Source organism: Microtus pennsylvanicus, chromosome 10 (genome assembly GCF_037038515.1).
Source record: "Microtus pennsylvanicus isolate mMicPen1 chromosome 10, mMicPen1.hap1, whole genome shotgun sequence".
Classification (NCBI taxonomy): domain Eukaryota; kingdom Metazoa; phylum Chordata; class Mammalia; order Rodentia; family Cricetidae; genus Microtus; species Microtus pennsylvanicus.
The window spans coordinates 103,648,609-103,792,426 of NC_134588.1; the positions used below are offsets into that span (position 1 = coordinate 103,648,609).

The following is a 143,818-nucleotide window of genomic DNA, read 5'->3' on the forward strand; positions in this document are numbered from 1 at the left end:
TCCCCGGCTTCCCTCGCTTGACGAAGTGTCGTAAAGTCAGCCTCCTTTTCATCAGCTGCGTGGCACCTCACGTGGGTCCCGACCCGCTGCCAAAGGGCGACGGGAAGACCCCTGGAGCCTGCGGTTCAAGGTGGAGCCGGCGCACAGTGATGACGAACAGAAGCGCCTGCCATGACGGTCGCGCTCGCGGGCCGGCGACTAAACGTAGGTTAAAGCGGAGTAGGGTGCGCTGTGATGACGCACAAAGTAGCGCGCCCAGCCCCCTGCAGTCGTGGCGGGGGAGTGGGGCGGAGCGAAAGCTGCTTCGATGGACGCTTGTTTATGACGTGAGCGCCGTACGCGGTGACACTAGTGGTCGCGGCCTGGGGGCGGGGCGAAGGCTGCGGTGGCTTCGGGCGCCTGCCCACGTTGCAGCTCTTTTGCTTCCAGTCCAACCCGGTGTTTCGTGTGCCGGCAAGGCGGCCTGACGAGTAAAACCGCAGCCCCTGGAGATGGCGGCGCTGTGCCTCACGGTGAACGCAGGAGACCCTCCGCTGGGTAAGGGCCGCGCCGCCGACGTGCGCGGGTTGCATCAGCCGTCGGGTGCGGGCAGGTGCGGCGGCGGCGGCGGTCACGCTGAGGGAGACTCACGCCCCGGGACCGGCCTCTGTCCACGCAGGACGTCGTCTCCCGAGTCCCACCGCCGTCCCGGGCGAGAGCGCTGGCGGGGAGACGCGAGGCTCCGTCGGCTTTCGAAGTGGAACTAAAATCCCGACCGCTTGTCACGTCCTTTTAAACAGAGCCTCCCATCCCTTCCCCGCCTCTCAGGGGAGCTCTGGATTCACTTGCCCCACTTTTCCGCACATTGTCGAGCTGAAGGGAGCATGGTAGACTTTGCTGTCAGCACTTGCTGCTGGTTGCAGGGAGTAACTGCGGAAAGTCGCAGGAACGCGCGGACTGATGCTGTCGGCCTGCTTACTACCCGCCCCCCCCCGCCCCCCCAGTAAATGTCATCTTAACGTTCCATTCGGAATTGATTTTTCAAAGTGGCTAACGCTATTGCTCTGTAGTTTAGAATTTCTGTCTTTTTGTTTCTTTGGGAAATTACACAAAATAATCTTACCATGATGTGTGCGATATAGACTCGGAAATGCTTCCTAATGTTAGAAGCCCAGCCCTTTAAATACCATTGGCCATATGGAGGCTGATAAAATTTCTTAAATGCTCAACTTTGACAGCGGTGTGAGCCTCTCGGGATGAAAAGACATTCATGTACTAATGTGCAGGGAGCTTTGTATTTAGACAGGCACTCTGCTTGTAACTCTTCTGAGTTACATTCCCCAGCCTAAAAATAGAATGTAGCAATCACTTGAGATGTTTTTAAATGGTAGTATTTTAGCGTATTAGCTCCGTCGCCTTTACACTAACCTGACAGAAATCCATGAGCTCTGGAAGTGGATTTGATTTTTTGTTTGTCGTACTCGCCGGTGTTGGCCTCCTCGTTCGTTAATCCAGGAGACCTACGTTCAATCCTGACTGCTGGTTATAGAGAAACTTCACAGGTTCCTTGTTTTGTTTTATCCTAAGGAAGGAGGAACCTATCCAGTGCTGGTTGCCAGAATCAAATGAGACTACAGGAGAGTTCTTTCACATTTTATATGTTTAGGTCATAGCTAAGCTATAGTGTTTGTTTTGGTTTGTGGGTTTTTGTTTTTTGTTTTTTTTAACTGCCTTGAAAATCGCTGGGAACCCCTAGGTCTGTGTCTTTAGAACTCGGAACCACATTCTGGTGGTATTCTGAAAGAGAGTTTTAAATTTTGTTTTCATTTTGACCTCTAGGCCAATTAGAGAACATAGATTATTTTCTGCTTACATCTTTTTCTCTTTGCTTAAAAATTTTATGACTTATTCAATCAGATTTATCTCTGAATTTAATTAGGTTTAATTAGATTAACTATGTAGGAAAAACATTGCATTATAAAGATTTTTAGAACGGATTTATTTACTTTTATTTGTATGTGCATTGGTGTTTGCCTGCATGTGTGTCTGTGTGAGGGTAGTGGGTCCCCTGGAACTGGAGTTACAGACAGCTGTGAGCTGCCATATGGGTGCTGGAACTGAACCTCTTCTGGAAGAGCAGCCAGTCTTTTAACTACTAAGCCATCTCTCCAGGCCTCAAGTCTTAGGATTTTATGTCTTTCACATGTAATTTTTGTGTGTGTTAAAGTACATTCAAGCTTAAAGATGCATGCATAGGACAGAACTTTCCTCCCTCCTACTTAAGAGCAGACAGCATATTTGATGCTTCTACGCCCAGAATACTTCATCTTCATCTACATGTACTTGATCTCTCTACCTAACTATACAGGAACGGATAGAATTCTGCTGCCTAATGCCCCAGCTCCATTATTGTGAAGCTAATTGTTCCAACAGAACCCAACAACTAAAGATGACCATACTTTGTTACTCTCTTTATGTCCTGTTTGCCCGGTTCTTTCAACGTGGAATGATTTGCTAGCCTTTCCTTGGTTTTAATAGCTTTGACTTCTGAAGATGACAAACCTCTTACTTAAGTTTCCCTTAATTGGGTTGTCAGATGCTTCCATCCCGGGCAAGGGTGGCGTAAGTATTCCTGTTCTGCATTGCAGCTCATCAGTTGGTATGTGAATTTAATTTTCCCATTCCAGTCTTGAACACCTAAAATGCTGCCTGCCAGTTTTTCCCAAGCAGAGCTTTCCCTTTCAACCAAACGCATTTTAATGGAGGGAGCTGGGAGCCGTGCACACACCTCTCTTTGCCTACACTTCCATTGGTGCTTCCTGCCTGACTTGGTTATTAAGATGTGCCTCTGGGGGTGACCTTCTGGCTCGATGCTTTCTTTTATGTGTGTCAGCACTTTTCTCATGTTAAATTCATAACATGTGAAGTATTTAATTTTGTATTTATAATTAGTCGATTTAGCACTTGCGTATATCTAAGTTCACCAATATTAGTTGTATGTTTTAGTATACGATGGTATATGTGTACATACATGTGGTATATAAACCTCCATAATGTCAAATATTTCCATTATAGAAAATTCTCTCTCTCCCTGGCAGCTAGTGCCACTGACCTGATTTTTGTTATTTTGTTTTTGCTTTTAGGATTTCGTATCCACTGACTCATACCATATATATCTTTTTATAGACAGGATAGTGCTTTTGTGACTAATTGTGTTGCCTGTAACAGTAGTTCATTCTTTTTATATGCTAGGCAGGGTTCCATTATGGATGTCCTAAAAATGTATCGTATTTACTTGGATTCCCCTGGAAGTTTGTTACCTTTTGAGAAATCCCTTGCTGTCTTAGTCTGCTTTGTGCAACTATAAGAGAGTACCACAGAGAGGGGAATTGTAATGAGCAGAAACTTACTGGCTCACAACTCTGGATGATGGACGATCCAAGAGCAATGGGTCACTTCGTAGTCTTGCTGTCATAGATCCTCGAGGAAAGGGGAGAGTGCTTGAGATGGCACAAACCTGCATCAATGTCTTAGTCTTTTCCTAGAAGGCTCTACTCCCTTTTAATCCTTTTCTGGTTATTGAACCTAGGGCCTCAGGCATGCCCAGCAAGCCTTGTGCTACTGAGCTGTGTCTCCAGTCTTATTCTTTAGGTTTCAGAAATGATCTTCTTGTATTATCCCAGGCTAGTCTTGAACTCTTGATGTTCCTGCATCAGCCTCCAGAGTGCTGGGAATACAGGCATCATGCTTGACTCTACAGATCCCATTTCTTAATACTGTGACCAGGGCAACCTAATTTCAACCTAAGTTTTAACAGGGCACTGACGTGGAAACCACAGTCAACATAACTACAGAGCGAGACAGACAAACCAGCACACTTGCTTTCTATTATAAGAAGACTTGCACGGTTGTTGTGCTTCCCTTGTTAGGGCCCTGCTTCCATGGAACATAGTATTTACATAGAAACGAGTACCTGCCAGCTGTCCATCTGAATAACCAAATAAAGGGGTAGAGGACTGATGGGTTCACTCAGTGTATTAGGTGCTGAAAGACAGTGTTACAAGGTGTTAGAGAATTTGAGAGCTGAGTCACCTGAAGGATGTTCAAATGCTGACTCCTTTGTGTTTAGCCAAGCGCTCTGGGCTGGCCAATTAGCCTCCGCCAGCCTCAGCTTCCTTCCTGTAAATGGGTATCACCTCTTGAGATTCGTAAAGAGATTAAAGTTGTGCGACTGTTAAGCATTCAGCGTAATGCATAGCACATAGTATTCAAATACAGAAGCCACTATTCTTTCCTCCCCTCTTCCAGGGGAGGAAAGGATATGATTTTAGTGTCACTAGCTGGAAGGCCGGGTACAGTTACAAGCGATTGAGCTGTAGTAACAACAGATTCTGATTTGATACTTTTCTAAGACCCCAAGGTTAGATTTTACTGTGTGTGGGGTAGCGGTGTCACACCCTGTAGGACTAAATGTTGTATTGTTGACTTATCCTCATTGCTCTGTGACTCAGGTTATAAATACTACCTTGTTTTTGAAGAGAAATAAATCTTTCATGCTGTCATTTTTAGAAGCTCTGCTGGCAGTGGAACATGTGAAAGGTGATGTCAGCATTTCTGTGGAAGAAGGGAAAGAGAATCTTCTTCGTGTTTCTGAGTAAGTGCTTATTTGTGTGTCCTTTCGGTTCTGAACAGCATTTAAATATGTGCAGCTTGGCTGAATTATTTTACTTGCTGGTTAAGTGGATTGTTCCTAGAAAGATGTTTCATCGTGTGTGTGTGTGTGTGTGTGTGTGTGTGTGTGTGTGTGTGTGTGCACATGCATTCATGTGCTCCTGTAAGTGCATGCCTGTTAAGGCTAAAGGTCCTCCTTGCTCAGCATTCTGAGAGCTGAAATTACAGGTCTGTATTACCATGCCAGGCTGATCACTGTCCTTGAAGATAAAGGGGGAAACTGGGGCTGGGGTATAGCTAAGTGGTAAACGTGTTCATATTTGTGTGAGGGCCTTAGTTCCTTCCTCAGCATCACAAAATAAATAAAGACTTTTTTTTCAAATATCAGGTTAGACCCTGAGGCCCTTTTGATCAGAGAGGGAGACTGATGGTCTCAGGGTCGGTCCCATCACCGTGAGCTGCATCAGCGATGCTCTCAGCTGATCATTTGGTGAACATGACGTCAGAACCCCACTGCTTTCTTCCTTGGGTTGATGAGATTATCCAAAGACTTTATATTTTATTGGTTAGAGAAGGAATCCCCATTTACTTGGGGATGAGATGGAGTGGGCAGGGCGAGATGTCTCTCGGTAACCCCGACTGACCTTGAACTCTCAGTGGTCCTGGTGCTGAGGAGATGAGCAGGAGCCTCCACGTAGTGCTCTTCTAGAAGTAGGGCAGTAGGGATGGCCTAGCGGGAAGAGCTTCGTGGGTGGCTGTGTTCCTAAATTATTCTTAAGCTTGTTTTCAGCAGTCCCTCTCCAGCCAAGTTTTCTCTCATGTTCAAAAATTTAAATCTGCTTACTGTTCAATTTTATCACTAAAGATTCTGTTTTTCTGGGTCTTAGAAGGTTTTTTTCCCTACCTTCTGAAATTTTCTTGCTATTATTTTCTTCATGACTCCTAAGCAGCTGTGATATTTAATGTTTAAATTCTAGGAGTGTGGTGTTCACTGACATAAATTCAATACTGCGCTACTTGGCTAGAGTTGCAGCTACATCTGGGCTCTATGGTACTAACCTGATGGAACACACTGAGGTAAGCCCGGAATATGTTTTTCCTTGTACATGTTTTGTCTTGTGCTTTCTGGTGTTTGGGAATAGTTTTGTCCTGCTGTGCATTGACAAGTGACATTAGTCCTCACGAGGGTTTGAGCAGAACTTAGCCATAGGTTAAAGATATGGAATGTTCCTGGTTGGCTTGCTTTTAAAAAGAGAGACCCGGTCTTTCTATGTAGTCCAGGCTAGCCTGTCACCTTGCTGTGTCTTTTGCTGGCCTAGAACTTGTGAATCTTCTGCCTCAGACTCCGGAATGTATCCTGTGTCCACCATTGCAAGAGACAAAAGAGTTTAAAGAGCTATAGCTTCCCCAGTCAGCATCCAGAGCAGGGCAGTGGAGATGCTAGAGGCTAATTGGTCCACAAGCCAAGGAGCCTTAATGGAGAAATCTATGGCTTTTAACAGAGGAGAGGAAGGATTCAGCAATTAATTCTCCTAATTTTGTGAATACAAGATTTGAAAGAAAAAGAAAAAGCAAGGATAGTAAAAATTGGCGTATCTGTACCAGCCTGAGCTTGTGGTTTCACGTGGCAGTCTCAGAGCCACTATAATGGCGGAGTGGCCCAGCTTCAGCTGCAGGCCTAGCCTGACTTGACAGCCAAGTTGCAAAAAGGAAACTGCAGCTTCAGGCCAGTCAAGTGTCTGTGAAAATGTAAATGAACATGTTAAGCCTGTCAGCTAGGCAGACTTGTAATTTGGATTAAAAGAAAGATAGTTTATAAACTATCTTTCAATAAGACAAACAATGGTGAAAACCTTATTTAAAATATCCTACAGGAGACCTTGAGCCACTAAGTAAAATTCTTAAAGGGAGCAGTGATCCAAATTCCAGCAGACAGCTTAGCAGAAGTTGCCAGACAGGCACTCACGCAGGTAGAGTATGCTATACAGAAACAGCAAGTACATTATATTGATTATGACCAGCCTTGGCAAGTGTGATATTACCTACAAAACTTACTACTTACTCCTACAGCAGTCTGATGGCAAAGCTTCTGTGGCTGCACCTTCTCGTTTTGCCAGCTAAGGCATTAAACCCTTATTTTAAAGTAGGAGCTTGCTTAGCACAGAAGAGCAGGATGGAATCTAGGAGATATTTTCGCAGAGAACCAGCTATGACCAGTGTTCCTTATACTAAGCAACAAATTGATTGGGTTATTTCACAATAGCGTTTGCTCAATTCGAAGGCCAGATTAATAATCTTTTTCCAGCTGATCGTTGCTGCAATTTGCACAACTATATTCCTTTATTTTTCCATAATGTAGCAAAAGATCCCTTACAGGATGCTATGCTAACTTTAACAGATGGTTCTTTCAGTGGAAGAGCTGCACATGTTGTTAATGGTGAAAGGATATACTACGAGCACCCCCAGTTACACACACAGAGTTTCACCGCACGGTTATTTTCAGAAAAATAAGCTGGAAGTGTAGTTTGGGTAGACTGCTTATGCTGGCATGCATGGGGCTTTGGGGATCCCCAACACCACAAAGGAGCAAACTTCAACTCTTAAAGTTCACTGTCTCCCTCTAAACTTAAGTGTATTTTGGGGTTATTTAATGCTATCTTCACCTTCCTGGTTTCCTAGGATTTCATAGTTGGGTTTTACTGTCTAGCTCATGCCATTCACCTTTCATATTACAGATAAGACAGCAGGTCAGAAAAATTAAGAGATTGCACTGGGTCACACACATATTTGGGAACTCATTTTCTTTCTTAAGTTAATGGTTAATTACAGCAACGTTGGATTAGCTTTCAGTGCCACTCTGTAGGTGTGGCTTTCTCTTGTGTGTGTTCAAATGCTTGTGAATCTCACAGTTCAGAAATAAATAATGCTTTTTCTTTTTGGGATTTTTGAATAAGGTCTCACTTATAGCCCAGGCTGGTGTCTAGGCTTGATCCTCTTGCCCTTCTGGGTTACAGCCATGAGTCTACATGCGGGGCATAAGATGAATTTAATGATTAACTTTTAGATTTCTTCAGTTGCATTAATTTGTCTAGGTAGCTTCAGATTAGTTAGTCCCTCCAGCTGTTAGTTATCAAGTATTTTTCTTGTTCTTTCCTGATGTGACCCTCCATGTACCTGGTAAGAAAAGAAGAACAAAAAAGAAATCATAGGGAAATAACTGCAAAGCTGGGATTTATGTAAGTGGCATTGTTAGAGTCCAGATAACCAGAACTGAACCATGTAATGATAAATTGTACAGTTTCAGCTAAGAAAAGTTTTGTCTGTTTCCATTAACTAGCATTCTTTGTGTGGTCATCTTGTTTTGAAGCCTGTACTCTGGGCTGCATTCTTTTCTGTGTTCTCAGATTGATCACTGGTTGGAGTTCAGTGCTACCAAGCTGTCTTCATGTGCTGCGCTGACTTCTGCACTTAATGAGCTTAATCATTGTCTGTCTTTGAGAACCTACCTCGTTGGAAACTCCTTGACCTTGGCGGATCTATGTGTTTGGGCCGCCCTAAAAGGTATTATCAATAAGTCCTCTTAAAATACTGGGGCTTTTAGGGTTTTTGTTTTTCAGTTTTTCAAGACAGGGTTTCACTGTATAACCCTGGCTGTCTGTAGACCTAGTTGACCTAGAACTCACTGCCTCTACTGTGCTGGAATTAAAGGTGTGCACCAGTACTTGGTGTTTTTTTTTTTTTTAAATAGTTCTTTTGTTGTTCAGTGGTCAGGGGTGGGGTGGGGATTGATTTTGAGATGGAGCTAGTCTCAAACTCTTAGGCTCAAGCAACTTTCCTGCCTCCGTCTGCCAAGTGGCTGGGACTACAGGGATGCATCACTTACTGTGCCTAAGTAACCTTTTTTTTTTTTTTTTTTTGGTCATTTAATTCTTTGCTAGGTGAAAAGTGGACATATTACTGCCTTTATGTATGTGTCTGTAGGCAGTAACTGAGGATGGTTAATCTGGCTTTCTTGTCCTGGTCACTGAGATACAGGGTCTTCTATTGAACCTGGAAGTCATCTCTCTTCCTTTGGGGTTGTTGTCATTCCTACTAAGGAGACCCTCATCTTATTAGCACTTTTATCTTAGCAACTGCTTCATTCCCAGTACTTGTTTCCATCCCGGGAAATCTTTTTGCTCAGTAGGAATGAGAAGGGCAGATTAGTGAGGTATTTGGAGTGTTACTCTTTGTTGGGTCCCTTTTTCCTCTTGTATAATTAACTTGCAACAGATGTGATAATGTTCAATCAACCTGGGAAACAACTTGTAAAACCAAACAAGAAAAACTTAATGAGATTGATCAATCGATCGATCGATCGATCGATCTATCTATCTATCTATCTATCTATCTATCTATCTATCTATCTATCTATCTATCTATCTATCTATCTATCCTTGCACTTACAGTAGCAAGGAAGAGTTTGAAACTTCAGATTTCATGGAGGCAAATACAGAGGTAATTTTGGAGTAAAGTTGCATAGCCTTTCGTGAAATGATCACTGAAGGACAAAGGAGAGTCCGTCTTTAAAAATGTGATTTTGACTGGGCAGTGGTGGTGCATGCCTTTCGTCTCAGCACTTGGGAGGCAGAGGCAGATAGATCTCTGAGTTTGAGACCAGCCTGGTCTACATAGTGAGTTCCAGGACAGTCAGCACTGTACAGAGAAACCATCTTATTGGATTGTATAAAGAGCTATAATTTTTAAAAGTATACAATATATGAGAAAACACAGATCCCTGAAGATTACTTAAGATGATGTAGGTAGATGGCCTGTTTTATGGAAGCTTTGGACCTGTAAAAAGCTTAAGGTGCATGAATGGCCGACAGAATTAGGAATTTATGACTTACTTGAGTAACATCATCAATGTATAGTTGAAATGAGGCCGAACACTGATTCTGTAGACTAACAGAACGTTACAAAGTAGGGAGGGAATGGGTTGGCAACCCCGTTTCTGCATTGATGACGTAGAAGTTAACTGCTTCTTGATGACCTTGCTTATATTTTTTCCGGTTGATCGGTGAATTGAAGTATTGGTCTTAATACTGGGTGTGTGGTGGGAGGAGGACAGAAGCCAGTCTTAGAGAAGTTGAGTGAATTCAACTGTAAAGTGTATTAGTTGTTTGTTTTATTTCTTAGGTAGAAGTAGGTAGGCCCAGCTGTGGGCTTGTGACCCACCCTTCTGTGTTAGCCTCCTGAGTGCTGGGATGGTAGGCATGCACCACCACAGCTGGCCTTTGATCTAAAAAGTATGTATTTTCTGAGTTCTGCAAAATAGACTCAACTGAGGGTTGCATTGCAGAAGCACAGCTGCAAACCAATCTCATCCACATAAGTTAGCTGGTGGGATCTGTACTTTATAATTTGCCAGTTTACTAAAGATTTAAACAATTATGTTCACTAATAGGAAATGCTGCATGGCAGGAACAGGTGGAGCAGAACAAAACTCTGGTCCACATTAAACGCTGGTTTGGCTTTCTTGAAGCCCAGCAAGCCTTCCGCTCAGTTGGTACCAAGTGGGATTTTTCGGAAAACAAAGCTAGAGTGGTAAGCAAGTGTTTAAGTTGTTTTTGTATTCATTTTCTATATTGTGCTTGTAGGTGCACGTGTGCTGTGGCATGCAAGTCAAGGTCAGGTCTCTTCCCACCTGTGGGTCCCAGGGACCCTCCTCATCTTCAGGCTGGTAGCAGGTCTTTACCAGCTGAACCGTTACACAGACTTTAATTTTTTTCTAAGTGCGGATGTTTCAGTCTAACTGAAACTCTATCTGTGAAGAGATTCTTATTCTCATAGAAAGCTTATTTTCTGGGGATTGAAATACAGCCCAGTGGCAGGGTGTTTGCCTGGCATGGTAAGGGTCCTGGTGTTGGGTCCATGGCACTGCTTTGAAAAAAAATTCAAAGGTTATTTCCATTAAAAAAAAAAACAACTTATATTCTATTTTTGTTAAGTTTTGTATACCTTTAACTGTTCAACTACATAAAGCCCTGAACTTTATGCCTGTAAGATTATTTCCCTGATGCATGTTCTTCCATTTAATGAAAATTGTATTTTATGCGTTGTTTTTTGGTACTGGGGATCAGTCCTACTATGAAGTGATGTCCCCAGTTACCTGCTTTACAACTGTACTTCCTCCTGCATCTTAAATCTTCGCTCATCTTGAGCATTGAGTCGAATCCAGGTTTTGAAGAGCCTCTTTGTGGTTTCTGTGGGAGGCTGTCAACACCCAGTAAAGCAGCAGAGGTCGTCTTCCCACCTTTCAATGTCTCTGCTAAGTGCCATCTGGCTTCATTCCTGCTCCTCACTGGAGCTTGAACCTCTAAAGTGTAAGGGTGATCTAGTTGTTATCCTCCTTATGACCATATTTGTAAATGAATGTATTCATAAACATATAGCCATGGAAGCTTTTGCTGTGTATGGTTTGTTTTTTAGGCACCCGACAAAAAACAAGATGTTGGCAAATTCGTTGAGCTTCCGGGTGCAGAGATGGGGAAGGTGACTGTCAGATTCCCTCCAGAGGCCAGTGGGTAAGGAAACGCCACCTGCTTGCAGCTCAGTGCTTAGTGCAGAGGCTCTGCAGCTCTAAGGACTCTGTTTCTGTGCTCATCCAGAGGTTAAGGGGGGAGTAAACCTAAAAGCCTCATTTAATTATTTACAGCCTATGTTAATTTGTAGTTTAATTACTTACAGCTTTGTTAATTTGTAGTTTTAGTTCATTAAGGCAGTAGGAGAGACAACATCTAAGTTTTATTTTAGAATTTTAAAAACAAATAAGAAAATACCCATAAATAGAAAATTTTAAATATAAATAAGAAAGTATTCATATGTAGAAAAGCTTAGGTTTTGCTTGTATTTTGAGATTTTTGCAGCCTTTTTTCAGTAAGGATTTGTATTTATACTTACTCAGTCCTTTCTATTTATAGCAGATGTTAAGTAATATTTATTTTTCTAAAATAAAAGTAGGGCAGTTTTGGAAAACCTTTTTAGAAACTTCCATAAATTTTCAGGTTTCCCAAACCCATTAACTCTTGACATGCACAGAAAACAGTATTTGACTAACTCGTAAGAGCCCACAGATCCCGCCCTGCATCTCCTCAGACTGAGTGGATTCTTTTGCCTTAACATGTCTGTCATTCTGTTCTCTAGTTGGGCCTGTGATAGAATCCTTCCAAAGGTCCTAATACAGAAGTGACTCTCCCTGGAGCAGCCTCCCTCAGGAGTTTAGTCTTAGGAGAGCATTGCACTGTCATTTTGTGAATGAGATATTTGTACTTCCTGAATTTAATTTCAGATCTTGTATTTTGTAGTCAAATCTTACCTTACTGGCAGATCACAACTTTTCTTTCCATTTTCTGTTTAATAGTTCTTTTTTTTTTTTTAAAGATTTATTATGAATATAGCGTTCTGCCTGCATGTATGCCTGAATGCCAGAAGAGGGCACCAGATCTCATCATAGATGGTTGTGAGCCACCATGTGGTTATTGGGAATTGAATTCAGGTCCTGGAAGAGCAGCCAGTGCTTTTAACCTCTGAGCCATCTCTCCAGCCCTGTTTAATAGTTCTTTAATCATCGTCTTGTCACTAATTGCAGTTTGAGATTCTGCATTTTGGGACAGTGGGGTGGTGGTGAGAGCAGTTCTGATGTAGCCACAGTTCCTTGAACTCATTTTGTAGCGCTCCTGATCTTCTGAGTGCTGGGGTTACAGGCCTATGCCTTGAAGCCCAGGCAGAATTCCACTTTATGTTTTTAACTATTCTGAGTTTGTCATTTCAGATTTTGAACTGAGTTCTAGATAGAAGAAAATGAAAGGGCCTACACAGGTGGCTCACAGGTTAATAGCCCTGGCTGCTTTGCCAGAAGACCCAGATTCACTTCCCAGCACCTGCCTGGCTGCTCAAAACTGACTGGAACTCCAGTTTCAGGAGAGCCAATGTCCTAATATCCTCATCTGACTCTGCAGGCACCAGGCACATAGACATACTTTGCTGCAAAACACCCATATACATAAAAATAAATTTTATTTCATATTTTAAATGTTTTAAACACTACATGTATTTGTCAGTATGTGCTTGTCTGTATTTGTTCACCCTGTGCATGCAGGAGCTCGAGGCATTGTGAGTGCCAGGAATTGAACTTGGGTCCTCTGCAAGAGCAGCAAGTGTTCTTAACCACTGAGCCATGTCCAGCTCTTAAAACTATTTAAAAAAAGAAATGAAAGAGAAATAGCAACTAAAAAAAAATCTACAGACTTGATCAGTGAGTGATTAATTGACAAAGTAAAATTTGTCACAAATGGCACCTTACATGGTTCAGTTTCCACGTACATTTTAGAGCCCTGAGTTTTGTTATTGTGTACTGTGAGATCACAGTTGTCCTTTTGAGTACTGACTTTGATGACTTGTTGAATGGTATTTTTAAAATAATATTTATAATTGTGCCATTTATCCTTTTCCCCCCACCACTGTCATTTATTGAAATTGTGAGTTTCTTATATTCCAGTGTTTGTAGTTTCAGAGGCCTTGCTCTGTTACAATAGAGGAGTTGGGAGTATAACCCAGCATCTTGTCTTGATTAGATTTGTTGCTTTTGATTACACCCCCACATGCTGTTAAAAAAAAAAAAAACTTTAATTTCATTTCTGTGTGCATGAAAACCAGAAGACTTGACTTTGCCTCTTTGCCTTTTGTTTGTCTGAAGTTTTATTTTGCTTTGAGACAAAGTCTCATGTATCTCAAGCTACCCTCAGACTGCTTTTGAACTAAACTGTTGCTAGGGTGACCTGAAATTCCTGACGCTCCTGCCTTTTCTTCTAGAGGTTTGTGGGCTTGTGTCGCTCGCTGTACTCATTTTGAGTAGGGCTTCATGCATGCTAGGCAAGCACTCCCAGCTGAGCTGTGCTCCTAGCCCTTTTCCAGTGTTGTGAGAGAGGGTTGTGCTATGTGTGCCCTGGCTGAGTTGGTGCTTACTGTGTAGACAAGGCTAGTCCTGAACTCTCAGCCTTCCTGCTTCTGCCTTCCAAGTGTTTGCACTTTCAGGTGTGTGTTGTCACACTTACATGACACCTATTGTAACACTACCACTCTGAGCAAAGGCACTGTTACTATTTTACACATGGTTTCAGAAGCTGACTCACAACATGTACTGATAATGTGCCAGACTGAAGTCGCTGCCATCTGTTTCTAGAGCCCTCATAACTAAAAATTATCCTCCCCGCCCCCGTGTGTGTGTTGTATGGCAGAATGTAATGCAGCTCACTGCCAAGTATGTATTGTAAATCTATTTCTAGAGCTGATTTGATGTCAGTTTTCTCTTGGGAAGGTTAATCTTAGGACTAGTTTAAGAGTCCTGGTTGTTTTCCTGAGATTTGTATTCTTGGGACTGCATATACGGTTTCAGAGTCACACATGTCTTTAAACTCTAAGAATTTTTTCCTGTCAACCCCATATGCAGAAGATCTACCTTCAAGTGTTGTAAATAAAGCTAGCGCAGTAACTAATAATAGGTAATCACTGATTGTTAATAAAAAATAGAAGCCTTATATTTATTAGGTTATTTGTCATGTGTGTATGTATATATAGACATACATATGCCCCATGTGGAGGTCAGTGGACAGCTTAGGAGTTGATTTACTCCTATCATTGGAGGACTAGAAATTGGACTGCGCTTGTTAGGCTTGGTAGCAGGTGCCTTTACCCCCTGAGCCCACTCTCAGGTCCTACGTTCCTCTTCTTGACAGTGGTTATAGTAGCATTACTGAATGTGGTACACTTGGGCCGTCTTCATGGTGTTTCAGTTTTTTTCGCAGGACTCATGCCCTCCCTCCCTCCATCCATCCATCCCCTCCCTCCATTCCCTCCCTCCATCCATCCCCTCCCTTTCCTTCTTTTTCTCCCCCTAGCAGAATTTCTCTGTGTAGCCCTGGCTGTCCTGGAACTCACTTATTAGACCATGCTAGTCTTGAACTCACAGAGATCCATCTGCCTCTGCCTCCTAGGTGCTAAGATAAAAAGATGGGCGTCACCACCACCCAGCTACAAATTATTTTTATAGTAGTTTTAGATTTATAAAAAGTTGGAAAAATAGGACAAAGTTTTACTTAATGTTACTAACTTTTTTTTTTTTTTCGAGACAGGGTTTCTCTGTGGCTTTGGAGCCTGTCCTGGAACTAGCTCTGTAGACCAGGCTGGTCTCGAACTCACAGAGATCCGCCTGCCTCTGCCTCCCAAGTGCTGGGATTAAAGGCGTGCGCCACCATTGCCCGGCTTTTTAATGTTACTAACTTAACTCTATACATTTTGGGAATTCCCTATTTTTTTTTTGCTGATACATAATTTTTTTTTTTTATTTTCTCTGATATCATCCAAGACACCCACACAATTCTTTGGTTTATTTAAAAAGTTGAATCACCAATCTGGAGTACTGCGTGAGTAAATGTCTAAGGAAAACTGCTTAATTTAGGTCTAGGGGTACAGTGAGGGTGTCTCTGACATGGGCAAAGCCATGGGCTCAATCTCTAGCACCACAGAAAGGTTTGGTTTGTTTGTTTTTAGTTTAAAAATGGTGCAGTGTCATAAATAAGGGTTTGCATTTTCTCCTCCCATATTGGTATATTAGTTGAGCTCAAAAATGTGCTTTCAAACTAGGTGACTATCATTATATTTACTGTAGCTTCCACGGAAACTAATTAGCATCTGTGAGAGCTGGTTGAACTTGCTTCACGCCTTGTTTTCTGCCTAGTTGACAGGATCTCTCACAGTAAGATCTAGATGTGTATTCTTAGGTCAGGGTTAGGCAGCCCAGGCTGTCCTGGAACCTGTGATCCTCCTATCTTTGCCTGCCAGTGCCTCACCGTGGCATTGGTAGGGATGTCATTGCTGTGCGGTACTGTCAGCAATGGACTTTTTTTTTCATTGTCAGCTGCCCATGGGAACAAATAGTTTTCCTAGATTCTGGTTTGTAGAGTTTGGTGCTAGATTGGACCTTTGAGATCATTTAGTTAAAATATTTTCATTGGCATCTGAGAAAGCTGAAACCAAGGAAAGTAGTCAAAACTCATAGCCTTTTCTCTGTCACAGTAATTTTCATGTTCTCCAACTTAGCCACCACAGTGACTGTGACTGTCGCAAGTGCTTCTCCTTAGTGTGAGGGCTTTGTTTCCAGCAACAGCAAATCTGAGAGGTCGACTACTGGGCTGTATCAATAATGGTTTCAGAATGTTTTCTGTAAATGACCATTCGCTTGGAGGAAAGAACGGTTGTTCTTAGGGTTGTAACAGTTGTAATACCTTGCCCTCTGAGAGTTTACATGGGAGTTGTATCTTATGGTTACACATCCATGTTCTAGTCTATTGTCTGTCAGTCACGTTTTCTGTTACAGCCCCTCCTGCTGGTGGAAAGTAAAATGACTGGGGAGTATTGGACGTTTTGTTTGGTTTTTATTTCCTCAAAGAGGTTAAGGGTAAGAATCTAGTTGAAGCGTGTTAATGAGTTTCTCTGTGAAATGTTTTTGTTTTAGTTACTTACACATTGGGCATGCAAAAGCTGCTCTTCTGAACCAGCACTACCAGGTTAACTTTAAAGGGAAACTGATCATGAGATTTGATGACACAAATCCTGAAAAGGAAAAGGAAGATTTTGAGAAGGTAATTAAAAGTGTAGTGATGACCTTTTTCTTAGAAAAGTTGATTAAAATTGGAACGTGATCTGATACCTTCATGGTATGAAAATAAACTTGGTTTCATAGCTGCCTTTCCCTCTCATCTCTATATTTCATGCCTGAGACCTAAGCCAAAAAATAATAGCTCCCATTCCAAAAGACCTGAGTTAATTTTTTCCTTTCTCCAGTTATTGTAGAGTTTACTGGAATACTGTATTTTCCTTTGATTACCAATTTAACTGGAAGCACATTTCCTTTTTTTGTCATAGTCTTGAGATTAAAACTGCACAGGTATTGTAAGGTGTGGTTTTCTAGTCTCATAGCGTCTTTATTCCGAAGGACTTGTAATATATTCACTGAGGGCCAGTGGTGCAGTTGCCACAGCACTTCCAGCTCTCAGCAAACAGCTCCACCTTGAGATCCGCTTTCGCAGCTGGAGATCTGGAGGCCAGTGCACTGAATAGGATGACCTCCATTGTGCATCATCCACAGTCGTTTCAGGCTGTTTCAGACTGATGGTCCTTTATTATATTTCCCAGAACAAATATCATGGGGTGAAAATGTGTAAGAAGGTGACAGCACCCTGATGGTTCCTTTGTTTCTTGCTGCAGGTGATCTTGGAAGATGTTGCGATGCTGCATATTAAACCAGATCAGTTCACTTACACTTCAGATCATTTTGAAACTATAATGAAATATGCAGAGAAATTAATTCAAGAAGGGAAGGCTTATGTGGATGACACTCCTGCAGAACAGATGAAAATGGAACGTGAGCAGAGGGCAGAATCCAAACACAGGCAAAACTGTAAGGCACAGTTTGTATCAGGTTTTAATTGATGAGTTTTATTTCTCTTTTAAAATGAAAGATGTTCCTTAAGACACATTTAAGGCTATTTCTTTTTCTAATTCTTACGCCTTTTTATGTTTGTCTGATGCAGCCTTGCTGTGTGTAGCCTAGGTTGGGTTTAAACTTGAGATTCTCCTGTCTTGACCTCCTGCCCTGCTTGCATTCCTGTCCTCCTTTCTTTGCTTTGAGGATCTAATCTGGGGCCTGCACCTGCGAGGTTGCTGATCCTAGTTCCTGGCCTAACTTCTTACAACCTTATCTGCAATAGAATTATGTGTAGTATCCTCACTCTTAACATCTTACTTTTTTTGTTTGTTTTGTTTGTTTCGAGGCAGGGTTTCTCTGTGTAGCTTTGGAGTCTTTTTTGGGACTCGCTCTGATGACAGGGCTAGCCTTGAACTCACAGAGATACACTTGCCTCAGCCTCCCAAGTGCTGGGATTAAGGTGCACACCACCACCCAGCCTAACACCTCACTTGTGTATGCAGTCTTTTTCATTTATTTCATTTGGAGGATTTTTCTGTAACATTTATAGTTACTTTAATTTAAATGCCTAAAGTCCTAAAATGTTTGGTAGTGAGGCAAGCACCACAGCATGTAGATGTATGTGTGTGGTTAAAATAACATGAGTTCATTAGCACTTACAGTGGTGCACAATCACCTGACTACAGTCTGTGCTTCCTTACTTATTTACACTGCTGTGATCACAGCTGACAGAAGCAGCTTAGGGCCAAGAAGCTCGAGAGGGTACCATCAGAGAGCAGTGCTCTGTCATTGTTACTGGGATCTTACCGTGTAACTACTTTATGTGCTGATGGCATTGGAAGCATTGAGTGGGATCAGAATTGATGCTGAACTATTACACTCAAAGGTATAACCCTAATCTTGCACCAGAAGTTCCATAACCTTCCAAAACTGCCAACAGCTAGGCCTCAGGTGTTCCCACAAAGAGCCCATGGGAGGCGTTCCACAGTCCAAAGTCACAAACAAATAGAAAGGCTGCCATATATCCCAGTCTGTTGTTTAATTTGGTGCCATGCCTTGGCTTCCCTGTGCTGGGCTGACAGGTTATATGGAGTATATAAATCACTGTATCCTGCCTAAGAGACTACTTGACTTCTTATTCGTGACTTGTCCCTGAGCTTACAAGTCCAGCTTTTGTTTTGTTTTCTTTTTCTTTTTTTTTTTTTTTTTTGGTTTTTTGAGACAGGGTTTCTCTGTGGCTTTGGAGCCTGTTCTGGAGCTAGCTCGGTAGACCAGGCTGGTCTCGAACTCACAGAGATCCGCCTGCCTCTGCCTCCCGAGTGCTGGGATTAAAGGCGTGCGCCACCACCGCCCGGCTTTTGTTTTCTTTTTTGTTTGTTTGTTTTTTCAAGACAGTGTTTCTCTGTAACAATTCTGGCTATCCTGAAACTCCCTCTAGACGAGGATGGCCTCAAACTCAGAGATCTGCTTGCCTCTGCCTCTCTGTCTCTCCTCTACCTTTCTGCCTCTCCACCTCTCCCCTTTTTCTCTGCCTCTCTGCCTCTCCTCTGCCTGCCGCACCTCTGCCTCTGCCTCCTGAGTATTGGGATTAAAGTGGTGCATACTACCACCACCTGGCACAAATCAAGGTGATTTTATTCAGTGAAGTTTGTTGTCAGAACTTCCACACTGTATTTAAGTCTAAAGTGCTCATTTGGGAAGCATAGTAAAATTAAATTGTTACAGTAAACCTTTTTTTTTTTTTAAACTGCAGTTTCAAAGGGAGTTAACTAAATTTTGAGAATTATTTGTATTTATTCGGAGTGTAACTGAAACATATGTTATAGCTTCAAAAGTTTCCATGGGAAGGTACTGTTTAGTAGTTTTCTCTTATCCTGATGGAATAAGCTTTTGTTATTTTGAGACAGGTAGAGCTGGAGCCACCTAGTATATAGAGAGTCCTTTTTGAAGCTAAATCCCTTTATGACTTGTACCATTATCTGTTTCTGTGATCTTTCATTTTCTTGGAGCCAAGCGTTTCCCATGCCATACTGGGTGCCTAAGGGACTTTGGAGGACCCCTGGCAGCGATGCAGCAAAGGAAGAAGTGGTTCTACTTCAAAGACAGTGTCAAAGCTGGGGTGGGAGGAGGGCTGACTGTTCGTTGTGCCCTGCTGGGAAATGGGGCGCAGCAGAAGAGGAAAAGGACTTCTTCCTATGCTGTGTCAGTAAAATGTGTTGTCCTTACCTTTTCTGCAGCATTCATAGAGTCTGTTTCCTACAGGTATTGAGGTTTGTTTGTTTCTGAGATAGAGTTTTGCTGAGTACCCTACTTAGTCTCATCCTACCTCAGCCTCCTGAGTGCTGGGGACTACCACCACCATATTCTACCGCACTCAGCTATCAATGCTACAGTGTTTTTAAACCAATGGAATGTGTCTGCAACACAAAACGAACACTTAGATCAGTCAGATAAATAAGAATATACCTGTTATATTACAGCTGTTGAGAAGAATCTACAGATGTGGGAAGAAATGAAAAAAGGAAGCCAATTTGGTCAGTCCTGTTGCCTACGAGCAAAAATTGACATGAGTAGTAACAATGGGTGTATGAGGGACCCAACCCTTTACCGCTGCAAAATCCAGCCCCACCCAAGAACTGGGAATAAATACAAGTAAGTGCAACCCTTTGCTCCTGCGTGAACATGGAAGGAGGGGATGCAGATCAGTCAGGGAGCCAGTGCTTTTGTTCTTCATATGTGGGTTGTCTGAGTGGCCTTTTCTGAAGGTGTGCAATGCAGCTTGTCAGGGATGACTTCCTCAGCTATCTTAACATTTCTGTCACCAGGCGATGGTGGCATATGCCTTTAAACCCAGCACTTGGGAGGCAGAGGCAGACAGATCTTTGTGAGTTCAAGGCCAGCCTCGTCTACAAAGCTAGTTTCAGGACTGGCTCCTTAGCTACTGAGAAACCCTGTCTCTTGGCGAGGAGTGGGGGGACACAGACAGGACGGGACACAGACACATGACATGGGCATTTCTGTCTAAAAATTCTTTTTTTTTTAAATATTTATTTATTTGTTATGTATACAATATTCTGTCTGTGTGTATGCCTGCAGGCCGGAAGAGGGCACCAGACCCCATTACAGATGGTTGTAAGCCACCATGTGGTTGCTGGGAATTGAACTCAGGACCTTTGAAAGAGCAGGCAATGCTCTTAACCTCTGAGCCATTTCTCCAGCCCCCCCCCCCCTTTTTTAAGGATTTATTTATTATGCATACAATGTTCTGTTAACATATATACACTAGAAGAGGCACCAGATCTCATTATAGATGGTTGGGAGCCACCATGTGGTTGCTGGGAATTGAACTCAGGACCTCTGGAGGAGCAGCTAGTGCTCTTAACCTCTGAGCCATCTCTCCAGCTCCCCCTGTCTAAAAATTCTTGACACTTTGCAGTTTTTCCTGTCTGACTTAAGTGTGTAAGTATATCTTTAGATAATGATGTTTATCTCTTGTAATTTTTTTCTGAGCATAAATTGACACAGTAATAGTAGAACAAAAATTTACAGAAATATGAACAAACCAAGAAAAAAGCATGTGTTTTAAAGTTTTAATTGTTTTTTTTTCTTGAGGTTGTTCACAAATTATCGTATTTTTTTTTTTTAAAGTTTCTGGTTCCGGGCTCATGCTTGTTAAGCGAGTGGCCTGCCACTAGCTAACATCTGTAATTTTAAGTCTTTTTCTTTAAATAGGACACCCTTTAAAGTGTGTCTTTATTCTGTAAAATAAGTTGCAGAATATATGTTCTTTCCTTTTAATTAACTTTATTATAAAAACTGTACCAGACCCAAATTCTGTACAAGTTAATGCTCCTCTGTGGTAGAATAGCCATCCTGAAGTCGTGAAGCTTCACATTGTGTTTTACACTTTCACTACTAAATATGTCTTTATGTATGTATCTATGCACCACCAAAAATGAAAGATCCATGATAGGGTTAGAACTAGGAAAACAATTACCTTTATATCCTTTTTTATAATTTGTGTCCATTACCTGCATTCAGTCCTTCCTCGACCCCTATTAGATACTCATTCTTGTTCTATTTTCCACATGTACCCATGTGTATATTTGTTTACATATACATGTATATATGTAAATTATATATATATATATATATTAATTATTGGTTAGGTTCTTCATGTGAGAGATAATATGTAGTTTTTCTTTCTGACATTGTGTGACCCACCCCACCCTTTGTTGTCTGAGGTTTTTCTCCTGCCCGGTTCCCACAGTCTTTCAGTCCCAAAGAAATCACACAGAGGGGTGCTGGAGAGATGGCTCAGAGGTTAAGAGCATTGCCTGCTCTACCAAAGGTCCTGAGTTCAATTCCCAGCAACCACATGGTGGCTCACAACCATCTGTAATGGGGTCTGGTGCCCTCTTCTGGCCTGCAGGCATAAACACTGACAGAATATTGCATACATAATAAATAAATAAATTAATTAAAAAAAAAGAAATCACACAGAGGTCTACATTAGTTATAAACTGATCGGCCTAGTAGCTCAGGCTTCTTATTAACTCTTATAACTTATATTAGCCTATTATTCTTGTCTGTGTTAGCCGTGTGGCTCGGTACCTTTTTTGGCAAGGCAGTCACATCTTGCTTGCTCTGTGTCTGGACCACAATTGTACACTGCGCTTCCCCCTTCCCAGAATTCTCATTGCCCTATCTCTACTTCCTGCCTGGTCGCCCCACCTATACTCCTACCTGGCTACTGGCCAGTCAGCATTTTATTTAAAATAATACAAGTGACAGGATAAAAGACCATTGTTCCACATTATACATTCTAAGTCAATTTATTTTCCTGCAATTTTTTATTATATTTTTTCTTTAGCACTAATATTTTATTTTTTATATATACACTAAATTTGTATTATCCAATCATCTGCTGATGGAGTTGATGGACAACTATGTTAATTCCAATTATTTGCTATAGTGACTAAGTAGCATGGGGGTATACATACACATGTAAGGAAGTATGTGCCTGGGAGTGAAATAACTGGGTCATATGGTACTACTATTTTTAACTTTTTTTTAGCCATATATTTTTCTCCGTTACTCTCCCTTCCTCCCCCCATTTTTAACTTTTTGAGAAATCTCTAAGCTAATTTCCACAGTGGCTGTATAAACTTGTACTCCACCAGCAGTGAGTATGGTTCCTTTCTCTCTCCAACATTTGTGGTCAGATTTCATGTTAGTAGTCATTCTGACTTGGACAACGTGGTACCAAAAGTAGTCTTAATTTTATTTCCTCTGTGGTAGGGATATTGAACACTTTCAAAAATACTTATTGGCTTGTTGTATAAAACTGTTCAGTTCATTTGCTTATTTCTTTTCTTTTTTTTTTTTTTTTAAAGATTTTTATTTATTATATATACAGTGTTCTGTCTGCATGTATGCCTACTTGCCAGAAGAGGGCACCAGATCTCATTACAGATGGTTGTGAGCCACCATGTGGTTGCTGGGAATTGAACTCAGGACCTCAGGAAGAGCAATCAGTGCCCTTAACCTCTGAGCCATCTCTCCAGCCCCATTTGCTTATTTCTTGGTTGGGGGTTTATTTAATTTGTTTTTTGTTTTTGTTTTTGAGAAAATGTCTCTTTTTCAAGACAAGGTTTCTCTGTAGCTTTGGAGCCTGTCCTGGAACTAGCTCTTGTAGACCAGGCTGGCCTTGAACTCACAGGGGTCCACCTGCCTATGCCTCTCGCATGCTGCGTTAAAGGTGTGTACCATCACCACCTGGCTTAGTTTTTAAATTTAAGATTTTAATTTTTATTTTATTTTATGGAGTAAGGATGTTTGGTCCACATACATGTCTGTACTCTACATGTGTGCCTATTGCCAACAGAGGCCCCGGATTAAAGGTATGTGCCACCACCACTCGGTGAGAAAGTGTCTTATTTTTTTGACATGAGATGGCCTTGAACTCACAGTGATCCTCCTGCCTCAGCCCAGAGTGTTGGGATTATAATCACGAGCCCTTTTGCTTTTGTTTTCTTGGACTCTGAAGAAAGCCACTGCATATGAAACCACTGTACCTTGTGCAGATTGACAGATGTGACTGACAGCTGGTTAATTTTTAGTTTGGGTTGTTGTTTTTGGGGTGGGATGGGGTGGGTGGGGTGGGGTGGGTAGTGCTTGAGGATTCATTGTGTAGTTTAGCCTGACCTTGAACTCGTGATCTTCCTGCCTTCTCAGGTATTGTGATTACAAATTTGCATTACCTTGCTTGGTATAATTACATCTTGAGTTGAATCTTTGTTTTGTTTTGTATGCATTGGTATTTTGAAGTTACAGACAGTTGTGAGCTGCCCTGTGGGTGCTGGAAATTGAACCCAGGTACTCTGGGAGAACAGCCACTGAGCCATCTCTCCAGCCCCTTGAGTTGAATCTTAAAAATTTGAAGGCATAATGTAATAATATCTTTTAATAATTTAAGTTGACACTGTATATGCATTGCATACTTCATTTTAAGCGGAAATCCCCTTTTAAAGTGCCCCCCCCCCCCCTTGATGGTGCTGCCATAAACCTAGGTCCTTACATGTGCTAGACAAGTGCTCTCTTCCAGCTGGTGTAGGGAATGCTGTCCTTCTGGAATCTAGCCGGGTAGAAGCTCAGTGCTTACATTGCTTACCTCACATTCAGAAGATCCTGGGTCCAGTCCCCAGCACAGGGTGAAAAATAAGTTCCATCTTAAATGGAATTTTTTGTTGTCTGCCTGTTTGCCCTCATTCCTTCCTTCCTACCAAAGCTCATTCCTTCTTCCTTTGAAGCAGTATCTGTCACATTTTGTAGTCCAGACTGAGCCTGAACAGTATATATTTGCTATTATAGAAGTACTGTAGAATTTGTGAAACTAATACTGAACTATGTATTAAATTGCAAATTTGCTGACTTATTCCAGTGCTTGGGAGGTAGAGGATTGCCATTAACTCAAGGCTAGCCAGGACTATATAGTGAGTCCTAGGCCAGCCAGGCATATATATATAGTGAGAATTGTCTCAAAAAGTAAAACCAGTGGGGCTGGAGAGGTGGTTCACTGGTCAAGAGCTTGGAAGTTCTTCTAAAGGACTTGGATTCCCAGCAGCCTATGACAGCTCACTCCAGTTCCAGGTTATCCACTGCTCCCTTCTGGCCTTAGCCGGTATTGCACATACATATGCGGGCAAAATCCTGAAAAGACAAAATAAAAATAACAGTTAAAAATGTTTATTTTCTACCTCATAATTCTCAGATACATCAAAACATTGTTATCTTTTTGTTTTTTTCTTGGTTGGTGTGTGTGTGTGTTTAAATAGTGTGTTTTATACAGCTCAGGTTGGCCTGGAGTCTGTAATGATCTTTCTGCTGCCATCCTCCCAAAGGTTGGTAATACAAGTGTGAACCACCATGTCCAGCAAAACAAAAACGGCTCTTTAGTATGTAAGGAATTGTATTTTAAATGAGCACGCTGCTAATGTTTAAGATGAGGAAGATAAAATAGTCTGTTTATTCAGAAAAACATTCTCTTTTTTTCTCTTAGTGTTTATCCAACATATGACTTTGCCTGCCCTATAGTGGACAGCATTGAAGGTGTTACTCATGCCTTGAGGACAACAGAATACCATGACAGAGATGAGCAATTCTATTGGATTATTGAAGCTTTAGGCATAAGGAAGCCATACATCTGGGAATACAGTCGCTTAAACCTCAACAACACAGTGCTGTCTAAAAGAAAACTCACGTGGTTTGTCAATGAAGGACTAGTGGACGGATGGTATGTCTAATATTGCTTGGAGTTGACAGAGCAGTCAGGCTTTGCTGTAGCAGAAGTTTTTTTAACTACTTGTAGGTGTCAGGTTTGACTGGGAAGTAGTAGTGGATAGACCTGTGAGCCTGTAAGAGTCCTAATTCATCTCTGATTCAGCCACTGCCTTAGGTTCTCCCTCTCCCTTGATTTAGATGCCGTAGCATGTGTCGTCTGCAGTGACCATGGCATAGGAAAATGAGAAGTGCGCTTGGCACGTCCTCTGGGTGTGGATCTTAGCATTAATCAGAGTGGTTGTAACTCTGGTCTTTCATAGAGATGGTCATCACCCTCTACATCTTCAACTCAGAAGTGTGACTGTGAGATTTTTCTCTCAACTGGGTGTTCTTCTGAATATAATTTAGTATTCCTTAGGAATCTTCTCTCTGTAGTCAAGAAATGTAGACATCTGCTTAACAGTGTGCTGTTTCCAGGGATGACCCTCGGTTTCCTACAGTGCGCGGGGTTCTGAGAAGAGGGATGACAGTCGAGGGGCTGAAGCAATTCATCGCTGCTCAGGCAAGTTATTGTTTCTTTCCCAGCTTCTCTGGCTTTCCAAGCAATTCTTATTAATATCCCTTTTCGTTGTTACCTCTGTTCTTCCTATTCATGTTTGTGTCACCGCGTTCACTGTGAGATTTATTCTGTAGCTCGTGATGACCTTGAACTTCTGGTGACCTTCCTGCCTTAGTTTCTTAAGTGTTGGGTTTACAGAAGTAATCCTACGCCATCCAGGATGGGTTCCCTTCCCCACCCTCCAGTCTTACTGTGTATCCCTGGTGGCTTGGGAATTGCTCTGTAGATCGGGTTGGCCTTAAGTCTATAGAGGTCTTTTTCTCTCCCAGTGCTAGGCTTACAGGCACATTCCACAATGCCTACCTAAGAGTAGACTTTGCCTAAGGGGAATGAGTTAATGTTTTATAGTAAAAAATTGGGACAAAAGTTATTTCCATGCAGTGGGAGTCAAGTGTCAACTCTGGCCAGCCTACAGGATGACTTCCAACAATAACCTACTGTTAAGGCTACACACTAAGGTTTCAATTTCAGTAGAGTAAATTTGCAACTTTTGTTTGTTTGTTATTCTAAGCATGCTTGACTTGAAGCAAATCTTCTGATTATTTGATAATTTTTAGTTTATATTTAGTATGTGTGCATAAACATGGAGGTCAGAGGACACCTTTTAGGACATCATTCTCTCCTTCCACTATGTTAGTCCCAGGGACTAAACTTAGGTTGTTAGAATGGTGACACACACCTTTACCCAATGAGTCATTGTGTCCGCCCTCTACTAGGTATTTCTTATCCTCAAACTGTTTTTATTGCTTTTCTAGGGCTCCTCGAGGTCTGTTGTGAACATGGAATGGGACAAAATCTGGGCATTTAACAAAAAGGTACCTACTGCCCTTCCTCTGCCTCGCTCTTGAGTAATAGACACTCAGAACTCACTGGTGTGCTTATAGCAGAGATCAGGCCCTCTGAACAGTGTATCATTGTGCAGTCTTTCAGGAAAATGGAATGTTTTCCTTCTCTAAGTGGATAAAGGCACTAAGCCTACTAATCACCCCAGCAAGGAACAATTATTGAAGCAACAAACTCGGATTTATGGGAAATGGTAATAGTTTTTCCTTAAACCTTTTACGAACACTCTGCATTTCATTTTTCTGCTTTCAAGCTGCGAGCTCTCTGTAAGAAGGTATCACTTCATCCTTGTATTGCCTTAAACATAGCTGTAGTGAACATAGTACATGTTATAGCCCGAGGAACTATACAGCTTTGAAGCACAATCACATTTCTGTAGCGACTTGCTCAACAGACCTGTTGACAGTGCATCATCCCTAGTTTGCCAAATGTGTCCTCTGTTCTTTGTGGCAAAGGGAGACTTGGCTAAATCCATTCTGCTGTTCCTTTGTGTGCTGAGAGGACATAAGAGTTAAAATTGCCTATTGTATTGAGTTGTAATGAAGGTTCGCTAACTACAATTGCTGTGCTTTCAGCTTGGGAGAAAAAAAAAAACAACCCAAAGCTTTCTTAATTGGAAATCAAACCAGGAACCATGCATATTGACATTGTCAATCCCTAATTGGAAGCAGATGCTTGGGCACTATAATAAGGCGAATCATTTGAATGCACATTCTGCACTGCGGTTTCTGTGATTGTGTTCTGTAAATCCTTCTTGGACGTTGCTGCCTGGCTGTGCTGATGTCTTGCATCAAGTAGTTGCTTGTCTCGCATGTGTCTTGAATTTATTTAGTTTTTTTACTTTTAGTGAATTTTTTATATATTAAGGAATCATTAATTGGTTCTTTCTGTTGCTGCAGTTACTAATAACAAACACAAGTAGAATTTACAAGCAAGTTAATATTTGTGTGCCTTTTTAAACTCAGCCTTTTTAAGTCTAAGTTTTAATCAAGCTTTATGTATGTATTTATTTCAAATATATGAAATGTATTTCTCTGGGTCACAAGATTCGGTGGGCTCTTCCCTTCCACTTCCCTCCCTATGGAGAATCTGTTGAGTTTTCAGTTGACTCTTGGGGTGTTGGTTGTCCATACGGGGGATGCTAGTTGGGTTTTCTTCAGTTGTCTTTCTGTGATGGGAAATGACATTTTGGTCTTTGCTCATAACAATTTGATTTTCTTCTATCACTTGTTTTATTTTACCTGCTCCCCCTCCCTCATTTCCTGACTCCTGGTTCTTGGAATCCGTGAGGTTGTCATGGTCCTTCGAGCTGTTCAGGCACTTCGTATGTTCTTTAACTTACTCTTAGATGTCTTTGCCAGAATCTTTTGTGCTGCTCTGGCGGCGGCGTGTGCTGGAGCTCTCTTACTTTGGGGGCAGAGATGCACTCCCAGTCTCTCACATCACCCTGGGATTTTCTTTTTGTTCTTGCTGTGATGGATCACCTGTTTCCTGGACAGTTTTGTTTGTATTGGGTCTCTGTGTTGCCCAGCTGGTCTCTTTAAGTGGTCCTCCTAGCTCAGTCTCCCTAGGAGCTGGGACTGCAGGCATGCATGCGTTACCCTGCTAGCTGTCACTTCCTCTAACCGTCCTTTTGTTCTGCACTCTGGATGGAATAAAGAGACCTACTGAGACATTTTAAAAGGGATCTTTTAGAGAGGAAAGCTCACTGTGCTGCTTGGACCAATCTCGATCTTGCAGATGCAAAGTAGTCATCCTACTTCAGCCTCCTAAGTAACGACAGGGTCTGTGGGTGCTTACCTCTGTGCCAGGCTTGTGACCTGGTATATGTGATGGCTTTATTTCTGAGACAGGGTCTTAATCTGTAGCCCAGGATCTTCCTGCCTCAGTCTGTGGCTACCATGCCTGGCTAGGACCTGTTCTTTTACCTGGAAATTTTAGTGTATGGGTCTGTTTTCATCATATCCATTGAAACAACATGTGAGTTCTAGCCTAGAAACTGACTCATTCCTTTGGTTCTGAGGGGTTTTTTTTTGTTTGTTTGTTTTTTAACACACTTCCCTTTGTCTTTTGAGATAGTCCTAATGTGTAGTCTGCCTGGCCTCAAACTTAGAGTGATTTCCTGCCTCTCAGATGTTGAATTGCAACATGTGTAAATTCTTTTCCTTTTTTCTTCCCTCTTTCCTGTGCTCGTCCCCTGTCTTCCCATGTCTGCGCACAGTTCTGGTGCTCGGCCACCAAGCCTCAGCCAGCCTCTTCTCTCTGGACATGTGCAGACATTGGGCCTCCAGTTTTATTTCCCCTCTTGATTTATGACTCTACCTGTTGAATTTCTCATTTGTATTGTCATATTTCAGAGACCTTTAAAAATAGCTTTGTATTCACGGTTCATGGTTTTAGCATTAGTGGTAGTGTCTCGTCATCTTTGGCTTTAATAAGGGTGTAACAGAAATGATGAGAAGTTGAAGAGCAGAAGCTTAACTTTCCTGCAGGATGTACTGGCTGGGCTGGTGAGAAGAACTCAATGTAGTGACTTTAAAAATGAAAATCTTTCAATAATTTGTTTTAAAATTTTTGTTTTGTTTTGAGACAGGATTTCTTTGGAAGCCTGTTCTGGAACTGGTCTTGAACTCACAGAGATCCGCCTGCCTATGCCTCTCGCATGTTGGGATTAAAGGTGGACACCATCACCGCCTGGCTTAATTTTTAAATTTAAGATTTTAATTTTATTTTATGGAGTAAGGATGTTTGGTCCACATACATGTCTTGCTCTACATGTGTGCTTATTGCCACAAAGGCACCGGATTCTCTGGATCTGAATTTACAGCCAGTTGTGAGCTGCCCTGAGTGTGCTAGAGATAGAACCCAGGTCTTCTGGAAGAGTAGCTCTTAAGCATTGACCCATCTTCCCCCCCTGTAGTAACTTCAGACCTCCCTTTTAACTGGCAGTTTTCCCAGAGGACTTCTTTTTTTTGTCACCTCTTAAGTGTGAAGGTCCTGGCTGTCAGGCTCTAGAGCTAATAGAGAAAGTCTGGAAAGGGCTTTCCACCATCATCGTCCACTCCTTTCCTCCTCTGTTCTTGTGTTGTGTGATGCCCTTCACAGGCCGTTCCCAGGTGGTGGTACTCTTTTGGGAGGTTGTGGCTATAACCTTCTCTAGTGACCTGTGTGCTACAGCCAGACTCCTCACTTAAATGTTCTACAGCCATCGTAGCAGTGCCGCTGAGCAGTGCTTCAGCATAAACCCGGGACATTTCAGATTCGCCCTGTGATGCTCTTCTGGGGTTCTTTCAGGCCTCCTGTGGAAATCCTTAGATTCTTTGGAGTCATTTGAAAACCACTGGACCAGAGTCTTAAGAAATATGCAATTTTAGAGCTGAAAGGGACTTAAATATCATTTCTCTCTCTCTCTCTCTCTCTCTCTCTCTCTCTCTCTCTCTCTCTCTCTCTCTCTCTCTCTCTCTCTCTCCCCCTCTGTTTTTTAAGATGAAGCCTCTTTAGGTTGCCCAGGCTGGTTGTGCCCTATCATTTCTGGCTATCATTCCCAATTTTTAAATAATTCATGGTTCTCCATACTTGCTTGAAAAATTTTGTAGAATGATTTTTAAAAACAAATCTCCAGACTTTGTCTAGACCATCGGAGTTATACTTTTCTAGGCAGCCTAAAATTCTTTGCAGGCAACTCCTTAGGTGACTAGCCAGCTATGGAACCTGTCCGTTCCCACCTCCCTCATTTTTGGATTTTTGAGATTGTCAACATAGCTTTGGGTGTCCTGGAACTTGTGTTGACCAGGATGGTCTTGAACTCATAGACATCCTCCTTTTTCTGCCTGCTGAATGCTGGAATTAAAGGCATATGCCACCATGTTCACTTTTGACAGTTTTGCAAGGTGAGGAAGTTAGCAGCAGTGAATGGAATTAAGCTTCTCAGAGTTTGAAATACTGTCTGACTGCATTTGTTAATCCATTTGTCTGTCTACCCATGTATTTATTAAAGGAAGGGTCTTCCCCTTAACTCGGCGGCCTCCCTACTACAAGGACCTCAGTGTGAGAAACCAAGCCCAGCTCTGCATGTGCCTTTGTGCTCAGTATCTCAGCGCTTGCGTTGTAGGGATCCGTGGGTACTGTTCCCTGGCTCCAGAAGAGGGGCTAGAATGGGTGGTAGCACAGTTAGAAGACCATTCGTTCGGTTCATCTGCAGACACTTACTGAGTGCCTGTCTGTGCCAAGTATGTGTTAGATTTGGGCATGTAGTGGTTTCTCTGTGTGTGTCCCTTTCCAAAACTTGAGACCAGATGTCTTTTAGATTTCTTACTTTGCAGTATAGAGCCCCACCTTGTGTGTGGCATGTAGCTCAATAGGATCACCTTGTCTGTTCTTTAAACTACAGGGTTGCCTTATTATAGTGACCTAATGCTATTCTGCTTTAGATGGTGCTTAGCCGGTTATAGAAGCGATACCTGAAACTCTTAATGCCTCTGTCTCTTCGAGTGGATGTCTCTCCAGCAATGCAAGACTGAATATCAGATTACCTTTAGATCTGAATTTATAAATCATCACAGGATTCTCCTCATTTCTAAAACTGCTAGACTTAAAGATTATTTTCAAAATATTTCCGACTTGTTTTCTTTTTACCTGCCAGTAGTAATTTGGGGGAAGAAAATCTTAAATCTTCTGTGTCTCTTGGTTTGTAATTAGTTTTTTTCATTTCTCTTTTTAAACTTTACTTGAGTGACAGTAAATAGAAGTAATAGATAAAATAAACTAAATATGAAAGAATTAACGGATAAAAATTAGTAAATGCAGTAACAAATAAAACCAGTTAGTATTCCTGTGCTGTTACTCTTTTTATTTATGATGTGTTACTATGTATTTCAGTATGTACATGGGGATGTTTGTTGCAGGTTATTGACCCGGTGGCTCCGCGGTATGTTGCATTGCTGAAGAAGGAAGTCGTTCCAGTGCACGTCCCAGACGCGCAGGAGGAGATGAAGGAAGTAGCCAGACACCCCAAGGTCGCCCTGCACTGTGTTCTCTTCTGGTTCTGTGATATTTTGTCTCATGCTATTTATCAAGTTTTGATAGCAGCTAGAACAAAGCTTTGTGTGAATTTCCCGCTGAAGTAATTTGTTTCACGAGCCATGCCCAGCATAGGACAGTTCAGTCAGCATTTACTTTCTCTTATGGAAAGACAGCTTAGTAACGTGTGAGGAGGCCTTTCTTTTTCCTTCTTAGAGGCATTCTGAAAGGAGGTGTTAGAGTTCACATTCTTACCTGTGTGGATAGAAGCTATGGTACCTCTTTGTTTGTTTGTTTGTCTTCCGAGACAGGGTTTCTCTGTAGCTTTGGAGCCTGTCTAGAACTCGCAGAGATCCGCCTGCCTCAGCCTCCCAAGTGCTGGAATTAAATGTGTGTACCACCATCGCCTGGCCGTACCTCTTCCTTCAACATTACACCTTTGTCTTTCAGTCATTAGATCACATGTGCACACACATTCATCGTTGTCAGTCAGCAAGTAAATGTAATAAAGAAGTAAAATACATACAATTTTTTAAAGTCCTGAAGCTTAATGAAGAAGGCATTTTTTTTTTCTTTCTTGTCATGAACTAAAGTAAACTTTATTACTATAAATTGTTACTTTTCAAACTTTGGCTTAAAATGAGATTAGGACAAGACTAAATCCAAACAAACATGCATCATGCTCCTTTTTTCCCCCAAAAGGAATTAGGGACTACTTAGGTTTGCAATTTTGTTATTATTTGAGTTTTTGAGATGACATCATTTCCTCCTTCCAAACCCTCGCATAAACCCCATGCTCTTTCAGATGCATGGCCTCGTTTTCATTAATTGGGGTGTGTGTGTGTGTGTGTGTGTGTGTGTGTGTGTGTGTGTGTGTGTGTGTGTGTAAAATTGGTGTGCTCTTTTCTGGGGAAGCTACTTCTCCCACTCTCATTATTCCTTAGTTGCCCATAGCTCTTTGTCCACGTTGAGGCCGCATGAGCTCTTCCTCTTCCACGTTAGCAGGTCTGTTGTGACGTCCTTGTTCAGCTCATGTTTAGATAGCAGTGCTGGTGAGACTTCATGGACGTAGCTTTTCTGATGTTTCTAGGAGAAACACTCGCAGCAAACTCCCTTTTCCCGTCTCTTACAATCTTACAGCTCTCTCTTCTACAGTGGTCTCTGAGTCTCAGGTGACTGAGTTGTGCAGTAGATGTACCAGTTGGACTGAGCTCTGCATTTGACTGGATGTAGTTTTCTGTAGTGAGCTCTGTCTGTTGCACAGAGAAGTGTCCTCGAATGGAAAGAACTAGCTTGTCTGTGGGTATAAGGATAAACATTTAGAATGTACTTAGAGATTATGCTGGGTTAGTAAAGTATCAGTTGTAGGGTCTCCTGTGAGATCCATGACTTTACCATCTCCAGGTAGCTGGCTAGGTTTCCAGTACCAAAATGATTTGTTAAGTGGACCTTTAGTCCAAGTAGAGAGCTGTTGGTTACTGCCAGATACGTGGGCCACTCATGCACCCTCGGGGCTATGGTGCCTTACCTTTTGTTACTGTGGTTCATAGGTAGACCTGTTGGTTGCTTCCCTCTGTTGGAAGCTTTCATGGCACATTCTGGTGCCTTGAAAGCTTGCCCTCAGAAAGGGACCTTTCAGGTTAGTTCCAACTGGGCCCTATGTCTGAAGTGTATGGTATCTATAGCAATAGGAATTTACCTCTGGGAGCTAGGCAGTCAAGGGCAATAGCCAATAATAGCCTATAATGCTGGTGGTCTCTTGGACAACACTGACCAACAACTCAAAGGCTTCTAGTTCCCACTGTTAGGTTTTTTGTTAGGCAGATAATTATATAGTATGAGCACCTTTCAGACATTCTTACTCCCTCTTTCTGTATTTATCTCCCCTTCTCCCAATTAGAGCCCTCCCCCATTTTTCCCATTTTCACTTTTAGGTAGCTTGTACCCTGCTCCTACCCTCCCTTGTTCCCTTACCCCTGAGATGATCCTTTCCCTCTGCCTGGTTTCTGTAGCTTACTCCAGGTCATGCACTCATGTCTGAAGATTGGAGCTAGGAGAGGTGTTCTTTTGAGTCTTCACCTCTTTCTTCATGTGATCCACAGTGTAAGGCAGGACATTTTCCTGCCTGCATATACATGGTACTTTCTCAAAATTCCAAAGGTTTGCATCTGCTGTCTGATAGCGTTCTGTGGGAATGATTATTTTCTCCTTTGCTGCAGCAGCAGTGAGACTCAGGATTGCAGGGCGTATTCTGGTGGTGGGAGTGAATGCTGTGCTTTCAGCCCTGCAGTCAGTGGCTCCTTTAGGCTGGAAGCATTTGGGATAGACTGCCTGGTGTAGCTCTATTATAGTGAGTGGTCCTGTGTTACAGCTGTGAACTGTTTAGATTCAAGAACAAAATTGGGAACTCGGGTAAAACTTGCCCTTCCTAGTTTAACAAAACAAGCTTTCAACTGTAATGTGGAGGAACTCTGGTAAAGATACAGTGGGGAAGAGAAGGATTTGTATGCTGTACTCAGAGTTCAGTAGTTTGTTGCTCAACTCAAATCCTGCTTTTCTTTTGGTCATTCAGAACCCTGATGTTGGTTTGAAGCCTGTGTGGTATAGTCCGAAGGTTTTCATAGAAGGAGCCGATGCAGAGACTTTCTCAGAGGGTGAGATGGTCACATTTATAAACTGGGGCAACATCAACATTACTAAAATACACAGGTAAGAGTTTTATTTATTTTTCAACTGTGTGGGGAAAAAGTCTTTCAATTTTATTTCTGTATTAAACATTATCTAATTCAGACCCTGGCTGGTGTCCTTGACACTGGTTCTGCTGACTGGTAAATTTGCCCAGATGGAGACACTGGTAGTTTGGTCTTTAGATTTAGGTGTTTTTATTTTTGTCTTTGAGTATTTTGTCTACATGAATGTATGTGCAGCATGTGGTGCTTTGTGCCCCCAGAAGTCAGGAGAAGGCACCAGGTGATCTGTAACTAGAGTTACAGCTGGTTCTGAGCTGCTGTGTGTACACAGTAGGTTTCTTGTTTGTTACAGAGCCTTTTGATAGCATCTCATTCAGTAATTGCTGAAGGATCCTTTGGATAGGATTTATATATGTAATCTTTATATATTTTATCTTTAGCTAAACATTTATAGTAGATTAGCCAATGTTAATGATGAACTTTACTTTTCTAGTATATATTATGTTCTACAGGTTTTCAGATTATTTAAATGTACCAGGTTTAAGATTTATGTGAGTTCTGAAATCTTAATTATGTGGTCATTGTCATATAGTTGCCTGTGCTTGTTAATTATGTGGTCATTGTCATACACTTCCCTGTAATTGTTAACTTAGCATTGCAGGTTTATAGTGCTTGGTAGAGCTGGTGACTTTAAATTCCTAAGTATGTTTGTATTCTCAGCAGCTGTGTGCACATCTGAGCTCCAGCACATTAGTAGTTTTCTGACAGTAGTTTGTTTCATCCATATGACTAATGTCTGTCAGACATACATTAAAAATTAAGATAGATGTTTGAGTTTTTCCAAAGAGGAGAATTCTTCCATTTACTACAGAGTAAAACATTTCTAGCATTTTACTTTCATTCCTTTGAATTCTTTTTGATCTTTTATGTAGAAATGCAGATGGAAAAATTACATCTCTGGATGCAAAATTGAATTTGGAAAATAAAGACTACAAGAAAACAACCAAGATCACTTGGCTTGCTGAGACCTCACACGCTCTCCCTATCCCAGCAGTCTGTGTCACTTACGAGCATTTGATTACAAAGCCAGTGCTAGGGAAGGACGAGGACTTCAAGCAGTATGTCAACAAGGACAGCAAGGTACCCGAAGACACCAGACCTCATCCTTTCTTACACAAACTCTAGCATTTGGAAAGCTCATTTTCAATGTTTTAGTTTCTTAGCCTAAATCGAAGGGCTTGTAGAATTTTATTTCAATATAAAGATGTACCTGGGCCTGATGGCTCATGCCAGTAATCCCAGCATTTAGGGGTTTGAGGCAGGAAGATCATGAGTTGATGGGCAGCCTGGGCTACATAGTCATATTGTCTCCAAAAGCAAATGTGTAGCTCAGTGGCAGAGCATTCGCCTAGCGTGCACAAGGCTTTGGTTCAGCTCCACACTGACACAAAATAAGTAGAAACAAACTAAAGAGTAATGGTCCCATTCTTAAATGACAGGTGAAATACTGTCCCCCAGTTCAGTAATTTGCTTGAAGATGCAGTAAAGCGGTGGATTAAACCTGTGGATCCTGCTTACAGAGCCTTTGAGTGTCTCTATACTCTAAACCTGTGGCTCCTGCTTACAGAGCCTTTGAGTGTCTCTATACTCTTAAACCTGTGGATCCTGCTTACAGAGCCTTTGAGTGTCTCTATACTCTAAACCTGTGGCTCCTGCTTACAGAGCCTTTGAGTGTCTCTATACTCTAAACCTGTGGCTCCTGCTTACAGAGCCTTTGAGTGTCTCTATACTCTTAAACCTGTGGATCCTGCTTACAGAGCCTTTGAGTGTCTCTATACTCTAAACCTGTGGCTCCTGCTTACAGAGCCTTTGAGTGTCTCTATACTCTTAAACCTGTGGATCCTGCTTACAGAGCCTTTGAGTGTCTCTATACTCTAAACCTGTGGCTCCTGCTTACAGAGCCTTTGAGTGTCTCTATACTCTAAACCTGTGGCTCCTGCTTACAGAGCCTTTGAGTGTCTCTATACTCTAAACCTGTGGCTCCTGCTTACAGAGCCTTTGAGTGTCTCTATACTCTTAAACCTGTGGATCCTGCTTACAGAGCCTTTGAGTGTCTCTATACTCTAAACCTGTGGCTCCTGCTTACAGAGCCTTTGAGTGTCTCTATACTCTAAACCTGTGGCTCCTGCTTACAGAGCCTTTGAGTGTCTCTATACTCTTAAACCTGTGGATCCTGCTTACAGAGCCTTTGAGTGTCTCTATACTCTAAACCTGTGGCTCCTGCTTACAGAGCCTTTGAGTGTCTCTATACTCTTAAACCTGTGGATCCTGCTTACAGAGCCTTTGAGTGTCTCTATACTCTAAACCTGTGGCTCCTGCTTACAGAGCCTTTGAGTGTCTCTATACTCTAAACCTGTGGCTCCTGCTTACAGAGCCTTTGAGTGTCTCTATACTCTAAACCTGTGGCTCCTGCTTACAGAGCCTTTGAGTGTCGCTATACTCTAAACCTGTGGCTCCTGCTTACAGAGCCTTTGAGTGTCTCTATACTCTTCGGCTGCATTTCATAGTTATGGTCGAAGCTTCTTTTCACAGGACTGCCAGTCAAATTATGTACAAGGTTTCCTAGAACTGCTCAGTTCTTCTATGTTACTTTTTAAAAATGAGATGAATGTGCTTGTCTGTAATCCTAGCATTCCGGGGCTGAGTCAGGAAGATTGCTAGCTCCAGGTTAAATGTGGTTTCATGGTGAGATGTCACAAAATAAAACAAAAACCAAACAATCAAAATACTTAAGTATCCTCGTTTGTATAGTGGTGAGTATCCCCGCCTGTCACGCGGGAGACTGGGGTTCGATTCCCCGACGGGGACCCAAAACAAACAAACAAACAAAAAAAACCCAAAATACTTAAGTATACATTCACACACCAGCATTTTTATACGTGTTGTATGGATCCAACTCAGGTTCTTATGCTTTCAAAGCAAAGGCTGAACAGTTCTGTTCCAAATGTGCATATTCCAGCTGTTGGAATACATATTCCAGCTGTTGGAATACTGCTGCAGTTTACAGTTACCGCAGTGCTCCACTTTGAAAAGTTACATTTGGTTCTTTATCATCTTCGCAGCATGAGGAACTAATGCTAGGGGATCCCTGCCTTAAGGATTTGAAAAAAGGTGATATTATACAACTGCAGAGAAGAGGATTCTTCATATGTGACCAACCGTATGAACCAGTTAGGTAAATATTGTGTGCTTTTGTGTTTGTTTTGGTGGTGTTGAGGATTGAGTCCACAGTCTCACAAGCAAGCACTCTACCCCAGCTGTCTTTTAGGTAAATAAATGTAACATTGAAACAAAATCTTTGACGATCTCACGGTGGATAATTTAGAAGTTGGACTTGACTAAAACACTGTGCCTGATAAATTTCTGCTCAGCATAATTTAGTATTCTATATTTAATATTTCAGATTTGAGTAATTTAGTAGGTAACGCACCCTGAACGTTAGTAAGTCGTTCATTTCTAAAGTGAAACAGCTTGCAGTCCCCCATGAGATGTGACCAGGTCTAAGCCATGTGCCGGAAGCAGTGAGATGTTGAAAACAATGCCCTTCCCTCCCCCAAAGATATTGGAAGCAATGAGTGTATGGGTTGATGACCTGATGTGGCTTTGTGCTGTTCTGAGCCAGCAGGGCCAGGAAAACTCCCATAGCTGTAGAGGAGGAGCTTGTTCAGGACTCCTTAGGTTAGATTCTCAGGTCAGACTAGACCTCTTTTGCATTATTACATGAGAGGCCAAAAAAGCCAGGCCCTCTCTTAGATTAGTGGCTTTGCAACAAGAATGCACTGTAATTTTAAAAGTGTTAACTGTATGTATCATTGAATTCATCTAGTAATTCAGTTTTAATTGCTGTTTAGATAATTTTGTTCGAATAAACTTTTGACTTTTTTTAAGCCCATATAGTTGCAAAGAAGCCCCATGTATCTTGATATATATACCTGATGGGCACACAAAGGAAATGCCAACGTCTGGATCAAAGGAAAAGACCAAAGTAGAAACCTCGAAAAAGGAGGTAAATGCTGACTCTTACAGAGAGCTCTGAAGTCTGTGAACATTTTATATCCCAAGGCTTAGAAATAATATGTCTCTTTAAGAGATGGTAGTTTTTCCTGCCTTTGAGATTCTGAGATTGAAGAAGACGCCAAGTGCTGCTTTTTACTTTGCTATTTGTTTCTATATCCTTTCCGGTAAGATTTTTTTTGTTTGGTTTGATTTTATAGACAGGGTTTCTCTGTGTAGCCCTGACTGTTCAGGAACTCTCTCTATAGATTAGTCTAGCCTTGAACTCACAGAGATCCACTTGCCTCTGCCTCCTGAGTGCTGAGATTAAAGGTGTGCATCACCACCAACTGGTGAGAACACAGTTTTTTTTTTTTTATTAAGTTGTAAAACTCTTTTTTTTCCTTTTTTTTATATATTTTTTTAATTTATTTATTTATTAAGGATTTCTGCCTCCTCCCCGCAACCGCCTCCCATTTCCCTCCCCCTCCCCCGATCAAGTCACCCTCCCTCATCTGCTCGACTAGCCATGAGGAATACTGAGAACTCAAGAACAATCGCAGTGGGTTTTTGATCCTACTGCACGTACTGGCTTTGGGGGAGCCTGGGCAGTTTGGATGCTCACCTTAGGAGACCTGGATAGAGGTGGGCGGTCCTTGGGCTTCCCACAGGTCAGAGAACACAGTTTTTTAAAAACATAATTTCACTATACCAAAAAAAACTAAGCCTCAATCAACTGACAGAACATTTTTGGGGGATTCCCTCGTACCTGCTATAGATCTTCTTTTTCCCACTCTCTTCTCTCTTCATTCTTATATTCTATTTTAATATATATAATTTACTTTTGATGGGGGTGTTTTTGAGACAGGGTTTCTCTGTGGTACTCACTCTGTAGATCAGGCTGGCCTCAAACTCAGAACTGCCTGCCTCTGCCTCCTGAGTGCTGGGATTAAAGGTGTCCCACCACCTCCCAGCTCTATTTTGTTTTTTAATAGGATTCTTGTTATTTGTACTTTTCCATTACACTGCCCTGTAGAGAAGAGCTCCCTCCTGCCATTAAGGTTCTGAAAAAGGGAAGGGAAGTTACTATGGTGTGGGTGGTGGGAAAAGCTCCTTTGCCTTTTAAATGGTGAGTGTGAGCATTTTCTGTTTAACAGTCTCTGGGAGTAAGGTCGGAAACCTGCCTGGCTGTGTAGTTTAAGGACATTGCAGGTAGAGATGCATGTCTTCTCTTCATCCAGATTTGGATGAAGATTTGGAGATGGTGACAGATGGAGAGAAATAAAAAAAATTGAGAAATATTTATGTCTTATTTATTAGTCATTTGAAAAAATTATGCATATAAATTGAAGAAAAGATTTTAAATGTTTTGTTTTTAAATACTGATTTTATTTATTCTTGAAATGCTGTAGTAATTGAAAGAAACAGTAGTACTTTTATTTTTTTCTTGAACCTTGGACTCTGATTACACAGTGTGCTTATTTTCTGTTCATGTTGATTTTGTGCAGTATATGCATTTTATTTTTAAATTTTTTTTAATATTTACATTTTAAATACAGCAGCTCATATATTTTGATAGCTCTTATATCTTAAATTAACCCATTTCTATTAATATGTGTATCACCATGAGGCTGTGGCTTACTGGTGTCTGTCTCCTTCCTGACTTCTTGACTCTGCCTACTCTCTCTATATAACTCTGGATTTTCCACCTGACTTTACTGTGCTGAGCCATTGGCCGAAACAGCTTCTTTATTAACCAATGATAATAAAACATATTCACAGCATACATAGGGGAATCCCACAACATTTGTGCTGTGGGAACTCCTTCAGCCAGTAGCCTTTAAGATACCGGCCCATTTTGTGTGTGGTCTCATGTGCTTTACACACAGATAAAAAGCGTGCATGGGTCTCTTGGCTTCTGGGTTCAGTTCTAGTCCCCAGTGCTCGCAGGCCTGCGGATCACTACTCTTTCTGTGAGTTTATTCTCAGATAAATAAACCTTTGTTATACTCCATTCCGGGCTATTGTGGAGCCCTTTTGTATGCCAACACTCAGTACTGTAGTGAGAGATTTCTGTAGTCTTAATGGTTTCCTTTTGATGATCCTTGAAGATATTTGCCTCTAGTAAGAGACTGTTATTGTCAAAATTGAAGTCTGGTCTAGGGTTTATTGGTAAATGATGTATGTGTGTTCTTTCTTCAGCTCCCAGGTTCTAGGATTTTAAGTGTATGTTACCACATCTGATTCTCTCAGAGGATCTCAGTGAACTCTTTAGTAATAAGTAAATAACACTTATCTCACCTTTTTAAAAATGTTAAAGATAATGCTAAATGACTTTTTACAGATTTATTTCTATTTTCTCATCAGCCTAAATGGGTTAAATATACTTAACCTTTATAATAACATACATAGTTATTTTATATTGCATTTCTGGAATGTATGGTAATGGTGGTTTATTTTTATTTATTTGTTTTGTTTATTTGAGGCAGGGTTTCTTTGTGTAGCCTTGGCTGTCTTGGAACTAACTCTGTAGACCAGGCTGGCCTCAAACTCACATAAATCCACCTGCCTTTGCCTCCCTTTGCTGGGATTAAAGGCATGCACCACCACTGCTTGACCTGAATAATAATCTCTTTATTCCACTAGGTACCGGGTGGTACGAGAAAGTACAAAATAATATTCTACTCAGAGACTCTGCCACTTAGTTCTTAGACCAACATGGTAATAAATAAATAGCAGTTAGTATTCAGTTTAAGTCAGAACAGATCTGATAGCCCAGCGGTGACTTCTTGGCCTGAATGAATGCATTATACCTTTGGTCTTCTAACGAGAAGGATGCAGGTTCCTGTGGAACCTCTTACCTCCCTCGCTTTCCCTATCTTGAGAATGCTGTGATGACTGACTGTCTGTTTACCTCTCCCTTTGTCTACTGCTGCCATTTCTGTGGGGATAAGGCTTTTGAAAGAATTAAAATGAAAAGTTTGTATAAAATATGCTGAAATAATAAGTTGGTTATAAGCTTGTGAGAATGTTTGACATGAATTAATACTTTACTCTTGCTTTTCTGTATCCATAGACAAGCTCTGCTCCTAAAGAAAAAACAGTTCCTGCTGTGAGCAGTACTAGTGCTGCCCCTGAGGATTCCGCCGTCCTTTACAACAGAGTGGCGGTTCAGGGGGATGTGGTTCGTGAATTGAAAGCCAAGAAGGCAGCAAAGGAAGATATAGACGCAGCTGTGAAACAGCTTTTGGCTTTAAAAGCTGAATATAAACAGAAGACTGGGCAAGAGTATAAACCTGGGAATCCCTGCACCGCAGCAGTACAGAGTGTTTCTACTAAGTCACCATCCAGCACTGTGGAAAACCCATCTCTATACGATAAAGTTGCTGCCCAAGGGGAAATAGTCCGGAAGCTGAAAGCAGAAAAGGCTCCTAAGGTCAGTGTGCTGGAGGCCAGAATGCACCGTAAGCAGCCTGTGACTTCTGTTTGAACAGTCACCTTCCCATGGAACGGTTTGTAGGCTACCTGTTTAAATATTTTGACCTAGAAACCAACATTTATTATTGCCTGCTGTACCAAGACTGAAAGTAAACTCACAGTTGAGACTAGAGAGATGACTCAGTGGTTAAGGGTGCGTACTGCTTCTACAGGCGATCAAGATGTGGCCTCCAGTGTCCCTGATGTCAGTGTGTACCTGCATGCATGTGCACATTCCTGTACACTGTTAGATGCATACACGTAATTAAGAGGAAAATCTGTAAAAGGAAAAAGAAATTTAAATATTAAAGAAAAAAGAACCTTCACAGCTCATGGAAGTGAGGAACATTGGTAACAAGACAGACTCAATGAAACTGACAGGAGTGTAACCTGTCAAGAGTGATAGGAAGGAGAAGACAGTTCATAAGTTAAAATATTCCTTGTAGGCTAAGGGCATAACTCATTTTTTTTTTAAACAAGGTCTCTATGTAACCCTGATTGTCCTAGAATTTATTATGTAGATCAGGCTGGCCTTGAATTCACAGAGATCTGCCTGCCTCTGCTTCTAGGGTGCTGAGATTAAAGGTATAGGCCACCACACATGGAGGTATCACTCAGTTTAGAGTCTGTGTTTAGTAGGTATGAAGCTTGGGTTGATCCACAACATAGCACACACATACATTTCTGAGGTAGTAGGAACCTTTTACAGATGACAGAGTTCACAAAGGGGCGGTTTGACTATGGAATTGTGGTTCTTAACCCTATGTGCATTAGAAATTTTAGAAGTCTTGTTAAAGCACAAGGACTGTGGCCTCTCTCCCTTGAGCTTCAGGAAGCCCGGGATGTGCAGAGATACCCTCTGTCTTCCGTAGTATTTGTTATGTTTCTCGTCTTCCACCAGATAACCTGACAGGCAGTGTAAGGCGAACGGTTTATTCTCACCACAGTTCAGGGGCTGTGGTACCTCATGGGTAAGATGTGGAGGCAAGAGTGTCTCACACAAGTGAGGGCAGGAATTTATTCATGCCTTGGTAGACTAGGACGCAGATAAAGGAGAATGCAGGCATTGATCTGACTTTTCCCTCTTTCCTTTCTTAATTTATTCTGGGCCCCCAATGGTGGGTACCACCCATCTCAGCATAGATTTCCTTCAGTTAACACTCTCTGTGAACACTGTACAGACACATCCACAGGTGTGTCTCCTAGGTGATTCTAATCCAGTTAGATTGACAATGAAGAGTAACCCTCACGTGTCCAAATAGTTGTTCAGGTGGTGCTGGTGCTACTGGCCCAGGTAGTAAAGAAAGCCACTATGCCTGGCTTCGGGGTTTTACTTACTTACTTATTTATTTTTTGTTTTTGTTTCTTGTTTATATGGCAGTATTTCCGGTTTCCTCTGATCAAAAGTTCTTTGAGACGTGCCATCAGCAGCCTTAGCCAATCACAGAGTAGAACCATGCGACTCATCCACCCTTCAGATAGCCCTGAAAATAACATATATATATATACACATTATACAATATTCTTTCTGTGTGTATGCCTTCAGGCCAGAAGAGGGCACCAGACCCCATTACAGATGGTTGTGAGCCACCATGTGGTTGCTGGGAATTGAACTCAGGACCTTTGGAAGAGCAGGCAATGCTCTTAACCTCTCAGCCATCTCTCCAGCCCCAAAATAACAGGTTTTTAAACTGGCCATTAAACTTGACTATGAGGCTGTATCAACCTGAGTGGATGTGTGATCCTTGGCACCAGTGATGTGGTTGCTGGGAGAGTTGAGGGAAGAAGGCACAGTTTGGGGAATGGAGAAGGGAAGGGTGGGTGGAGAGGAAGGAAAGGGTTTGAGGGACAGGTGGGGTCCGGTGGAGGTGTAAGCATGGGCCTGAAGGCAGTCAACATTTCAGAGGCGGGTACAAGTCCACAAACTCTCCAGCATTCTGCATGTCAAGGCTGTGCCTGAGTCTTCCAGGTCCAGCACAGCACAGATGGTTCTTTTTAAAATTTAGAAAAATTACTTTTATTAATTATGTATTTAGTGTTTGAAAGACTTTCTAATACAACCACCATAACATGGCAAAGGCTTTATGAAGCACTAAACTTTAGATTCTACTGCCCAGTTTAGCAAACTATGAAATGTTATTGGAACACCGCCAGCCATACTTGGTAGTCTGTGTTGTCTGTCTGTTCCATGCTGTGGATGTAGTTGGGTAGTTGAAATTTAGACTCACAGATCCTGATCCCTACCCTGGAGAAGAGGGTATTGAAGGCTTACATTGCTAATAGTTTTTACAGACTAATCCTGGGCTCTGTGCAGTGCTGTATCAGCTGGTGAAGTCATGATTCCCTTGGGGCAATTTCTTCTTTGGCAGTTTAATTATGTACAGATTTCTAATTACTATTTTTAAAAATCCTGTAACCTTTTAGTTTGTTAATCTCAGTATCTTCTAAACATGGGCCACAAGCTTCAGCATGCCCACCCCTTCAGCCAGAAACATCACTGGTTCTAATTCCCATTCCTTCCTACCCAGCAAGTGCAAGCCTCTGCTTTGGGAAGTTATTACTGGTATGTGTAAGTATTGCTCGCTTACATGTGCTAAGGAGAGAGATGATTTTTTTAGAGCAAAAATTGGGTGTCCTAGCTAGAGGCAGGCAGATCTCTGTGAGTTCGAGACCAGCCTGGTCTACAAGAGCTAGTTCCAGGACAGGCTCCAAAACCACAGAGAAACCCTGTCTCAAAAAACCAAAAAAAAAAAAAAAGTACTCTTAGCATCTAAATAGCTAAGGGAAGTAGATTTTTCTTTTTGATGTTCCCACCATTCTCCATGTTGAAATGCTTCCATCTAGTGGCTGCTACAGAAATTGCTCTTCATGTATTTGCATTCTAAATGGAACCAGATGAGCACCTCTATTTTTCTTCACCTCCCAATCTTGAATTACAATTTTAGGATTACTTTTGCGTACCTCAGATGCAATCTGAAACCTTTAGAGAAATTTTGTGTGGATTGTTTATAACATTATTAATCCACATTGATGATTATGTAAAATTGTATGTGTGTAATCCATATTTTATAAACTCAAAATAATCTTTGTCCATTAAGAATTTAGCTGGGTGGTGGTAGCACACACCTTTAATCCCAGTACTCGACAGATCTCTGAGTTCAAGGCCACCCTGGACTGTAAGAGCTAATTCCGGGACAGGCTCCAAAGCTACAGAGAAACCCTGTCTTGAAAATAAAATAAAATAAAATAAAGCCCCCCCCCCCATGAAAACAACAACAAAAAGAACTTAACATTATTAGCTCTGGATACTTAGTATCTTGTTCCAAGAAGTAAGTACTTCATACAGTTTCACTTAGCAAATTCCTTTTAATCCAGAAAAAAATTTAAAAGGTTACTTTCCTCATCCTTTAGTTGTACATATGTATTGCCAGAGATACACTCAAGTAATGTGCAATATATGTGTTCATGTATGGTGTGCATGTGTGTGGAGATGTGTGCTTGCCAGATGTTGATAGAAGCTTCCTCTGTCTGTGTCTGCCCCATTATTTAAGGCAGGGAACCGCTAAAGCTGGAGCTCCCTGTTTGGGCTGAACTGTCTGGCTAGCAAGCTCCTCATACACACTCAGATCATTGTTCCATGTATGTGTGATGTCATGAAGACTGTAATCGGGATCACAAGATAACACAATTTCTGTCAACCTCTTACCAAGTAACTTTGGACTGGGTGCTTAGTTTCTGAGATTTGGTGCTTCTGTAAAATATAGATGAGGATGAGTATTTTGAGTAAGACAGTCCTTACAAAGTGCTTAGCATGACATCTGGCATAGAGTAAATAGGTATTGAAAGGAGGAATTTTTTTGTTAATAATTCTAATTTCCCTCGAGAAACTTATAGGTACTAAGTCATCAGGGAAATTGGCGTAGTGATTGGTAGAGTTTTGTTCTTATTTTGGGAGTTTGTATTATTTATACATGTAATCTTGTTAGAATAGACTATCTTATTCAATAATGTAATAGGTTGTTTACCTTAATTTTCTCTTCTATAATATTTCAAATTTATGTTGTCAAACAAGGAAGTTTTTATTATGAAACTGTACCATTTGACTTCAAACTCAAGTGAATGTTTAACTTTATTTTACGCATGTGCCTGTGTGTGTGTGTGTGTGTGTGTGTGTGTGTGTGTAGGGCGTATGTGGAAGTCAGGGACAACTGTGGGAGTCAGTTCTCCCTTTGGACAAACTTGGGTCACGAACATTTCAAAAAGTATTTTGTACACGTATTTACAAAGATGTCCCTTTTTTTCTCTTCTCACGGTTTCATTCTTTTTTTTTTCTAGCTGATGGTGCCCCCTCCTTTCTTCTGCCCTTCTGTCCCTCTCCCTGATTTTCATTTTCTTTCCGTCTTCCTTTAACTGTGACTTTTTAAGAAAGAACTTCTACTGGGAAATAATTCTTAGTTCTAAAGTAATAGCAACAAGAGTCAGGTTGGAATACAGACTCTCCTCCAATCTTCTCTTTGTTCACCCCCACCCCCTTTTTCCTGAGTCACACTCTGTAGCCCAGACTGACCTTGAACTCAGGATCCTTCTGCCTCAGCCCTGCTGGTCTGGAATTATGATCGTCCACCAACACGTCTAGATTTGCCCACCTTTCGTTTACTCCCTCTTTGTTCCTGGGATGTCAGACTGCAGAGTGTATAGGCAGGAAAGCACTGTAGCCCGAGAAAATGGGAATGGCCAGCTCCTGAACCAGGTTCTTTACGGTTGCTCTACTGCTGCTCCTGCATAGCTGTGAGCCAGTCTTGAGTGTGCTCCCTTGCTCCTGTCGCAATGCACTGACTATGTTCCCCTGTGCAGAGGTATGGGTGGCCATGAGGCACTCTCTCTTCGGGTTCTCAGTCAGATGCTAATTTGTGATTGTATTTTAAGGTCAGGCATTCGGCTTGAGTCTTTTCCCTGTGCTGCTGTCTTCTGTGGTAGAGTGTCAAGTGTCTGCTTGCTGAGGGTTTCATCTGAAGCGTGATCCTAATTAGTCTTAACAATAAAAACCTGTAGTCAGATAGCAAGGGTGAAAGCTGAAAGATCAGAGAAGCAGAGCAGCAGTACCAGAGACTTCTTACCTTTATGCATCTTCAGACTGAACGGGGCCTATCTGTCTCTCTGAATCCTCAAGCTGGATGGGCGAGTCCCTGTCTCTCTCTGCCTCCACCTCTCAATGCTGGGATTAAAGGCATTGATCCAAGTGATGGGATCAAAGGTGTGAGCCATCATTTTCCAACTCAGTTTCTGTTTTAGACTGGTTCAGTCTCGTGCCTTGAACTCCTAATCTTCCTGCTTCCTTCCAAGTGCTGGGATTAAAGGTGTGTGCCATTACTGCCTGGCCTCTATGGTTAACTAGTGGGTAGCTCTGCTCTCTGATCTCCAGGCAAGCTTTATTTGTCAGAACAAAAACAAAATATCACACAACAGTCAATCCTTTCTGCTTTTGTTGAATTATCAGATACTGAAATGTACAGCTATTTATGTAACTTAAGATTTCAACATACTTTTTTCATTTCTTTTTAGTTTTTGAAAGTGGTCTGTGGAGACTGCTTTCAGAACTCAATCAGAGAACTAAACCAAAGGGTGCCCAAATCCCTTATATAAAGTTGTGTGGCATTTCCATACTGTCTGTTCATTTCCTTCTATGCATTTGTGTGCTTAGAATCCTAGCTGCATTACTTGCAGTACCTAACGTAAATAGTTGTCCAGTTTAGGAAACAATCATGAGGCATCTGTACATTTTCAGACTAGAGCAGTGTTTTGCCACATGCATCTTTTAAAATAGAAAGTATACTTTGCTCAACTGAGTCTTTGAAAGGCTTTTAGAAAGAAATTATTAGTCCAGGTTTTTTCATTACTTGCCCACTTTTTTTTTGTGTGGAAGTACGTATTATGATGCAATTTTTGTTTTTCAAATAATTTTGGTCTTTGAGTACTTGACTCTCTGGCCAGAAATGGCTAAGTACACTTGGATAATGATCAAAGGCTTTGAAATGGCATTGCAGTAGTCGTAGATGTTGTGAAATACTTCCCCTCCTCTTTATTTTCAGGCTAAAATAAATGAAGCTGTGGAATGCTTGCTGTCCCTGAAAGCTGAGTATAAGGAAAAGACTGGGAAGGAGTATGTGCCTGGTCAGCCCCCAATGTCCCAGAAGTCACAGTCAAGTGCTGTCAGCGGTGCTGAGCCTGCCGGTCCAGAGACGCCGGAAGCCAAAGGTCTGTTTGACAGAGTGGCTCGTCAGGGAGAAGTAGTTCGGAAACTGAAAGCCGAAAAGGCCTCTAAGGTCAGTGTGGGGTTTTCTTTGTGTGGTCCCGTGTTTTACTACTGAATTTCCATACCATGTGTAGCTAGTGGCTGCTGTTCAGACAGTGCTATGTGTAGATCATCTATTTCTGTCCTCTATGCTGGTCTTGTCCCTGTTATGTTCTTCTGTTTATTTTCTTAGTATATTTTAGCATTTTGTGTCTGCATCTCTTGCCCTTAATTAATTGTGTGTAAGCCTCGTAAATGTGGGTGTGGTATTTGTTAACGTATGCCAAGACAGTAATTTTCACTAATGTTGTACTCCTCTGTCCCTCTTTGTTACATTAAAGGATCAAGTAGATTCAGCTGTACAAGAACTCCTTCAGCTGAAGGCACAGTACAAGTCGCTGACAGGAGTTGAGTATAAGCCTGTATCTGCTGCTGGGTCTGAAGACAGAGATAAGAAGAAGAAAGAAAAAGAAAATAAATCTGAAAAGCAGAATAAGCCTCAGAAACAAAATGATGGCCCAGGGAAAGACTCTTCCAAAAGCCAGGGCAACGGACTGTCACCCAGTGGAGCAGGAGAAGGGCAGGGGCCTAAGAAACAGACCAGGTATTAACTGTTTCTGTGTGAATTCAGTTCTCAGCAGAGTTTTTTACAATAAGCAGATTGTGGTGTGTTATCATCAGGACAGAAGGCTCATACTCTAATACCAGCAGATAGCTCCTATTTAAGGTAACAATAGGAAGTGCACCATCTGCTCACTCTGTGCTTTTCACCTGTCTGGTTTCCAGGGAGATGAGCTGATCACCGCTGTCTCAGTTTGAGTTTTTATCTTACTGTTCTGTTGCTGTGAAGAGACACCAGATGGGCAGATTACAGAAGGAAGCGTTAGAGTCCATGCCCACCTCTGTAGGGAGCACGGTAGCAGTCAGGCAGGCATGATGTTGAGCAAGAGCTAGGAGCTCACATCTGATCTGAGAGCAGAATGAGGAGACTGGGCCTGGCGTGGGCTTTTGAAATCTCAGAGCCCAACCCCAGGGACACACCCCCTCCAACAAGGTTACACCCCCTAATCCTTCCCAAACAGTTCACCAACTGAGAACCAAACATTTAAATAGTTGAGCCTGTGGGCTGCTTAGCCTTTGGAGTCTCGACAAACAGTGCAGAGTGAAGAAGGCTCTGCAGTCTGAAGCAGTTGTGATCGCAGATGTACTAGGTAAAGGGTGCTAAACTAGTGGAGACATTGTTTTGTGGGGCTTTTTTCCCCAAATGAAAGTTTTTCATTAGAAGTAAATAAGAATTTTATTCCCAGTGGGATTTTGAAGTTGTTAGCTTAAATGTAAAACAGCAGGTTTCAAGACCTGGCAGTAGATTCTCTGTCCTTTTCAGTGTTTTCTGTGTGTTTGAACAATGTGGCTCTCCTTCCAAAGGTGTAGGCTGAAACTGTTGTGATGGGCTCCCTGTCATAGAAGGAAATGCTGTTACTAAGGTAGTTCTGATTTTTAGATCTCTTTAGCTGAATGTCAAATTTAATGGCCTCCCATGTTCAGATACTATCTTCTTAGGGAATACTGCAACAGCTCCTGGTTTACGATGAGATAGTGGACAAGAGGCTAGAGCCTCTCTTCTCGCCTTCTGACTGCCCCTGCGTAGCCCTCAGTTTCCCAAGGAGAAAAGAGAGCGAAGCCCACAAAGCCTTGCTTGCAAGCTGGAAGCCTGTGCTTCCTGTAGAACACAGTTAATAGGCAGACCTTTTGTCACTTTTGGGGGTGAGGACCGTGTCTTCCTGTGTAGCTCAGGCTTGCCTTGAGAGCTCTTTCTGCCTCAGCCTTCCTGTTGAGGCGCTATAGGTGTGCACACCCCATAAGCAACTAACAGGTGGGATTGAGGAAAGAAGGATTGCCTGGAAGAGAGGCTGAGGGGTTGGCAGGAAACCGAGGGCCAAACAAAAGGGTCCTTCATTTCTAGGCACATATTCTATTAACTGCCAAGTTCCAGCATTGGATTAATTGGGGTTTTCTTGTGTTTGTTTAATTTAAATGTTTACTTTTACAAACTTCCACCTCTACATCTTCTATTTAGTATGAAATATAGGTGTGTATACACTTATGTGTGAATATTCATTTATCCGTGTATGGTCAGTAGCTGCTGTTTTTTATTACTTTTTACATTTTATCTTTGATGAGACACTTATCTTTTTAGCTGTTATTATCACCTATGTTGAGCTGGGCAATTGCTTTTTAGTAGAGATTATATGTGAGTAGACTTTGTCTTTGCCAAATGTATTTTAATTGAAAAGGGGTTTTATAATAAATCACAACCTTTGCAACGTTCTTTTGATGCTGGGAGGTTGTGATGGCACACACTTGTGATCTCAGTACTTCACAGGCAGAGGCAAGAAAACTGTACAAGCTTGGGCCATTCTGATCTGTATATCAGGTTATTCTAGCCAAGCAGGGGCTGAATAGTGAAACCTTCCCTGTGTTAAAAAACAAATATTGAATTACTTTCTAGATTAAAAACATTATTGTGGAAAGGAATAGAAAGAAAAGTAAATAAATATAAAAATGACTGAAAATTAAGAACTCCCTTTTTGAGCTTATATGCTTACTTTCAGTTCTACCTGCTGTGGTTTGACTGTATCCCACAGTACACATGCTGGAACTTAGTCCTCCAGCTGGTGGAGATAATGATATGTAAAGGGGGAGCCTTTGCAGTAGTGATTAAGATAAGCCGAGGCCAAGAAAATGGGGTCCAATGATGGTGTTATTAAGACAAAGGAAGAGTCATCGCAGCTTCCTAGTGTCCTGCTGTGTTGTGCCCAGCAGTTATGCCTCTAGAGGGCCCTCTCCACCCACAGGACTGATGCTGGCACTGGCTGGTTGAGCTTCCAGCACCAGGAGCCAATAAGCTTCTGTTCTCTAGATGACCTATTTTCTAGTATAGAAAACAGACTGAGACAGCCTAAAAGCATTTGCTTGAATGAAGGATTCATGTTTCCTTTTGCATGTCTGCAGATTGGGTCTTGAAGCAAAAAAAGAAGAAAATCTTGCCGAATGGTACTCCCAAGTGAGTATGCTCTCAGGGGCTTTTATGTGCACATTTCTCAAGGTTAGCATTATGTCCAGACTCTAAAGTCTAAGGAGAAAGGTAACCATAACAGTGTGACGTCCCCCATCCCACCGTGTGTGTGTTTGAGCATGTGTGTTTCTATGTGTGTGTGCATAAAGGCATGTGGGTGTTACCCTCAGAAAAGCCACCTCCTCTGAGACAAGGTCTTTCTTTGGCCTGGACTCACTAGTTAGGGTAGGCTGACTGACCAGTGCACCCCACTTATCTCTGTTCCAAGTGCACATCTCCGCACTACACCTGACATTTTAGGGGTCTGGGGATCAGTCTTCATAAATGGAAGGCAGACATTTACCTACTCCCTTGTTATCTCCCATGATGCCCACTATAATAATATCATGTCAGGTGTAGTGGGATACCGACGTGACCCAATACTTGTAAGATGAAGGCAAGAGAGTTTAAATTCCAGGCTAGCTGGCCTACACAGTGAAACTGTCTCAAAATAAAATATAAAAATAAAAGAAGGCAAAGGGTGTAGCTCAGTGGTAAGTCTGCATACTTTAGAGTCCTGTAAAGTGTTGCCTTTGCATGTAGGAAAGTCCATTTTTCCTCTACATTAAGGAGGGTGTTTCCAAGCCAGGCATGATGGCACACACCTGTAATTCCAGCATTTGGGAGGTAGGGGCAAGAGGTCTCTGAGTTCAAGGTTAGCCTGGTCTACAAAGTTCAGGACAGCCTGGGCTACACAGAGAAACCCTGTTTTGAAAAACACAAACAGTCTGCTGCTTCTACAGACAAGAGCTTTGATCACACACTCTTGCCTATCTTGCCTTTGCGTAGAATACTGGTTCAGTTTGCAGGCTTTTCTCTTTCAAAGGTCATCACAAAGTCAGAGATGATTGAATACTACGATGTGAGTGGCTGCTATATTCTCCGTCCCTGGTCGTACTCCATTTGGGAATTCATTAAGGACTTCTTCGATGCTGAGATCAAGAAGCTGGGTGTGGAGAACTGCTACTTCCCCATATTTGTGTCTCAGGCTGCACTAGAGAAAGAGAAGAATCATATCGAAGACTTTGCCCCTGAGGTACACTGAAAAAGATGAGCTTTTCCTTTTTGCGGTTTTCTCTTATAAACTCGAAATTATATCTCAGTGGAGTTTAACAACCAACTAAGAGAAATTTGGGGCGATCACTTTTCTTTATAATGTCCTATTTCTTCCATCCTCATGGCATGTTTAGTTGTTAGTCACATCCTCTGACTGAATGACTTGTCCCTTCCCTTCTAGTAACAGCAGCAAGCATTTGATATATACTTATGCTCTTCAAAAGTGCCATTAAAACTATGTCTACATCATTTTTATCTTCCTAGGTTGCTTGGGTTACGAGGTCTGGTAAGACAGAGTTGGCAGAGCCGATTGCCATCCGCCCTACCAGTGAAACAGGTGAGAGTGGGCGTGGGCCCTGGGGAAGCTCACTGAGCTGTGGGGGCTGCAGCTGCGTCTCAGTGTTTCTGCTAAGTTCCTTCCTGGCAAAGCAGAACTTACTGAAAGATGAAGGCAGATGAAAGTTTACGTTACATAGATTTTGTGTTAAGCCATTTCATTACAGAGCTCTTTATCAGCAGGATGTAAGCCTCTCTGTCCATCTTCTTTTTAAAGAAAGACACTTTACGTTTTAGGTCCTTTATTTGTTTTTATACAGTGAGCCATGAATTTATAGGGAATGGACTCTAGTTTCGCATGCGTGTGGCTAAAGGGACAGTGCTGTGTTTCCTAAAAAGCCTAGAGAGCATACAGTGGGTTCCTCTCCTCTTCCCTTTGCGGCTGTCGTTTGGCAAGTTACCGGACAATGGCTGCCGCGGCTGAACAGTTTTTCTTTTTTAAAACAGCATCTATTTTTGTCCAGTGTTCCAACTTTTCAGAGGGAATTGTTTTGGATTATTCTTGGGATTGATTATAAAATTGCAAATGATGGCTGTTATTCATTTTTTAATATTTATTATCTACATTAGATTTCTATTTCTGTAGAGTTTTTTTGTTTGTTTTTGAGACTGAGTCTCACATCCAGCTCTAGCTGACCTGGAACCTGGTATTTAGATCAGGCTAACCTGAACTCACAGAGAGATGATTCCCAAGTGCTGGGTTTAAAGGTGTACACCTTGTGCTCATCTTCACCTAGGGTTTTCAAAATGCTTTCATGTGGGCATGTTGTGTTATTCTCCTGCCATGGGAAGGCAGAGGCAGCCATCAGATGATGGAATGGTTTCCCTGGAATTATACTTAGTGAATGGACGTGCTACCCGGGTCTGAGAGTTTGGACTTGGTGGCATCCTACAGTGATTACCTATCTTCAAAGTTAGTGTGCTCGTTATCTACTACTTCTAGTGTGTTTGGGTATTTGCACTTTTGACATTATGACTTTAGTCGTTTTTGTTTGTTTTTGTTTTTTTCTCATAGTACATTAGTAGTTTTGTTTTACTGATTGTACGTTGTAGGCAAGACAAGTCATAGTTCCTGGCAAGAGTGTTCTTTGTTGGATGGGTAATCTGTGAATCTAACAAATTCTGATACATAGCTGATTTCAGGAATAATATTAGCATCTTTAAATTTGATAATGAGATCTGTGAGCCAAAGGAGAGTATAAAATAAGATAAAGAATGAAAGTAATTTTACATAGAACATGGAATGTATTGGATAGAATATGGAAACAACACTTACATGCAAATAGGTGAAACACACAAAGTATGATCATGTTAGGTAGATTTGTCTATCTTCAGGGTTATGCTTTATGAACTAGGTAACAGTATCATTTCATGAATCATCACGGGATGCTGGGACAAGCACACTTTAATCCTTTAATTCATATTGTTACATTGTGAATTTAACTCTTGTCAGTCTTAAGGAAGAAATCAAGTCATAAGTGTCTTTATTTTCTTGACTTTCAGTAATGTATCCTGCATATGCAAAATGGGTGCAGTCCCACAGAGACCTGCCTGTCAGGCTTAACCAGTGGTGCAATGTGGTGGTAGGTGCCCGTGTGTGTCCTCGCTTTTAGAGCATGCTTTCTTTCCTTTGAGCGTAAAGCAGTTTTCAAAAGGTTTTGGACCACAAAGTTTGTTTTGATTATTAATCATGTAAAGTTGCTAATGAAAACTAGTTTTTTTTTTTTTTTTCCTATACTGACTGGCTTTGTCCCTGCAGCGCTGGGAATTCAAGCACCCGCAGCCTTTCCTCCGCACTCGGGAATTCCTGTGGCAGGAGGGGCACAGCGCCTTTGCCACCTTCGAGGAGGCAGCTGACGAGGTAGGAGCAGTCCTCTACTATGTAATACCAGTTTGAGAATAGAAAGGGCTGGAGAGATGGCTCAGCAGTTAAGAGCATTGCCTGCTCTTCCAAAGGTCCTGAGTTCAATTCCCGGCAACCACATGGTGGCTCACAATCACCTGTAATGAGGTCTGGTGCCCTCTTCTGGCCTGCAGGCATACACACAGACAGAATATTGTATACATAATAAGTAAAGAAAAAAAAAGAAAATAGAAAGTTAATCCAAGAGTAAACTGATTTTAAAAACTTGCTTATTAAAATTTTACTAGTAAATTTGCTATTTAAAATTTTGTACGATAGATTTTAATTTATAGAAAAACTAGTCATATGATTAAAATTAATCATTTTTTTAGGTTTCACTCTGATTACTGTATATCTCTCTAGCATTTTTCTCCTACATTCCAAATTTATATTCACTTAAATGTTCCTCAACCTCACACTGCTTTCTTGTATATTTTCCTTAAATCTCACATTGACTTCTTTAGCCTTTCTATGATTTTGTTGTTGTTGAGTACCCTTTCACAAACAGTTTGAGATGATGCAGATTGACAAGCCTATAGTGAATAAACATGCCGTCAATGTTGTTACAGGTCTTGCAGATCCTTGAGTTATATGCTCGAGTGTATGAGGAACTCTTGGCAATCCCTGTTGTGAGAGGAAGAAAGACTGAAAAGGAGAAGTTTGCAGGAGGAGACTATACGACCACATTAGAAGCCTTCATCTCTGCCAGCGGGCGTGCTATCCAGGTATGGAGTGCTGTGGCTAGGTGGCAGCTGTGAGCACAGCCTACGGCAGTTCCAGCAGTGTTTGCTACTTTAGTAATATTTGGATAGCCAATAAAGAAAGCAGTATCAAGGTTTTAAAAAATAAAGTCACTAGTATGCCATCCAGTGATGCCTTTTTTAGAGGTAGATCCAGACGGATGCAAAGAGCTTACTGAAGGCACATCTACACTCTGTTCAATGCAGCATTATAGCCAGACAGTGACAACATCACCTGATAAACAATGCCTGTATCCACAGTGGGATATTAACCATAAAAGGAATGCATTCTGTCATTTGCAGTACCATAGATGAAATTGAAGATATTTGTGTTAAGTGAAATGAGGTATGATCTTAATTGTATGTGAACTCTAAGAAAGTGGTTGTTTATAACCTGTGACTAGAATGGTGGTTACTTACAGGTTAGAGAGAGTATGAGTTGGTCAGTAGGCACTAAATTTTAGTTCTATAGGAGCTGAATGTTATACTGCAGGTAAGGATGGTGGCAGACAGCTATAGTCACAACACTCTAAGGAGTCTGTGGTTAATGTGAGCTACATAGTAAGACACTCCTTGGGGGAAAGAAAAATCTGGCCTGTTATTGTATAGGAGGGTAACTAACCATCAATAGTAATGTGCTGCGCGTTTTTAAAACACTCAAGATTTTGAAAATTTGTACCAGAAAGAAATGATGGATTCTTGAGGTAAGTTTAACCTGATTCAAACATTACAAAATGTGTTTACATTGCCTCAGTATGTTGATTTTAAAAGTGAATAAAAAATAATTACTGTGAAAGCAGTACAGCACTTGCTTAGCAGGCACTGAGTCATTGATCACCAATTTTTATTGATATATTGATCATCAATACTCCAAACTGGGTGTTATGGTGCACACCTCTGAAAGTGGAGGCAAGAGAATCTGGTATTGGAGGCTACCATCAGCTCCATAGTGAGTTCTAGGTCCATGTGGGCTATGAGACCCTTCCCAAAAGACTGGGAGGAGGGGAGGGGGAAGGAAGAGAACAGTGGTCGAGGGCATCATGTGATTTCTAGGCCTGTTCTGTGTCTCCATGATGGGGAATCAGTGAAGTTGGGGTTTCATCCTGAATTGCCAGGCATGAGCTCCAGGTAAAACCTTGCATTCAGAGGTCTTGTGTGTGTTTTCGTTTTTGTTTTTGTTGGAAGGGACCACCCAGAGCAGAGCTGCTAACTTTTTTTAGCCAGTCCTTTCTTGTTATGTCAATCATACTTGAAGTTTAAGCATTAAAAGGAGATAAAACAGTGCATGTAGTGGTATTCTAAAGTATGTGATCTTGTTATTATTTTCAAGGGAATCATAGTTTAAAACTAAAGCTGTGTTTCTCTTCTTATTTTAGGGAGCAACATCACACCATTTAGGCCAGAATTTTTCTAAAATGTGTGAAATAGTTTTTGAAGACCCAAAGATACCAGGAGAGAAGCAGTTTGCATTCCAGTGCTCCTGGGGCCTGACAACTCGGACTATTGGTGTGATGGTCATGGTTCATGGAGACAATATGGGCTTAGTGTTGCCACCCCGTGTAGCCTCTGTTCAGGTAAGGGAAATGTTCTCTTTATCATGTCTTTTAAACGATTATAGTCTATGTTTACAAGTTCTTTTTTAACAGAACTTGCCTCAAGTTTATTTGTAAAAACAGCATAAGGTCCTGAACATCTGCAAATACTGTGTAGGTGTTCACACCAGTCCATCTGTCTTCACATTGGCAGACTGCAACCTTTTTTATGGGGCCTTCACAGGGGCCTGGGCACCTTTGGGAGCCTGAGCTGCAGCTGAGGCCTCTGCCTTGGCTTGAACCTTGGGCTTTGTTTTTTGGAGCCTATGACCCCTGGCCATGTAGCTTCTAATCCGCTTCCCAAGCTTGGGGTGAGCAATTAAAGCCAGACGGGTGAGTTCGTGGCTGGGGCCGTTTGGCACCTTGGTCTTCACCACCTGGGGCTTCACCAGGGCCTTGATGGCCTCCGCACGTGCGCTCATGGCCTTTGCATTATTTGCCTGCATCTTCTTCAGGCCTTTCTTATTGTGCTTCTTGGCAAAGCGTATGTTCCTCAGGAACTTGGGGTCAACCCCCTTGAGAGATTCGTATCTTTGTGACCGGGGTTTCTTGATGTCGTTTCTGTGCCAATTCCAGGATTGGTTGTGTGTGGTGTGGTTCTTGGACTTCGCCATGGCTGGACGGTAATCGGCGGCTCCCCTACAAAGGAACTTTGAAAGGGTAGATTTCTCTGATGATATAGAAACATTAGAAAATATAGCCTAGACACATATGTATTATTTATTGTCCCAAGAATTTTAAAAATTAGTTTGCTGAAAACTTTTAATTTTTTTCTAAGGTTTCCTAATTTTATTTTATGAGTGAATGTTTTGTCTGCCTGTGCCTCTGTGGACCACATGCATGCTTAGTTCCTCCCAAGGTTAGAAGAGGGCACCATGTGGATGCTCTTAACTGTGGAGCCATTTTTCTAGCCCTAAAATTTATTTAGAAATAATTTTTTGAAATTATTTAGAATTGTTTAAATAAAATATAGTAGGGTTAAATGAATTGTTCTTCGTGTTGATGAATGATATTTAACTGATTAGCACATGTTGTAGACAGGTTAGAAATCACACAGATTGATTTAGTTATCGTAGAACAGATGCGGATTGTGTAAGCAGTAAACTACTTCATGCTAGAGCCCCGAGAAGGAAATGTCTGTAACCAAACCTGCAAGCAAGACTGGGAAGCAGGTCACACTGGCTGTCAGTGGTCATGGCTAAAAGACCTGGAGCTGGAGAGGTGGCTTGGTGGGTAAGGTGGCAAAGGACCCAGGTGCACTTCTCTAATGCCAGCTCCAGGAAGGGTCTCTGGTGGTTTGAAAGAAAATGGCCCACAAAAGGAGTGGCGCTATTAGGAAGTGTGGCCTTGTTGAAGGAAGTGTGTCACTGTGGAGGAGGACTCTGCAGTCTCATACATGCTCAAGCCACACCCAGTGTCTTAGCTCACTTCCTGTTGCCTTTGGATCAGGATGTAAGGACTCTCAGCTCTAGCACCATGCATACTGCATACTGCCTTGTTTCCTACCATGATGATAATGCACTAAGTCTCTGAACTGTAAGTCACCCAATTAAGTGTCTTCGTTTATAAGAGGCGTGCCCCCCCCCCCAGTTAAACCAAATGCTGGACATGGTGGCATACTCTTTAATTCTAGAACATTGGAGGTAGGAGCAGGCAAATGTCTTTGAGTTCCAGGCCAACATGGTCTATTTACGGAGTTTAGAGAGTGAATAGGCCAGTCAGGGCTATATAGTGAGAGTCTGTGTTAGAGAGAGACAGACAGAGAGACACCAGAAAGCTACAGGACAATACATCCTTGCTTGTTCTCTCCAAAAAACTCTTTTTGGGGGAGGGTGGGGTTCCAGACAGGGTTTCTCTATGTAGCCTTGGCTGTCCTGGAACTCAAGAGATCCGCCTGCCTCTGCCTCCTGAGTGCTGAGGTTAAAGGCATGAGCCACTACCGCATGGCTCCTAAATCCCTAAGTCAGTATTGCTGACTTTTCCCAAGAAGTATTCGGAGAGGTGGAAGACCCTGTCTTCAGAGGAAAGTGGAAGTTTAGAGATGTAGTGGACAGTGACAGAGATGAAGAGCCATGGTGATTCAAAGGAGAGGGAGAAGACTCCAGGGATCCTTAGATGCCTCTGGAGATGCGGAAACACCACGTAGTGTGACCTCAGCAGTTGGTCACAGACAAACATAAGAACAGAAAGTGGCTGCCCTAAAGGAGAGACTTGGAAGGACAGTGCTGCACCCCGGGAAACAAAGGGACCTGGTAGGTCACAGACTCAGAAAGCGAACAGATAAGGAATGGGGTACTGTCTTGTACTGTGTGCTCCGGCAAGTGTGTTGCAAGTGTGAAGTTCATGTGCAGCTCAGCGTTCACATCACTGTAGCATATGAGATTCTTGTAGAAAAAGTGCTTTTAAAACAATGTAAAATGTAGCTTTTCAATAAGTTATTGTATATAGTTTGATTTTTTTTTTAAGGCCTTTTGATGTTGGATGATCCTAAATATTTAATGGTTTTTGTTAGTGTTGTTTTTAACATAGTGGCCCCGCAGCAAACTTCAGGAAATTTTGCCAGTAGTGTGTTTTGAAACGTTTAGGGTACTGCATGTTGTGGATTGTTTGTTTTGTTCATTTAAAGATTTAGTGTGTGTGTGTGTGTGTGTGTGTGTGTGTGTGTGTGTGTGTGTGTGTGTATGCCTAAGTGTATGCCTGTGCATCACATGTGGGTTGGAGCACTCAAACGCCAGAAAAGGAGTTGGACTCCCTGGAGTTACTTACAGGTGGTTGTGAGGCACCGGGTGGGTCCTGGGAACTGAATCTGGGTCCTCTGCAAGAGCAGCCAGTGTTCTCAACCACTGAGCCATCTCTCAGCACCATGTTTTTTAACTGTAGTAAAATTATGTATATTTAAAAGACCGTGTCATTGGCATCTTTTAACTTTTGTATGGTTCATTATTGTAGATGTCCTTATGTGTATGTGGTGTGTCTTTGGTTGGACTCTAGGTGGTAGTGATTCCATGTGGAATCACAAATGCCCTGTCTGAAGAAGACAGAGAGGCACTGATGGCAAAATGCAATGAGTATCGAAGGCGGCTACTTGGCGCTAACATCCGAGTCCGAGTTGATCTACGAGACAACTACTCTCCAGGCTGGAAGTTCAATCACTGGGAGCTGAAGGTATGCAGGGGTCCTGCATCGGGGAGATCTAGATTTCTGCAAACTTAAGGTTTTTTCTTACCTTTCCATATTTATGGTCGTAAGTTCTGAGCACCAGTGTAGGTCATACCTTGTAAAAGGGGTTTCTAGAGTATGTGCTTGTTCTGTGTTCTGTGGTGATTCAGGGAGTGAGTAGCTTGGTGGAAGAACACTTAGCATGTGCTTGGCCCTGCCTTTGATTCCCTGCACTGGGCCTTGCCTCCCAAAAAGTTTTGTGGAAGCCAGTTTTTCTTACATTAGAATGAAGATGATCTTGAAGTGTTTGCTTATATAACATATGAGGCTCATTGGTGCTTATGTTGCAGTGCTTATATCTGAGTTCAGTCCCTGGCAGAGTGAGGTTTCAGTGATGATGGAGTCATCACAGGTTCCCATCCACATCCACACGGTTACACATCCCTTTGCCGTTGTTTCTGCCTCTCTGCAGAATTCTGTCTAAATTCTGGTTTGACGTTTTTGGTGTATTTTCATTTACAACACAACTTCATTATTAGTAATGATGCCCTTTATTCCATTTCACAAACTTTTAGCGGTTACCATTTTTTTTTAAGCTATGTTAGAGAATATCAAGTTAGTCTAGGAATTAGGAGGAGTAGTGTGGGACATGTTCCGAGATGGTACCTGAGAACTTAGGAATGGATGCTTGATGTATTGGGGTTATTCAGGATTAACCCTCTTGAATTGCAAAGCCACTAACATCCCTCATCTTACTTTAAAAACGGTGCCTATGGTAACCTGTGCTGGGGATTAGCGCTGCTGCTGGCCCTGCTTCTTCTTTGTGTGTCATACTTTCTTTTTCACGTGCTCCCTCCCTTCAGGGAAGACCTTAAAGACAGACAGTTTGTCCTCTGTAATTTGTCTTTAGTTGCAGTCTTTTTTGTTCACCTAGGGATAGCTGGTGGATGCCAGCAGCTACTTCTCTAAGCCAGTTCATGTGTGCCATTTACTTCTGGATTCCCCACCTTCCTATTCTACATCCTTCCTCCAGAGACACGGCTTTATCTCTAGGACTCTTTATCCCTGGGAGTCTGTTTGATGAGAGTCAGTGGGCTTGCTGGCATTCACATAAGTTTGTCTTTGACTTGAGTACTACTCAGCAGCCATGTTGTGTAGTAATATGAGCGGCGGCGGGGCTGCGTCCCCAACCCCCAGCCGCCTGCCCGGCTAGCTTATGCCCCGAAATAATTACATGGACACTGTATTCATTTAAACACTGCTTGGCTCATTTCTACCTAGCATCTTCTAGGCTAACTCTCCCACCTGGACTAGCCCATTTCTTATCATCTGTATAGCACCGGTCTTACCAGGAAGATTCTAGCCTAAGTCCATCCTGGCTCGGAGCTTCATAGCGTGCGTCTTCCCTGGAGCAGGTAGCATGGCGTCTCTCTCTGAGGTGTCTGCTCCGGAGAGGAGAGCTGAGGAGTCTGACCTCACTTCCTCTTCCTCCCAGCGTTTTGTTCTGTTTACTCCACCCACCTAAGGGTGGGCCTATCCAATGGGCCTAGCAGTTTCTTTATTGCTTAGCCAATGAAATCAACAGATTGATATATGACACTCCCACATCAATGTTGTTTATAGAAGCACCTGGCTTACAGTGTCAGAGTCCTCTCAACCTGTGGGCGGAGACCTCTTTTGGGGGTAGAGCAACTCTTCTCTCACAGGGTTCATATAAGATATCCTGCATATCAGATATTAGTAACAAAAATACAGTTATGAAGTAGCAATGAAATAAGTTTATGGTTGGGGGTGACGACAAGGTGAGGAACCTGTATTAAAGGAGATAGAGGAGGACCACTGTTCTAAAGGCTCTTACACTAACATGTAAGGAGATAGAGGACCACTGTTCTAAAGGCTCTTACACTAATATGTAAGGAGATAGAGGACCACTGTTCTAAAGGTTCTTACACTAATATCTAAGGAGATAGAGGACCACTGTTCTAAAGGCTCTTACACTGATATCTAAGGAGATAGAGGACCACTGTTCTAAAGGCTCTTACACTAATATGTAAGGAGATAGAGGACCACTGTTCTAAAGGCTCTTACACTAATATGTAAGGAGATAGAGGACCACTGTTCTAAAGGTTCTTACACTAATATCTAAGGAGATAGAGGACCACTGTTCTAAAGGTTCTTACACTAATATGTAAGGAGATAGAGGACCACTGTTCTAAAGGTTCTTACACTAATATCTAAGGAGATAGAGGACCACTGTTCTAAAGGCTCTTACACTAATATGTAAGGAGATAGAGGACCACTGTTCTAAAGGTTCTTACACTAATATCTAAGGAGATAGAGGACCACTGTTCTAAAGGTTCTTACACTAATATGTAAGGAGATAGAGGACCACTGTTCTAAAGGCTCTTACACTAATATCTAAGGAGATAGAGGACCACTGTTCTAAAGGTTCTTACACTAATATGTAAGGAGATAGAGGACCACTGTTCTAAAGGTTCTTACACTAATATCTAAGGAGATAGAGGACCACTGTTCTAAAGGTTCTTACACTAATATGTAAGGAGATAGAGGACCACTGTTCTAAAGGCTCTTACACTAATATGTAAGGAGATAGAGGACCACTGTTCTAAAGGTTCTTACACTAATATCTAAGGAGATAGAGGACCACTGTTCTAAAGGCTCTTACACTAATATCTAAGGAGATAGAGGACCACTGTTCTAAAGGTTCTTACACTAATATGTAAGGAGATAGAGGACCACTGTTCTAAAGGTTCTTACACTAATATCTAAGGAGATAGAGGACCACTGTTCTAAAGGTTCTTACACTAATATGTAAGGAGATAGAGGACCACTGTTCTAAAGGCTCTTACACTAATATGTAAGGAGATAGAGGACCACTGTTCTAAAGGTTCTTACACTAATATCTAAGGAGATAGAGGACCACTGTTCTAAAGGTTCTTACACTAATATGTAAGGCCTGCTCTGCAATTTATCAGAGAGGGTTCCAGATCTTACTGCAAAGTCTTCCTGGACCTTAAGTGTAGTGACATTTCATTTGTATTTTAATAAATAAAGCTTGCCTGATGATCAGAGAGTAAAATAGCCCCACTGGTCAGCCTTATAGATCAGTCAGTGGTAACACACACCCTTAATCCCAGTAGCCACACTAGTTGCCAGAAAAACCGGGCAATGCATGCCTTTAATCCCAGCCCTAGAGAGGAATATAAAACTGGAGGAGACAGCTCACAGTCTCAATCTCATTCTGAGATTCCTGGAGGCAGGATCACCATTTTCGGACTAAGGTCAAGGTAATAATCAGTGGCTGAAAGGTTGAACTCCAATATCAGTCTCTGAGCCTTTAGTAATTGTGCTTCACTTAAGGACTTTAGTCTCCTTAGAGATTGGAATATGCGGGAGTCTTAAACTTGGATATAGCCAATTCTTAAATTCTCTCATGGAAGCCTGAGAGCATGGTGCCTCTCAAACTTTGTCCTAAAGCCAGCAGTCTGAACATGTAATACTCCTTCAAGTATGACTCTCGGCCATCCTTAACCTCCAGTACAAGAACCTCTGATAAGGGCTGGCAGGCAGTGCTTTATCCAACCCTGGAGGTGATTCTCATGCTTGCTCTGTAGTTCCTTCCAGAGCCGAGGCATCCCAGCCAAAGCACATGTTTACCATGAATGAGTCTGGGGTGTACCCGTGTGCTAATCCCCTCAGTTCTTTGGGGGTATCTTTGGTTTCAAGAAGCCTCTGTATTCTTCCATGTACCACATGCCAGTTGTGAGGAAATGGGAATGCCCATTCAGATGCTTTTCTATCAAGAGATGGCTTAGTTCTGACCACACGAGCAGTAGACTTTCCTTCTGTACTGAAGTAAGTTCTCTAGTGTCAGGAGTATCACTTGCCCTTTTTTTGTTTGGTTACCGTTGCTCTTTGGCTGTTTTATGATTTATAGTAGCTAAAACCCTGAAATAGTCTGTATTCAGCTTGAGATTCCCATGCACAGGTTTAACTGCCTGTTTTTTTTTTATAGGGGGTTCCAGTCAGACTTGAGGTGGGGCCACGAGATATGAAGAGCTCTCAGTTTGTGGCTGTCAGGCGAGATACTGGAGAGAAGTTAACAATTGCCGAAAAAGAGGCTGAGGCTAAACTTCAAGAGATTTTAGAAGACATCCAGCTTAACCTTTTCACAAGGTAGCTCTGTCGTTTACTTGTGTCTCCTTTCTTCAGCTTCCACCCAGTGTTTGAGACATAAACAAGGGATTTGGGGTTCTTGCAACTGGACATAGCCTTTCTCCCTGAGCTCCAGGACCACAGTGTCTTACTCCATTTGTAGTTTTGACTTGTGGGTTTCCTAAGTGTGTGTTCCCTGTGTACTGGTCCATCTGTTTAACTAGATGGGGTTAACTTCAGATCCAGGTTATTGTATTAAGTCTTTGGTTCTTAAGTGCTGGTCACAGATTGGTAGAATCCATCCAGGAAGCTTTATCAGCACCTTCCCTGAGAGACTAAGCCTGAGAGAGCAGCCAGCAGCTATAGTGTTAAAAGCTTCCCCGTAATGGCATATGCTCCTACTCGCCAGGAGAGGGCAGCAGAACTCATAGATGGTTGGGAGCCTCCATATGGTTGCTGGGTATTGAACTCAGGACCTCTGGAAGAGCAACCAGTGCTCTTTACCTCTGAGCCTTCTCTCCGGCCCCACCTTGTATTTTTTTGAGCCAAGGTTTTTCACTGGTTTGGAGCTTTACAAGTAGGCTAGACTGGATGGGTAGCAAGTCCCAGGGGTCCTGGGATACAATATGGAATGTACCACATCCGCAGCTGGTTTTGTTGTAGGTCGTGGGGGCTGAACCCAGGTCCTCACACTTAGAAAGGGGTTACCATGCTGCTGAGCTCCAGATGGGTATTTTTACAAAAACAAGTTGTCGTCTGTTTTTGGAGATAGGGTCTCCGGTAGCCTGTATTGCCTTCAAACTTGAGGCTGGCCTTGGATTTTTGATCCTTCCTATGCTACCACTCCTGGCTTAGCAGAAAATTTTAGCAACTTTTCATTCACTTATACTCAAATTCTGTTATTTTTTACATACAAGGTTCATTCTAAATAGTTTATTCTTAGTGATGTGTTTGTTTTGTTTTTAATCTTGTGCAATTTTCAATATACATTGCATTCTTGCTTATAAATATAGGTACTTTGAATAGGTCAATTACTAAGGAAAAGCTGAATTAGGATAACAACTCATTTTTTTAAAAAAAGATAGCACTGCATACTTGCTCATACTTGGATCTTTGTATTACCAAGTATGAAGAAACTAATATATTGATTAATTTTACTGAACTGAGGACCCAGCAGTATAGATTTATCACAAATGTGTATTCCTGAGGTTTCCCTCCTTCCACGGGACAGGCTCCTTCTGTGGATCCTCCTAGTCAGGTTACTGGATTTAATATTAAGGGTAGCTGGTGTTTCTTTTCCTTTCAGTGCTGAGGTAACTGTGTTCTCATTCATACTAGGCAGGCTCTTTTCCTTGCACTGAGCTACATCCCAGCCTCCTTAATGTCAGCTTTGATGAAAGAAGTCCTGTGTGAAGTAGACTAAACTGTTATAGCCAAGAGAAGACCAGAGTCAGACACAGAGCAGCTTCTCCTTCCTTATCTGAAGCAGTGTGAAGCTGGTCTGCAGGTCCAGTGGTGTAGTTTTCCAGAACTTAGATCCACTCATTTTATTGGTTCTGCCATCACCTAGAACTTAGTGACATGGACACACCAGATCACAGTCAAGTCAAGGGAGTGCTGGTGGGTGAGGGTGCAAGAGCCGTGCCTGCTGCCTTCAAAGGTACGGTGGGAAATGTCCCATGGCTTTTCCTACTTAGTCTTGCCTATCTCGATACAAAAAAATGTGACGGGAAAAGAGGAAACAAATTTGACTGACAGCTAGCAATTGCCAAGAATGCCCAAGGTCCTAGCCTTGAGATTCAGAAAAGAACTGTCTTTTTTTCCCTTCTACTCCATGTGTGATTTTGAATGTAGATGAAAGTATTGCCTATGGCATTACTAAAGCCTGAGGGTCTGAAAGAGGAGGCTGTGGAGCCAGGCACGGTGGGGAACTCCTAGTAATACTAGCTGAATTCGGAGGGAATCATGTTCTAGTCTAACCTGCGCTATATAGTGAGACCCAAGGGGACGGGAGTATAGGGTGGGAGGATTTGATGGTGTGAAAATATCTTTAATTTGTGTATGTGTTGTTGTGATGCTTTCATTCCTTCATGTGTCATTATTGGGCAGTTAATTCTATATATCTCCTACGACAGTATTATTATTATTTCCCCGTTTTTGTAGAGGGGAAAAGTAGACCAGAAGGTTTGAAAACTAACAGACTTTCTGAGGTGGTACAAGTGGGAGTTAGGACTGTTCAGCAGCAATGACAGAAGTAGCAGCTGTCTGTTGTGTGCGTGGCAATTTTCTCACATGTTGGCTTGAGGTGATACTCAAGTAAGGTGGCCACTGCCAGTTAGGGAATTAATACTCTTGAGTTCTTCTGACTTTCACTTAGTATTTCATTAAATCTTGTTTATTTTGAGATTTAAAAAAAAAACTGTCATATTTGTAAGGAAAGTTATGTATTTTCTGATTTATTTTGGCAGGGCTACTGAAGACCTTAAAGCTCATATGGTTGTGTCCAACACATTGGAGGACTTTCAGAAGGCACTAGATTCTGGGAAGGTAAGGGGCCTCCAGAAAGGTTTTCTTGGTTTTGTTTTTTGCAGGCCCAGGCACTGACCCCAGGGTCTTGCCTGTGCTAGGCTGTGCTGTACCACTGATCTGCTCTTCTGCCATGTCCCAGTAAACAGATTTTAAAACTCCCTCAGCTGAGACTTTGTTTCAGTCTCCTTTAGAGCCAGTCAAGCAAAGGGATTGTACATTAATTCAGCTTTTTGTACTATTGGAATGAATCACTTATGGACTTTAGTATTTGGTATGCGTGTTAAATACCCGTGTTTCCAGATTACAAATGAGAAACCATGGGCCAGAGTCTAAATGAATTAGCCCATAGAATTAGATACCAGAAGTTAGATCTCTCTGCCACTGTTTAATGCATACATACTTCCTTCACAGATTTTTAAAAACTCCTTTTTGAGAATAAAAGACAAAGTTGTTTTGTTTTGTTTTTCAAACACTCATTGGTAGCCTAATAATACTTCTTGTTACTGGTGCAGAGGAATTCACCTCTCTGACTCTTCACTGCTCTGTAAAATAGATGGCCTCAACACTTCTCTCAGATCCCCACTTCTTCAGCATTTGGCTTTGGTTTACTATTTCCCTGGCCTTTACCTTTCTGTGTTCTATAGTTCCCTTGTCTGCTGCATGCTTTTAACAGAAGACTAGAGGTTGTGTGGCCATCTTCTATTGTGCGTGCTCCTGCCTGTGCGTATTGAGGATGAGCCTAGGCTTTGGCATGCTAATGCTGGGCTAGCACTAAGTGTAGCTCCAGCCCACTTCATTTTGAGGAAAGATCTTAAATGCCTAGGTTGACCCTTGAACTCACTCTATAGCCCAGGCAGCTCTTGAACTTGAAATCTTCCTGCTTCAGTCTCCTGAGGAGGTAGGATGTGCTGCCAGACTCAATTTACTCCATTAATTTTTAAGTAAAAAATTTAAATAATTTATGATAATGATTAGTCACTTTTGTAAAACAGTTTTTTTAGAGAAATTGCATAAGCATTAATATAATAGAGTAGCTTTTAGCTAATGCATTGATTTCGAAGAACCAAGATTCACAAGGTGTTAGTGGGTCATCTATTTTATTCTAATATTAGATAGATTACTGTAAGGATTTGAAATTTTAAAGCGGAGCAGGGATATTTTAGTTTAGTTTCATGTCCAACGAACACATAGGTCAATAAATAGATTGTTACAGTCAGTAGTCAGTGCCTCCTCCCCTCTTGCTTCATGGGGTCAGACAGCCTTAGAGAGGAAAGCTCTGTGGACAAACTTACAGTAGGTAAAACATCGCTCTTTTCCTCTCTACTTCTATTCCTTGGTATAAAGGGGTGGGGCGACTAATTGGTTCACTTCGCTGACCTCTCATCTTAGCTGATTTGCTGTATTGATGCTGGGGTGGGATCTCAGGCTTTAGGCGTGCAGAGCAAGAGCACTGCTGGAGCTACTTGTTACTTTGCAGTAGAGAGACAGACTCTCGCTAAGTTTTCTAGGCTAGGCTTGAGCTCACTGGTAAGCTAGAATCTTTGAACTTTGGATCCTCCTGCCTCAGCCCCTAAGTAGCTAGAATTATCTCCCTTTGCCACGAGGCTCTGACAGAATCACTTACGAGTCCAAATACAAATTTCTTCATGTGCTACAGACATTATTTTATGTATTACACAGTTTTATAAATGTCCTTTTTTATGCACTTTGTTTGCAAATGTTAAGGGTTTGCAGCTCTCATACAGGGAAGTAATTGGCTTAGATCTTGGGTCCTTTGTCTCCATTTTCATGGCACAAAGAATTTCTGTATTAAAACTCTGAATGTGTGCTGTCACTGGTTTCTGCCCCTTTCTCTCCATCCATTTCCTCGCTTGCAGGACACACATAGAAATGTATTACTTCTGTAGTCTTGGAGGCAGTTTATCAGAAGAGCAGTTGGTAAATTTCGGAAATTAGACTAGCACGTTCACCAAGTGAACATAAGAGACTTGATCATGAGCATTTGCCCTTCCTTGGAGTTAAGGTCCATCTAAAGAAGTTCCTGTTTCTGTAATTGCCTCCTTTCTATTTGCTTTTACTTCTGAGAGAAGAAGCCTTCTGAAATATGCTTACTAGATCCCAGTGCATGGTAGCTTTGCAGAGGACATTTTTTGTTTTGTTTTTGAGACACTACTTTGTAGACCAGGAGTTGGAACTCATGATCCTGCAGGTGAATTTAGTTTAAGAATGTAGAATACTGCTAAGTCATGGAAAGTTGGGGGGCAGCACTGCTACTGCCTCTGCCCTCAAACAACCACCCCTTCTCTTTCCTACATTTAGTGTATGAGTGGTGCATGCCACAACACACACAGAGAGGTCAAAGAACAGCTTGGTAGGATTGGTTCTCTCCTTATACTATGTTGTTCCCTGGGATTGAAGTTTCATTGTAATTTTCCTGATAAAACATGATTTTTGTTATTTATAGGCATTTGTTGTTTAAGGTTAGTCACTTATCCCTGACGTGTTAGACATGTAAGGTCGAGTGAGGCCTGCCTGGCTGTTAGCTGTTACTGTTGTTACCTTGCAATCAGTTCACTCTTAGACAACCCTTTTCATCCTCCTGACAGCCAGCTCTGTAACACAGGCAGCAGTCAGGACCTGAAGAGGTCTCCAGCACAGTTCATACAGGCATTTATTATGTTACAGCAAAGATGGATGTCAAGTTTTATGAGTATGGATTTTGGATGCTGTAAAAAATCATTCTCTGTTCTCATGTCTACTTCTGAGCAAAGATCTCAGTGTTTACAAAGGTACCATAGCCACAGAAGGACTGGGACACCTACCCCTTTTGCTTGAAAGGTAAAAAGAGAACTCAGGTGCTCCTCTCTAGGAGTTATAATGGCAGAATGCGTTTTCTTTTCTTCCTAGATTGCACAGATTCCATTCTGTGGGGAGATTGACTGTGAGGACTGGATCAAAAAGACAACTGCCAGGTAAATTAACTCATTGATAGACTGCGCTCAGAAGGTGCAGTATGCAGCAGGAGTGAACGGATTTCCTGTCTCTTTAATTCCAGGGATCAGGATGTGGAACCTGGTGCTCCGTCCATGGGAGCCAAAAGTCTCTGCATTCCTTTCAATCCTCTGTGTGAGCTGCAGCCTGGAGCCATGTGTATCTGTGGCAAGAAACCTGCCAAGTTCTACACCTTGTTTGGTCGGAGTTATTGATGGACGAAACAGAAGCTTCTCACCCATCCTAATTTTTTTTTAAACCAATGATACTAATATCTTCTCTGATGCAGTTTTTTTTTTCATTTTTTAAAAGTTCTAAAAAGAAATCACATGAGATAAACAGCTATTCTTACACCTAAATTAACGGTGGGAAATAATTTTCTGTAAACAGCCTGGGTAATAAACATCATGAACTAATTATATTTTATGTATTCAGTTCATCCTGCAGTAGCTGAATCATAGACACAAGGGTGGTCATTGAAAGCCAGGTAGGCAAGGGGTACACTTTCCCTGATGGTCTCAGGAAGCCAGTCTTCATCTCAGAAGGAGTTGCCCCCATTTCTCCACACTTTCCAGGCTTCCCCACCCTGATGGGTCTCTCTGAGGTCGTGGAGGACAACCTGCAGGTCCGGTGTGCACTCTGACTCTTGTCTCACCACAGCACCTGGATCTTCTGACTGTTGTTTACTGACTCCTGTTATGTCTGTCACTGCTTTTCTTCCTGGCCACCTCCTTAGGTATTGGTATGAAAAATTCTATACTTGGCTTCCTCACAGTATCTGATCAACAGCGTCACTCTTAGGTGTGTGACCACCATGCCAGCCTCCACATTTTCAAGTCTGTTTTTGTTTTTCTCATTGTGGTCTATTAAGATAGTTTTTCCCCCTTCATATCGTTTTATAGTTCTTACCATTTATAGGCCAAAATGTAAACACATTACCTAATCTGGCTCATTACCTGTTCAGTGTCCTTCATTCTACACAGCCCTCTGCTTTTCTCATCCAAGTTGTCTTTCTATCTGCTTCTTTGCCTGGGAGGCCTTTTGTACCTCATTTGGAGCCTTCTTAGTCCTTCTTTTTCCTGGTGAGGCAGTGTGTGCTTGCCAGGGCACATGTATGGAAGTCAGGGGACAGTTTGATGGAGTCCGCTCTCTTTACCATGTGAATCGTGGGGATTGAGCCCAGGTTACCAGGCTTTGTGGCATGTGCCTCTGCTGAGACTACCTCACCTTGTAGCCCAGGCTGGCCTGAAGTTGTGGTCCTCCTGCTCCGTCCTCTGACAAGTGAGTGAATACCTTATTTCAGCACTTCATTTCCAGTTCCGTTTCCCAGGAAGGGCCTTTAAGAGGCTTAGAATTGTGAGTCATGCTTTGAAGAAAGAGCAAGGTTTCAGTGTTAATAGAGGGAACGGAATGAGATGCAAAGGCAGGTTATGCTCCTTTTAGGGACAGGAGATGCCCCAGGAAGCTGCAGGTGAAATACAGCACACAACCTGGGGAGAATGCTCCTTGAGTAAAGCGTTCGTAGGACAAGCTTGCAGACCTGAATTCTATCCCAGCTGGGAAGGCAGACAGGCGGCTCCTGCAGCTTCCTGGCTCACCAGTCAGGCCAGCTAGTGTGAGCTCCAGCAGAGTCCATAAGATCCTGGCTCAGAAAATAAATGGCTAGCACCTGGCGTTGGACTCTGGCCTCCACATGCACCGGATGTAAACAGCGTGCCTATCTGATCACATAGCTGTGCTCTGAATCAGTTCTCACTGGCCATGGCATTTTCATGTTTGCCTTACCCTTCCAGCCTTCGTTCTGCGTAAACGATGAGAAGTCCCGTACCCACTTCCCGGTTCCTCTGTCTTATGGGGGACACTAGACCAGTGCCTAGCACGTCATATATCGTTGGTACAGATTCCATGGAGTCAGCTGGAAGTTGCTGCTAATTTGTGGCTTTAGTCATGATAAAGTTTCTCCTTTAAAGAAGTGTGTATGTTGCTTTGGAGGAAAACTAGTAGAAGTAGTTTTTGTTTTTCTGATTCATGACAAAACAGTAAAATGTAGATCACATATTTCATATTCTGTACTGTGACCAAGGTCATCTGGGAGAGGGAGAAATCTCTGGAGCTTTTTTAAAATTTTTTAAAATTTTTTTTAGCTTCTTGCAAATAAAAGGAACACTGAAAAGCCTTGGGTTTGGTGACCCCCATCCCAAGTCATTTAAAGGAACTCTAGTTACATTAAGATACGAATCATTCACTGAAATTACGTCTGATAAATTGGCTTGTTTCTAGAAGTGGAGGTCAGCTAAAGTAGCAAACCCTTTTCAAACTCCATGTGTGAAAGGGTGCTAGTCTTCCAGGTGTGACACCCATCTAAGATCCTAGCACTTGAGAGGCTAACGCGGGAATATCATGAGTGTGAGTGAAGTCAGCTTGGGCTGTGTAGTGGGTATGAAGCTATCAAAATGGGAAGCACTGGTATTTTTTAAGAGGGTATAGGAACCACTTGCTTTAAATCGATGGCCAGAAGCCAGACATAATCACCCCTTGAAATCTTAAGGACTTGGTCCTAAGACACTAAAGTGCTCTGGTCCCTCGTATAGATGGCAGAGTATTTGCATGCAGTCTGAGTTAGAGTCACAGAAGTGGTTCCTTGCCCAGTGCTCACTGCAGCAAAAGACAACAAGGCAGATAGACTACTGGCTCTGCTCCAGGGTCCAACTAGGGCACCTGTGTTACACACCTTAGCAGTTTCAACGTTAAAATAGTTTCGTTGTGCCAGTGGGTCATATGAACTTTTGTAGGACGTGGACTTCTAGTGACACAGAGTCTGAGTGCAGAAGAACATCTCATGAAACAACCACGGAGAAGGCATTTTGACCATCTGGAAGGATCGCCCGTTCTAGTTGTTAGTCATCTGTCACATAACCGTGGTACCCGCTGTAGTACCACCAGGAAGGATGAGGGAGACAGCTTGTCACTCCTGCTGTCTAGAAGATGATTGCCAGAACCCACTTGGTAGCAGGAGAGGCCGGACGGACCCCTGCAAGTACTCCTCTGACACAGACATACTAACCTCACCCAGAAAATGTAATTAAAACATTTTTTAATTAAAAAAAGCTATGTAGTTGGTGGCTATTCCGAACAATATAGGCCACTGTCAGTTTAGATACTTGACAACCAATATGCCTTCGATGCTGTAAGATCTAAGGGATAAGATTGTTTAGTGAGATCCAAACGTGCATCAGCTAACTCATTATTTGGCTTTCTTCCTGAACAGATTGTCACTCATTAGCTCCTCCAGTTTTGGAAGGTCCGAACCTTTCCTCACACTGGGGATTATTTTCTTGTCTTTCTTTAAAAGACTGTTGGAAGTGGGGTAGCTTACTTGGTGGTCAGGGGCAAAGCAATGGGGATAGGGATTTTACTTGGTATATCTCTGGAATGAAAATGCTAGAATGTTCCATTTCACACAGATTGCATTCAGAACTACACATGTAGGAGACAAGACGTGGCCATTGATGCCTAATGCTTGCTTTAATTAAAGCTGTTCCTGCATGCTGCCAGGAGCTAGTGAAGCCTGGCTAGGGTAAGCTCTTAGGGGAAGGAAAGACATGAAGCCCTGTAATTAAATGCATCCGAACAAACAATTCTGAAGTCTACACCTGAAGCCAGTGTCCATTTCTACAAACCCAAACTCACGTGACATTTCTTGCCTAATTGCCCTTTAAACTGCTTTATGGCTTTATAGCAACCTATAAAAGGTGATTTCCAAATATGACAGGCGCTGAGCAGCTGAAGGGGAGAGTTATCCAGGAGTTGTAATCTCTAAATCTGCTAGGAGCTCTTGCCTTCCTGGGAAAGAGGAGCCGCGGCAGCCATGGGAAGATACTCGGGCCGAAGCTTCCGAATGATCCTCATGTGTGTGGTCTGCGTCCTTCTCTTTGCGCTGGAGCTAGTGATTTCACACCTAGGCAACTCCCTCTCCCTGGCCTCTGATGCCTTCGCCGTCCTCTCCCACCTGCTGTCCATGATCATCGGGCTGTTTGGCTTGCGGGCGAGCCACATCAGGCAGCACAGGAAGAGCACGTTTGGTTTTCTCCGGGCAGATGTTGTAGGGGCGTTTGGCAATTCCGTTTTTGCTGTGGCCCTGATGTTCAGCATCCTGATAGAAGCCATCAAAAGGTACATCAGTCCCCAGAAGACAGAGAACCCCCTGCTGGTCCTCATTGCCGGAGTCATTGGGCTGTTCTTCAATGTTCTTAACTATGTCGTCTTCTTAGATTGCTGTTACTGCTCAGGGCCCAAGCCCCAGAGAGACACCGAAGCAGGTAAATACCTCTCTCTAGAAGGCAGAGACAAATCTGTCAAGTCCGGGAGGTGCTCTTCCTGTTCGAGGGGCCTCTGAAGGTGCTGTTAGCGGAGGCCCCGCTCTTTATGTGGGCCTCTTGTTTCTGCGACTTTACAGTAGGATTGCTTTCAGTCCGAAGTTTTTGTGAGCAGAAGCAGCAATCACTTAGCAGCAGAATGCTTTGGGTTCTTTACTTTTTACTCACAGAGAATAAAGTGTGGTCATACTAGAGAGGAGGAACTACAGAGCAACTGAAAAGTCCCTACGTGACTCGCTTTGGTTTATACAGCCGTGACCTGGCAGGGTTTGAGTATAAACTTAATATATTAACATTTCCATAGAATATGTTTTTAAAAAATGCTGGGTTACCAAGCTGACTGTGAGAGACAGTGCATCAGAGGGGTGTTACAGAAAGTGGGGAAAGAAGTGGGGTGATGTAGAAAATCTCACTTAGGAGTAGAGACAGTAACATGATTATGGCATTTGTTCTTGAGGTGACTGGAAAATACTCACCTTCTAAATCCTGTGAAACAACTTTAAGAGCAGGTACCCGGTTAACTAACTGGGTTATCTGTCTATCAGGAGAGCAGACTAAATTTTGGATGAGAACAAGGAGTGCTCCGTTATTAATCTTTAAATAATATATATGTGAGTGTACATACTTGATGTGTGGGAGAGAGTTGTTTGATTTGTTGTTTTGAGAAATGCCCAGTGTTTCTTTTAGGAGTGCTAGATTGTGAGCAGATCAGCAGGGTCCAACCATGGCCATAGCACAAGGCCATGGTAGGAATTGTCTCTGTGTTGCCATGTCTCGTCCTGCAATCCCTCCCCTGCTACTCCCCCCCCCCCCCCGCTTCCCCAATACACGGGAGTAGTAGGTTTCACATAAAATGCTACATATTTAAGCACTGGGCATAAATTTAATAAAGACTATTTTTTAAAAAAAAATCACAATATGGAATCTAGTATCACTTAATTCTTTATGGGACTTCTTTGCTGACTGGCTTTCTTCTCACTAGTAGAGACGTTATCTAATAGTCTGGGGGCCTCTCCATGTGACTTTGCATTCTTCATTGTGGTCTTGCTGTTTCTGCTAACTAGAGCTGCTAAGTCTTTTAGCCATCTCTGCTGGCAGGGTACGTGTTCTGAGGGCACCTATGCTGTATGCTAACTATAGAAGTGAACAAATTAGACTAAATTTGTATTCAGCTTAATGTTTAAAATTAGTCGGGGCCCATCCCTTTTAAAAGACAATTATCAGTGAACTGAAGACATGAGAACTGCCGCTTGAGGATCAGGTCAGAAAATGTAGTCCGGTATGTATATGTAATTATCAGATATTAATGTAAGGTTTGAAGGCCGTCAGATGGTTAGTGTTGGAAGGGGTGTGTCACGTCTTTAGCTGTCTTAGCGATTCTAAACTTGTTTTTATTCTGGGATACAACATAGCGTTGGACTCGGGCACACAAGGGAACCACTACGCACAAATGGGGTTCTACTTTACAAACTGAATTGCTTGTACTTAACTCTCAACTCTTGCTTGGGAAATGGTTCTATTATTTATGTCTGATCTAAGACACCAGTCGGGCTTAGCACAGCACTTCACCCTCGGTGTCTATGGGCTTAGTTCCAAGCTGCCTTGCCTTCTTTTGACCATATTCTACCTAAGACTAAGCACGGTGCTGGGTGTGAGGGCCACGTTGGGATCATTCCGATTCTCTTACCTTGTGGAGTTACTTAATCTGTTAGAAATTTCAGTGTTTTTGCCTTTCTGTTTGCTCAAGGTAGCTACTGGGTTTATTACCATAGATGTATCAAAATTTGCATGTATTCGTGTTTAAAAGTCACATCTTGATGCCCATATTACCTAAGTGAAGTTAGTGAATGAATATTTACGTTAATTTTTGTAAATTGACATTAACCCAGTATTAACTGGCTCATATTTTAAGAAGAGCTATGACTAATTCATCTATTCTAACATAAGATTCTAAACTATAAGGGGAAGAAAAAGTCTTTATGTAGTTTAGACAGGATCTTGCTATATAGCCCAGGTTGGTCTTGAAGTTGTGATCCTCCTGCTTCAGTTAGCCAAGTGCTGGATTTTCAGGTGTATGCCAGCTTGTCAGGTAAGGGGAGAAAAAAACGTCTCTATGAGCATAGAACCTCAACTTCTGTACTTTTGAGGTGATTGTGAACTGAAGAACTCTGGAAGAATCCAGAAACCCATCTCTTTTGAAGCCAGGGAGGGTTTTTTCTTAGCACGCCTTTTGTTTCTGTGGCTGTTTTAGCCATAAGGGTGTAGAAGCTGATGTACTTGATTAAGATAATAATGGATAATGGCCAATGAAAAATAAACCAAAGGATGGGAGTATTTTATCCTTAACCTTTGTAAACCAAGTTCTTCCTAAAGGTTGATATGCTACAGTTTGAAAACAGTGTTGATTTTGAGTGGACAGAAGTAAACTAACCAACTACCATTATGTTTTGAACTAAGGAATACACCTTTCAATAAAATTGTTGAAACAAAAAGAAAAGATAATAGACAAGGTAAAAATAAGAGAACCACTGCTTTTAAGTTAGATAAAGTCCTAGCAGATTAACCAGTTAACAGTCAGTTAAGACAACACAACCCTGGATTCCAGGAGAGAGAAAAGGGAAGGGAAGGGGAGGGGTGGGGAGGGGAGGGAATGGGAGGGGAGAGAAGGGGTGGAGAGGGAACGGGAGGGGAAGGGAAGGGAGGGAAGGGAAGGGAGGAGGGAAGGAAAAGACAGGAAAAGATGAAACCGGGTTCGACCAGCTGGTGTCATTGGGTCTCCTCAGGCTTAGCTCTACGTACTGTTAGATCTCCATACTGTTAGATCTGTATACTGTTAGGTCTACATACTGTTTGTTAGATCTACATACTGTTTGTTAGATCTATATACTGTTAGATCTACATACTGTTTGTTAGATCTGCATACTGTTAGATCTGCATACTGTTAGATCTACATACTGTTAGATCTACATACTGTTAGATCTGCATACTGTTAGATCTGCATACTGTTAGATCTACATACTGTTAGATCTACATACTGTTAGATCTACATACTGTTTGTTAGATCTACATACTGTTAGATCTACATACTGTTAGATCTGCATACTGTTAGATCTACATACTGTTAGATCTACATACTGTTAGATCTGCATACTGTTAGATCTACATACTGTTAGATCTACATACTGTTAGATCTACATACTGTTAGATCTACATACTGTTTGTTAGATCTACATACTGTTAGATCTACATACTGTTAGATCTGCATACTGTTAGATCTACATACTGTTAGATCTACATACTGTTAGATCTACATACTGTTTGTTAGATCTGCATACTGTTAGATCTACATACTGTTTGTTAGATCTACATACTGTTTGTTAGATCTGCATACTGTTAGATCTACATACTGTTTGTTAGATCTGCATACTGTTAGATCTACATACTGTTTCTCCTCTTTTCTCCTCTAACCATTGTCATGCATAAAACTATCAACATTTTGGACTTAAAGCTTATTTTGTTGGTCTTTTTCTAAAGTTTGTGTTTTCACTCTGCCTTCTAGCTAAGAATGCCAGCTGCACCAACTCCTAACGTCTTCACATGTGTTTTATGTTGGCGATGGTCCCACATTCCTTCTTGATCCAAGGCTTCCCTGTGCCTCCATCTTCTTTTTCCTCCCTGTCTCCCTCTTTCTGTCCCTCCCTCTCACCTCTTTCCTTTTGGAGGGCTCTTGCTCTGCAGTCTAAGCTAGCCCATACCTCTCAGCTGTTCTGCTTCTATCTCAAGGACTGGGATTACAGGTGTCTACTTTATATCCTGCCTTATAAACTACTTATGTATCAAATAACTTATGTATAAATTATATATATATAATGTGTAATATGTTTACTTTTCACAAATACCTTTCCTTCATAATTGATTTTGTTTTGATTCCAAATTGTTCTCTCCCCTCCCCTCCCCTGCTCTTCTCTCCCTTCCTCTCCTCTCCCCTCTCCTTGCCTCCCCACTCTTCTCTCCCTGGCTTTGTACCCTGTCATATAGCATTTTCTTTGGTCCACATGCTGCATAAGCAGCGGTTCACAGTACCTGTCAAGGATAGTCTTGGCAGACTGGATGCTCTTCTGGTCTGTTGCTTGTCAACGTCTAGATAAGCCCCACAGCTTTCCCTTGGGCAGTGCTGTGGATAGTGGAAGCAAACTTCCTTTCTTGAGAGGGAAGCCAGGCTCTGGGTTTAGGGGAGGTAAGGAAGAACTTGCTGCTTTTCCTTTGGTACCAAATGCTATGGAGTAGTTGGATGTAAGAACCCCCACAGGCTATGTGTGGTGGCTCAGCCTGCATTCCCAGCACTTTGGAAGCTGAGGCAGGAGGATCTGAGTTCAAGGCCACTCTGAGCCACATTGTAAAAACAGAAACACAAAGGGAAAAGAAAAAGGTGTATTCTAGTAAAACCTGATGCTTCCACCCCTGGAATGAGGGGGGCTTCTAGGCAGCAGTGCCAGGCATTGACCTGCCATTTAAAGGAACGCGAAGTTGAAGTCCCTAGAAGCATTCACTCTGTTCTGCCTATTTCTGTTCAAAGTTTGGAACAGTCCACTGTCACAGGAAGGTTCAGTAGCAGGTGTGAGCACATGGCATAGCTCTCAAAACGCCACAGCTCTCGCCTCACACCGGGTTCTGGTAGGGTTCCCACCATCCCTTTCCCTATGTTTTTGACTCTCAGTTAAACTCCCATCTCCCCTCTGTTATTAAAGGGTTCTGGAGCAGTTCAGGAAGTGAGTAGGAAAGTCTTGAGGGGATTGGGAAATTGGCACCTTTTCCAATCAAATTCATCAGAAGGGACATGAGACAGGAGCTCGGCCCCACATTCTTGGATATTGTATTCAAGTGTGTGTGGCATCCCCTGGCTGTTACCGGAACTAAATGTCAGGGAAGAGTAAGTGTTGGGTAGTGTGAGTGCGCACTATAACTCAGTCCTACACAGCTGGAGAAACGTGGGTTTTGCAAAAACAATTAGCTGGGGAGAACATTTTCTATTTCTATTTTTTATGTTGGTTCCAAAGGAAAGACCCAAACAAAGGAAAATAATTGCAGATGTGAGAAACTATTTGGCAATGGTCACAGAATAACTTTGGGAAAGTACAGACGAGTATACAGTGAATGGAACCCTAGTTCTAATAGGAGTGACCTGTTATTTCACCTGTAAAGTGGGAAACCTCCACCTCCCGTGGATGTTGTGAAGACAGTTGACTCCAAACACAGAGCAAACACTCATGACATTTATAGACCATGCAGTAAAGGATAGTGATGGTGGTGTCCCAGATTGTCATAGTTGTTCAAAAAGAAAAAAAAAAACAGGCTATAAAGGAGATATCAGAGTCAAACATGATAGTGCACTCAAGAGGCAGAGGCAGGAAGATGGTGAGTTTGAGGCTACCCTAGGCTCAGAACAAATAGCAGTAAGGAAAGAGGGAGGAAAGAAGAGAGAAGCACTGCGAACAAAGCTGTGCCCTTGCTCTGCACAGCTGTGGGATGGCAGCCACCTCGTCTTTGACCAATGTTCTTATTATTGTTTATTAATTGGATTTTAATCAGTGCAGACCCGCCCCCTCCCCTAGAAACCACATAGAATGCATGTGTGGATACTGATGGGGTGAGAGTCATTCCTACTGGGGTAAAACTGAGGAGCACTGCCCCAGAGCTGGAAACCAAGTGTCTGGGCCCTTCTGTGATTGACAGGTTTGGCGCCAAAGAGGATGCCTGACCATTGTGAACCAACTCTGCTTTTAGAGTCTTGCTGTTTTTATTTTGAGAAATCACGATAAGATTGTGGTACATTATTTTCCAAAGAGGTCTTCTGAGTGTTGGGCTTCCTCTCAGTAATAACCTCATCACTATCATCTTTACTAAATTATTTTGAAATGTGTCTTCCTATGTTTCCTGGGCTGACCTGGATCTGCTCAGTGTCCTAAGCCACTGGGACTACAGGCGTGTGCTTTCCTTCCGCCACAGAGAACCAGTCATTGAACTCAGATCGTCTGGCTTGGCAGCAAGTGCCTTATACACTGAGCTGTCCTAGTGGACACACACACACATGTACACATATGTACACACACACACACATAATTATATATGTGTATATGTAAAATGATCTTTAACCGCTTAAAATAAAAATAATTTCCTTTTGCAAAACGTTCTTGTGAGCTTGGCATGTGAGCACATGTATCTGACATCTCAACTGTTGAGGAGGTTGACGTAGAGTATCATTCCAGCCTGGAGTTTGAGAATAGCCTGGGTAGCACAGTGTGTCCTTGAAAAGCTGTGATCTCTTGGTAGGTCTTATGTTTGTGTGTCTCCCTTTTCTTCTCCTTGATGCTGTTAACTTGCCTGTTAGCTTTAGATCGAAAGGACTTCAGGCTCATGGTTTCATGTGTTGTGCATAAGGGCAGCATGGGATGGACTTAGTAGATTAAGTGACCAGAAGTTGGGAGGGAGAGGTTGGGGATAAGTATGAGCAAAATATATTTTATATGTATATGAAAATTTCAAAGAATAAACAAAAACTATTATGTTTTTCCAAGGTTGAAAAATTATAAAGGCAATACCAAGAGGCTTCACGGACACTTCAGCTCTTCTAGTTTGTGTCAGGGAAGCCGTAACATTAACAAAATCAAAACCAAGACACCGACATTTGTACAGTTTGTGACATACCCCATCTAGATCTGTAGCCAAGATCTGGGGCTGCGACAGCCCCCAGACAGCCCTCCTGCTGCTGGTCTGCAGCTATGCCCTCCGTTCCCATTCTCACCCCATCTCTGCCCTGGAGACCATCAACCCACCGTCCAGCTTGGTAGTCTGTGTTCATACGCTGGGTATCCCATGCAGCCTTGGAAAGCGGCTTCTCTTGTTCCAGATGGTGCCTTTAAGGTGGGCACGCCTTGAATCCCAGCAATCAGGAGGCAGAGACTGGCAGATTTCTGTGAGTTCAAGACTAGCAGAGTCTACAGAGTGAGTTCCAGGACAGCCAGGGCTACACAGAGAAACCCTGTCTCAACAATAACAGAAAAAAAAAGAGGTGGGGGAGAGGGGAAAGGGTACATTCTATTTTTGTCTTCAAATTGAGTGCTTCCTCACTCTGAATTCCCATTTCTGCTGTTGGGCCCATCCTTAGAGTTCTTATTCAGATTCTTATATTTTTAGCATTAAGGTTTCTGCCTCATTTTTTAAAATTTGTGTTTGTTGTGTGTGTACACACATGTTCAGGTACACGTGTGTTTGTATGTGGAGGTTGGAGGTCAACCTCCAGTGTTGTTCTCAGGCTCTGTTCAGCCTTGTGTTTTTGAGGCAGGGTCTCTCACTGGCCTGCAGTTCTCCAAGAGGTCTAGACTGACCAGGACCTTCCCGTCTCTGCCTCTCCAGTGTTGGGATTCTAACGGCACACCTGACTTTTCCTGTGGGATCTGTGAATAAGACCCCCAATTCTTAGGCTTGTTAAGAAAGCCTGTCTCCTTGAGCCTCCATGTCTTCTTATACCTATATTCTTGCTGAGACTTTAAAAAAAATTTATTTCAAGTATGTTCATAATTAACTGCCTATAACATTGCTATGATCAACTACTTTAAAAATCCTTGCTTACCAGATAATCGCAACACGTCTGCCACCTCAGTGGCTTGTACACTGAAGTTGCATTTTCCCCAGTTTTTAGTAGGAAGAAAGATTTCCTGTTGGTCCTGGACGTTTAGGTCTTGGGACATTCTGGTTCTTCTTCCCTGACAGGCTGGTGACAGGCCTTGCTGCTTGTTGCCAGTTGGTGGCAGAACTCCAGCGTTTGTGCCTAGGCTTCTATGAGTTGGCAGGGACAGCAGCCTCCTCATTAGGACCTCAAGGCTGACGCCTGGCTGGGAGGAGCTTTAATTTTAACTATTCATCTTCTTCATATTTTCCTCTTTTTTTTTTTAATTTGGAGATTAAGCCTAGGGCTTCTCAAGGTTTTTCCTTTCCAATAAGCGTTTGTATTTTCTGGCTGGTTCCTGTAGTCTCAGGGCCTGGTTCCTGTAGTTTCGGGGCCTGGTTCCTGTAGTCTCGGGGCCTGGTTCCTGCACATCTGATCATGCTGTTTACTGTGCTTGCTGTTTATCTCTGGATGTCTTGTTTCCTGACTTTCTGCTTTTGAGGCAGGTTTTGCCTCTGTGACTCAGGCTGGCCTTGAACTTTCGACCTTGCTTTCTTTGCTTCCTAAGGATTGGAGCTATAGGTGCACCACCCCAGATGGTTGTGTTTTGTAATTTTTCACTGTGAATCAGTGTTTAATGAATTTTTCTGAGACTTTGTTTTGTCAAAGTATTGCATATTTTTAAAAGATTTTGCATACTTGATTTTAAAAAATTGCATATAAGAGTTTTACCTGTGTGTGTGTATGTCTGTACCACTGTGTACCTGGTATCCATCGAGGACAGAAGAGGGTATTGGATCCCCTGGGACTAAAGTTACAGTTGTGAGCTGCCACATGGTTCTGGGACTTGAACTAGTGTCCTGTGGAAGAGCAGCCTATCCTCTCAGCTGCTGAGCCATCTGTCTAGCCCTACACAGGTACCTTTCCAAACTCAGATCTGCCAGTGTGGTAGAGCACACATCCAGTACCGGGGAGGCAGAGGCAGCCTGCTCTACATAGCGAGTTCCAGGATGCCTAGGGTTACACGAGGAGACTCTGCCTCAAAAAGCCAAAACCAAGACAAAACAAAACAAAAGGCAAAACCAAAACCCACAGGCACTTTGGTGCAAAGCTAGCTTGGGTACATGTAAACATATTTGCCTGATATTTCTTGTTATCATTTTTATGGACAGTACACATTTTGTTCACACTCCCCTACCACCTTCAGTTCCATGTAGACATTCTTCTCACTGTCCACAACCAAGGCTAATACACACTCTCCTTCCGGTGCCTTTCAGAGCAGTGGATTCTCTATCTATCTATCTATCTATCTATCTATCTATCTATCTATCTATCTATCTATCTATCTATCTATCTACCTACCTACCTACCTACCTACCTACCTACCTACCTACCTATCTACCTACCTACCTACCTACCTACCTATCTATCTATCTACCTACCTACCTACCTACCTACCTATCTATCTATCTATCTATCTATCTATCTATCTATCTCTCTCTCTCTCTATCTATCTATCTATCTATTATCTATCTACCTATCTATCTATCTCTCTATCTCTCTATCTCTCTATCTATATTTATAGAGACAATATTTCTCTGTAGCTTTGGAGCCTGTCCTGGAACTAGCTCTTGTAGTTCAGGATGGCCTCAAACTCACAGAGATCCACCTACCTCTGCCTCCCAAGTGCTGGGATTAAAGGTGTGCGCCACCACCACCCAGCTGAATTCTCTATATTTAATTGTTGCGTTTGAGTTTGAATTTTCCGCTGAGTGATCTAGCTTCATAACAGCCATCAACATTTAACCTTTTAAGCTGCATACAATCCCGTGTCTGTTCAAAATGAGGGACGAGGCATTCTTCCTCGTCAGATCTTGAGGTCGGACTCCAGCCTCAGCTTACCAGTCTAAATTTCTCCTTTGACTTTGGTTTTGGCGTTTAAATTTTTATTTACTTTTAAAAAAATGTGTATGGGTGTTTCACCTGCATGTGTGTACATTATGTGCCTGCCTGGTGCCCTCAAGTGTCTAGAAGAGGGCATTGGATCCCATTGAACTGGAGTTGTGAGCCACCATGGATGGTTGAGAGCCACCATGTGGTTGCCGGGAATTAAACACTTGCAAGAGTAGCAAGTGTTCTTAACCACTGAACCATCTCACCAGCTCCTGACTTCAGTCTTAATTTTCTTTTTTAGAATTTCTCACCACATTTTTTAAAAAAATCTATTTATTTATTATGTATACAATATTCTTGGTACTCTGTCTGCATTAATGCCCACAGGCCAGAAGAGGGCACCAGATCTCATTACAGATGGTTGTGACCCATCATGTGGTTGCTGGGAACTGAACTCAGGACCTTTGGAAGGGCAGGCAGTGCCCTTAACCACTGAGCCATCTCTCCAGCCCACCACATTTTTTTAAGAAGTCAAAAAGTTTGACAAAATGACCTAAAGGGAGACCATTTATTATAGGTGAATTTAGTTCACCACAACTCAGCATTTCCTGCGAGCCAGATGCTCATGACTGCTGACAAGGATCAATTAGAACCTGGCAGTGTCAGACCTGGGGAGACGATTCAGCAAGTAAGAAAACGAGAATGCTCAAGCAAGAAGACTATGGATTCCCCAATGCCTACACAGAAAGGCCAGGCAAGGCTGCTCCAGCACCTGTGGGCAGACACGGGAGGACCACCAGGATCTCTGGGGCTGCTGGGTGATAGCCTGGCCCCAGAGTCAGAGAAACCGTATCCCACGGGAGTGAGGCTGAGCATGACCAGTCAGGAAAATGACGTCTTCCTCTGGCCTCCATTCCTGTACACAGGCATTGTGAGTCACACACCTGCACACGCGCACATCACACACACACGCTTCAGCAGTGTGAGAAAAGGGTTCTCTCCAGCTTTGCCATTCTCTCCAAGTTGTGGACCTAATTCTGATGTCCTTGTGATACTGTGTGTTTTGCCCCCTCTAGATAGCTTGTTTTCTCATGGTCTGTGGGCGCCAGAACTGGTCACGGTCCAGGCCTGCATAGTATTGAGCTCTAGCAGCTCCGTTAGCACAGGGTATTGTATATAGGTGTGCTCTGTGTCACCCGGACCCTTCCTTCCCAGGGAGTGATGCATATCCTCTGTGTAACTGCAGAGTTTAGCAACAGTGTCCTGGAGTGCAGGCTTTGTGGAACCTTTCCGTACAACGAGAGAAGAGGGAAAGAAGGGAGAAATGGGGAAGAAAGGGAAGGGGAGAGGAAGAAGGAAAGGAGGGAAAACACTGAGTTTCCTTCCGCCTTGTCTGTGCCCTGCTCTGTTCACCTCAACAGCCTCCTCAGAACCCGTGGGTCCTGTGTTTGCGCTTCCTCAGGAAGTGGCTCCCTAAAGTTCATTTCAGTGTTAGGCTTATTGTCACCTCAAGAGCGGACGTTGTCTGGGATATTCAGAGCTTGGTAACCACTCATGTTCTGTGCTTCTTCAGGCTGTCTTCCCATTGCTTCTCAGTACTGCACGTCAGCTCTGAGGCTGGAGACAGGCCTCCAGGACTCCGCTCTCCCAAAGGCTGGGCTGGGTGCTAGTGGCCTGACGGTTTAATTAGAGCTCTACACTTGGCCTCCTTCCTGCTCCACCGTATGGAAGGCCGCTGCTCTTACTGAACTGTCTTCCTTTTCTTTGTTCTTTTCAAACATAGATTTTTTGTTGTTGTTGTTGTCGTTGTCATTTTCTAATCACAGGGAGAGGAATGAAGTCAGTGTCTTATGGGTCAGCCAAAAGTAACTGCTGTCCAAACAGATCTCGTCAGCTCTCAGCCCCAAGCTGGACATTCTCGCTCGAAAGGCATTTTCTAGTTACACCTAGCCTCTACCCTAGGCCTGATTCAAACCATCGCTGCCCTACCTCAATCCCAACCAGTATTTTCTGTCTCTGTCCCAATAGTCCCATCTCTTTCTTGTTCTGTTTGCTATACCATAAATATTTTATGCTTGTTTCCCTGGGCTTTGCTTAAAATAGTTCCAAGTTCCACAGATGTCAGTGTGTAGTGGCCACACAGCTCTCCCAGTTACTGTTTAACAAAATACCTCAAATTTATACCCAGGGATTCTGCAGTATGGGGTTTGGAAGGAACACAATGTGAACAGCCGGCCTGTACACACGGTGTCTGAGGTCTCACCTAGGGAAGCTGGGGGTGGCCTGGTAAACCAAGGACACTTTGTGACTGGAGACTGCAGTCACTCACATCCGGCACACAGTCTGGTAAGTCTTGACGCTCAGGACCACTGGTCAAAAGCTTACAGATAACCTGTCTGTGTGGCTTCTTCATGCAAGAGCAGCCTCAGGACATGGCTGGAGGTGGCACAAGACTCCAAGCACAACTTTTGGACAATCAAAGCTGAAGCATCTCTGTCTTCCAAATCCGAGGCTGTGGTGACGAGGTGGCAGGAGTGCAAGGCCCGTAGCCCCCACATCTGGATGCCAGCATGAAAATCACGCTGTAGAAGACGAGATGGGGAGGAGGCATCTTCAAAAAACGTTCTGCACTGCAAATCCTTTCCATGGGCAAAATGCACTCGTCTCTCCCACAGACTTCCGAAAATCCGCTGGACTTGGAGCAAAAGCATCATAAATGACGCAGATTAAACTCCTCAAGCCCCTTCACCCCAACTGGACGATCTTTGAACTAAAACCAATGGGCTGCCTTCTACACACAACTCCCCAGCACCACGAGGGAACAGACACAGGATGCTGGCATCACTCCCCAGCTGTATTTGTTTTAGGAGGCACCTACACCTTTAGGGTGATGGGTGTTAAGCATTCCAGAGTCTGATTCTCTCTTACGGGGCAGAGGATGGGCTGCAGTCCAGACTGCTCCCCGAAGTCTAGCCTTTCTGTCTCTGGTTGTCAGTCCCCGGGCTAGCCCTATCTAACTCCCTTTCAAGAGTTTTCAGATGTGGGCACACTTCTTTTTCTTTGTTGTGTTTCACTCCCTCTAGCTCAATTTGTTGGATGTTTCTGGAGGAGCAAATGACTTACTCATTGACTTCTTTTGTACCTAAGACTGAAACTAATAATAATAATAATAATAATAATAATAATAATAATAATAATAATAATAATAATAAAATAATAACAGTCTCAGAGAGAGGGGTGACTATTAGCTGTTCTTCTGTAAGCAGTGAGCTGCTGTGACTTGATCAATCTCTGTGTGGCCTACTCTTACTTTGGACCTGCCTGGATGCCGTTTCTGTCTGCCCATCACCTCTATCCTCTGTCTCTTCGTCATCTCTATCCCCATAGGTTTCTTTGAACTCTAGACACTCCTCATTACCTATCTTGACCAGAGTGTGTCATAGAATTAACCTCATCTGCCTACTCCCAGACCCCTACCCTAACAACCAGGTACACTATTTCAGCTACTTTCCTCTCTAAGAGCTCAGTTCTTTGTAAGCAGGTGAGTCCGAAAAGGAAAACCCAGTGGGATTCAGGGAGAACCTGACGCTAGCCCAGCATCCACTTTGGTGTGTTAAAGTGTACCTCAGCCATTTGTCCCGAGTTTGAGACCTAACAGTGGTAGTATAGGGATTGAATACAGTGCCATGGACATGCCAGGCGGGCACTATGCCACTGAGCTACATACATTTCCTAGTCCTTTAAATATATTCAAATTTGTGAAACATGCTGTTAACCAGTAGCTAATTAGTTCTGAGCTGATTAAAATCATTAGGTTAGTTGGACTAAGGGGAAATAGATGATTTTATGAAATATGTAGTACTCTAAATACTTCTCAAAGAGATCCTACAATGCTGCTTGGTCAGTAGAAATCGAGTTCTGGGGAGGTTGATGGTGAGCCGGCAATGGGAGGGGCTGCCTGCAGCTTATCTTCGGGTGTTGTACCAGCTGGGCACCTGTGCTATTCTGTTTGGTTCCCTGCAGAAGAGGGTGACACCCCATGCCTAGATGATAAATGGGAACACAAATGACATACTGGCTCACATCTGACAGAGCTGGGATTGGCTCTGAGGTCTTCATGCCTCTTTAACCTGCGCCCATGTGCTGCCCCACCCTGAGTGTGTAACCAGCGCATTGGATTCATGAAGGCATGTACTGGGAGGATTTAATTAATTAAAGCTTTTGAGATAGGGCTTCCCTATGTTGCCTAGGATGGTGTGAGACTCACTAGGTAGCACAGGTTGGCTTGGAACTCATGACATACTTCTGTCTTTGCTTTCCAAATGCTGGGATGTACAAGCATTTACCACCACACTCAGCCAATGGGGATTATTTGAACAGTTGTTTCTCATAATCTCTTGGGAAAATGGCCACTTTCATTTTCGTGTAGTCTAAAGATTCAGGGAAGTCCAGCAGGTGAAGAAAGACGCTTACGTGAGTTATCTCCGATGGCTTCAAATAACATATCTTTTTGTAAATTATGAAGCAATATAGAATTTTACTTGCCATTAAAACTATTGTGAAGTTTAGAATGAACACCAAGGTGGCATTTTTTACCTTTTTTCTATAACTTTGAGGATTCATTTGAATTAGAAGTAGTCTCATAGCTGATCCCACTCCCCATCAGACTCCACATACCAATGAGTAGCGTTGAACTCTGAAGTGTTTTCTAACTTCCTGGTTTGGCCTCTAATGCTCTCCTTTTCTTCTCCAAACCATGCCCACACCTCTACAGGCCTTGAGCAGCGTTCCCCATGACAGCGACTATTAGTTACTCTTCTGTAACCTGACCAAAGCACCTCAGGGAAGGAAGGGTTGGTTTAGGTGGAGACCTTGCGCGGTGTGTCATGATGAAGAAGCCAGGAGGTAGGGCAGCTGGCCTCTGAGCCCTCAGTCAGGAATCAGAGAATTCGGGGCTGCTACTCAACTCACTTTCTCCCTTTTAAGCAGTCCAGGACCCCAGATCGTGGAATGGTATGAAGTAGTCCCTAAGGGATTCTAGATCCTTGCTAGTTAACAAGCGATGCTCACTATCTTAGTGGCTTTCTGGGGATGGATGCCCTTGTTACCTGGAGGAGGGATGAGACCTGCAGTCTAAAGTCAGTGTTCGTAACCACAAGTGAATTCCGGGTAGATACTGTCTGCACTTAAGTGAAGACAGGACAAAGGCCTGTTTCAGCTTCATCGGTGAGCTCAGCTTCATCGGTGACCCGTCCAAAGGGAGGTTGACTGCTTTATCCTTGTTCATGTCTCTCACTTCTGTCATGAAAACCGAGTCACCACATCAATTCAATTTCTCTCAAACTTAGTGTATTGTGAAATACTTTGTGGGAAACCCTTAATCATCCTTGGTGCTCTGGACAAATCTATAGCTTAAAAAAAAAAATCTCACATAGGCAGTAGTGGCACACACCTTTAATCCCAGTACTTGGGAGGCAAAGACAGGTGGGTCTCTTGAGTTCAAGGCCATCCTGGTCTATATAGCAAGTTCCACTGTCAGCCAGGGCTACACACAACAATCCTGTATTCCAAAACAAAACAACAACAACAATAAATCTCTACAGTCAATGACACGGCGATCCATGTTCTGTTTCTGTGGAAATATGGTCATTCTGATGACTTGTTTCCTATAGTTGCAGGGATTTTGAATTGTCTTACTTGTTTATAAGTTAGTGTGTGTGTGTGTGTGTGTGTGTGTGGACACACATGGGGGCCACACCATGCATGCGAATGTCAGATGACAGCTTGGTGGAATCGTTTTTCTTCTTCCACATTTACCTTTGTTCCAAAGATTGTACCCAGGTCCGCACTTTTGCTCATGTAGGGCCCTTACCAGCTGAGCCACCCTACCAGCCCTGACACTGCTTACTAAATGCTTGTATACATTTCTTTGCTTCTTAGATGAAGCTGAAAATAAATATTTAAAGTTTCTCCCTAAGTCACCATAGACCAGAGACACAGTGTTCATAACACAGAGGATCCCCAGCAGCCTGGCCTTTCTGCCCTTCAAACACTTCAGACAGACCAAAGCTTTGAGTCCTTCGATGAGAGGAATGATCTGCCTCCCCCATGCTGGACTACCAAACTCAGGGGAGGGGTTACCTATGAACACTTACTTACCTGTGAACCTTCCTTGTAAACTCATGACGGCACCTCAAGTTAGATGTTGTTACAACTGTTACCCCAATGAAGACAGAGAAGATGTGAGGACCCTGTCCAGGTCATGTGACTTGTAGCACATAGTAGTGCTCAGATTTGGTTCCAGATTAGCCAAATTTTAAAGACCATGATAAGCTGATTTATTTCTAATTCAATTTTTATGCTTATTCATTTATTTTATGGTGTGTGTGTGTGCATGCGTGTGTACATGGGTGTAGTCCATAGTGCTCAGGTGGAGGTCAGAGGACAGTTTGTGGGAGTCAGCTTTCTCCTTTCACCTTGTAGGTTTCCAGGATTGAACTCAGGTCATCAGGCTCTGTGCCAGGTTCCTTTACCTGCTGAGCCATCTTACTAGCTACCTTACTTATTTTTAAAGTCACATTTTAAAACTGACATATGAAAAGCAAAATGCCAATATAGAAAGAATAATAATCCCCAAATTTATAAACTGCAATGCATCAGGTTTTGGGCCACCAAAAAGGGAATTTATAATCCCAGTACTGGGAGGAGAAGGCAAGAAGATTGAGTTCAAAGCCAGCCTGGGATATATAGAAAGACCCTATCTCAAAACAAAAACAAACACAGACCTATTATTTATTTATTTATATTTATTTATTTACTTTAGAACAAAAGGATTTGAAAAGATCAATCTGGTATACGTGAAGAAAACAAGCTTTGGGTGTTTTCTGCATAGGTCAAAGCTTACACCTGCCATTTTCCAGACTGTGTGATCTTAGTGTGGTGGTTTCAAAGCTCAGTCTTCATCTTTTTCAGAAACAAAATTGTTTGTAATAAAACATTATTTAATATGTTCAAAACACTGCATGAGGATACTGGAAGGTAGAATGGGATAATGCCTATAACGTGCTCGGTCCAGGGCTACAAATAAGAGTTCAGTAAACAAAAAGCTGCTGAAACATACGTTGTAAGACAGCCTGTGTCTGTCAAGTGACTTAGATAGACCATATAATGTAAGTTAGGCAAAACATTTTTCTGGGGGCTGGGGAGACGACCCAGTCAGCAATATACTTGTTGTGCAAAGATGAGGACTCAAGTTCAATCCCCGGCAACTATGTGAAAAGGGGGGCACAATCTGCACATCCCGTGATCTCAGTGATGGAGAAGTGGAGACATGGATTTCCACAGCTCCTGGCCAGCCAGCCCAGCTGATCATCAGGGAGTTTGGGGTTCAGTGAGAGATGGTTCTCCCCTCTCCCATCACCCCAGCGTGGAACTGACTGGGGAAGACATGTGCACACACACAGATGCAAACATAACACACACTCCCCACTTTTCTATAGTGCATGTTACGGGTAGTATCTGGACCACTTACCTTGTGGTCAGGACCTGGCTGTGGACAGGAACATCAGATGCCTGTGACACCCCCTGCTCCTCAGCCTCTGGCTTTTCTTAATGTATTGCTCCTGGGCCAGGGCCACAATTCTTATCTGCCCTTGGCTGGGAGAATGACTAACCAGGAGGCAGAAGAGATATGTTTCTGCTGATTTCTGGGTTTTTTTTCCAGCTATGAATGAACAAGAACTACAATTAGGCAGGAAGGCTTGAGCCGTGCCGCATGAGTTGTAAAAGACCCTACTCTCTTGTCAGTCAGTGCTGGGGTTTGAACCCAGGGTCTTGCATGTGCTAGGCAAGTGCTCTACCACTGAGCTAAACTCTCAGCCACACTCAGCTGTCATAGTATCATATGTCAAAAACTGTAGAGGTTCCATCATGTGAAGACAATGTAGGCTATATACTGGGGAGAGCACTTGGCTGCATCGCTGGTGTGTGTACATTAGCATTTTATCTGTTGGCCAGTAGTGATCCTATGACATGTGTACTGCGCTACTGCTAATCACTCTAGCAACTATAACCGTAGCATTTATCGAGTGTTTACAAGCACTTTACACACTGATTTGCTTAGTCCTCGCGATACAATCATCAACCCCACTTTACAGTAATGAAAACAGGCCCAGATGATTATGGAACCTGTCGAAATCTCTATAGCTTAAAATTTTCATTGTCTATACCTTCTTAGTTCTACATTATGGGTCACATTAATTAATTAATTAATTTAGAGAATTTCCTTGCATTTTCATGTAGAGATATTTCTCCTCGAGATATTTGTTTGTTTGTTTAAAGACAAACTCACAGTTGACCTGTTACAGCAATCCACCTGCCTCAGCCTACCAAATATTGGGGTTACAGACTTGAGTCATCTGTCTGGATAAAAAGGGAGTGTTAATAAACTTCTTGTAGCTGGAGCTTCCCTAATAGAAAGGTAGGACTTTTGAATCAGGGATTTTTTTTTTTTTTGAGACAAGGTTTCTCTGTAGCTTTGGTGCCTGTCTCGGGACTAGGTCTTGTAGACTAGGCTGGCCTCGAATTCACAGAGACTCGCCTGCCTCTGCCTCCTGAGTATTGGGATTAAAGGTGTGCACCACCACCGCCCAGCGAATTGGAGATATTTTAATGGCATTGATAGGGACCTTCAGAGACCATACAAAAGACGGAAGCATACTTTAAGGATAAGACAATGAGTGGGGCCGGAAGGTAGAATGTTACACGGGCTGCCCTGGTTAAGCCCAGCAGGCTACAAAATAAAGCAAAAATAGGTGGCGCTGGAAAGATGGTTCAGCAGATGAAAGTGTTTGGCATCAAGCCTGGGGTTCTGAGTTCAATCCCAGAGACCATGTGAAAGGAGAGAATCAACCCCCAAAAGTTGTCCTCTGACCTCCACTTGTAAGCCGTATCAACAAACTTAATCCAAATTACTTTTTAAGTTAAATGTTTTGCTAATGGACTCCAGTCTCAAGTTTCCTGGAGAACAGTGAAGAGTGAAGCCTACATGCACTGCTATGACTTGCTGATGACTTTGTTTTGAGGGAGGCCTTGTATTCATTTTCAAGCTCCAGACCAGGGCATTTTTCTTGCTGGGGGTGGTGAAAGTTCGTGGGGAGACACGGAGTAGAGGTTGCTCTGCTTCGCCTTCAGACCCTTCCTAAAAGGAGAGTGAGGCACAGGGCTCCCCATCCATACCCTATTGAAGTGACGATGGCGAATCCCCTTTTTGAAGGGGTTGCTGGGGGAATGTCCTGGACGTGGCCCTGTTTGGAAGAAACGACTTGGGTCAATCAATTGAACTAGGGGTATTGGGTCATCTCTGGGGCCAGTAGAAATTCTCTCCAGCATATTATGAAAGGAGACTAAGCCTGGCTGCTTCCATGGTCTAGGAACTTGGATCTAGCCCTGGGATGCTGCACCAGCGATCCACGCGTATGCTTACAGCTGTGTGGCAGCAAACCGCCTGGGCTTCCGCCTTTCCCTCCTCTGTAGAAAGATCAACACGTAGACCCCCGCAAAGGGGAGATGGGGATACTGTGCCATGAGGGAGTAACAGAACACATCCGCGCTCTTTGTGAAGAAGAAGAAGAGAGGATAAAGAGCTTTGATGGTAGGCACAGGAACGGGGGGGGGGGGGGGGGAGAGAGATACCGGTTAACCAAAGGAAAAGCAGGAAACGCCTTTAAGGGCAATTGGCCCCACCAGCTCATAAGGAATCTGCCCTGCAACTCGCGTCTGGGCACGTAAGCACGGGTGTGCAGTGATCACTCCCACTGCAGCCCAGGTCATTATCAGCGGCTTTCACAGATCTGTAGTAGCGCTGGGGTGGGGGTGGGGAGAGCTGGAGGAGCAGGGACCATCGGGTGCATCCCGCCTCTCTGAGAGGGTGGAGGTGGGGATCTAAGAAGATTGGCATCCCGATGAGCCCCTCCTCCCAGCAGCTCTCCTCTCCAGCCCAGTCCTAGAAGGAGACACAGGCCGGTGGCCACCTGCCAAGTCAGGCTTGGGCGGCAAGGGAGGAGGGGCAGGGCCCCGGGAGGTGGCCTTTGCGATACTGGGGCCACTCCTGCAAACTCTGGCCCTGCGGGAGTGAGCAGGCTGTACAAAAGGCCCCGGCGGGGCAAGGTGGGCCTGCGGCAGGAGGTGGGCTCCAGACCCCCCCCACCTGTTGCGGGGCGCGGTGGGCTGCAGAAATGGGCCGCTACTCCGGCAAGACTTGCCGGTTGCTTTTCATGTTGGTGCTCACCGTGGTCTTCTTCGTGGCCGAGCTGGTGTCGGGGTACCTGGGCAACTCCATCGCGCTGCTCTCGGACTCGTTCAACATGCTGTCTGACCTGATCTCGCTGTGCGTGGGCCTGGGCTCCGGCTACATCGCGCGGCGTGGTACCCGCAGCTCGGGAGCCACCTACGGCTATGCTCGGGCCGAGGTGGTGGGCGCGCTCAGCAACGCGGTCTTCCTCACCGCGCTCTGCTTCACCATCTTCGTGGAGGCCGTGCTACGCCTCGCGCGGCCCGAGCGCATCGACGACCCGGAGCTGGTGCTCATCGTGGGCGCCCTGGGGCTGGCAGTCAACGTGGTGGGGCTGCTCATCTTCCAGGACTGTGGCTCCTGTTTCGCGTGCTGCACCCGGCGGCGCCGGACCCGCCCTCCGCAGCCGCCACATCAGGGGGACCCTTGTGGTCCTTTGGGGAGTCCCCAAGGAGCTGTGGCAGCCACAGCCCCCGGCTCAGACGCAGTAGTGATTCTCCGGGGGGCCTCGGCCGGAAAAAAGCTGCAGGAGGGCGCGACCGTGTTCTCGAATGTAGCAGGTGCCTTTCAGTTGCATCCTTCCGTACTGGGACCGCTTTGTCCTTCCCCTTATCCCGCCCCCCCCCCCCATGCATCTGGTCCCTTTTTCTCATCCACTCCCTCCTTTTCCTTTTGTTTCCTGACTGACAACAACAAAAAAATCCTCTTCGCAGCCTATTTTGCCCCTCTTGTAACTTAACTTTCCTCCCTTCTTCTTTCTCCTCCCTTCCCTGCCTTCTCCCCCACTCCCACATTTCCCCCTTCCTCCTTTCCTCCTTGACCCCGCAGTCCTTATCCTCTCCTGTCTCATTGTGGCAGTATCGATCTTGGAAATCAATTCCTATTATTGGGCAATAGGGAGTACTGCCTAACCCTCCCCTCCCCTTCCCTGGTGCTGCTATCTGGACTTGTTTCCTCCCTTGACACATCAATGCCAGGGCTATCCTCTGCCCCTTGGGTATTGTGGGTTTGGGAATAGGTGTAGGCTTATACTTGCCCCGTTTAAATTTGAAAACTGTGTGTCCAAGGGTGGTCCGCAGGCTTCCTCTGGGTTGAAAAGCCCCTGTCTGGACTGAGTGTGGCAGAGGTGGGGACTCCCGTATACTAGGAGGTATTGAACGTAACAAAACTGCATTTTGAGTTCATTGGTTCTTTTTGTTTGTAGAACTTATACACAACACAAGGTTTCTTCTTTGAATGCAGGTGATTCCCTGAACACCCAGAATGAACCAGAAGAGACGACGAAAAAAGAGAAAAAATCTGAAGCCCTGAATATCAGAGGTAGGATTGTCTTTGGACTAGCTTGGGACCCTTTCCCATAGTTCACAGGGCTGGGCTGCAGCTATGACTTCTGTCCGGCTTTCAGTAAGGCAATAGCGTGTTGGAGAATAGGTCAGTTACCTGCAGACTATGACCCTCTCCTCTTGCCTAATCATTGCATTGATGTTTGGGGGAAAACCTTAGCTGCTAATGATTTATCTTTGCTCTAATTAAGCCTCGCTCCAGCTGCCTGCTGCACAGGTCAGCGCCATGTTCTTCTGAGTCACACGTACGTGTCATGTTCTCCTGAGCTTCACGTATCAGCGTCATAACCTCCTGATTGCTACATATGTATCATGTTCTACTAATCTCCACATGTCAATCATGTTCTGCTGAGCTCCACAAATGAGTATTGCCTTCTACTGAGTACCAAATATGAGGGTTGTGTTCTCCTGACCTCCACATTATCAGTGAAATATTCTCCTTATCTTCACATGTAAATGCCATGTTCTTCTGAGCACACATATCAATGCCATGTTCTCTTGACCTCCACATACATATCATGTTCTTCTGATGTCCACACATCGGTCATATTCTCCTGACCACCACATTATCAGTGACATGTTCTCCTGATCTCCACATGTGAATGCCATTTTCTCCTGATCCCCACATATCAATACCATGTTCTCCTGACCTCTACACATGTGCCATGGTCTCCTCAAATCCACATATGTATCAAGTTCTCCTGGTCCCTATACCTCAATGTCATGCTCGGACCTCCTATATCAGTATACTCTCTCCTGATGTCCACATATGGACATATGAGTATCATGTTTGACTGATCTCCACACATCAATATCATGTTCTTCTGATCTCCATATGTGTATCATGTTCTTCTCATATCTACATGTGTATCATGTTCTCATAAACCCTTCACCCAGGGCCAGGTTGGTCTGAGCTGATCTCCACACACCAATGTCACATGACTGCTATACTTGATTTTCTACTTTCATGAATATTACTGACATACAATTCACCCTATTTATTTAAGAAGATTGTGTGTGTGTGTGTGTGTGTGTACCATTGAGCCATACCCAAAGCCCCATTGCAGCTTATTTTAACTGGCTATGATTTGTTTGTTTGGAGACAGGGTCCTCTTATATAGCCATGCTGGCCTGGGACTCACTATGTAGTGCAGGCCAACCTTGAACTTGTGACAGTCCTCCTCTCTTAGTCCCCTCCCAGCTGGAATTGCATATTTTCCACTATGCTTGGTGTTGACTGTGATCTTGCTAACGGTGGAAAAAAAGCAAACTGGCCCACTACCTAAGTCTCTGCCCTGTGTGACATTATCGGATGTCTTTATTGCCACAGTTCTTTATAGTAGAAATTTGCTGAGAAAGGGACCATATCCTGATTAAAACTCTCACTTCCAGGCTCAAAGTTGGGGGTCTGGTGAAACTATCATTCTCCCTACCCCATGTTCAAAGTCAGCAGTGTTGGGCATCACGAGGGAACTCTCTCCCTGGACCCTGCTGTAGCCAGCATCTTTCCTTTGTAACTTCTTAGATATTTTTCTAGTAGACTGATTTTAGCCTTAGTTCCCAATCTTTGTGAGTGTGTGTGTGTGTGTGTGTGTGTGTGTGTGTGTGTGTGTGTTTGTGTGAACAGTGTCTCTTAGTAGTCTAAGTTGGTCTTTACAGATGAGGAGACATAATCTAGAGAGTGTGGCAGCGTCCCCGAAGTCCCCTTGGCTAGTGGCAGAGTTGGGCTGTAGTCTCAGCTCTCTTTTCACACATAGTCTCTTCCCATAGTCACACACGCCTCTGGCCTCCGGAAAGCAATGGCTTGCTTCCCCAGTGGGCATATCCCACTTCTTGATTGATGACTGATGTAGCGGGGCCCAATTTACCATGGGCTATAAGAAGCCATGGGGAGAAAGGCTGTAAGCAGTGTTCCTCCATGGTCTCTGCATCAGCTCCTGCCTCCAGGTTCCTGCCATGCTTGAGTTCCTGCCTTGATTTCCCTTAGGGACAGACGAAGTTGCTTTTTGTCATGGTCTTTATCCCATCAATAGAAAGCAAACTAAGACACACGGCAAGCATTTTAATCAATAGACCACCACCTCAGTCCCACAAGCCATCTCTTCATTTTCACCACGGTTACTCTTATTGTAATGGGAATAAGAGATAAATTCATCTTTTGCCACAAAAGTGTAGGCACAACCCTTTTAAAGTTCTCTGTAGTGGCTGATATATCAGTGGCTGATATAATAAATCTTAATAATAGGGTCAAGCTTGCTGCATTAAAACACTGTCACAGCATGTCAGCAGCATCATAAACAGATGAATGGCTGTGTGGTATCACTTGAGAAGACATCTCCTTTGATGAGATATTTCCCATTTTCTCCAGAGATAAAGCTCCCATCTTTTCCTAGTGCCCTGTGATTGCGCGCATACACAGACAGCTTTGAAGGCTGCCTTCCATCCTGGATTTTAACTTGGGTCAAATCTACAGTATTGGTATATGCCAGTTTCAGGGGATAGTGGCAATTTTTATGGGAAGTCAGCATGCGAAGGCCACGCGCGGAGGTCTTCTGCCTTTGCAAAGTAACCCTGTAGGCACTGCAACTAATCAGGAGACAGGGGCATCCATGGAGATCTTTGTCTCTCAGGACACCTGGCAGGTTCATCTCTGGAAATCACAGCTATGCCAGCCAGCACTTCTTCCTAGACATTGCTTCTCTGCCTTCTCCCGACCCCACTGTCCCAGCCCTCTAGCCCCTCCTTCCCACATCCCAGCGCTGCTGCACAGGTGAGCAGGTAGACCCTCTGCTAGCTCCTAGTTTGGTGACGCTGGCTGATTATCCCCCTCCCCCAGCTGCCTGCAATGGCATCCATCTGCAGTGGTGCGGTGAGGGTCCCTCGCACACTTTGGTATGAGCAGAGGACTCCACAGTTGGTACCCATCATTACTTGTACTCCCATGAGATATTGTCACGTGTACCATGGGGACCAGTATCTGAGGAAAGGGAGATGGATCATCGGCCTTATCTCACATGAGACCCATCTTTAGTAGGCTTTGTGGCTCACAGAGATAGTATCAGGGTCTGAGGCTACCCGTCTCTTCCCTATAAGGCATCTTTCATTCAGGCCTCCCTGGAACCCTGCCTGAGTGGCAGTGTTCTCCTGGGGCTGCCAGCTACCGTCAGTCTCTTCCTCAGGGATCCCTCAGTGTTCTCATCACAAAGACCTCCTCCTTCCCCAAAAATGTCACTGACACACCCAGTTCAGAATCTGGCCTGTGTGCCTTCACTCAGTGGGTGACTGTGACAACAGCCAGCTACTACTTTTTTTTTTCAAAAAAGCTAGAAGAAAAGATTGAGTTTTTTTAAATCTTTTAACATAAAGAAAAGGAAAAGAAAGGTTCAAGGGGCTCGATATTTGACTTAATATTATATAGTGTGACCATGTGTCAGAATAGCACGGGGAGCTGGGCTCAGTGGCACATAACAGTCCCCTCAGCACCCCAGAGGCTGGGAGAGGAGAAATGTGAACTGGAGACCAGGCTGGACTAGATAGTGAGGCCCTGTCTCAAAACAGAAAAAGGACCAAAATAAACATTGCCCCCACCCGCAAAACAAGTTAAAACAATTCCCCAACGTATTCAATTTTTATTGATCAGTTACAATGAAAATCTCCCCTCCCATCTTGCCAGGGAGCTATGATTCTGTGATTCTTAAGATAATGGACACCCCTTCTTCACCCTTTCTTTGACTAGGAAATTCTGTGATTTTATATCTCAAGACATTAGCAGGTGGGGGTGTAGTTTTGTGGTAGGGCACTCACCTTGAGTGTTGTAGATCCTGAGTTCTAGTCCAGCACTGAAGATACACTCTATGTCTATATGGAGAGATGGGGGTGGGGTAACAGTTTCATCAATTGTGCTATATTATTGGTGGTGGACCTTGAACCTACAGCTTTGTGCACGCTAAACACACACACTACGCTTGTGATCTTCACCCCACCCACGGCTTTCTTTCCAGCTGAAGTTCATGATGGTTTGGGACCCTAAATTCTGCTTAGCAGAGTTTAATCATCCCACCTGAGGTTTCGGGAAGCGGAGCTTGTGTAGGACAGGATGCGATGGTCTTCTACCCCTCCTCCCCTAACATTCTGCTGCTGCTGTTCTCAAGAGAGTCACACTGTGGATCCAGGTTGGCCTTATAGCTAGCTGCCTCCTTAATCCTCCTGCATGCTGGGACCACAGTCCCCAGTCACTGCTCTGGCTGTCCCTCTAGCTGTGTGCCTCTAGGAAGTGAGGTGGGACCCCCCCCCCCATTAGATTTAAGTGAGGCTACGGGTCCTGAGATAGTAGGTTTTCCTATCTGGGCAGTAACATTTGGTACTATCAACCAAGAAAGCAAAGGCTTTCTTTGCGTGTGTCAGGGGAACAGGTGGGTAGGGCCACCCCTGGCAAGGTTCTGAATTTCTCTCCTGTGGCTGGGAACAGGACCAGGAGGATGGGAGACAGAGTGCTAGAAAGTGGGACTGTCTCATGTATATATCGAATCAGTGTCCTGTTGCTTTAAGTAACCACTCAGTAAAAGGCACAGGGACAACCCCATTGACCAGGGGTGTCACTCAGAGGCCAGGAAGTGTGAGCAGCTCCATTCAAACACCTTCCAGGCCAGATCATTCAGTCTCGTTCATGAGCGAGCAGTTAGCAATCTGAATCATTGTCAGTTCTACTGAGTGAACCCTTTGGATACCTGGGGTGGCCAAAGCAGACCTTCCTTAACTACATGTTTTCTTCTAGAACAATCTTTTGACAACTTCTATGTGCATTCAAATCACCCTGGCAGTCTTGTTCAAACACTCATTTGGATTTGACGGCTGTATGATCTTGGGAAAGTCACTTAGCCATCCAGTGCAATTTCCTCCTTTGTGGAGTGGAGAGGGAACGTCAGATGAACCTTGGAGGGCGGGGTTCCCCTCTGTCCTGCGTCGCCCTTTTCCTCTGGTTTCTGTTAGCACTGTCTCGCATACGGTTCATTCCCGTGCTGTGTGTTCTGCTGTTTCTATCTCTTCTAAGAGACTGCTTTCTTCAAGGTTAGCTCTTTCCGTCTCATGAGGACCGACTGCTGCTGGTGGATGGGTGGGTGTACTGGGTGGATTATAATTCCACCATGAGCTCTGCAACTTCACGCACCCTGACCAGGGTCCCCATCTAAACGCTCAAGCTTAGCAAGCAGTTCTCTTGGTGACTTCACTGTCTGGTTTTGCTCTCTGTACTTCTGAGCATATAGATCAGAAGTTCAATACTCTATTTTATTATTTTATTTTACACTCGGTCTTACTAGGTAACTCTGCCCGCCCTGTAGCTCACAGATATCTGTCTGCTTCTGCTTCCAAACTGCTGTAATTAAAGGCATGTTCCACCACACATTCTTTTACGGCCAAATACCCTGTGCCCAGCACCAGTTTGGCCTGGCATACCTCCTACTTCCAACACTGCTGGAATGTCACCCACTGCTTCTGTGAAGTATCAGATGGTGGGTGGCCTTTTGGATACTCCACCTTTATGACCTTGGCAGTTTCATTATCTTTTAAAAAAATTTTGTTTATTTATTTGTGTTTTTCTGAGACAGGGTCTTAGTATGTGGCCTTACAGAGAGGCCTGGAAGTCTCTTTGTGGGCTAGGCTGGCCTGAAAATCTCCATGTAGTCCAGGCTGACCCTGAACTGTCTAGCCTTCTGCCTCAGCCTTCTGGGTAGTTGGATTGTAGGTGGACATCATCATACCCAGTCACGGATACTCTTTTAAAAAATCATAGTTATTTATTGCATGGACAATAAATAAACATCAGGAGTCAGATCTCTCCTTTCTACCATGTGGGTCTTGGGGATTGAACTTCAGCTGTTAGGCTTGGCAGCCAGGGCCTCCGTCTCTGAACCATTGCCACGGTCTGTTGATGGGTGTCCTTAATGTGAACCCGGTGATTTGAGGCTATTGACTGGTGTGATTTTGTAGGGTGTGCTGGGTTGTGTGAATGACACCCCCTTTCTCAGCTCACGACAGGACCCTCGTGGGACCGAGACTCTAACGAGTTCTGCTGCTGCAGGTGCTCCGATTTCAAGGGTGCAATTCTGGGGTTCTTTTCAGGAACGCAAATTCTTTGTGTCTACAGTTTTAACCCCATTGACTAGATTTCCTGAATTCTATTTTAATGTGCATCACAGCCCAAACCTTCTTTGCTGAGGATTGCATCTGCCCTGCAATGAATTTGCTGAGACCTTTAGAACCCACACTTTTTTTTTCCCGCTTTGAGGCAGGACCAAGGCCTCTCCCCCTCCCCATATTTAGGCTGAGCAAGGTATTCTTCCAAAAAGAATGGGCTCCAAAAAGCCAGTTCAAGAACTAGGGATAAATCCTGGTCCCACTGCCAGTGGTCCCACAGACTGCCTAAGCCTCACAACCGTCACCCACGTTCAGAGGGTTTAGTTTGGTCCTATGCAGTAGAACCTACAGCTTTAACCCTTGTGTGTAGAGTTTTATTTTATGTAATTGTGACCAACGGCTTTTTATTCAGAGGAAACTTCTTCGGGCCACTAAGCAGCATGGAGATAATGATGGGCCAGTGAAAAGTAGACCAGGGGCTCCAGGAAAAGGGGAGTGAGTTGGAGTTGAGGGAAGCCAGAGACCCCAAAGAACCACTCTTGATGTGTCATGGTGCTGTCTGAAACTATACCCAAGGGACAGAATGATTACCCGGCATGGGTGAGACACTGGGTTCCATCCCCTGGCAACCATAAAAACAGCAATAAAAGATGATGGGGCCTCCATCACGTTGAGCGCATAAGGGATTCAGGAGGGGAGCCACACCTGACACCTGACTCATGGAGTATATAATAAAGACACAAACTTTGAAACCAGGCATGGTGACACATGCCTGCAGTCCCAGCACTGGGCTGCCAAAGCTGGAATATTTGGAGTTTGAGGCCAGCCTGGGCTACTCAGTGAGACTTTTTCTCGAATTAAAAAATGAAACAAAGGTTTAAAAGAATTTGATGTGCAGATGCTTGCTGAACAAGCACCGCATTGTTTGCTCAGCTCTGTTTCCCATCATAATGCCCTTTGGTGGGGGGTAATGGCGTGGCAGTATCGGCTGGTGACACTGGAGGTGACAGCTAGCCCAGGTTCTTCCTAGGCCATACCTCTTTCTGGGCTCTCTGGGTCCTGAAATTTCTTTTTTTTGTTGTTTAAATTGTTTTTAATTAAAAAATTGAAATATAATTATATCATTTACCTTTAAAAAACATTTTCATTAACATTTTCATGAGAGAGAGAGAGAGAGAGAGAGAGAGAGAGAGAGAGAGAGAGAGAGAGAGAGAGAATGAGAATGTGTGGGTATACATGTGGAAGGTAGAGGACAGAGGCCACCTTGCAGGAATGCCACATTGTTCTACACATGGTCCTGGCAACCAACCCCAGGTAGCAGGTGCTCCCCACTTGCTTGAACTATCACATGGCTCTGTCCTGAGATTTTGTTTTCTGAGTAGTTTCTATTGTATATTGTTTGTTTTAAGATCATCTTACTACGTAGCTTAGGCTGTCCTCCCCCTCAGCCTCCTAAATGCTGAGGTTACAGGTGTCTATCACACACTGGGCTTGTTGTTGTTGTTTTAAATTCCGACCTATTCAGCGCTCTAAGGTTTGTGAGCTGGGATCACTGATTGTCGTGTGGCTCCAACCCTCGGCTCTGGGACTTACTGGTCTGCTTCCTTCCTGACAGGTGTTCTTTTGCACGTGATGGGAGATGCCTTGGGGTCTGTGGTTGTGGTCATCACGGCGATCATATTCTATGTTCGTCCGCTGAGACCAGAAGACCCGTGTAACTGGGAATGCTACATTGACCCCAGTTTGACTATCATCATGGTCATTATTATTTTGTCGTCTGCTTTTCCTCTGATCAAGGAGACTGCTGTCATCCTGCTGCAGATGGTCCCCAAGGGACTTAACATGGAAGAGCTGAGTAAGTGGACTGCGTGTAGAGGGGGACCCTTGACACTTTAGCGTCGCTCAATCCAGAGGGTTAGGGTCCCAGAGCATTGCTTGATTGGTGTGTTCTGAAGCACATGATATCTCCGTGGGGTGGAGGCACGCTTCATGTGGCTTGCGGTCTGGATGATAATTCATAGCTTCAAGAACCAAAAGTTCTTTGTAGCACAATTCTCTCGCAAATTTTTGAGAATGTAAAGGTTGGGCAAAACGCACTGCTGGGGGGCTGGCGAGATGGCTTAGAGGTTAAGAGCATTGCCTGCTCTTCCAAAGGTCCTGAGTTCAATTCCCAGCAACCACATGGTGGCTTACAACCATCTTCTGGCTGCAGGCATATACACAGATAGAATATTGTATATATAATAAATAAATATTAAAAAAGGTGCACTGCTGGACTGTTTGACCTCACGACAAGGGTGTGCTATAACTCTATTAAGGTCACTCCATAAGACCTAGATCTTTTTACCTTTTAAAATTTATACCTTTATACCTTTTTGCCCCCTGAAAGATGAGTCATTCATGGTATAGATAATGCCTTCCAGTTGGTTGACATGCATGAACCAGAAAGTTATTCAGTGGCAGAGTACACTGTGAAAAGGCCGTATTAAAGGACCTTTCCTCAGTCTAGGGTGAAGCCTTCTCATTTGCTTTGCTCAGATGCCCACCTTGGTTATGTGCCTCAGAGGCTATAGATTTTATAGACTTTGAATATATGCCTAGAAGTAGCACTCTGGTAAGTGATTTTGATCCATGCCGCTAAACTAGCCCATCTGTCTGTCTGCCTGCCTGCCTGCCTGTCTGCTTATCTATCTGCCTGTCTGTAAGTCTACCATCTACCTCTCTCTATCATCTAGTCATCTATTGATCTATCCAATCATCCATCTATCTATCTTTCATCTACATATCAATTTATCAATCATCTATTAATCTCTGTATCTCTATGTATCTATTTATCATCTATCAATTACCTGCTTATCATCCATTTATCTGTAACCTATCTATCTATATCTATTTACCTGTTATCTGTCTATCTATCTATCTATCTATCTATCTATCTATCTATCTATCTATCTATCTATCTATCTTCTATCTCTACCATCTATCTATCTATCTATCTATCTATCTATCTATCTATCTATCTATCTATCTATCTATCTATCTATCTATCAATCATCTATCTATCTTCTATCTCTATCTATCTATCTATCTATCTATCTATCTATCTATCTATCTATCTATCTATCTATCATCTATCTATCTATCCATCTATCTATCTGAGATAGGGTCTCCCTATGTTGTCCTGACTGGCATGGAATTTACTATGTAGGCCAGGCTGCCTTGGAACAGACTGTGCACATGTAGTCCAGGCTGCTCTAGAACTTACTGAGACTGATCTTGAACTTGCAATCTTTTTGCCTCAGGCTTTTGAGTTACTTATAGGCTAACACTGCATGATGTCGGAAATCAGAGGTAAGGGTGATTATGAGAAAATCGACTCTTGAGGGCAGTTCTTGCTGTTGGCAAGTTCTTCTGTGTGTTGGTAAACACACAGTCTTGGTGAGCAAGATCGGGACCCTCCCATGATTCCAAGCTTCTGTTCCAGCACTCACTCTTGGCTGTTGTCTGCTCCTGTCTCTTGTAGTGAGCAAGCTCTCCAGTGTGCCTGGAATCAGCAGTGTGCACGAAGTGCATGTCTGGGAACTGATAAGTGGGAAGATCATTGCTACCCTGCACATCAAGTACCAGAAGGACACCGGGTACCAGGATGCCAGCAGAAAAATCCGAGAGATCTTCCACCATGCTGGAATCCACAGTGTGACCACCCAGTTTGAAGCAGTGGACTTGAAGGAAACCCTGGAGCAGAAGGACTTCTTGCTGAACTGCAGTGCCCCCTGCATCTACCAGAGCTGCGCTAAGAAGCTGTGCTGTCCCCCGGGGACACTGCCACTGGCTCTTGTCAATGGCTGTGCTGAGCAGAACGGTGGGCCCCCTCGAGAGACTTACCGAAGCATAAGCGATGCTCAGGAAGTGACCATTGATATGGTTTTGGATGGCTCTCCGAGGCAGCAGGGGAAGACTCTTAGCAAGGCTCAAGAGGGACAACATTGGGAAAACAGTACTCATTTTTAGTGGGTGCCCACACAAAATCAGACTGTCTGGACAAGCACTTTGGGTCACCAGCTCTGCTTGTGGAAAGAGCTTTGTGGGCGTGTACCCTGTCAGTAGGGGTCGGACGTTTGAGACGTGAGTGCGGCAAAGCCTTCTGTTTTTTATGTGGTGGCTCACCCCTTTACACCACCCTGCGCATCTCCTGCTTCCCTGTGACAATTTTAGTGTGGACGTGAGTTTCCTAAACCAAGCTTCCCTAGCCTATGTGTCAGGGAAGTCGAAGGCTGGGACTCAGGACTCAAAGTCAGTCTTGTGGTGTCGGGGCTTGGGCGTGCTAAGGAACTGCTCTGTTACGAGATGTGCCCGCTAGCCCTTGCTTTTAAACTGATCAGAACTTCTAGCTGACTCTCAGGTGAGCTCAAAGCTTCAGTGGGTAGGGAAAAAAATGAAAGCACATGAACTATGATTTCCTCTCTTCCCCTCAAAGATCGAAAGTCGGCGATTTGTAGCACTGCAGAAGTATATATTCCTAGGTCCATTCTTGGACCACGAGAAACAGATACCTAATAAATAAATGCAAAACACATAGTGATAGGGTGGACAAACAGGATGCCTCTCAACACATTAGAGGAGGTAGACTTTGCTGCAGTGGCGGGAAAAGTGGGTTTTGGACCATCTCTTTGTTCTGTGAGGTGTGAGGGGGCTAACGTCTACTTTCTGCTGGGAATGAAGCTGTAGCTGCGGTGTGTTGCAGGTGTTTAATAGTGTAAGACATTCTTTACACTCAGAAGTGAGGGAACAGGCTTCTACTTTCTGACTTACTATTTCTGAGAGTCTCCTGGTAGGATAGCTACCGCTTACTGTTCTGTTCTGACAATGGTTTTATGATCACATTGATCCATGTAGGGGGATGATGAATATTCTGGGGGACAGGAGAATACTCATTCCTGCTAAATAAACAAGCTATCCTGTCTCTGCTTTAATTAGGCATATTTAAAAGTATTTATTATAGTTGCCAACTAGTAACTGTATGGAAAAGTTGATATCCAACTAAGAAATGAAAAGTAATTTGATTGCTGATTTTTAATGTGTTTGGTGGCACTTAAAGTTTTATGTCTGTGACCCATGTTACCAAGTTCAAATAAATTGATGATGATCTGATTTAGACATATAGCTGAACTGTATTGGTAGGAGAAAGTGAAGAAATGTCTGTCACGTATTTTACACCTTGTTTGGGCATCCTCCTTTAACCAAAGCCTCATAGGTATGAGATGGGGATGTCTGACATAGGGAGCCCCTCTGTGTTGGACAAGTTTCAAGGTTGACGGAAAGTGATCTTGTCCTAGGCTATCAGCTTTGATCCTATGGAGAAACAACACAGGATTCATCAGAAGTGGTGGATGGTCACAGAAACGGCACCCACATTTTCCAGTACAAGCACCATATTAAAGAAAATGTCTTTTTTGGGCGTGGTGACACATGCCTGCAGCCCCAGCTACTCAGGCGGTTGAGGAAGGAAAATCACTTGAACCCAGGAGTTCAGGCAAAATAGTGAGAGTCGGTTTTTTGGTTTTGTTTGTTTTCTTAATTATTAGTCTTAAATTTGGAGGCTGTTGGGCAGCTGTGGTCTGGAGTCTAAAAAATTGTTTATTCCTTAGAAGTTGATTGGATTTAAATCAACCATCCATAGGTAAATAGAAAAATATTTAAAACCTTTTTAATTCCCAGAAGTTTATTGCATTAGATTATATGCACTTTATAAGCCAAAGAGGAGCAAAGACAAAATTTCTACTTTGGGCATCAAACATATGACAGAGGGATGAGTGGACTCCCTAGGAGCCCAGCGTGGTCATGTGTGAGCAGATTCCTCCATATAAACACGTTTGATGCCCTGGCTGAAGCCAAAGGAGAAATTTGTCCCTAACTTGATGAATCTGAATTCTACAGGTTTCCTGCTACCTGGCTAAAGGAATGTACTTTAGTTTGCATGTAAATAACATTTTTTAATCTCTGAAGTATTTTTTTTTCTGGAAAGAAAATACATTTAATTCAAATACAATTAAACCTAGCCTCAGAAAAAACGATTTTGATTGACACTTACACAGCAAATTATAGACAGGAGCCAGTGTGAAATAATGGCTTTTTTGAAGACAGCCGAAGTGTGTTTAATAACGTGCAAACAAGTAGAGAGGATGCAGTGTTTTTGCTACATGGCTGTCTTCTGCACCTCCAGCCCTGGATGTGTGATATTTTTGTTTGGGGTTTCCTGGGCCATTGATTGTCTTGTTTTTTTGTTTTAATTCTCTGAGGGCAGTACATGGTATTTCCCCTCCCTGAGTCAACAATCAGCATGCACCTGGTGAACAAGACAACCTTTTTTCTTTGAGCTTAGGTAAATAGTGACCCTCAGTCCCTGTTCCTGCAGGCTTAGGTGCATCCTAGAACCCCAGCCCCAGGCCTCCTGCCTGCCCTTCCTTCCATCCTGCTTGTCTTCTTGGTTTCCCCCATAAAGTGGTGGAGATCAATTGTTGCCAGAACCTTCAAGGTTGTGAGGCATACGCTCAACTGTTGAGCTAAATTCCCAAACTCAAAGACTTTTTTATAACACACATTACACCTTCTGTGGGACAGGTCAGGACTGGGTGTCCTTCATGGACAACACATCACTTCCTTCCAGCACCAGTTACCAGGACCAATTGCTTTATTTCGTTTTCCATCTTCTAATCTTAGTTTTAAAAATTGGGATCTTTATTTTTTGACATTAGGTTATTATAAACACTCACAGGGCTACCAATCTCCATTGTAAACACACACACACACACACACACACACACACACACACACACACACACCCTGTAAATTAGGAACTCCAAGATTCCATGGAGTGTGTGTTTGTCTTTGTCAGGTGTCTCCATCCCGACATGCTAACATTCTAAGTTTAGTGTGGCAGGCCCTGTTAGGTATCACATGTTATTTAGTAGCATTATTGACTTCTTATCACGAATCCTAAATCATCTTCCCAACCTATGACAGCTAAAAGTTCCTCTGGACACTGCTATGTATTCCCTGGGGAGTTTTGTTTCCCTTTCTGTTTTAAACTACTAGCTCTAACCTTGCTTGAGCATTATTGAAGGAACCCTCCCCCACCCCAGCCCAACAATGTTTTTAGTGTCCTTCATTCTACAGGATTCACTACCCCCTGTCTCCCAGGCGGACCCGAAGCTCTCCACCCCAGCTTCCACCTCCTGAGTCTGGGGGTTATAGGCATTCACCCCCTCTTTTGGGTTAGGAGTCACTGCTTACAAGCAATATGCTAAAAGCTGTTTTATTTGTGTGCCAAAGCAAGAAGCCCCAGCCTTGCTAGGCGGGCATCCACTCAAACATTGAACCACCCCAAGAGCCAAGCATGTAGTAACCCAGCAGTTTAAGTTATCCTTGATGTGAGTTCGAGGCTCGCCTTTCTACATGAGATTTCAATTCGGTTATATTTTGATTTGGGTTTTGAATTTCATTGGAGATCACTGACTGACAGTGTGCCTTCTCCATCTCTCTGCCCTTGCCTGATCTCCTGTCACCCTTTGGTGCTCCTGAGCTTATTTCCAGTCAGGTGACCGTGAGTAGGAACAAGGTTCTCCAACCAAGGAAAGTTTCTTAAACAGAACTTGCATCAGATGAAAACCCTCAATGTATACAATGTTCTTAGATTTGGAGCAGCTTCCTTTCTTTTTTCTGACACTTCCCCTCTCCCTAATCGTCCCACCCCCACCCAGACTTTTCTTATTTACATGGAATTTTCTCGGCTAAGTTAGTAGGACTGGCGCCTTGGGCCAGAGACGCTGAACCTACCCTAAATGTAGTGGTTCCTGTCCAGAAAAAGATGATTGTTAAGGGGGAGCCATGCCTCCTGGAGGCCCGAGGTTCTGTTACAGTACTGTGGAGTTTTGTTGCTTAAAATCCCCCTTCTCTTCTCAAGGGCAGGTCTGCCAAAGTGTAACCGTCACCTAGCGGGGATTGTTAACACTTTAAGGTAAAGAGTTTCATAACTCCTTGCTGACTGTATGTAATTCCCACAACATATACATGTTGTACATATACACAATGTACGATACGTGCCTGTTTCAGGGGGAGAATGTTCAATGGTGCTGAAAATGAACTGTTTCTGTGGGAATTAAACAGACAACTCAAAGCAGTAGAACTCGTGGAGTCTTTGTCGTTTGTGGTGGCTAATTCATTTTTCGGGGTGGCGAATTCGTTACTTAACGTCTCCGTCTGGTTTCCACAGCTGGGGCCTAGCTGGTCTCTTTACATCCCAGCTCCCCAACACTTCCGTCCGGCAGCACCACAGGCCTCATCTATCCATTTTCCATGACGGTATCAGGTACCTGAGATGGCAACTTAAAGAGAGACCGCCTCGTCTTGGCTCGGGGTTTTGGAGGTTCTAGTTCGTGAGCAATCATCCCTGCCATTTGGGAGCCTGCTCAGGAGACAGTACGTCATGCTGGGAGCCTGCGGGGATGACAAAGATCTTCTCACCTCATAGCTGGGGGGCAAAACAAGGAGGAGTAGAGTCACGGTCTCCCTCTTTGCTCTACTGGCTTACCCCAGAGCTGGGGAGATTTGTAGGCCCCACCTCTAAATATTTCTAGCACCTTCCTGTTGGTAATAGGCTGGGAATTATATACTGATACATGGGATTTGGGGGAACATTCTTCCAAGTGGGAGACTATGTTTCAAAAAATAAAATGGAGAATGATTAAGGAAGACACTTGACATTGACCACTAAACACATAACTGTGTGTGGCCTAAACACACTCATAGACATACACACATACACAAACACATAAACACACACATGAACGCATAAACATACATTAAACATGTAAACACACACATACATATAAACACATACACACAAACACATAAACACACACACACACACACGCACACTGGTACTCGAATACACAAAGGTCTGCATTCTTCAGAGGAAGTGTCTTGCCTGACATGAACCCCCCTGCACCCTACCTGGCACTCTGAGCTCTGTTCGCTGTGACTGAGAACTATCCTGCAGCTGTTCTCAGAGGCCGCGGACATGCCACAGTCACTATGCAGTCACCTGGCTTTAAAGCTGGTTTTCCTTCCTCAGTGCTGAGCGCCCCCCCTCCCCCGCCCGCTTTCCCCTCAGTTGATAAACATCACACAGAGACACCTGAAGAACGCTGGTGTGTGGGAGGGTCACTAGTTAGGAGGTGTAGTTTAACACGGCCTAGGAGTGGGGAATGGGCTTGTCACTGTGACCTGCTACTTGCGTGCCAAAGAGACATTTCACCTTTCCAATGACATTTACCAGGGCTGGAGAGATGGCTCAGGAATTAAGGGCGCTTGCTGCTCTTGCAGGTTGTCAGCACCCATGTGGAGGCTTACAACCGCCTGCAGCTCCAGTTCCAGGAGAGATGACACTTTCTTCTGCCACAGGAACTGCGCACACATGGCCCTGCAGACTTGCCAGCAAACACACAGCCAATAAAAATGTACATTTCCTGCGTTGTTTCCGCTCAGGGCTTCTACTGTGTCAGCTGTTACTTTGACCCTGCTGTGGACTATAGACTTCAGCCCTCAACCTCCTACCCAAGAGTCTGAGTGGATCCCGACCCGCCCTGGGCGTGAAAGCACAGCCGTATCTTTCTTGTCTGGTGTGAGGCAAGAAGGGCCCTCCCCTGGTTTTCCACCACAAAGCCAGTGTGTCAGAGCCAGAAGGATCGCTGATTTAAAGCCAAAAGACTTCACACTGGCTCTACAAAAAGTAAATTTGCAGGTTACTCCAGATCTTTGGCTGCGTCTTTCCAGAGAGGAGGCCTGAGCAGCGGGCAGGGACCCCTCAGAAGTGGGGCCTCAATACAGGCCGGGGAGGGTCATGATAACAAGCAAGCCTCTTATCGCTGTCAGGAAACTGCACCCCACCCCTAACCACCACCTCCCACCCTCCAAAAATGATCCTGCTGGAGGGCTGACTGTGACTTCATGGCCACGTTCTGATCCTCAAAGTCATTCAGAAAGAAAGCCACACAATGTATTGGGGACGAGTGATGTTAATTTAATGGCTGTGGTGTGGCTTTTGCTTTCGAACAATTTGCACTCACTAGCACCTCCTAGGTGGGGAGACCTGACTGGACTCACGGGGCCATGGAACTTGGGTTGCAGCAGACTGTGTGGAAGAAATATCACAACGGTTCACGTGTTCTGGAGGATATGCTATGAAGTAGAGCGTCTGCGCATTCCGTCTGGGTTTATATCCCAGCGCTTTCGTGTTAGCTCTCTGACCATCAGGAGTCCGGCGTCAGAGGACACACAGAATTCTCAGACCTCACTCACACTTTCTGTATAAAGGAGAAAAACAACACTCCTTCCTTGTGAGAGCGTGACTGAAAACGGCCAGCATAGGAGAGCTGGCTTGCGGAGCATTGGACCTCTTTAAAAGGCTACCATTAGTAAGCAAAATGGCAGATGTAAGTATTATCACTTTTAATTCACTACTCGCAGTGGCAACACCAACACGTTTAGCATCGAATAGTATTCGATTAGATATTTCATTAATCAACCAATTATTTATATACCCAGGGTACAGGTCTCACATAGCTTAGGCTGGCCTCACACTCAATATAGAGCCTCAAATGACCTTGCATTTCTGATCGTCCTGCTTCTGTTCATCATGAGTTGGGATTACGGGCAGGGATTGAGTTACACACCTCGCCTGTACCTAGAGTTTAAACTCCCTGAAGGTAGGGTATCCTCAAAGAGCAACGCAGACCTGATCAGATACCAGAGACATTCAAGGGAGTCTATTCCTGGGAATTCAGAACACACGTCATGTTGATGGGCTTCCAGGAGAATCCAGGGTTCAAGCCTAGCTATTCTTCCTTTCCAGTCAGACTCAGAGCACCTTGAACAGATTACCAATGCAGTTACCAAACCCAGGCTTCCAAGTCAGGGGCATCAAACTTCTCTGAATCTGGGTGGATCTCTACTCTGACAAGGCCCTCCAGCCAGTCACCTCCAGGAACATGTCTGGGTTAAACAAGTAGGGGGCTTGCATTCCATACTTACTATGGGGCCAGCTTGGTGAGAGAAGACCTCAAAGGACAGTTGTAGGGTTCAGGTTCCTGCTAGGTGATGTGAGACAAGGTTCTTGATAGCAGGCAAGCCTTTGCTCTGGCTTGGATGCTGTCAGCAAGAGGGACTCATTTTTGTGACCGGTCACCCGCAAGTTGGATTGAAATGGAAGGAGGGACTGAAGAAGGGCTCAAGTCTCAGTTGGAGGCAGTGGCCACTCACGTTACCCAGGATGACGTCTGTTGTTCTGTGGCCTCGTGGGCTCTAGTTCTTTTCTGTGTTTACACATGCTTGTAGTCTGAACTTGCTTTTTGCCTTGTATCGTCATGGTCACAGGGTCCCTCCTCCTCCTTCTTTTAAGTGTTTTCGAGACAGGCTTTCTCTGTGAACGTCTGTCTGTACTGGAACTCTCTGTAGACCAGGGTAGCCTCAAACTCAGGATCCACCTGCCTCTGCCTCCCTAGTACTGGGATCAAAGGCGTGCGCCATCATGCCCACCACAGACAGGGTCTCTTCTTGACCGCTACTGATAATCTAAGAGTGGGGCTCTGCTTTTCCTTTATCATGTTTTCAACCCTAAATGAAAATAGCAAGGGTATCTATCTATCTATCTATCTATCTATCTATCTATCTATCTATCTATCTATCTATCATCTATCTATTATGTATGTATCTATGTATGTATCTAACATCTATTATCTGTCTGCCTATCATCTATCATTTATCTATCTATCTATCTATCTATCTATCTATCTATCTATCTATCTATCTATCTATCATCTATCAATCATCTATCTATCTTTAGGGACAGAGCCTCATTATGTGTCCCAGACTAGCCTGTAAGTCTGTGCACACCAGGCTGCTGTTGTATAGGACAGTCTTTGGAGGCAAACTGCCTCCACCTTCAAGACTTCTGCTGGGTTGGGGTCTTCACAGCTGGGCTTCTGACTCCTTGTCTTCCATCACAGAAGGATCAGGTGGGAGGGCCGTGGAACCTGCACCTGAGTATCAGCCACTTGCCACCCAGCTGTATATAATACTGCCCTAATTCACGAGGTCTCCTCGGGAGCCTTGGGGGAGGCGCTAGAGGCTGTAGGTGGTGAAGAACTCAGGGAGGGGGCTTTTTCTATATGGCTACTGCAAAGAGGGAATGCTGTCATCGCCGCTGAGTAGAGACCTTCTTCAGCGGAGCACCCACACTCCTGTGACCCCCTCACCTGTGCTCTACAAAGGAGCAACTCCTGTCTCTCAGCAGGAGCTTTGGTGGAATACCACCTTGCAGTACACAACGCCTGTCTGTGCTCTATGCGCTACCATACAGTTCCCAAGCTTTGGGCAAGGGGCTGGAGGTTGAAACACACAAACACACAGACAGAGAGACAGAGACACGGACCTCTAGTCACTGGTAAGAAGCTCTTTATTCAAAAGCACTATGGAGGCTTATATATCCAACAGTCAAGTGAGCCAACAGGTGAAAACCTTATCCTCTGATCCTCAAGGCCAAGGCAACACGTGCTCGTGAAGCAGAGCTGGTAAACAACTTTGACACAGCCTTTAGTAACTCAAATCAGAAGGAAAGTAAAGATCTCTAGCAGGGAAGAGCAGCTGGAGGCCAGGACTCCAAATGGTCCCAACACCACTGCAGTTTGTCGCTGGGACTCAGAAGCAGTGGAAGACATTGTTTATGTCCACTGCACAGGACAGCTGGCCTCAAACTCAGAAAGGTGGGAGCTGCTATGTCCAGCTCACGTTGGTCCATTTTAATGAAGTAGGTGATGAGCTTTCAAATCCTGGCTCAAAAGCTTCTTAGTAGCTTGGGACCTTGGTGTGTCGGTGTCTTCCGTACCAGCAGAGTGAGATGAAAGGGTACTGAGCTTCTGCACATACCTGGCAGAGCCAGAGATGGCTAAGTGCTGTGCATTTTTGGGCTTGATGAGCACTTCTGTAGGGCTCTGCCTCCAGCTGCCTTGATTTTTAGGACTTAGAGGAAATGCGTGCTTCTGTTCTGTTTCCGATGGAACTGTTAAAAAATAAATAACTTCAAAGCCAGGCATGGTAGCAAATAACTAACTCTGGCATTTAAAAATCTGAGACAGGAAGATAGAGAGTTCCAGGCCAGCCTGGGCTCCATTATGAGAGTTTGTTTCCGAAACCAAAAACGATCATGCAAACAAAACCCCAAACCAAAGGACTTTAACTGTTATAAGACCTGCAGAGTCCTGAGTTATTTTTCCTTTGTCCTCACTTATCCTGCTGCCCGAACCTTCCATTGCTGTTACCATTGTGGGTATCTGAGATCAGAGAAGACAGATGGAGCCAACACGGGGCTCCTCACCATGGAGGCAGGCACACGCAGCTAACACCTAGGACCCTGATGTCCACACCTGCATGAAGGCATGGGTGCAGACTGCAAGGCGCAGGACATCCTCTCCCACCTTATTTGCATCATGCTGGTGTTTTGACTCTTGACACTGTCCTGCACGCATGGGGGCTCCCCTTTATGTCCCGAGTCATGCTCCACTCTCTAACAGAAAGAATGATCAGCAAGATATCTGGGGCTCCCCCGAGTCGACCTCGTGTTGGGGAGCAGATGTCCTATCGGCTCTTTGCACTGGCCCAGGCACAGGCTGCCACACCCACATCCGTTTCAAGTCGACAAATTTGAAACAGATGTCTTCACCCCTGGTGCTCATTCGATAAGAGTGTCCTTTGTTCTGTTTGGGAGGCTGGTGCATCTCCTGCTGTCGTTCACCACTTCAGTTTTTAGTTTTCTTTCCAAAGCCTTTCTTAAAACACCCGTGTCCCTTCCTGAATGCCAGTGGAACAAAACGGAGCAGGCGTGTGCAAAGCATTTCAGAAAATTCCAGACAACAGAGGGAAACAGCTCAGTGCAATCATCACGTAGGTTTGGCCTTTTCAGCTCAACTTCCAAAACAGTTAACCGTGTATTCTGGGTCTTTTCAAGACAGGACTTGCTTTGGTTCACATTTACATACAGAAAGACCGATTAAATGCCCACCCTTCTGTTGATGAACTTTATCTCCTTTAAGAAATTATGTGGACTTTAAACACCCTGGTTTGCCTCTGGGTGTTGAATATGTGTGGATTTTTGCTTAATGCCAACTACAGAGCTCTTTATACTTTCCCCTCTCTCTGCTTCGAAATTCACATATGCGCTATTTATGTGAGCTCAGAAAACGTCCATAGCAGCAGCTGTCACCTCACCGTCCCCTTGTTTCCGTGCCAAGGGCACTGACTGCTACTCCTAAGCCACTGGATGATCTTCCCTCTTCAGATAAATAGCCTGCTCTGGAGAGCAGAGATTACATCTAAGTAAAAACATTGATTCGACATCCTTGCATGAAATGATAGATTTTTTTTGACTGTTTGGAGGTTGAATGTCTGAAACTGGCATCACTATGAAGAAGGACACTTAAAAGAAATCTCACACTAGCTCAGAATTGAAAAATAGATGGTTATTTATTTAGGGGTAGATTCACAAATCAGAATCCTCTGCTTGAAAGGAGATCAGAAACCGAATCCCGCAGCTGGAAAAAGAGATGGTCAAAACCATGGTGCCGATAGATGTACATACACACTTGCTCAGATGGCCATAACAAAACGCCATAGGGTGGTTAACCTAAACAGATATTTCCAGGGACTTAGCGTTTCTATGTTCCTATGTTCTAGGTATTTGATCTGTATATGTGATATCTGTCTCTCTGTTTCTGTCTCTGTCTCTGTCTCTCTGTGTGTGTGTGTTTGATGCTGATGCTGGAAACAGAACCCAGGGCTTCACACATGACAGGCGAGCACTTTATTATCAAACCACACCCCCACCACCCTAAGATCTAGTTAAATTCTTACTGAACTGCTGCAAAGTGCACCCTCCCTGTGTGTGTGTGTGAGTGTGTGTGTGAGTGTGTGTGTGAGTGTGTGTGTGTGTGAGTGTATGTGTGAGTGTGTGTGAGTGTGTGTGTGAGAGTGTGTGTGTGAGTGTGTGTGTGTGTGAGTGTGTGTGTGAGTGTGAGTGTGTGTGTGAGTGTGTGTGTGAGTGTGTGTGAGTGTGAGTGTGTGTGTGAGTGTGTGTGAGTGTGTGTGTGAGTGTGAGTGTGTGTGTGTGAGTGTGTGTGTGAGTGTGTGTGTGTGTGCACATGCAAGAGTATGGCATTGGTGTCCTTCTTTGTCAGTCTCCACCTTAGACAGGGTCTCTCACTGACTCCGGAGCTAGGCTGCTGACCAGTTAGTCCCAGCAATCCTCCTGCATCTACCAATCATAGCACGGAGGTTCCAGGTGTAACCACTCACACGTGGGTTCTGTCCTCGGGCTTGGGTAACACACGCTCTTACCCACTGAGCCATCTCTTCAGCCTTGTGTTTATTTTTATCAAGGAAAAAAAGATTAGAGAGGGTTGCTTAGCTCAGCTGCAGGGGAGCCAGGATGGGAAACAGAATCTTGGATTCCAGTGCCTCTGTCCTGTTCACTGGCCCTGGGTGTCCTCTTCTGAACCCATAGGGACGTCTAACATACACTGAATGTTTAATTAAAACGCACTAGCACAGCAGTGGCTGGGATAACGCATCCTAGAGGGTCATGTCCCAGGTGGCATACTTGACCTAGTTTTCTTGATGACAAGTGTCTGATCACTACCACAGCTGAGTTTCCATTAGAGTTCCCTCCCTCCCTCCCTTCCTCCCTCCTTCCCTCCCTCTCTCCCTTCCTCCCTCCTTCCCTCCCTCCCTCGCTCCCTCCCTCCCTCAGTCCCCCTTCCTCTTTCTCTCTTTCCCTCTTTCCATTCTTCCTTCCTTTCTCCCTTTCTTCCCCTCCACCTCCTTCTTGAACTAATTCTTTAAGAATGTTACACACATTCATTTGTATTTTTATCATATCCACCATTATTCCTTTCCCAGCTCTCAGGGGCTCCCACGCCCAATGTTTCCCTCAACATGCCCCCTTTCAACTTCAATCCTTTTTATTTCATTTGTAAACAACATCTCACTGAATCAGTACTGCCTATATGTGGGTGGTGTAGAGTCACCCAATGGAGCATGGCCGACTTACATGGTAGTCACACCCCCAGAGGAAAATGCTGTTTTGTTTCTGGCTGCCATCAACTGCAAGGAGCCGCTCACCTAGAGGTGGGATGGCACCAGCTCCTGCCCCATCCATACTGGAATTTTGACCGGCTCTATCTCAGGCAGCCACAGCTGTGGTGAGCTCATGAGTGTGGTAGCCTTGTCGTGTTTGGAAGTCATCATTTCACGACACTCCTCTGCATCCTTTGGTCTTTACAGTCTTTCCATCTCCTCTTCCGTGGATGCTCCTTGGGTCTTCGTGGGAGAGTCAGGGAGTACAGGGAGCGGGTGAGGATGGGGAAGCTGGATTGGTGGAATTTTTCTTTGTAGCATTTTCTTTTCAGCACATCACACAATTTAGGAAATTATAATATGGAACGAAAAAAGCCATGGGAGAGAGGAGGTGAACTGAAGTCCCCAGGAAAAAGACACATCTCTGGAAAGGTCTATACAGCCGACGGACTGATTAAAACTACAGTCATTGTGAAGAGGTAGAACATTGCAGGTCCAGAGCCCAACTGGCTGAACTTTCTTTATCCTCTTAAATGTCCATTTATGGCCCACCTGTTTCATCTGACATCCCTGGGACCATGAGCTAATAGCCTTGTTGGAATATGCAAATGGACCCCTAGTTTCCACCAGCCCATTAGATCTTCTGAGGCCTACATCAGAGCCCTTGCTCCCCTGTATCATAGGCACCTCTGAGTTACTGTCTACCACTGTACTTGAAACCGTGGCTGACTTTGTAACTTTCCTCGTGAATTCAGCTCCTCTGAAAACGCCATGAAACTCTTCCCACATTGGAACATGGTCTTTGGGGTAGCCAGACACGTTAGGGTTTCTATGGCTGTAGTAAAAATACCATGACCAGAAGCAACTTGGGGAGGAAAGAGTTTATTTTATCTTGTTCTTCTAGGTAATAGTTCATCATTGAGGGAAGTCAGGGCAGGGACCTGGAAGCAAGAGCAGATGCAGAGGCCGTGGAGGGCGATGCTTACTAGCTCGCTCCTTATGGTTTGCTCAGTTTGATTTCTTATATACCCCAGAATCACCATCCTAGAGGTGGTACTACCCACAGTGGGCTGGGCCCACCCACATCAATCATCAATCAAGAAAATACAACATAGGCTCGCCCATAAGCCAATCTGGTGGGATGTTTTCTGAGTTGAGCGTCCCTCTTCCCAAATGACTCTAGCTTCTGTCAAGTTGACATAAAACCAACCAGCCAGCACACCTGGGTCTCATGTTCTGGGGCCATGGTCACTTGTCTTTGACTCCAGAATAAACCGTCTTCTATTCTCTTAGAGATGAAGGATGTTTTTGTGTGAACCGGGGAAAGAAGAGGCTTGTGAAATAAATGGAAGCCTTAGGCTGGAAGACAAAGGCGGAAGCTCGGGGAAACAAAGAGGATGACTTTGCAGAACCATGGTTTGGTAATTGCTATTTAAGTATGAGAGCCTATTAATTATCCTTATCAAAATAGTGTTCATTAGAATCCATAATCACCTTGTCATAAAAGAGGGTGTGTGTTGTGAACTACCAGGCAAGTAACCTCCCCATGACTTTAAAGCAACGTGGAGCAAGCTCTTCCCTAAGGAAAGAAGACATCTCGGGCTAACTTTACCCCAACTATGAGCAAGGAGTGTTGTAGGGAGTGTCTGAGGCAAAGATGTTATTTGTCTCCCTTCTTGTGAGCATCTGTAAGTGTTTGGTCATCAGTCTGTCACTCTGTTCTGAACTGCAAGCTCATATAGTATAAGTTATAAAAGATTGATTTGTTGATACTTGGGAGACTTTAGATTCTGGAATGTGCATGTTGTTGCAGCACCCATGGGTGTCACGTGGGAAGGAGGAGCCTAGGCATTAGACACAGTGGAGACTGAAGATAGGGCAGACTTGGGACCTTTGCAAGGCCATGTTAGGAAAGAGAAAGCAATGAGGTGAACTCAGTTGGCCCTTGTCCTTGGGCTCCATGAATGCCAGTTCACTTGACAAACTATGGTGAAAGTTCTGGGATGGAGCCACGGTGAAGGCTCTTGGGTGGAGCCACGGTGAAGGCTCTGGGATGGAGCCACGATGAAGGCTCTGGGATGGAGCCATGGTGAAAGCTGCTGGTGACTGAAGTTTACACATTGGGCTCATAGTGACACCCATCAACAGTAAATACCTCAAGTCTGTCTTTAGGTAGAGTCTTACTGTTTAGCTCAGGGTGGTCATGACCTCAAAATCCTCCCACCTCACTCTCCCAAGTGCTGGGAGACAGTCAATTCCACTCCCAAGTCTTAATGTTGGAAAAATATGTTTGGATCTGGAGGCAAGTTCATGATAACATGAAGAGGACATGCTTACAAAATACTTGAAAGGGAGTAAATAAGGCCATTTTCCAGCTAGCGTGTGATGGCGTCATGAGCTGTGTTCTGGCACCTTCAGGACACGTGGACAACCTTGGCTCATGTTTGTGTTGTCCGCATTATGCTTTTCGTTTCTAGGTTATTTTAGGAGGATATAATATTAATCAGATATTTTCCATCTTACCTTAGTTAAAATGATTAAATTTCTCTCTCTCTCTCTCTCTCTCTCTCTCTCTCTCTCTCTCTCTCTCTCTCTCTCTCTCTCTCTCTCTCTGTTTGTTCACACACATGTGGAAATCAGAGGACAACTCGGAATCAGTTCTCTCTGCTGTGTGGTTCACCTGGTGTGGAACTCAGGCTATCTTGGCAGCAATCACCTTTATCTGCTCTGCCATCTTGACAGCCCCAGTTCAGATTTTATAAGCTATTTAAGAGCTCTTTCTTCGTGATTAAGTTGTAAGTAGGGGCTTTTAGAAGCCTGACTCCAGCATTTGGGAAGTTTTGGGGAGACTGTTTTATGAATGAACAACATAAACATAAGAAAAACTAACTAAAAATAGGATGTGGGTTTTACAGAATAAACACAAATGTAATATTTGCTGTGTGAACCTAATTAAAAAGCATGTTAAAATGGCAGCTCTTGGCTAAACAAAAAACAGATTTATCCCAGTGCCTTCTTTCTCACCTGGCCCCCATGGGAACGCAGATGCTTGTCTTCCCAGCAGCACCCGGGAATTTTCTGGGCTGGGGAGGAAGTTTGGAAAAGGCTTTGTTTATTCAGGCAGGCAGGCAGCCAGCCAGCCAGCAAGACAGACAGATGGATGGACAGGCAGACAGACAGACAGACAGACAGACAGACAGACAGACAGACAGACACACACACACACACACACACACACACACACACACACACATGAGATGGGGAGGGAGGGAGGTTTCTCCTTGCCCCCTTCTCGCTTGAATGCACACTGGCTGTGACAGCTATCTTGTAGTAAAGAGCAGGACAAACAAAAACCCCGACCTTGGGACACAAGCCCTGATTTCATCAGGCTTCTACTGTGGTTTGAAGATAGTTTGAGGTCTTCAGAGTTCCCATGTTTTTGGATCAGTCTTCGGGGAGGCCTTACAGAGGGGTGGTGGGAACCTGGAGTGTGGAAGCTTCATGTGAGGTTTTTGGGAGAATGCCTTTGTAGTGGCTTGTGAGAGCCGGTCTCTTCCCCTCTCTGATCTGTGTATTTTGTTTTGCGTCACACCCCCTGTAACATACTGTTGTCACCAAAGACCCAAATTCATGTGGTCACTCCGTCTTTACTGGAACTTCCAGAATGGCGATCTATAGCCTACCTTTCCCTCTTGGGACTTACATGCCTCAGGTCTTTTGTTTTTACTATCAGAAAGCTGGCAAATGCCGCTGCTCCCTGAGAGTCAGCAGCTAGATTACTACAACTACAATCAATCTGTGTTATTTTAAAGATGTTTCTAGAAATGCTTACATTATTTGAAGCTAAAATAGTTTTGATGTATTCTGACTCTCTTCCTCGTTGACAAAACCAGCCTGTTTATGAAATTGTAGCAGCTAATAGTGACTGAGGTTGTGCGTTATTTTGAATTGTCATCTAGTCTTCATGCATTTCCAAGAGACATTTTTAATAGTAAGAATGTTTTAATTGCTATCCATATATGTTCTGTGTGGAATCATGTCTCTATGTTTGATTTTTGAGAATGAGCAAATTTATTTTGTGAGAGATGGGAGAAAAAAAAAACCCCTCATCCAAACTCTGACAAGGAAGCAGGCAGTAGTTTTATTTTATGGGGAAAATCGGGCTCAGATAAGAATTTTTGTATAAAATTCCACATCCTATCAAAATCTGTGAGGAATGCTCACAGATTTTCATTCTCTCTTGAATCAACAAGCTAAAAAATCCAGATTTATTTAGCCTCTTTAATATATCTTTCACTCTGTAGTCCTGGGAGAAGGGGAGTCTCATCATATAACTCATATTGGTCTTGAACTGATGATCACTCCTGGTATAATTTCTTTTCAGAGCTGAGGAATGAACCCAGGACCTTATGCATTTGAGGGAAGACGCCTTAGAATTATGCCCCAGCTTTCTCTCCCCTCCTTCCTCTGTTTCAGGGTCCCAGTTCTCTCTCCACAGACTCCCTTGGTCTTTTTCTCCTTGACTATTTTGTTCTTCTCTGCCCCAAGGGCTTCTGTTTGTACAGCTGTGGCTTGTGTTGAGAATTTTGGTGCTATTCTTATAACTGAACTCCCTGTAGCTTCTCTCTGTTTGTTTCTCCTACATCCTCTGTGCTGGGAGTTTTACAGTCTGTTCGGAGGACCACTAGTGTCTTTCGTACTAAAAGCAGGGTTTTGATGTTTCCCAGGGTAGGCTTGGACTCAGGGACTGCCCACCTCAGCTTTCTGAGTACTCGAGTTACCGGTTTGTCCCACTCAAGTTTTCTTAAGACCTCGCTTGCCTCCTGACAGATACCTGGATCCATCCGTCTGGCTCAAGGAGAGGCCAGAGGTTGACACTGGGAATTCCCTACTACCTTAAACATCTGTGTGCGTGAACGTGTGTGAGGTATATAGATGGCAAAGCACACACATTCTGTGTGCGTGAACGTGTGTGAGGTATGTAGGTGGCACAGCACACATGTGGAGTTCAGAGGATAACATGCAGATGTTATCTCCTTCTACCATGTTAGTCTGGGTGACTGAACACAGACTGCCTCCTTAGTGGCAGGCACCTTCACCTATGGAGCCATGTTACTGCCCAAACCTCCTGAGTTTAGTACATTTACATAGAGAAATCTTGATTGCAAAAAAAGTTTTACAATTTTTTACGCTGTGTGCATGCTGGCAAGTGTCACACTGTGTGTGTGTGTGTGTGGCAGGGGAAGTGTCAAAGGACAATTCTTGGGAGTCTCGCCTTCTGCTTTGTTGTATTTTGCCACAGTATAGCCTACCCAGACGAGCTGGCCTGCAAACTTACAGGCGATTCCTCTGTCTTGACTTTCTACCTCTCCAGGGGAGTGTGCTGAAATTACAGATGTGTACTCCTACATCTGGTTTTACACATGGGTTTTAGGAATCAAATTCAGGCCCTCAGCCATTTTTGTACTGAGTCATTTCCCTGGTGTGCCCCTGTCTCCAAGACACTGATTGTATTAATAATATTGAGCATTTCCACAGTGATTTACACGTATCAACTCACCTTACTCTCGAAACTGTGAGAGGCAGGAGCACTTTGCAGACCCATTTTAAACTTTCAGAAGTAGATATATAGATCCAGTCAACTGCCCAAAGACAAATCCAGAGAAAAAAGACTGATGTAATGATGGGCTTCAGAAATATGGGTCATCCACTAAACTATTCTCAGAGATATGGGTCATCCACTAAACTATTCTCAGAAATATGGGTCATCCACTAAACTATTCTCAGAGATATGGGTCATCCACTAAACTATTCTCTCTGTGAAAAGAGATAGTCTCTATACAGATCTCAGCATATATCATGACGGTTCCATTTGAGTGACTGAAACCCAGGTACCGGGCATGCACACAGTACACAGACATACAGGCAGACAAAACACTCAATATACACGAAAATGAAAGAAAAAAATAAACAACAACTTTGGAACAGGGTGGGGAGGGAGAGGTGCTGGAGAGTGGGCTCAGTGGTTAAGAATACTTGCTGTTCTTGCAGAGACCCTGAGTTTGGTTTCACATACATGCTGGCTCACAAACACCTGTAACTTCAGATCCAGGGAGTCTGAAACCCTGTTCTGACTTCCTTGGATACCGGACATACACACCGATACACAAACATACATGCAAATACCCATACACATGAAATATGAGGATATAGCTCAGCCACATAAGCATAAGCATCGGATTGTAGCCCCAGAGTTCACCAAAAGAAGCCTGTAATCCCAACACTGTGGGAGAGACCGAGCATTTCCAGGCCTTGCTGGCTAGCTAACCCTGCTGCATCAACTTCTCTATGTTCCGTGAGAGACCCTGTCTCAAAAACTGAGGTGGTGTCAGGTGTGGTGGTGCATCCCGTCAACCCTAACACTTGGGAGACAGAAGCAGGAAGATCTCCGAGTCTGAGGCCAATCTGACCTAGGGCTATATAGTTAGACCCCATCTTAAAAAAAAAATGAAGCGGAGAGCAATTGACTCCCCAGGCTGACCTCTGGTCTCTACATGAGTGTATACACACACCCACATGCACACATGTGCCTGCGCACAGACACCTACACATACAAGCATACGCTCTTGCGTTCATTCGGTCTCTCATAGCCATTGGCATTGAAGATCTGCATTGGCCTCAAGCCACGTTTCTCTTTCCTGTTCTCCACTGACCAACACATGATCAGCCCCGTGGCTGCTGGCCTCCCTTGTACCATTGTGGAGTGGTCACAGCCAGGGTGGGAGTATTTTGCTTGAACGGAGCTGGGCTGAGAGGAAGGTGGTTGTGTTTCTTGAACAGAGCAGGAAGTGGGATAGAGAAACAAGCCCGTGGGATCATTTGCATTCTACAGAAGAATCTGGGTCTGGGCGTGCTTCATAAAAGGTTTGTTCATTCTGTGGGTTGTCATAAAAGTTCTTCTCCTGCAAGATGCGGTCATGGGTGGAGACAACTGAGACACAAAATAAGAAATGCCTATAGCAACATTCTAGTAAAATATTTCCAGATTTTATAACTTTGAACCCATTGTCCCATAAGGAATAATACAAATGGCTGTGGACTGTTTACCCAAGTGACTGCAGGAACTTTGGTAAAGATAGGGTCATTTCATTCTCCACCAATGATTAAACTTCCATGACTAACACAAGAGCAATTACATTTTAAAGAAAAGAATTGGTAGACTAGGAATTTTGGAAACAGCGAAGATGAAATTTCATACATGCTGACTAAAAGGGCTTTTTACAACCTCCATATACATGAATGGATTGCCAGGTTATAAAGGGCATCTCATCTCATATTTGCCTTAATTTCCTTGGCTTTGTGGGGCAGAGTGGAGTTGGGGTCAAAGCTGGCTCCTCATGCGCCCATCTGCCCTCCCACTTGAGGCTGTCGTGAGCCCCTGGGTATATGTGAACACATTCAGGACTCAAGTTTTTTTTTTTTAATCAATGAATGAATATAATTCAAGTGTTCCACCTGCCTTACACATTAGGGTGGGGTTGTCATGAAAGGTAGCATGCGCAAGTGTTCTGAGCACTGAGAAGTGTCAGGGCACATAAGTATCCCTGCTGCCCATATCTTCTAAGCAGACACCAGGTTTTCCTTCCAAGATGTATGAGCCTTTACTTGGCTTCTCTGTAAAGCTTAACTCTAAAATGCTTCAGGAGCTGGTTCTGAGGCAGTGGAAGTCTCCCTGGCTACCAGAAGATAATGTCTTTGCTTAAATCTTTTGGCTTGTTTGACGAACACAGATTTCATCTGTGGAAATCCTGTAAAAATTGCAGGGTGAAGAGCCAAGGAGTCACTCACAACATTATCTACCGTCTCTTGGGGTCTTTCCATTATTGTGACAGTTTGACCACCATGTGTGTTTGCCAGTATTAGGTGCTAAAACAAAAACCCATCAGTGCACTTTTAGATGTGTGTGTATGCTTAAATCATGTAAGAAAAAAAAAAGCTAGAACAGACACATGTCATTGGGGCATATAGATTTTAAACAAGTGCTCAGAAGTGTTCTCAGGGGTCCCTGGCTCTGTGCATACAACATGTGCTTGTGTGTTTTCTGCAGAGAGAAACCAAAGTTTGCGTTTGATTCTGAAAGGAAGTGTAACTGAGAAAAACAAGGGCCAGCCACTTGGGAACTGAACAGAGTCAGAGAACATGACAATATGTGGACAGGTAGGACAAACAGTACGCAGCTCTCCCCCCTTTCTCTGTGTGTGTGTGCACATGCATGCACATGTCCTCGCACATGCCCTCAAGCCATGAAAAACAGGCAGAGTGAATGATGGGCTGTCATTCTGAAATCCATCGCTTTGCACAACAAATATGTATGAGAATGAGAGAGTTTTAAAATCTTTCAGAAAAAAAAAATTGAGCCAAGTCCCAAGCTTCCCCAGCTTTCTGCTGACTTGGCTAAAATGGATGGGGAGCACCAAATTCTCAAACACCGCCGAGGATGGAGGTGAGGAGCTGTGAGGCCCGTCATCCTGCTAACTGAGGTAGCTAAGATGCCCTTAGTCCTAAATCCAAAGCCCCCTGTTGACTCTAGGAATGTCACTTTAATCCTGCCACATTTAGAAGCTTATCTGAATACGGTGGAAAGCTCACGTGAGCTTATGTAGCTTTGGGGAAGCAACGAGGGTGAAAGCGGTGTTTGGGCCAGTGACTTCCTTTCCCCTTCCCACCTACTGACTCCATCAGCAAGCTCAGTTCTTTCCTTCTTTATTGCTGTGGTAAATACCCTGACTAAAGACAACATTGGGAAGTAAAGGTTTTATTTCATTTTGCCTGTCATAGCCCATCACTAAGGAAAGCCAAGGCAGGAGCTTGAAGTAGAAACCATGGAGGAATGCTTCTTAGTTGATCACTCTCAGGCTCCTGCAGCCCAGATCTACCTACCTAGGGAATGCAGCCCCCGAGAGGGGACTGAACCCTCCCCATGAATGTACAACCAAGCTATCCCTACACAGACACACCACAGGCCAATCTGATGTAGGCCTCAATATAGGCACTTCTTAGATGACTCGCGGCTGTGTCAGCTTGATGATAGTGGTGAACTAGGACATGGTACAAAGAATTTAAAAGTTGCTAACCTGGTTCCTTGTTGGTGTTCAACTGGGAAATCAGGAGACAGACCACCACCGACCTTCCTCTGCAGTCATGCAAATGCTTGAGAGCGGGCGCACAGAAGAAGCTGACAACTAGGGCTTTCTCAGTGACAGCTTATCAACAGGTCAGTTGTAGGGACTTGGAGAATGAATGGTGCTTCATTTCAGTTTTCCTAGTGTGCAAAAATGGCAATGGGTATCCAGTTGTTTAGTAGAAGAAGCATCTTGAACCAGAGAGATGAGCAACAGCGGTAGACAGGCAGGTGAGTCGGTAGCTGAGGGCACATGGCTTGAGAGGCTCCATCTAACGGACTCTGTTTCACCAAATGAGCAAACTTCTATGCAAGAGGCTGGAGGAGAGTCGAAAATCAGAGTTGCACAGAAGCATGTGGGAGTGGGGTGGGGCCAGCCAGGAGGGGAGACAATGAGGGTGGAGAGGAGATGTGGGATGAGGAACGAAGAAAGAAGAGTAGGAAATCCAAGTCGAAGAGCGTGGAGGTGACAGAGTTCAGGATGATAGGGTGGGCCATAGGGGGACAGAGTTCATGATGATTGATAGGGTGGGCCGTAGGGGTGACAGAGTTCATGGTGAAGACCGTGGAGGTGAAAGAACTCAAGGTGATGGGGTGGATGATAGGGCTAACAGAGTTCATGGTGACAGGATGGGTGTCTGCAGGGGAGTGGAGGTCATTGGAGCCCAGGAACTAGAGCATGGGCTATGGGATGGGCCATCCACGTGGAGAGTGTAATTTGCTATGATTATGGCAAACTAGAAGATGATGAAGGGTCATGAGATGGCTCAGTGGGAAAGTCACTTGCCTGAGATGGCTCAGTGGGAAAGTCACTTGCCTGCTGTCTGATGGCCAAGCTCAATTTCTGGAACTCACAATCATGGAAGGAGAGCTGAACGACTCCCATGAGCTGTCCTCTGATCTCCTCACACCTATACACTCCCTCCCATAAATATATAAATGTAAAAAAATAAAAATATATATAGTGAAGATGTGGCAGAGTCTTTTAGACCTTAGAGGGAAGAGAGATAAACAGGAGTCAGGCGTCAGACAGGGGCAGGGACTGTTGGAGGGGGGCATCATTGAGGGACTTCACTGCGTGTCTATCTCTATTTCAAAGTTCCCATGGCCACCCTCACAGAAATCTGGTCACTCTGGTGAGAATTCTTCAGCTGGCTCTGCTGTCTGCAGAAATTCCAGGTTCACAGTTAGAATTCACGTAGACACTCTGTACCTTTTCGTTCCCGACTTAGTTTCCAGCACAACCCTCTTCCATTTCTTGAGTCAGTCGGAAGGGTCCTCTGCTCTTCCCTTCCCATGGATCCTCGGGCAAGCCTCTGTGGGTATGTCCCCTCATGCTGTCTCCGCGGCTGCTATATTTCGTCTAAATGCTGCAGCCTGTATGAAGCTGGTAGAATTTTCTGGCTGAGAAGCTGTTTCCTTCTGGATTCTTGTGCACAGATGTTGTATACGCCTGTGTGTGGCGTCACGTGGTTTCAGCTGCTGGCTGGATGTTGGAATTGCTTGGGAGGGTCTCCTATCTAGGCCTTTTCTCTGAGATTCTGTTTTAGCTGGCCTCAGATGGAGTCCTTCTCTGCTTCTTTTGGATGTATATAATAATATTGATAATTAAACATTTTGCTTAGATTTATTTATCTTGTGTATGTGTGTGTGTGCATATGTTTGTATGCCCGAGTCTCTGTCTGTGTACTGTAGTGCGTAGGAGCTCACAGATGCTAGAAGATGGAGTTGGATCTCTTAGAACCGGAGTTGCAGGTGTGTGTGAGCTGCCATGTGGGTGCTGTGAGCTGAAGCCTGGTCCTCCAAAAGAGCAGTAATGCTCTTAATCCTTGTGCCATCGCTCCAGCCCAGGATTGACAGTTTAATGGGTGTTTCTCTTCCAAGAGCATTTGGAAAATACTACTGGTCCCTGAGATTATGAAATTAATACTCAGTTACTTCCTCCCCCAACTTCAGTTGAGGAAACCGAGCCAGACAAATGAGTACTGCTCAGAAAATAGGCATGTCGTGTAGCAAAAACCAGGAAGCAAACAGGTGCTCAGATAACCGTTAAGTATCTGAAATGGTTAATTCTTTGAAAATATACATATACACACCCACACAATACATACATAAATATATGGTGTACATTTAAGAACGCAAAGATTTCTTTTTCCTTAAAATGAACCAGTGTCCTCTCCACTTTCCAAGTACTCAAAATGCTTTGACTTCTTCGTTGTCAATTTTATTGCCAGGTGAAATTTTACACGGAACAAGTCAACAAAATACTGTAGTTTTAGCCTAACACTTTATTAGGTGTTGGGACTTGTTTTGAATGTTGTTTCTATGACCTCATGGAAGGAAACCTTTGTTTCTGAGAATCACGTCTATGAATTTTATATCTGGGGTTAAAGGTTCTGCTTTGACTACGTAGAGACTTCAGATTTCCTTGTAAGGCATAACCGAATGCCTCTAACCTAGTCTCTCATGTTTAACTTTCTCTAAGGTCTCAGAAGGCTCTTGGGGCAGCTCACCTGATAGCCTAGTTCCATGCTCTAGAGTTTGGGCCCAAATATATAACTTAATTTAATAATATGAAACAGATTATAACCTGAGCATCACTTTCTTTTTTCTTTTTTTTTTTTTTTTGGTGCCGTTACTCGGATACTCGTTTTTTCTTTTTTAAAAAAGACCTCATTTTATTTATGTTTCTGTGTGTGTCTGTGTGGGTGTATGCTGTGAAGCCAGAAGAGGAGATTGGATCCCTGGGCCCTCTGCAAGGGCAGTGGTTGATCAGAATCAAAAAACATTCTCTCTAGCCCCTCCAAAATTTCTAGTTCCCAAGTTAGAAGTCAGTAGTCCCTGACTCACAGATAGTTGCATCAGCATTTTGCATTGTAAACAGTAAAATGTATCTCCCTCCACCCCGCCCTGCTGCCCCAGATTGTTCACAGTATTTTTGTAAAGGAAGAAAGAAATAAAAGCATAAAAATTAGAATAGGGTTCTTCAGAGTAGGAGGCAATACATGTCAGCAGACCACATTTTATTACTTTTAATTTACATTTTAACTGAAAGATTGTTTTCATTCAAAAATGTGCAGCGGGCTGGAGAAGATGACTCAGTGGTTAGGAACATGCCCTGTTCTTGCAGAGAACCTGAGCTCTCCCGCGGATCTGACTTTTCATGACTTTGTATGTTTTTATCTTGCTGGCCCCTACGTTCCTTTTAAACTCTGGAGGCATTTGTTATTTTAGTCTTCCTTTTGAGATTTACACAAAAGTTCATCAACTTTATTTTTCTTTTCCAAAAATCCCAGTTCTACTGCTTTCTGGCTCCTCATTTATTTTTGTTTTATTATTATTGTTGCTGTCATTAATATTATTACTATTCCTTCTGCTGGTTTCAGATTGGCTTTCTCTGTTTTCCTGAGTGGTGAGGCCGGCTCCGCTTTGACATCCTCCTCTGATGACGTAGGTGTTGGCCGCTTTGCTGTTGCTTTTGCTGCGTCCGGTCAGCTCTGCATTGTTTGGTTTTCGTTTGTTTGAAGAAATTTTCCAGTTTCACCCTGGAGGTTTTGACCCATTGCTTATTCAGAACGATTGTTGAATTCCCACATAGTTTTGAATTTCCCAGAATTCCTTTTGCTATTGCTTTTTATTTTCTTTCCACTGTGGCTGGGAAAGACAGTTGCTATTTTAATTTTCTTAAATTTGTTCTATATTTGTCTGTTGGGATTATTTTGCCCCCCCTCCCCCCTCTCTAGGATTTCTGTGTAATAGTCCTAGGCATTCTGGAACTAGTTCTTATAGATCAGGCTGACGTCTAACTCACAGAGATCTGCCTGCCTCTGCCTCCCAAGTCCTTGGATTAAAGACATGGATTACCACTGCCCAGCCATACTCTTGTTTTTCTGCCTGAATGTTTTATCCGTCGGAATTGAGGTTTTTCACTATCTCATGGTATTGTTGTCTTTCCTGCCAATTCTATCTCTGTATGTTCAGGTTCTGTGATGTCAGGTGAAAATGTGTTTTATAATCATTTAATCTTCCTGGTCAGTTGATCATTTATTATTACATGATATAGAAAGGTCACAAGCCATACAGAAAGAATTATAGGAAAGTGAGCATTGCTTCCTGACATATCTTCCTGGTTGCACTGTGTCAGGCTGGACATGCTTACCCCTTATATGTCTTTGGGCTACCCTCAAACGACTGCTTCCCCAGCTCTGGGCCAGCCATGCTGTATCTGGCATTGGCAAGAGGGGTGTTGGGATAAAAGAAGGGGTGATTCTCACTGCCATAGTGTCTCCTACCCCAGGGATGAATCGGTGCTATGAGGTACCCAGGGGACCTCACAGGAACATGGGACAATCATAAACTTTGGAGGGGATCTTCTGCTTCATGGACATATAATTCCAGTCCAAAGTTGCAGGTACTCCACGTAAAGGGTATTTTTATAATCAACTCTTAATTTTTTGTTTTGTTTTTTTGTTTTTTGAGACAGGGTTTCTCTTTGTAACATATCTGGCTGTCCTTGATCTTGCTTTGTAGACCAGGCTGGCCTCAAAAATCACAGAGTTTTTCTTGCCTCCACCTCCTGAGTGCTGGGATTAAAGGCGTACACCACCACTGCCCAGACAAATGATGACACTTAAGTCATAAGGGACTCAACTTCTTGTCCCTTTGTGAGGGTCCTTGCCTAGCTAGCCCCTGGCCAAGCAAAACTGAAACAAGACCAGTATTTGAGGACCTGAAGAGACTGGTATTTGGCACAAGATCAAGTTCTCAGCATAAAGGAGATTTATTTGCCCCAGAGGGACAAAGGGCAGGGAATGAGAGGAAAAGACAGTAGATAGAGGATGAGGGAGAAGGGAAAGAGAACCAGCGAGATGGGGAAGGGATATTTGTCTTGGAGGGAGAAAGGACTGCTTCTGGATAGAGAGACAGACATGGCCCATAAGCAAATGGCAGTTTATAAAGGTAACGGGAAACTCCATGTTAGGATGAGGTGTTTCATTTTGATTGGACAGGTTGATTAGGACAGCCACAAAGGGGACTTTGATTGCTGGACTTCAGTACTTTGATAGCTGGCTTTGGTATTCAGTCTCAGGAGGAGGAAGTGGCCAAATAAGCGAATAGATCTTGGTGTCTAGCTTTAGAAACGCAAACTAAAGTTTCTTAGCAGGACAGAGGGAAGGAGAAGGGGAGGGTCTCCCAGAGTCACGTTTGCCAGGCTGGGCTGGCTAGAGTCAGTCCCGTCAGGACCAGTAGGTGTCTCCACACCCATCATCATGTTTTCACTGGTCACACCCCATAGGTGCCCACATTGTATGGGTCTCTTCTGTCCCAGAAGCAATCTTGGAGTCCATGATATGGGGTGTTATCACACGTGAGCTTGTTCGGGCTGAGAGGCAGGGCCCTTGCCCAGTGTCCCAACACCCCAGGAATAAAATTTTACAAAGCTCACCATGGGGACAGTTGCATCTTTCTGGTTAGGGTTCAAGACCTAGGTGCCCCATACAAGAGTAAAACCGTCCTGATTAACTTGGTATTAACTTGTTCAGAAGAGGGAGAGAGTGAAGAAGTCTCCAGACCAGATAGGTCAATGGTGTGTGTGTGTGTGTGTGTGTGTGTGTGTGTGTGTGTGTGTGTGTGTGGTGGGGGAGCAGCATCTGGGCCAATGAGGCAGATAAGCAGGTTGCATAGTGTTGCAGAGAATACACTCATCTGGTCCTGGGATGTTCCTTGTATCCAAAGGATGCTAATGGTTTTTTAGGAGAGTCAGGACACTATAGGGCCTCAGCCAATCAGAGGTCTTCATCACATGCAGGAAAAGCAGGATTTGGAATGCACCCAGGGGACTCTAGGGTACCTGGAAGGGAGGGGGCATGAAGAGGTCAGCGATTATTCCTTGGTGGTTGGTAGGAGATTGAAAACCGGAAGCATGGGTATTTAGAGCTTGTGGGTCCTAGAAGTGTGTAGTGACATGGTGGGGGAGCCGTCTTGGGTCTGGAAAGGTGGACCCAGCAGTTAACATTATTCGATTTTTCGTGGCACTTTGAGGTGACTTTGTGGGGGTCCTGCCATCTAGGTGTCAGGAGTGGGATGTATTTGAGATGCTGACTGCTTCCCCTAGTTGGAGATTAGAGAAAGGGGTATCAGGTAGGGGACAAGGGTGGGACAGCGCCAGTATGATTCCCAACTTCTCTGCTAGGAAAGGATGGGGGCTCTGAGGTGGGGATGGAGGAAGTTGGGTGTGTCTGCTGAGATTGGGGGTGGGGTATGAGAGTTCTTCCAAACATGAGTTTAAAGGACTAATTAGGGAGGTGTTTTATTTTTGTTTGTTTATTCTTTTTGCAAGCCTCCTAGTTGAGCTCTTTGATAGCCCTCTTCACCCAGTGCACTTTCCCCGAGGCTTAGGAGCAATAGGGATGTGGAAATTCTAGGGGATGTACAAGGAAGAGGTTATTTGTTGGGGCCAGGCTTCTTGCCAACCCATAATGCAGAACAATTAGTTTGTCCCTTAGAAAGCTGCTTAAGTGGGGTGGTTTTCAGGAAGTGGAAGTTGTCATGGCAGTCTCTCCCGTCCTTTCCTTACGCTCGTTTTCCTTTTTGGCCGTATCCTCTCTGCTGTTGGAAACATTAAAGGCCATGTCTAGAAGATCATTTTGAGAAGTTTGGGCTACCCTCTTCTAGTCTTTGGAGCTTGGGTCTAGTGTCTGGGTCACACTGAGCCAAGAAATGGACATGAAGTATCAACGTTCTCTCAGGAGAGTTAGTGTTCACATAGCAATGTATGTCTTGTTATTGCCCAATGAGGTGGGATAAGAAAAGAGTAGAGTTTCCGGTGGGCCCTGAGCCACCTCTTTCAATTTGTCAAAGTTGACTCTTGAGTAGATATTTTGTGGCTTGTCCTTAGCTGAAGAAGTTACAACTAACTGGAAGTCTTTGGGCCCAGTGCCAGTGTGCTGGTAATTTGAATTTGGGACCCTTAAAGGGGCCTGCCTCCTACTGAGGGGAAGGTGTCATTTTGTTGGTAGAGTTTATCAGCGTGGTACCCGGCTGCCTTCCGAATATGGTCCTTTTCATTTTGGGTGAGGGTAGAGGTCAGGATAAAACACATATCATGTCAGGTGAGGCCATAGATCTGAGTTATGTGGGTGAATTGTTTTCAAAAGTGGAGTGGGTTTCGAGAGAGTGATCCAGGCTTTTTTTCTGTGACGTCCGTTTCCATGAGTGTGACAGGTATGAGGGAAGAAGAGGGATTGCAGAGAGGTGTGGGAACTGCAAATCCTCGGTCTGTAAGAATGTCCAAATTCAAAGTTCTGAATCGGGGCCAGCGACAGCCATTATTGAGGGGGTACTGGGGCCAGACTTGAGTGAATAAGTGAATGAGTTTGGCGGACTGGAGTGAAGGGACAAAGCCAACTCTGTTTTGTGCTAGGCTCCAAGGTGGCTGTCAGCAGAGTGGGATGTTCCCTAGACTGGAGCCCAGCTCCTCGAGGTGGATATCAGCAGAGTGGAAAATCCCCTAGACTGGAGCCAATCAGAGAGTCACCTGTACCCCTTATGCCCATAACAGTAGATTTGTGATTTTTTTTCCTTTATAAACCCTGCCTAAGAATGGTGGAACACCTCCTCTGGCTCCCGCTGCATGCTGCATGGGTGTGCAAGACGAGGTCCCTATCATGATTCGCATAATTCAATTTTGCTTTTGCATTTCGGTGAGTCTGTGTCTCTGGTGGTCTTCTTGGGGTTCCCGTGACTTGGGCACTACAGGAGCTCTCTGAGAAGCAGCTTTTTAAGACTATCTTGAAGACAAGCCAGGAAGAGTCCTGCAGGATGGGTCATTTAGAGCTCTCTTTTTAAAATCTGGTTCAAGTTTGAAAGGAAAGACAGGACTGTTAGAGAGTGTAAGCCTGCTGCCTGATGCATACCCCAGGTTTAGGGAGAAGATGAAGATGGAGAATATTAGAAAGTGACACCCCCCGCCCCCGCAGTGCTGGTAAGACTCTGAGGAATCACAAAGCACCGGAGGTTCCTGGGTACCCCAAGCCTTTGTGGTTCAGAGGAGGGCAAAGCTACCAGAGCTCCTGTGGTCTGCGCAGGGTCCCTTGGAATCAGACCCAGGTAGTTACCTCACGCTGCTGAATTTGGTTGGGAGAGGGCAGTGACCAAATGGTGAAAGGCCTCTCAGCCTGGAGATCGGAGAGTCTGAGAGGAGGGAGTCTGAGGAAGATGGAGAGGGAGGACTTAGAAGAGAGCAGAGGAATGGGGTCAGGCTGGGTTTACCTGGAGTGTCAGGAAAATCCCAAGAACAGTGGCTCCATCTTTGGGACTGGCGCTGCTCACGGGCAAAGGCCACAAAAAGGCCAAAAGTCTCAAACGGCAACTGGTAGCTGTTTAGCCTATATAATGAGCCCAGAAAGACTATACTTTCAGGGATCATTTCTATAGCTCGTATAATGAGCCCAGATGGCATCTTTGCTCTCTAAGACATGACCCTGGGGAGGGGGAGGAGGGCTTCCTTCCCAGAGGATCCTAAAAGGCTCTTGGATTTTGTACCTGAGGTAGGAAAGGTGAAGCATAGACGAGGCAGACTCAGTTTCATCAGGCCAAGACCATTTCCTGGAGCAGCGAGGGCCTGAGCCTTCCTGTGGGATGAAGGTTGAGCACATTTAGAGGAACCGAGGACATAGACACATACACACAGGTAGCTCCCAGGAAGCTACAGCTGTGTCGTGGTTTGACCCGGAGCAAAGTGAGTTGTTCTCGTTAGCCAGGCGTGTTGTTGTTTGTACAGGAGTAGAATGGTCAGGCTGGGGTTATCACCCAAGGCAGCCTGATTCAATTCCTCATAGCTTGAGGCTGTTACCGGAACCCTAGCCCTTCCCTAGGGACAACCTCTAGGGACTACTGATTCACCAAGATGCTGCCTCCCTGGTATGGCAAGCGCCGTAGATACACGCTATCACCAAATGGCTACCTTATGTTCTGGAGCATCTCCATCAGTTGGGTTTTATCGTGCCCTCTTAGATTGGCTGTCCTCTGAGGGACTCTATCACCCCGCTGTTGCCACCACTCTCCCTTGCCACCCCTTGGCCATCCCAAAGCAGTTGAGAGCAGCTGGTGTCCTCAAGTACCTACCAGTAGGTAAGGTAACCTGTGAGATGGGGAATGAGAGCCATGTGACAGTCTCTTGTTGGCAGATAGATAAAAGGGGCCGGGACTAGACGGTAAAGGTGGTGAACGTTCAAGATGGCCGGCTTCTCCCTCACCCTCCTGACCTGAGACCAAAGCCTGACATCTTAAAACAGCAGCCTTGTAGACACTTTTTCTCCCACTAGTAGGCCCTCTACTGACGGACTGGCACAAGTTCAAGGCCAGATGAGGGTAGGTGACAGCAGCTCAGGGCCAATCAACTCCTGTCTTTCTTCAAATTGACCAACCTTAAGTTAGGGGAGGAGATCTTAACTGCCTAGACCTCGGAAGTGACTGGGTTTGTCAGAATGCCTCTACCCCCCCACTTTGCAGAGCATCTTTTTCTCTGTGTGCCTGCTGCAGATCTGTGTTTCCTCACCACCACCCCCAAAATGCAAAAGGGGGCACGCGTATGACTTTGCTTAGTTGCGGTCTGTGGAATGGTCAGGTCACAGAAGTGGAGAGTACAATGCTAGTGGCCAGGGCCTGGGAGAAGGGCATAGGGAATTATCGCCTGCTGGGGGTGCATTTTCAGTTTCAAACGCAGGAGACAGATGCTGGTGACTGCTGTATCACCCGACGGTATTTAAGGCTGTGGACTGCATATCTGGGAACAGTGAAAAGGGAAAAGCGTTAAGACTGTTGTAGGTATTTCACTACGACAAAATAAATCTAGTGACACATAATGCTGATGTCAGGAATCCAGGGGGAGTGAGGAGCTGGGGCTTTCCCAAGGGGACCTTATAGTCCTGGTGAACCAGGTGGGGGAGTGTCATCAGTGAGCAGGGGCTGCTGGCAGTGTGTGATGATAGCCATCACTCCTCCTCCTCCTTCTCCTCCTCCTCCTCCTCTTCTCCTTCTCCTTCTCCTTCTTCTTCTTGCAGTTCAGGCTACATTTACTTACTGGCCTGTGTCACCACAACCAGCACTATCATATGAAGGGGCAAACTGGGCCAAAGTGGCCCCAGGATGTGATTGAGAAGCATGGTTTGGGTTCCAGATGATGGAAGACAATCATTCGTGTTGGTTGAACTCTTACTGTATACTGGGTACCTTACACTTAACTCCAAGAACCCTAGAAAAAGGTGCTACTATTGTGACCATTTTCTGATGTGGAAACTGAGGCATAAAAATAAGCCCCTTGCCTATGGTGACACATTGAGAACCTAGGAAGCGGTTGCTTAGGAACTTGAGTGAAGGAGGGATGATTCCAGAGCCCCAGGATTTATTTACAAATGTTTACATAGTGGGATGGTACCCAGCATATTATAGACTGTGTGTGTATAGGCTAATCCAGAAAGTTCTCTGCTGTAAGATCAATACTGCGTTCACTTTATGGGAGTAGATTTGGCTCTAGCAAAGCACGGTGATTTTTTTTTTAAATCTATTCTGTGGGGAAGAAGGAGGGTCTTTGTTTCTGTTCCCTGGGAACCAAGCAGCTCCTAGCTCTGTATATAGAGTCCGGGCATGGCTGAACAGAACTGCAGTCATCCTGGCTCGAAAGACTCAGACTGCTTCTCAAAGGCCTCAGTTCCCTGGGTGACTGTGCTGTGGAGCAGCAGAATCCTGCCCTTGATTCCCTCGCCCCCCAGTCAGGCTTTCTGGAGTCCGGGAAAGCAAGGGATGCCCTGTGATTCTTAAGGAAACCAGAGTAGTTCTGCATTTCACAGCGGACTCACAAGACATGCATCCTTTTCCAAAAGGATTCCCTTAGAGGGGAAGGTTAGGCTGTAACAGTCTGTTTGCTTTCACCAGGCTGCAGAAGCTGTTAGAGACAGGAGGAATTGAATGGAAGACTCTGTAAATCGACCAGGAATCTTTATGGCCCCATAGGCTTCTCTTAGTCTTACCTTGTGAAAGCACGGCTCTAGTCTGTGATGAGGTGACTCACAGCTGTGATCACACCCCGCTAACGACTTCATTAGGGTCGTTATAAAATGAACACCATTGTTGTAGGCTGAGCTTGACTCCGTGCTTAGGAAGAATTAAAAGATCTAATCCAGGTTTGCAAATTGTTCCAAGACACTCTAACACAATTTCACCAATCTGTATCTAACCAGCTGTGGTCTAGCTGGGTCATATGCTTTAATTTTTAGTTGTTGAGGAAGCTTGATACTGATTTCTGTGGAGGCGTCTCCTGTCCATTCACACCAGCAGGTCACAAGGTTTGCCCCTACTCCACAGCCTCAGCAACAATTGTAGTTTGAGCTGTGGGTTTCTTTGGGATAGATATTGACTTGAGGGACAGAGAGAGTTTCAACTCAGTGTTAAATTCTATTTCTTAGATGGAAAGATGAACATGTTTAACCTGTTTACAAGAGATTTCTATTTATATCTTATCTAAGCACTGCCTGTTTAGTTCATTTACCAATGGGGTGATTTGAGCATTTTTGTCTTTTTTCGTTGTAATTAATTTTTCAGGTTTTCATACCAGAAAATGGAAAGATCTCCCATGCTCTTGGGTAGGTAGATTCAACATAGTAAAAATGTCAATCTTACCAAAAGCAATCTGCAGATTCAATGCAATGTCCATGAAAATACCAGCAAAATTCTTCACAGACCTCAAAAGAACAATACTCAACTTCATATGGAAAAACAAAAAGCCCAGGATATCCAAAACAACCTGTACAATAAAGGAACTTCTGGAGGCATCACAATCCCTGACTTCAAACTGTACTACAAAGCTACAGTACTGAAAACAGCCTGGTATTGGCATAAGAACAGACAGGAGGACCAATGGAACTGAATCAAAGACCCAGATATCAATCCATACATCTACGAACACCTGATTTTTAATAAAGAAGCAAAAAATATCAAATGAAAAAAGCATATTTAACAAATGGTGCTGGCATAACTGGATATCAACATGTAGAAGAATGAAAATAGATTTATATCTATTGCCACGCACAAAATTCAAGTCCAAATGGATCAAAGACCTCAACATAGCCAACCATACTGAACTGCATAGAAAAGAAAGTGGGAAGTACATTTGAACGCATTGGCACAGGGAACCACTTCCTAAATATAACCCCAGTAGCACAGACACTGAGAGAAACAATTAGTAAATGGGACCTCCTGAAACTGAAAAGCTTCTGTAAAGCAAAAGACACGGTCAACAAGACAAAATGGCAGCCTATAGAAAGGGAAAAAATCTTCACTAACCGCACATCAGACAGAGGGTTGATCTCCAAAATATATAAAGACTCAAGAAACTGGTCATCAAAAGAACAAATAATCCAATGAAAAAATGGGGCACAGACATAAATAGAGAACTCTCAAAAGAGGAATCTAAAATGGCTGGAAAGACACATAAGGAAATGCTCAACATCCTTAGTCATCAGAGAAATGCAAATAAAAACAACTCTGTGATTCCATCTTACACCTGAAGAATGGTCAAAATCAAAAACACTGATGACAGCGTATGCTGGAGAGGACGTGGGGAAAAGGGAACACTTCTGCATTGTTGGTGGGAATGCAAGCTGGTACAACCCCTTTGGGTGTCAGTGTGGTGATTTCTCAAAAAATTAGGAAACAACCTTCCTCAAGACCCAGTAACACCACTTTTGGGTATATATCCAAAGGATGCTCAATCGTGCCACAAGGACATGTGCTCAACTATGTTCATAGCAGCTTTGTTTGACATAGCCAGGACCTGGAAACAACCTAAGTGCCTCTTGACCGAAGAAGGGATAAAGAAATGTGGCTGGTGCATTTACATAATGGAGTACTACACAGTGGAAAAGAATAATGACATCTCGAAATTTGCGGGCAAATGGATGGATCTAGAAAACATCATATTGAATGAGGTAACCAAGACTCAGAAAGACAACTACCAAATGTGTCTTTTAGTGGCTTTTAGACATAAAGAAAAAAAACCATACAATTTACAATCTCAGAGAACCTAGACAACAAAGAGGACCCTAAGAGAGAGACATACATGCACCTAATGTACATGGGAAGTAAAAAAAGACAGGATCTTCTGAGTAAATTGGAGCATGGGGACCTTGGGAGAGGGTAGAAGGGGAGGGGAGAGGATGGTAGGGGAGCAGATAAAAATATATAGCTCAATAAAACAACAAAAATTTGTTCCGGTCTTCAAATAGTCTAGATACTAGTCCTCTGCCTGATACACAGTTAGCAGAGATCTTCTTCCACTCTGTAGGCCATCTCTCCACTGTGACGATGGCTTCTGGGCTGTGCACAGACTGTTTAGTGCACTGCTCCCATCTGCCAAGTCTTAGGGTCATCTCTGTTGTCACCAGCGTTCTTTGCAGAACTTCCTTGCCTTGAAGTGTCTTCTCTATGCTTTTTTTCTAGCACTTTCAAAGCTTATCATAAGTATCATCATCACCACCACCATCACCACCACCACCCCCATCATCACTATCAAAGTCTTGTTTTTAGAGTTTTTAAGCAATTTTGAATTGGTTTTCCTGCCGAGGGAGAGAGATGGATCTGTTTCCGTCTCCTACATGTGAATTCCTAATTTTCCAGCATGATTTCTTGAAGAGGTTGTCTTTTCACTAATGTATGTTTTTGATACTTTTGCCAAAAGTTTGGCAGCTACAGCTGTGTACTTTGATTTCTGAGTCTTCTCATCTGGTTTCCTTTGTCCACACATCTGGTTTTATGCTGGTGCCATATGATTTTTGTTACTATGGCTCTGTAGTATGATTTGAGGTCAGATACTGTGATAACCATTGGTTACTTAGGTTCAGAGTCTTCTTTTGCCTTAACATGAGTGTTAGGGTTTGTTGTTTTCTTAGGAGAATGTCATTGGAATTTTGGTAAGGATTGAGTAGAATTTATAGAATTATAAATTATAGATTCTCTTCAGTAATAGAACCGTTTTTTCAATATTCTGTCAATTCTTAGGAGCCCAATCTTCCCATCTTCTAGTACCATCTTTTGCTACTGCCTTCAGTACTTAAACTTCTCATCATAGAGCCTGTATTTCGCTTCCTTGACTATTTTTTTTTCAACTGGTGTGAATGGAATCCCATTATCTATCTTTCTTGGCATATTTCTCTTTCACCCTTGGCATACAGGAAGACTACTGACTTTTGCATGTTGATTTTTGTAGCCTGGTATTTATATGGATGTTTGTATAAGATCTGATAAGAATCTTTAGGGTCTTTTAATTATATGACCATGCCATCTGCAAAGAGGGATAATTTGATTCATTCCTTTCCTATTTATATCCATTTTGTTTCCTTCTTCTGTCTTAGTGATCATACTAAGACTTTGTTGAATGAGAGTAGCCATAGCGTGCGTCCTTGTGCCATTTCCTATTTTAGAGGAATGTTTTAAGTTCTCCCCTGTTTAGTATAGTGTTAGCTATTAATTTGTCACATAGCTTTTATTATATCAAGATATGTCTGTGCCCCATTTTTTCATTGGATTATTTGTTTTTTTGATGACCAATTTCTTGAGTTCTTTGTATATTTTGGAGATCAGACGTCTGTCTGATGTGGGGTTAGTGAAGATCTTTTCCCATTCTGTAGGCTGTTGTTTTGCCTTGTTGATTGTGTCCTTTGCTTTACAGAAGCTTTTCAGTTTCAGGAGGTCCCATTTATTAATTGTTTCTCTCAGTGTCTCTGCTGCTGGGGTTATATTTAAGAAGTGGTTTGATGACGTAAGTCACAAAACAATTCCACACCAGTTAAGAATTATGGATAATAAAAGGGTTATTTATTTAAGGGGAAAACTTGCACATCACTGTTCTAGACAACAATCCTCTGAGTGAACAGGAACAGAGTCTAGCAGCTGGAAGAGGGAGCCGGAAGCAAGAGAGTGGGCACATGGTTACCACTGCTTATCACAATATAAGAGACTATGCCCAAGTGGGCTAGTATCTTAAAGGCTATTGGCTGCAGGAGCAGATTGTGCTCCCACAGCACTGGTCTCCTGTGCCATTTCATTCAAGCGTATTTCCCACTTTTTCTTCTATGAGGTTCAGTGTGGCTGTATTTATTTTGAGGTCTTTGATCCATTTGGACTTGAGTTTTGTGCATGGTCATAGATATGGGTCTATTTTCATTCTTCTACAGGTTGATATCCAGTTATGCCAGCACCATTTGTTAAATATGCTTTCTTTTTTTCCATTTGATATTTTTCACTTCTTTATAAAAAACCAGGTGTTTGTAGATGTGTAAATTGATATCTGGGTCTTTGATTCAGTTCCATTGGTCCTTCTATCTGTTCTTATGCCAATACCAGGCTGTCCTCAGTACTGTAGTTCTGTAGTAGAGTTTGAAGTCAGGGATTGTGATGCCTCCAGAAGTTCTTTTATTGTACAGGATTGTTTCAGCTATCTTGGCTTTTTTGCTTTTCCATATGAAGTTGAGTATTGTTCTTTTGAGGTCTGTGAAGAATTTTGCTGGTATTTTCATGGGCATTGCATTGAACCTGTAGATTTCTTTTGGTAAGATTGACATTTTTACTATGTTAATTCTGCCTACCCAAGAGCATGAGAGATCTTTCCACTTTCTGGTGTCTTCTTCAATTTCTTTCTTTAAAGATATAAAGTTCTTGTCATACAAGTCTTCCACTTGTTTGGTTAGAGTTACTCCGAGATGTTTCATGCTATTTGTGGCTATTGTGAAGGGTGTTGTTTCTCTGATTTCTTTCCCAGCCCTTTTATCATCTGTGTACAGGAGGGCTACTGATTTTTTTTAGTTAATCTTGTATTCTGCTACATTACTGAAAGTGTCTATGAGTCATAGAAGTTCCTCGGTAGAATTTTTGGGATCACTTATGTAAACTATCATATCATCAGCAAACAGTGAGAGTTTGACTTCTTTCCCAATTTTTGTCTCCTTTTGGTGTCTTATTGCTCTAGCTAGGACCTCAAGAACTATAGTGAATAGATATGGAGAGAGTGGACAACCTTGTCTTGTTCCTGATTTCAGTGGAATTGCTGGAAGTTTCTCTCCATTTATTTTGATGTTGGTGGTTGACTTCCTGTATTGCCTTATGTTTAGGTATGTTCCTTGTATCCCTGCTTTCTCCAAGACCTTTATAATGAAAGGATGTTATATTTTGTTGAAAGCTTTTTCGGCATCTAATGAGATGATCATGTGGTTTTTATTTTTCAGTTTGTTTATATTGTGGATTACATCTACAGATTTTCATGTTGAACCATCCCTGCATCTCTGGGATGAAGCTGATTTGATCATGGTGGATGATGGTTCTGATATGTTCTTGGATTCAATTTACCAGTATTTTATTTCTTATTTTTGCATCAATGTTCATGAGTGAGATTGGTCTGTAATTCTCCTTCTTAGTAATGTCTTTCTGTGGTTTGGGTATCAGGTAATTGTAGCCTCATAAAAAGAATTTGGCATTGTTCCTTCTGTTTCAATTGTGTGGAATAATTTGAGGAGTATTGGTATTAGTTCTTTTTTTGAAAGTCTTGTAAAATTCTGAGCTGAAACCATCTGGTCCTGAGCTTTTTTAGGGTGGGAGACTTTTGATGACTGTTTCTATATCTTCTGCAGTTATAGGTCTGTTTAATTTTGGTAAGTGATATTTATCTAGAAAGTTGTCCATTTCCTTTAAGTTTTCCAATTTTGTGGAGTACAGGTTTTCAAAATATAACCTGATGATCCTCTGTATTTCCTCCATGTCTGTTGATATGCCCCCCTTTTCATTTCTGATTTTGTTAATTTGGATATTCTTTCTCTTCAACACTCCCCTCTCACCACTGGACAGGTCAGTCAGACAAAAAATGAACAAAGAAATAAGAGAACTAACAGATGTTATGACTCAAATGGACTTAACAGACATCTATAGAATATTCCATCCAAACAGAAAAGAATATACCTTCTTCTCAGTACCTCACGGAACCTTCTCAAAAATTGACCACATACTCGGTAACAAAACAAACCTCACCAAATACAAAAAATTGGAATAGCCCAGTGTACCTTATCAGATCATCATGGTTTAAAACTAGAAGTCAACAGCAATACTAATTCCAGAAAATCCACAAACACATAGAAATTAAGCAATGCTCGCCTGA

At 43.6% G+C, this 143,818-nt stretch overlaps 2 protein-coding genes across 4 annotated transcripts; both read left to right on the plus strand.

The window, feature by feature from the left end:
• The first annotated feature begins 206 nt into the window (after positions 1-206).
• On the plus strand, positions 207-69,969 carry Eprs1 (glutamyl-prolyl-tRNA synthetase 1). 2 transcript variants are annotated; one of them, XM_075989404.1, is made up of 33 exons: positions 343-537; positions 4,549-4,633; positions 5,628-5,727; positions 8,055-8,211; positions 10,097-10,236; positions 11,122-11,216; positions 16,205-16,331; positions 16,957-17,149; positions 19,657-19,828; positions 24,738-24,971; positions 25,436-25,520; positions 26,333-26,392; positions 26,674-26,694; positions 31,325-31,435; positions 34,012-34,148; positions 35,062-35,269; positions 37,252-37,364; positions 38,078-38,195; positions 41,259-41,618; positions 47,749-47,982; positions 48,293-48,555; positions 50,964-51,015; positions 51,893-52,102; positions 52,387-52,459; positions 53,962-54,041; positions 54,218-54,319; positions 54,931-55,086; positions 56,478-56,675; positions 59,685-59,858; positions 63,889-64,049; positions 66,497-66,575; positions 69,465-69,529; positions 69,613-69,969. In XM_075989404.1, exons 1-33 carry the CDS (start codon positions 492-494, stop codon positions 69,761-69,763), a joined length of 4,560 nt encoding a protein of 1,519 aa, XP_075845519.1. In that variant the 5' UTR covers positions 343-491; the 3' UTR covers positions 69,764-69,969. The 2 variants fall into 2 exon arrangements, with proteins under 2 accessions (XP_075845520.1, XP_075845519.1); XM_075989405.1 differs by lacking the exon at positions 26,674-26,694 and having other exon boundaries at positions 207-537.
• Positions 69,970-93,464: 23,495 nt separating this feature from the next.
• Positions 93,465-106,403, plus strand: Slc30a10 (solute carrier family 30 member 10). 2 transcript variants are annotated; one of them, XM_075989406.1, is made up of 4 exons: positions 93,465-94,334; positions 95,017-95,094; positions 102,868-103,107; positions 104,776-106,403. In XM_075989406.1, the coding sequence occupies exons 1-4, from the start codon at positions 93,719-93,721 to the stop codon at positions 105,261-105,263; spliced, it is 1,422 nt and encodes a 473-aa protein (XP_075845521.1). In that variant the 5' UTR covers positions 93,465-93,718; the 3' UTR covers positions 105,264-106,403. The 2 variants fall into 2 exon arrangements, with proteins under 2 accessions (XP_075845521.1, XP_075845522.1); XM_075989407.1 differs by having other exon boundaries at positions 93,710-94,143; positions 94,979-95,094.
• The last annotated feature ends 37,415 nt before the right edge of the window (positions 106,404-143,818 follow it).

Excerpts from the sequence above, each read along its gene's own strand:
- Eprs1 (XM_075989404.1), top strand. The coding sequence starts at position 492 with ATGGCGGCGCTGTGCCTCACGGTGAACGCAGGAGACCCTCCGCTGG. Across the intron at positions 26,393-26,673 it reads TCTGGGCATTTAACAAAAAG|CTGCGAGCTCTCTGTAAGAA; the intron begins GTACCTACTGCC and ends TCTGCTTTCAAG. Across the intron at positions 31,436-34,011 it reads AAGTAGCCAGACACCCCAAG|AACCCTGATGTTGGTTTGAA; the intron begins GTCGCCCTGCAC and ends TTGGTCATTCAG.
- Slc30a10 (XM_075989406.1), top strand. The coding sequence starts at position 93,719 with ATGGGCCGCTACTCCGGCAAGACTTGCCGGTTGCTTTTCATGTTGGTG. Across the intron at positions 94,335-95,016 it reads CGTGTTCTCGAATGTAGCAG|GTGATTCCCTGAACACCCAG; the intron begins GTGCCTTTCAGT and ends CTTTGAATGCAG. Across the intron at positions 103,108-104,775 it reads ACTTAACATGGAAGAGCTGA|TGAGCAAGCTCTCCAGTGTG; the intron begins GTAAGTGGACTG and ends TGTCTCTTGTAG.